The 144,179-nt window shown below is 43.2% G+C and overlaps 1 protein-coding gene across 5 annotated transcripts; it reads right to left on the minus strand.

Annotated features, from left to right (window-relative positions):
* Positions 1–5,875: 5,875 nt before the first annotated feature.
* Positions 5,876–98,185, minus strand: RAI14 (retinoic acid induced 14). 5 transcript variants are annotated; one of them, XM_075411197.1, is made up of 18 exons: positions 98,112–98,185; positions 88,242–88,333; positions 42,958–43,088; positions 26,823–26,911; positions 25,015–25,079; positions 22,387–22,444; positions 21,919–21,989; positions 20,671–20,777; positions 16,298–16,476; positions 15,595–15,623; positions 14,532–14,618; positions 13,808–13,885; positions 13,199–13,259; positions 12,739–12,857; positions 10,717–12,243; positions 9,782–9,931; positions 8,154–8,219; positions 5,876–7,896 (listed from the first exon to the last, which is right to left on the minus strand). In XM_075411197.1, the coding sequence occupies exons 2-18, from the start codon at positions 88,275–88,277 to the stop codon at positions 7,819–7,821; spliced, it is 2,931 nt and encodes a 976-aa protein (XP_075267312.1). In that variant the 5' UTR covers positions 88,278–88,333; positions 98,112–98,185; the 3' UTR covers positions 5,876–7,818. The 5 variants fall into 5 exon arrangements, with proteins under 5 accessions (XP_075267312.1, XP_075267311.1, XP_075267310.1 ...); XM_075411196.1 differs by having other exon boundaries at positions 13,199–13,256; positions 13,799–13,885; XM_075411195.1 differs by having other exon boundaries at positions 13,799–13,885.
* Between the last annotated feature and the right edge of the window lie 45,994 nt (positions 98,186–144,179).

Here is a 144,179-nt window from a genome sequence, read left to right on the forward strand (position 1 = left end):
GGTGCTCTCATACAGTTTTACTTTGGCTGTTTGGTTTGGGTAAGATCCTCACGCCGAGGCAGGAGTTCAGGTGCTGCGTTTCCTTTGGGTGAAATGACAGCATCAGCCACTTGTTCAAAGTTTAGCAGCTTCCAGCCTGTTTTGCTGCAGACACAACCTGGAAGAGGAGCAGGAAACCAGACGCTGCTCGAAAGGCAGCAGGTGTTCCAGAGGCAGCACCGACATGCTGGTGCTGGGCTGTTTGCACGTGCAGATTCCCACCAATGGTGGCTTTTAAACCGTTTGAGCTGTTCTCACAAAATCCCACAAGTGACTTCTCTGTGTGTAGCGTTTTGCTTTTCACCTGCCCCATGCAAGGAGTGGCTGCTTCTCAGAGATCTTTAATCCCTGGTTCACACCAGAAGCTGCCTCGAGCCGGTGCGGTTCATCCTGGACTCCATCTGCCTCGGGGAGGCCGAGGTGCAGCTCTTTGCCAGTGGGACACTCAGGGAATAAGGAACCCCACCAGAAACAGCTCATCAGCAAAGCCGTAAATACAAAAGCTAATGAGAAAATACATTTTCATGCAGGCGAAAATATGTTATAGTTCAGCCCAGCACTGTCTCTTTCTGATCACGCATCACTCGCTTTAGTTGTTCCTATTGATCAGCTCAGGCTTTTTAGTTGAAAGAGACCCTTTCTTGTGCTATCCAGTTCAGTTTCTGGTTCCATAAAGTAGCTGCTAACTTCCAGTCCAGTGTATTAGGGCACTGGAAAAATCTAAATGTAAGATCTTTTCTTCTTTACCAAAAAAAATTCCCCAAAGACATTGGTGCAGGCGTGCCCGGCTGTGCTCGGCAGCCCACGCATTCCCACCACCATCGGCAGCTGGAGGGCTTAGGGTGCTGTGCCAGGGCGCAGAGCTGGGAGCCCACCTTCCACCGGCCAGAAGAGGGCATGAGATGACCTTGTCTGCTCTCTGCCATCCCACCAGCTTTGTCTCATCTCATTACTCTTGCGAGGGATGTCGGCGCTGTCATTTGAGCGAGAAATGCTCTGGAAGAGCATCCCTGGCGAGATCTGAGACAAGCAATGGGGCTTCCGTCAGCTGTCATGGTGCTTCGCTCTAAGGCTTCGGTCACCAGGTCTTGAAGTGGACTTGTAGCTCTGATCTTGGCGGATGCCACCTACCTGCCTGGGGGGGGGAAGGGGACGGGTGAGCGAGCGGCTGTCTAGTGCTGAGCTGCCGGGTTGCACTACAGCAATGTCAGACTGGCTTTGCTGGTGGCTGGCTCTTGCAGGCGAGCATGGAGGGGCTGTTGGGTTGATGCTGTGGGGAGAGATGAGGAAAGCTCTCTACAGCAAACATAGCAGCCTCCTACCCTTTCAGCTCAGATGGGACCATGGGGTTGACCAAAAACGAGCAAGCCAGTAGAAAGCTGGAGGCCTCAATGTATTTCCTGTATTTATGGAATTAGATAACAAGTCTGTCTGTACATATGTGTGGATTTTACCTCATAAATGCCAACAGAGTGCAGCAATGGATTTGCAGGGCTAAGGGAGGTGCGAAGCCACTCCACCCAGTCAGGCAGTAACTTCAGGGGCTTTGCAGCAACACAAAACTGCAGTGCTTCTGTCTGCTTGAAAACCAGACAGCTGTCCACAGAGAGACTCCCGTCAGGATTTCATACACAGCTCAGCGCAGCCCAGACGTTAGAGGAGCGAGCATTTAGGCACAACGCTGTTCCCACGAGCCCCAGCAGCACAGGCTGAGGGCCCTGCTGCTGGCTCTCAGCCTATGCCTGCCTGCGCAGATGCTGCTTGAGATGCTCCTGGGCATGGAGGGGCCAGTGTCTGCACTGCACAAATGTCACCTCAGAAGATGCCGAGCCACCCGCAGAGAGGCACGGGCTGATCCAGAGCTGTGCTGGGCAGTTGTTTGCCAAAACTGCCGGTTGGCCTGGACCAGCACCATGGCAGGGCCCATCCCCAGCAGTGTAATGATAGGGGTGGTCTCGTTCTAGCACCCAGGAATATTCCCGGCCACTTTCGTAGGCGTAGGCAGATCAGTCACCAAGAACGCATTTCTTCTCCCCATAGTTTTACAGTAAGCTCTTTACCTCGACACAGAGAGAGCTCCGTCCCTCTTCAGTGCTGCTGTCAGCTGGCTGGAGACGCTCTCCCCTAACAAACTTAAGAGGGGCATGGAACAGGTCCTCGAGGAGGCGGGTTGCAGCCGGGCTGCTACCTGCTCGCAGCACGGGGGGATCGCGTCCCCTGCCAGCCACCTCTCTGCAGAGGTGACCAAGGCTCCCGGAAAGCCTCCCGGAGAGGCGCGGGCTGCACAGAGCTGCTCGAGGGCGGCCGGCGTAGCCCTCCCCTTCCGCGCTACAACCCAGACTGGTGATCACACACGGCTTTAATTACGCAGGCATGTAAATGGAACGCACCGCCAGCGACCCGCCAGCCAAAGCACCTGCGGAGGCAGACCTGCCAGCCTGCTCCTTGCACCTGCGGAGGGAGACCTGCCAGCCTGCTCCTCGCCAGTCGTCAGACCGTGACGTGGTTTCTTCACACGGCGGCAAGGGCAGGAATTTCAGAGACGTGGTGGACACCACTCCGCCACGCTCAGGCAGCACAGGGCTTCAGGGCAGTTCCGCTCTCAAACTCCTCGCACATGCTTGGCAGGAGCAGTGCTACCAGGGGATCACGCTGCCCCACCACCGCGACCTTCCGGCAGCCACCCAGCTCCGCGGCACCTGCACGGGCATTTCTGTGCCTGGCTCTGCAACATCTGGCCAGCTGTGCTCGCACCCAGCTGCGGCCCCACCAGCTGCTGAACGCAGCGCTGCTTTTTGGGCAGCCACAGTTTGAGCGGCAAGAGCCCAGAGGAGCTATTTCTAGGAGTGGGGCAGTGCAGACCTTGGTGCTTTGCGTCTTCACTCCCTGCACTGCTTTCCAGCCGCAAGGCAGGCCCGGAAGGGAAGGAACGCCAAGTTTAGCTCTCTGTTCCTCCTCTACATTTTTTATTTTTGTCTGGAAGACGCAGCCTAGCGCAGCTCCCCGCTTGGTCGCCAGGCCCTTCTTCGGGGGATGACTCCTGGTGTGCAGCGAAGTGCTGACAGGGAACCAAACCTTTTTGGACGCACCTTCCGAGCGCACAGAGGGGCACGGGACGGCCGCTGCTTCGGGACAGGGGATGCAAGGAGAGCGCTGAGGGTCTGAGGCCCGACAGCGCCAGGGATCGTTTTGGCTAATCCCCAAGGGAAGAGCGACCACACCAGAGCAACACCTTCCCGAACGAGCACGTCTGGGTTCTGATGCGGGCGATGTTTGCCCCCCCCGAGAGCCCCCGAGCGCAGGGTACTGGCTGCAGCATCACCCCCCGGCTGGGCTAACAGCAGAGGGTGGGTGTGCGGGACGTGGGGACATGGGCTCCAGCCCCAAGCTCTTTGCAGGGGATGATGTCACCGAGACGTGCTGGTTCCCAAGAGCTCCTTGGAGGGGGATGACGTCACCGAGACGTGCCTGTTTCCCATCTCCAGCTGCTGGTAGGAGGCCCCATTACCAACCGTCTGAGCATTTCAGGCTGCTGGAAAATGCATGAGGAGGGCCAACACTGTGAATCTGGACAGATCAGCATGTAAGCAGGCTTTTAAAATCACAGACTGAAAAACTGATGATTGTGTAAATACCTGTGTTAAACTCATCAAATAAGAGTCTGTCAGGGGCAGCCAAAGGTTTGTGCACAGCAACAGACACGTTGCCATAAAATGCCTCGGGAACTACAAGTTGTATCACAAAACAGACCCTCCTGAAGGCACCGGCGGGACTGGGGACTGGCTTCTGCAGGGCTGAAAGCGCAAACCTCCACCGCTTGTGCAAAGGGGCAAAACTGACCATCTGCGGAGCCCGGTGTGGCTGTCACACCGCTGCAGCGTCACACCACCAGGCCAAACGAGACAGAGGCCGCCATTTCTCCTAGAAGACATTTTGTCACACACCGTCACAGCCTGGGGAACACAACACTTGTAGGTGTCAAGCAAAGCACACACGGCTTTCTCGCCAGCAGCAGGGTCTGCTGGTAGGACTGTTCTGTAGCTACAAAATTGTATCTCAGGCTTCCTTAAATAAGTAGAAACTTACTAAATCACAGATTTTAATTCGCTTCAGCTGCAGTTCACCACTGCATATAACTCTAAGACAGAGGGTTTATGGAAATCACTGCTAACATGAGGAGAATGAATTTGCAACTGCCCTGAGAACACTGACTTAAAACCAAAATAGCCAGACTCATCGAAGAGGGTCAACCACCCTTGAGCTGAAGTATTGGCTATGTGCCACGACGTGTTGCTGGAGGCAAAAGATCTGTCCATCAAGGAGACATGGCGCACTCCAAGAGGTTCTTGCCCAATTGCTGCTGAAATCTCCCGAATCACTTCACTCTCCATCATCTCTTCACACCCACCTGGGTTGGCAAAAGAGGGAGCCTGTGACAGCCAGATGCCAAATAATGAGGGCAACATCTGCTTACAGGGAATTGCACTTCCTTTCTCCAGCAGCACAGGAGAAAAACCCAGGTGATCTCAATACAGATCTCAGCAGATGTCTCCTCCCAAATTTCAACCCACTTGCAGTCCTCCGAAGTCCGCTCCCACCATTCATCACTACTCTCTGCTGTGACAGGGCGCGGGATGGGTGAAAAGAGCCAGCATGCTGCAGCAGACCAGTCTGACCAAATTATCTCTGCTGTGTGCGAACTGCAGCCTGTTAGTTTGGTAGGGGATTGTTCTTCCCCAGTACTCATATGAAATCAGCCATGAAAAAGGTGCACAGAAGACCCATGCTGTCATGACTGTCCATGCAGGAGGCTGGAAATAAATAACCACCAGACCAGCGATGCTCGGGAAGCACCTCTGCTCAGATGTGGCATCACCCAGCTGTGAAGGCAAAGTGCAGGATTGCCGCAGGTCTGCCCCTAAAAAAAATGTTATTCGACAGAGCTGGCCCCGGCCATCCACAGGGAAAACAAAGGGCAATTCAGAGGGCAGACACAGCAGCAGGCCCACTGCCTGCGACGGCACAAAGGTCATCAAAGCCAACGTGATCTTTCCCTCCCAGGTGCTCCCACCACAAACAGATTCTGCATACCAGTTTGTCACCAGCCTTCTTCAAAGGAATCCCAGTACTCAGTAACTTACAGAGATTTTCTACAATTTCTACATTTTCTACAGAGCTACCTGGCCCGCAGGATGTAACCAAGAAGTGCAATTCCTGCCATCTGTGTGTTCTGTCCTCAGACAGGAAGGTAGTATTAGCAAGTAAGTTACTGAAAAAATAGTTTCTCAAATAAAACTCAGGAGAGGGAGAGACGCTATAAGGGCAACAGGGCTGACTGCGTAACTATGAAGTTTAAAAATAAGTGTACATATCCGTATATTCAAATATGCATATACAGCTACATACACACACTTTGACTGTATTTCTGTGTGTGAAGTGCTCAGTCACAGAGAACAGAGTTTTGAAAAACTGTGGGACCTCACCCATCTGTGCTACTGCTCTCAGGGAGTTTTAGACTCAGCTGGAACGCATCCAGCGGTGAACGGGAAACCTGTATTACCTCTAGCAGGACGCCCACGGGAGAAATGCCTCCGAGCTTACCGATCAGAGAGAAGGCACCATCTGCAAAACTGGCTGTGCGGGGTTTGGAGTGGGTTCTATTCTGCCTGACAGATCAAAAAAGTTAATAATCAAGTTGCAATTTCAGGGAGGAAAACCCGGTACGTCTGCCAGCTATCTAGACATGAGATATAGAACATATTTGCACTACGTTAAAATAGCGTAATGAGATTTCTCTCAATACAAAAAGCAAATGAAGGCACGAAAAGAACAAACATGAAAAAACTGGAAATAGTTTATTTGCTGCATAAGGAAACTTCTTGTAAATTACATATAAAGAAACTTGCTATGCTGTAGTATATAATTTTCAATATTCCACAAAGATAGTTGTAATAAATATACAAACCAAAACAAAGTAGAAGACTAAATCCATCAGGCAACCTATAAAATGGTTCATCAAGTTTTATACTTTGCAGCATTAGCATGCTTAAAATCTTGTTGTTAATTTTGAAGTGCTGCAGCAAAATTCTTTTCACATTTCTTTGGAGCATTTTCAAAACCATCTAACTATAAAATACTGTTAAAGATTAGCAGGCATTAGTTAAACCACCCAACAAAAGTAACATCAAGGTCCAACTGATGCAAAGGTGTGATTTTTCTTCTTGCTTTTAAAATCCGTTTTAGTTTCGCCAGGGTTAGGAATTATCTGGTATAAGTGCACTATGAGTCCAGTCAGCCTGAGGCACTGCTGACACTTGTCGTATTACGACTCCATAAACTTCATAGATTATATAGCTCTGAAAGATTTCTCTATTCCACTAACAGGAATAAAACAAATACCATAGTGAAGCTGCAAGCTAGTTAGAATGGTTGTACCCTCAAGTGCAGTGTGTGCTTAGAAACATTTTTCCATAGTTTCATACTGTATCACACCAAGCATTTTTATCTGACTTTAGATTTAAAAGTGCTGATAAAAGCTTTGTTGATCCCCATAGCCTCTAGAAACAACACGTAAAAATTTCTGACACCTTTTGCTGTTCTCTACATATCATTGCTACTTTTTTGAAACAGTAGGCTAAATTGCATTTTACACTTCACTGCTCCGGACGACACCGACAGACAGCTCTATTATTCCGTACAGAACTTTTACAAACTGGAAACACTTCACTATGCTTCACTATTACTGAATACTTGGGGGTATAAAAAGAAACTCTCTAAAACACGGTTACCTAAAAATATTTGTTAATAAGCTTAATGCAAACATTATGTAGAAAAAATGGTGTAGTTACAAAAAAAATTCATTAGAGGGCCAATAAAAATATACTGAAGAGAAGATCTTTACAAAAGTGAGGTTAGGAAGTATGAGGCATTGACATTCACTGTAAACATCCTGTGTTCACTAGAATCCCCAGTCTAAGGTTTATGTTCTGGTTTTGTTCCTGAGCTTCATGGCCAACACTTGCATAGATAGCTAAACCTATCATAAAGGGTTGTTTATACAGGAGTTTCTGTACTGCTTTGTACAGAACTTCAATGATTCCACCTCTTGAAACAGTTTCATTCCACAACCAGGCAGTTCAAGGAAACTACGAAGCATGGTATGATTTTTGTGTACTCAGTGCATTGGATGGGTTGGGACAGCTACCTTACGGTGTGTTAATCTTGACTACGACTACACTCAGCAGTGTATCTCTTTGACGTTCTGCCTTAGCATAAATACCTACTTCTGCTCACTGCTGCAAGGCTCGCTTCTGCTCTGCCACAGAATGCATATGGCAAAATGTCAGGAATCAGAGTGCTACAACATCAAGCAACTGAGTTACTCCCCGGCAAGAAGATGCAGCTTATGAACAGTGCAGAAGACCTCCCGGAGAATTTCACCGTTACCCAGGCAACTCGAGTGCTTTCCTCTAGATCAACCTCCCTCTACTGGAGGAAGCTAGAAAGTACTTTCAGGGTAAACATGACACGGAGTGGCCTAAGTAAAAACTCTGAAGAACATACTTGCATTTTGGATATGAAAAGCAGGCATGTGTTTAGTTAATGCACACGCAAATGCACATGGGAAGTGGAAGAGACAGACAAACAAATCCACCTCACAAACAGCACAATAACACAAAAGCAGCAAACTGCCAATTTTAAATCTTATGTTAAGGCAAATCTAGATAAACACCCATAGCAGGATTAATAAAAATGGGGAGTTTTCCTTGGCTTTTCTGTTTACTTTTTCTGTGATTGGCTTTTACACATCGATAAAATTTGTTTAAGCACTTTCTGGACATCTTCATCCATTTGACCCTAGACAAGGGAAGAAAGAAGAAAAGATGACTTATTCAAGCATCCCTTTATTCTTCAAGAAGATTTACAAACTATTTTTGAGGTATAGTAATTAGACCAATTTCCCAATAGGAAGCAGTGTTAAATTACTTCTTAAACAGTCACACCTTTTGGGTAGGACGTCTTAGATAAAACATGCAAAGTTCTTACTACATCTGCAGAAGAAACATCTTTCATTAGAATACCAGCACTGTGCAACTGACAATATGCAACCATACCTGCACAGCATAGAGAAGATGCATCCTGTAAACTGAGACAATTTCCTGATGTTGTTTCTTTGTTTCCTAGAAAACAGCCAAGCAGAAAGTCACAGAGCATTCAGAAAATGTTGAATTCAGAACTCCCCAACTAGATTTAGAGAGCTCTGGGGAATCACAAACCATAGTCTTACACATGCATGCAAAACCAGCTCAGACAGTACTGTGCCACTAGCCCTCCAAAACATAATTTGCTCGGAAGCTTGGTCCACAGAAATGCTGTAATTCTACCCATCCCAGTAAAAGAGCCGGTGAGGTGATTACATCAGTCGCAAGAGCTGCTGCAAACAGTGGAATGAGCAGGTACTCTTCTTCTGAGCTTATCAGCAACCAGAATTGAGGAAAGTGAACAATATTCTGACAAATCAGCCCTCAACTGCAACAGAGCTCCTCCCTGAACTCAGTGACCCATCTGTCAGCTAATGCCTTCCTAGGGTGCTTACAAAGGTCTTAATCCATGAAATCCTCAGTTAATTCAAACAAGGAAAGCCAGCCTCCTTCATGATCACAGACTGCCAAGTTCCAGAAGCCATCTTTCCAAATAATCATGAAGCTGTTACGTAGGTGAGCCTACAAGAAGGAAAGAATCCATCTATCCTGTTTTAAACCCTACCCCACTTTCCTAACACACTGCATATCTTTGCACCTTACACTACTTTGCTGGTCCTTAAGCAGTGGGAGACAAAGGGTCCTTTCGGACTTGGTGGACTGGGACAAGAAACAGTCTTGGCTCTTACATCAACAGGATGCAGTGTTTAACTGCCTGCCTACTCCTTCCTTGCCACTGCAAAGGTATTCTTCTGGCCCCTATGCATATTGACTCTTCTTTCTGTCTGCTGGGGAAGGTCGGAAGCAGACACCAGGTAAGCCATTTAGCATGTCAGGTTGGGAATTTTGCTTTCAGAGCTGCTCCAGATCTCTCAACAAAGGCCTGTGGTGGGCGGTAACTCTTCATCCTCAGCAGTGAATTAAACTGCTCCTTCGGACAGACAAGCTCTTGGAAATAACAACTATGACTCAACCCAGCTTAGAAGACTGGACCTTTCATGCACAAACAAATATAATTAAAAAAAAAAAATCTTTAAGCAGTTCAGAATTTCAAAGAATAAACTGTGCTCTTTACAAACAGATGGATTTGCTTGATTTGAAACTTCGTGCTTTTAGTGACTGCTTCCTTCCAGAAAGTCAAACTTGCTTTAGCTTAAAAAACCAAACAGACTTCAGCTGATGAATGTTCTTGAGAAAACACACAAATCCACTGCATACTGGTCATATTTTTCACATATCAGGGCCTCAGCAGCAGGTTGCATCACCACATTCTACTACAAGCACAGGAACTTTGCTCCACTATTGATCTGAGGAAATATACTGGGAAAAACAGCTTTCTTTAGACTGTTTCTAAACACCAGTTTGTGACTTGCAGATTCCTAAATGTTTCAGAGAAACAGAGAAATTACAGAATCTGGATGAAAATTCCTTTCCTTCTACTCATTGACTGTGCTCCATTTTAAATAAGGCAGAGCGAAGAATGGCATGCATATCTTCAGAGAACCGGGAATAACAGTGGGTTTACAAACCATGACACTTACAGCCAGTTGGTTTTGCAACTGCTTCACTTGTTGCTGTAACGCCTCCAGCTGCTGGCTTTGTCTTTTGGGGGCGCTGGTCGAGTAGGAAAGCTGAGAAAGGCTGTTCAAAGCTTCTTTTAATTTGCTAACTTCCTTCGACATTTCATTGATCTAGGGAGGTACAAAATTGGTTTTCATTAAAAGTTGCAAGGCATACTGTATTCCTGTGGGTCTCATGCTGGGGTTATTTGTGACTTAAGTGGGGAAAAACAAGATGTAAATAAACTCAATGGACAGAGACATCAAATAAGCAAAGGGCTGCAATGGTTCTCTATCCCTCTTCCTAGCCCAGTCAATTTAAAACGCATTCCTAGCTCTGAAAGCCAGCTATATTTAGAAACATGGATTGCAATTACCACCTTTACAAATACTGCTGCTGAACACAAGATAGAAACATACCAAACACAGGCCAGCTATTCATATCTAGCAGAACACATAGCTTTTTATAAATAGATTTCTACTGACACACACGGTAGCTGCAGAAGAAAAACAGTCAAGTCATGCTAAGGTTGATATGGTACAGTAAAATCAGAATAATGAACTTTTGCTCATTTCTGATCTTTTGTTTTCTTGTCTCCTTTGGAATCTCTTCATGCTGTAAGTCCCACTTCTTTGACTTCAGTTGCCCGAACAGTGTGAACCCAACATAAGCAGAACTGAAAAGAGGTAATCTGAAAGGTCACACAGATCTCCACAGGGGAGGGAAACCTACTGTAAAGTTAAACATACCAAAAACTTCTTCGACATCTGAATTTTCAGAGGGGCAAATGCGCTCAAAAGTTACCCCACTCTGTGACACTTGACACTACATCGTCTGTTAGGTCGCCCATGCACCACCCAACATGTTTTGCAGTCTGAACTTGTGTACTATCCCTCCACTGCCGCGAATCACTAACCTTTTTATCTTTATCCTCTTCTAGTTTGGATGAGCTTTCAGAATATTTTTTCATTTCAAGAAGATCTTCTTGAGCTTGATGGTACTTTTGGTGAAGACCAGCCACCTCCCGTTCCTTTGCTTCAAGCAGAGTATGCATACCTTCTTTCTGTTCTTTCAAGTGCAAAACTTCCTTTCTCAGTTGCATAGCATCTAAGGACACATTTTCCTTCTCTTGGATTACATCCTTCAGTTTGGATGACAAAACACTAACTTCACCCTCTAGCGATGACTGGAGCTTTTCATATGTAGCCTTGGGTACCATTGCTTCATTAATTGCAGCTTTTTCTTCCAGTAGTTCCTTCTGTAAGTTTCTTACTTCGCTTTCCTTGCAGGTGAGCAGCCCTTTGAGGTCATTTATTTCTTCCTCCATGTCTTTTACAGTATTTCTGAGTGCATTCATCACTTGATGGTGTTCAGTAATTGGCAAAGAGTTTTGTTTCTGAGCGTCTAACAGTTGCTTTAGTTCTTCTGCTTCATCTAATACTTTTGTGTACTGTGATTTCATTTCTGATAACTCATTCTCTGCTTTGTATTTCAAAGAATTTGTTACCTGCATCAGTTTCTCATGTTCATCTCTAGGAATGTAGTCCAAAGCTATATCATCTAGAGTTTTTCTCTTCCTGTAGTCTTCAAGCTCTGTTTGTGCTTCTTTGTACAACAGAGACAATTCGCCGAGTTGTCTGTTGAGCTCATCTACCATTCTGTGCATCGCATCTTTTGTTTCTCCAGCTTCAGCACTACACTCCAACTGTGTCTGATTTTTCAGCTTTTCCTGTAGCCTTTTAATTTCCTCTTGCCCTTCGTTGTACCTCTCAATCAACAATGCTTTCTCTTGATTAATGTTTTCAATAACGGAACAATATGAATTCTTCATTTCCTCACACTCTTCAACAGACAATTTGCTCGCCACATTCTGCTCTCTTTCTTCAAACTTCTTCTGTAGCTCTCTCACTTTCTCTTTTTGTCTTTCACCTTCCTCCAATGCTCTCTTCAATTCTTGCTTAAGCGTTTCAACTTCTCCACATGTAACCTTCAGCCTGCTTAGATCGGAACCGGTTTCTTCACTTTCAGAGGAAACAAGACCCAGCTTCATTTGCCTTTGTACATTCAAAACCTCTTTCACAGCTTCTTCACACCTGTTTTCAGTTTCTTGGAACTTCAGGTTAAGATCAGAACCATTTTCTGAAATGTCTGTGCTATTTAAATGATCTGTTTCTGGGACTCTAGACTGGACCTGAGATTCTGCATGCTTTCTTCTGGCTTCAGAATTCTCTGATTTCCTCTGCATATCCTTTAAGTCTTCTTGGAGGTACTTAATTTTTACTTCACTGGGGCTTGTCATCTTTTCTTGAATTTGGGTGGCATTTAATGGAGACTTCAGCTCCTGAGCCAAGAACTCATTTTGTCTATCTGTTGTTTGCTCAAACTCTGTTTGGGTTGAATGGTAAGATTCTATGGTTGAATCGACTTCTTTAGGTGTTCTCTCCTGTGCAACAAGAAACCCGAACAATTGCACAATAAAACAAAGTATATGATTATATTTTTTAGAATAGAGTAAGCAAGGAAATCTTGCCACACCCTACAGAGACAAACCATTAAAGCACCATGGAAGAAAGGTTTAAAAAAATTCAAAACCCAGCTGCTCCCATTTAGTCATCTACAGCAAGAGAAGGCAGTAAGTGCCAATCTCCTCTGAAAGTCTGGGCTGAACTCCATAAGCTAATAATTAAAGCTATGCAAATTAAAATTCTGCTAACACAATTGTTAACATCTTCTAGAATGTGGTAATCATAATAAGCAAAGTTATTCAGTAATTTATGGGAAAAGTGAGATTTAATCCTTTAGGGCAGAGGGTTTCCATGATCTTACCACCAACAAGCTCACTAAATTATCTTCACAGTACATCTCTCTAAAACAGTAAGCAGCTCTTTGTTCTGCTAGCAGATTAAGAGAACACTAGAACAGCACAAAAATATGCCACCTGTAATTTGTCCTGCAGCTCCTTATTGTGCAATGTCAAAGAAGCAATTTTTGCTTGCATCAACAGAAGCAGATCTTGCTGGTCAGCTTCAGAACTCACATCCAATAAACTATCAGCACCTTTGGAGAAAAAAAATATTCAAAAGCTTTCAAAAAGCTGAAATACTAGCTAGCTAATTATTCTAACCTTTCAAATGAAACTGTTTGTTCCCATGACCATTAAGCGTAGTGAGCAAGCAAACTGTTCCTAGAAACTCTTTCCCCAAAAACGTGTTAGATCACTCAACAGAAAGTTTTAGTGGGGAGCTGCTAGTGAAACTAAAGAACATTACTCCCAACACTTCCTGTGTCTCACATTCAAAGAGGAAAGGCACAGAGGATTTCTGACTAGATTTCAACATTTCACACCACCTAAAACACCTAATCAAATAAAAAAATAAGGATTAAGTGTTATTGCATACCTGTTGTGCTGTCACTCAGTCTGTCTTTATTATCTCGAAGCAAGGAGCTAAATTCTTCCTGCTGAGACAGCAAAAGAGAACGCTTTCACAGAAAGCAGATGTAAAGTTGGACAGTTCACCAAAAAGGAGAGTACAGATATTAGTGGATAAAGCCTGGCAAAGTGGTGTTTGGTTTTTTTTTTCTGGGGTCTTGTAGCATGTGGCCACTATTTCAAAATCTGCTAACGCCATTCAAGTTTCATTGCCCAATTCTCATTAAACATTAATGAAATATGGGCAACTATCTCAAAGATAGTCTGGAAGGCTGCAGACTGTTGTGATAAATCATAGCAATATATTGTCATGTATTAAAAAAAAAAAAAATCTTCAATACCATAAGGTAAAGAACAGACAGAACACACTCAACTGCTTCCCTGATGTCTTCTGGTGAAAGGGTCTCTACTTCTACATTGAAATAGATTTGGATACCTTTTTGTTCCTAAAACTCAGGTAATTAATTCACAGGAGACTGCAGTCAGCAAAACAGATTACTAAGCAAAACAGATCATTAAGATACTATACTTTCCTTCCCTATGTTTCATAAGAACAGAAAACTGATACCTTGCACACCTGATCAGCAAAGAAAGCCTGTCCTTTTCCAGTCATGGGAGTTGAAGTTGATGAGTGCGGGGAGGACAAATCACTAAGCTGTAAAAGATTTTATTTAAATAGATATGTATACATACATGTACATATAACTACCTAACATGTCTCCATATGTATACATACACACACACTGAAGAGTACTTTTCCCTGTATTATCATAAATCACAACTCTAGATTATTTTCAAACAGCAGATCTAATTATTCAGTGCTCTTCTGAGTCAGTACTACATACGCAGTGTAGCTGTCATATAGGTAACGTTCCAGTTCAACATTAAGCCTAACTATTAAACTGCATTTTGATACTATATAAATCTATTTAAGTATTTTATTTTCATCTGTATATATGCATAATAGTGTGTACATATATATGCATAATTAAAATATACATAATTACCTACTTATGGAAGTCAGCAAAACCAAGAGACCTTCAACTTCAGGTGGAAGATGCAATTGTACAGTAAAATTTGTACACTTTTATCTTAGACTATGCTGTATCTCAAGCAGTTTTGCTTAGTTAACGTAACCTACATGTGCTTTCATGGTGTCATCCCAATGTCAGGAAAAGCACTCATGGTAAGACAGGCATATAAAATAACAGTGACAGAGCAAATCCAGCCCACATCGTTCACATAATGTTCAAAACGCTTTTCACCGCCTAAAAGCATCTCAAAATCGGTCTTTTCTTTACCTGAATAGGACTGATAGGAGGAGGTGGGGCTTTGCGTTTTTTTGGAGTTCCACTTCTTTCTGAACTTAATTTAGAGCCTTGATCATGCTGAAAGTTTCACCAGCCAGAAAAGGTAGGTTTGTTAGTTTGGTTAGTAAAGTCCGAGCAAGTTGTTTTATAAAAACAAAACAAAACAAAAAACCCACATTAATATCAACTTTAGCAGCTCATGCAGCGCCTTATTTTTTTCTTCCTATATAAAGACTACATCTCTACTAACACAAAGATATTAAACATGCCTGACAATAAGAATCTGCCCACTTGTAATCCATGCTTCAGTGAAAACAAACAAGATTTAGTGAAAAAGCAGAAGCTGACAATAGGTTTAGCACTAGTGATCTTAAAGAATTCCATTCATACACAGTCGAGTCATGCCATTCTTCACGGCTACCATCTTTCCTCTCCACCAACTTCTCCTTGAGCTCCCTCAAAAACCCACCTCTCCACTGACAGAGGGAATGAACCAATGCACTGCACCCTCTCCCGCTTTCCAGCCACCAGCATGTCTACAAGGTCTACTTGCACTCCAAGATATGATACTAAATAAAATAATGTAAGAAACTAATTCAATTGCCTAAATCTGCTGGGGTTCTCACAGGTGGGGGTCTCCAGTAAGATGTAACCAGGGGTAACCTTCAATTATATGTTTTGGAAACAGGGAACTTTTCTAGATCATCTTCTTAAACAGTTTAAAGAGACAGGGAGTCCAAAGGCCAAGCTCCTGCATTACAGGTGAGAAAGCTGGCGCATCCTCCCAGCACACGTGCACACACACACGCGCCCTCCCTTCCTTTCCCCACTGAGGGTGCTGACTGCTGTCACAGAGAGAAGCCAAGTCTAAAAGCGATGATCCTGAAACATGTTTCTTAAATATGCAACAAAAACCTTTCACACTACAAAGTAGTCAATGGCAGCGTATCTCACAGTGACATTTACTAGAGCCTCTAGTCATGTCAATTACTGGTTTTGCTTAAGCTACAAGTCTATATAGCCAGAGTATTTTTAAAACCGAAAGGACAAATACCTGCTTTGCTTTTGTTGGTGACTTTGTATCTGTGAAGCAGAAAAGAGGCAGAATTAAGAACTACCACCAAAGAAAATTCTATTTGCCACTCCTAACCCATCTCTCAGCTCCACTTCTCACACCATAAATTTTTGATTTTTGAATTCCTGTCTGAAATCTAAGAAATATATGTTAATTTTCAAAATCCATTCGAACAATATCCTTTCTCTGCTGTTTTTTGGGTTTCATATTGAGATAAAATTTGACAGATTGAGACAATTCTTATTCTACCATAGTCTTGCACCATTCTTGCACGTTAGCTTCCTACTTTAGAAAGTTGTTTGACCACAAAACCCTCTGCCTGCACTAGTTCCTTGTCCAGCCCCTCTACTGAGGAGCTATATGTTGCACTTACTCTTTCACATAATAAAGAAGGATCTATTCCAAATTGTGTGCAAGACTTCATGATGCTGCTACATCAGCTTACCTTCCCTTTCTCCAGAACACCTCTTTTTGCCCTGCTCAGTGCTTTATCCCATGCTAAATATTACCAGCTATGGCAAAGACCACATTTTCCTGCTTTTGGGAAGCCTCAGCCAGACAGTCTTGAAGACAGCTTTTGAAACTTTTTCAGGCTACCTTAGGAAGTAAATTTGTTCACTGCTAAACACACATGTGGCCAGTTCAAGAACTGATAAACTGCAGATCGGCATATCTTACATACCCACATCCTGAGATAACTTTGACACCAGGAGATTCTGGATCCCTGTATTCTCGGAGAGCTTGGAGTAATGCAGGGCATTCTGTCCAAAGACATCTACTAAACTGACATCTGCACCTTTTGTAAGGAAGGCTTCCACCATGTTAAGGCTACCAGTTTCGCAAGCCATCATCAAAGCAGTTCTGGACAAAACAAACAAAACATACACAGAGTAAGCATCAAGACTGCACTCTTTAAGCAGCAGTTCATTTTTTCAGGAAAAAACGTATGACAATGATTGTGCAATAAAGTCCAAGATTTTATCAACATGTGTATTGACACACAGATGTAATTCTTGTTTCTCCTTACAAATGCCTGCCTGTCCCTCCTCCTCTTCCCCATACTCCCCAGCTGGACATTGTGCAAAGACCTGGCATGCTTTGCACAGGTGTCCAAACATTTCCAGAAATGGGTTCCTGAGAAGACTCAAAGATAGAAAGAGAAGCCTCATAGATAGAAACGGCTGCAGGATAGTCAGACTATCAAATCCACTGCCACACTCCAATTACAGGTCTGCAAGAGGTGGTACAACACAGAATCATAGAATGGTTTGGGTTAGAAGGGACCTTAAACATCATCTGGTTCCAACCCCCCTGCCATGAGCATGGACATCTTCCACCAGACCAGGTTGCTCAGAGCTCCATCCAATCTGGCCTTGAACACAGCCAGGGAGAGGGCATCCACAGCTTCTCTGGGCAACCTGTTCCAGTGTTTCACGACACTCATGGTGAAGAATTTCTTCCTAGTATCTAATCTAAATCTGCCCTCTTTTAGTTTACAGCCATTCCCCCTTGTCCTGTCACCACACACCCTTGTGAAAAGTCCCTCTCCATCCTTCCTGTAGGCCCCTTCAGGTACTGGAAGGCTGCTCTAAGGTCACCCCAGAGCCTTCTCTGCTCCAGGCTGAACATCCCCAGCTCCCTCAGCCTGTCCTCAGAGGAGAGGTACTCCAGCCCTCGTATCATCTTCATGGCCCTCCTCTGGACCCACTCCAACACATCCATGTCCTTCTTCTGCTGGGGGGCTCCAGAGCTGGACGCAGTACTCCAGGTGGGGTCTCACGACAGCAGAGTAAAGGGGCAGAATCACCTCCCTCGACCTGCTGGCCATCTCTTGATGCAGCCCAGGATACGGTTGGCTTTCTGGGCTGCAAGCGCACATTGTCAGCTCATGCTGAGCTTCTCGTCCACCAGTACCCCCAGGTCCTTCTCCTGTGAGCTGCTCTCAAGCCACTCTCTACCCAGCCTGTACTTGCGTTTGGGATTGCCCTGACCCACGTGCAGGACCTTGCACTTGGCCTTGTTGAACTTCATGCGGTTCACGCAGGCCCACCTCCCCAGCCTGTCAAGGTCCCTCTGAATGACATCCCTTCCCTCCAGCATGTCAACCACAGCACACAGCTTGGTGGTGTCCGCAAACTTGCTGAGGGTGCACTTAGTCCCAGTGTCCATGTCACTGACAAAGATATTGAACAGCACCGGCCCCAGTACCAACACCTGAGGCACACCACTCATCACTGGTCTCCACCTGGACATCGAGCCATTGACTGCAACTCTTTGAGTGCGTGCATCGAGCCAGCTCCTTATCCAACGAGTGGTCCATCTGTCAAATCCATGTCCTTCCAGTTTAGAGGCAAGGACATCATGTGGGACAGTGTCGAAAGCCTTGCACAAGTCCAGGCAGACGATGTCAGTTCCCCGCCCTTTGTCCACCAACACTGTAACCACATCATAGAAGGACACCAACTTGGTCAGGCACGATTTGCCTTTGGTGAAACCATGTTGGCTGTCCCCAGTCACCTCCTTGTTATCCATGTGTCTTAGCATTGTTTCAAGGAGGATCTGCTCCATCACCTTGCCAGGCACAGAGGTGAGACTGACTGGCCTATAGTTCCCTGGGTCCTCCTTTTTGTCCTTTTTAAAAATGGGGGTGATGTTGCCCCTTCTCCAGTCGGTGCAGACCTCCCCAGACCGCCGCAACCTCTCAAATATGATGGAGATTGGTTTGGCGACCTCGTCTGCCAGTTCCCTCAGGACCCGTGGATGCATCTCCTCATGCCCCATGGACTTCTGCACCCTCAGGTTCCTTAGGCAGTCTCGAACCCGATCTTCTCCTATAGTGGGTGGTTCTTCATTCCCCCAGTCCCCACTTTTGCCTTCTGCAACTCGGGCGGTGTGGCTACAGCACTTGCTGTTGAAGACCGAGGCAAAAAAGTCATTCAGCACCTCAGCTTTCTCCACATCCTGGGTAACCAGGTCTCCAGCTTCCTTCTGGAGAGGGCCCACATTCTCCCTAGTCTGCCTTCTATCACTGACATACCTATAGAAGGCTTTCTTGTTCCCTTTGACATCCCTGACCAGATCTAATTGTGTCAGGGCTTTAGCTTTCCTAACTTGCACCCTGGCTACTCGGATAATTTCTTTGTATTCCTCCCAAGCTACCTGTCCTTGTTTCCATCCTCTCTAGGCCTCCTTTTTCTGCTTGAGTTTGGCCAGGAGTTCCTTGTTCATCCATGTAGGCCTCCGGCGTGAAAGCATTTATTAATGGAAACATGAAAGCATTTATTTCATTCCTGCTCTCCTTCACATGTAGCTTTCAAGACAAAATAGACAAACAGATTTCAACCAAAAAGCCAGACAAATCTCAAAGCTCTTCAGTGAGCTCTCCAACGCAGGACAGCTAGATAGGGCCAGACACCATAGTAGAGTGTTTTCCTAACAGTTGGTGCCTGTTTTTCCCAATTAATTGAAGGGGTCACAAGAGATGAACGGAATCATTACAAACATACAGAAAACCCCACCTTTCAAGCACGCTTTAATATTGCTTTCCTGCTTGGGCACAATTCTCCCTTCTCAACAGGAAAACATGCCTAGTAAGTGGGGCAGGGTTTCACTGGCAAACACATTCCTCAGTGCAGGTACAAAACTGAAAAGTTACTACAGTGATAATATTTGCTAGATATTAAGACAATCATTTCACTGATGAACTAAACATACTCCCTGTAATGGATGGGCCCTGGAGAAGTGATGGCTGTTGCAGTGATGTGCTAATAAGTAGTGCTGAGTGGCAAGTTGGATAACACCTCCAGAGTCACAGGGATGGTTTTAAGATTACCAAAATAATTCACTTAGTCTGGAGATGTAATTTTCAAAGGTTATCCCCTTCCTCTCCCAGTGAGGCTTCTCCTTTTTCAGTAAAAACTTTACCACTTTTGTGAGCATGAAATGAAAAAGTAGTCACTCTCATTACCAGAAGTAAAGTGAGAAGTAAAATGCTACATTCCACACTACTACACACAGTACTTTCTTAAAAAAGAAAATACAAAAATGTAAGTCTGTCCTATCTATGACAGGAACACCTTCGCCCAATTAAACTTGAAACTCTTAACACTGCCTATACAGTAAGGGAGCGAGGGAAAGGCAGAGGTCCCAGACCGGGCAGCAACCTCAGGTTCAAAGCACCGATGAGGCCATCCAAACCAACCAAGATGACAAAGCGGTTTCCTTTAGACAGCTTAAAACAAAGACTGCACTAATAAAGTTCGGACTGATAAAAAACAAGTCAGGGCCTAGTCTTACCCTCCCAGGTGCTGCCAAAGAACAATAGAAGCATTGTATCACATACAGTAATCAAGATTGGTATCAGGTATAAGTGCCAAGACTTCTCAGCATCCTGCTTTACCTTGACAGTTTAACCACGTGTTTATAAAACAGTCCATAATTTTCAAAGACTCGTGATCTTCATCGGTATCATCAAAACAAGTGCATTTTTCACTATAAGGATCTTGCTTTTTAAAAACAGTTTTCTGACACACGTACTATCTCTTAGTGCAACAAATCTCTAAATGGCACCTTCTAAGACAACAGCATCTCCACTACACAGTTCACTGTATTTTTCTCTTGCTACTGTGGCTGTATTATGGTATAAAAAAAAGAACACTCCACAAATGTTGCTCTCCAGTAACACTTTTAGAATTTAAGTTGGAGAAACTAACTCATGCCAAGAAGACAGCAGCATTTGAAGTGGAGACACGTACAAAGTGATGTGTGGGTAAGTGCTATCAATCAGATTCTTGTAAGAATTATTTTAAAATGCGATTTAGTGCTCTGGTAGCCCAACGGAAATCTTACAGGCACGTCTAGTTTTACAGTTGCATAGTTTCTGTTTCACCTTTCCCTTTAGGCAGAATTCTGTAAGCCTTCTCAACAATCAGGATATGCTGTCCAGTATAGAAGGCATTATTTCACCTAACAACAACTACTTGGGGATGGATTTGAGAAGAAAGCTGCATTTGACAGTCAGCCTTGGGGAAGAATTAACATGTTAAACTGCTGTACCTTCCATTTTTATCCCTGGTGTTGATGTCTGCTCCATGATCCAGAAGGTATTTGCAGACTTCTGTGTGACCGTTTCGTACTGCAAGCAGCAGAGGTATGTTCCCATCCTAGGAACGAACGCATTTAAAGAAACCATGAACAATAATCCATCCACTTACAAATATCACTTTGAGATTCAAAGGTCTGACTGTACTTCCATATAGCACAAAATGAGGTGCTATCAGTACGTTTTTCTCATGTTCCATAAATGTAGCTAGGTTTACTTCAATTCCTCTCCTGACCACTGGGGATGCAAAGCATTAGGAGTAGGAAGGCTTTTTGCTGTTCGTACGCTGTTTTCTGCTTGCTTAATACTATAATGTGATTATTTCAAACTACACAATACCTTTAAGTAGCTCCACAACAAAAATAATAATTGTAACCAAGTACAAGGCAAAAATACAACATTTCATATAATCACAGAATAACTTAGTTGGAAGACACCTTTAGACAACATCTGGGTTTTCTCCCTCTTTGCTCTCTATCCACAGCTAGGCATATTTCAAGTCACAGTACATTGCTCAGAGACTTGTGCAGTCACATTTTAAGCACCTCCAACGGCAGAGACACCATGACGTTTCTGCATACCAGTTCCAGTGTTTGACCACCTTCTTGGTGAGCTTAATTTTTTTCTAGTACCTAACTGGAATTTCGGATCACTGCTTGTCATCATTTTGTCATGCACCTGAGGTTGGTCTGGCTGCCTCTTCCCTATTATCAACCATGATGTAGCTGAGGATATTTTTAAGATACTCTTGCAGCCTTCTCTTCTCAAGAGTGAACAAATCTTTTCTGCCTTTAAAATGCACCTGCTGAAATTTTAGGTCTAACCTCTGTGACAGATCTTTTTATTAGAAAGGCCAGATAAGAAGGAGATAGACCCAAGTCAAAAAACTCCAGCCAAAAAAGTTCTGGAGACAATGGAAAGATTTTTAATGATGTTCTGAATATATCAGAATTGATTCTATCTACTCGTACCAATGCCCCAATTTAACAAGCAGCAAATTCTGCCACTACTGTGTGAGAATGTGAAGTACTTCCCCACCTCTGTTACGACAAGCCACAAGGGGAACTTCCTCCACCAGAGAAATCCAAGTAGAAATATAAGCATAGCATTACTTTGAACTGCTGCACCTGAGATTGACTGGAATGGAGGATGGTAAAAGCTCTGAAGTAGCTGAAGTGCACAACGGGAGAAGAGGTACGTACCAAATCCTTGATGTTAATTGGACATTTGTGTTCACAGAGAAGCTGAACTGCCTGAAGACAACCACACGAAGCTACAAAAAAAAAAAAAAAGGCAAAACAGAAAAGACAAGCATGAAAGTCCATTAAACCCCTTTTTACGGATAAACAGCAAGTTGTATGCAGAAATACAACCAATATTTGTGGTCCAAATTAGCATGAAAAGACATAATCTTTAAAGACTGAAATCAAAATCAATCTAATCTTAAGTATTCCAATGGCTCTGCACTTGCAAGTGTGTAAGTTCAGCTTGTTTAAGCTTTATCTGAAAGTTTAAGCTTTATCTAAAAAGCACCTAAAATTTGTAAACCATCATGCGGAGTCACTCACTAGCTTTATGTAATTAGAACCTAAAAAGCTCCACCAGGCTGAACAGCTAGGAATATCAAGCACAACAAAATAGACAGTATAAGCTTTCAACAAAGAAATTACCTGCATAATGTAAAGCTGTTTTCCCAGAATTGTCAGTGCTGTCTGCTGGACATTTACTCTGCACAGTTCAATAAGGAGAAAGAAAAAAAAAGCTGTCAGAGTAACACCAAGATAATTAAACTTATGTTTGGTACTAAGGACAGAGTGCTGCACATCTTTGAGAAAAGTTTTATGAGCTAGTCCAGAAAAGAATTCTGGAGAAAGTCACAATCTGGTCTCTCCTTTGTTGGTACCAGCTTCTACCAAAGCCACTGGAAATACTCATGGTGAGAGAGATATCCCTAAAAAATGTTATAGTTTTGGAAAAATATGAATCAGGACATAAAAAAGGAAAGAAACTTTCTTCCATGCCCCAGAAAAGCCTAATTTTTCTTTTTACATTACAGTAAGAGTTAAAGCAACTTCGCTTAGCAACTAAGTCAATTCGTCTTGCATTATTTCTGTCAAAGGCTGTAAGGCTTCATTCACGTTTTTGAAAACTAAAGCATCAACAATCCAGTTCTATTTTGTGGTATTATAAGCCACCAGCTACCACTGATCAATCTAGACTTCAAAGTAATAAATAAATAAATATGCCAAATCTTAATCAAGACTTGTTTTGGTACAGAAGATTTTAGTTTACAGCAAAGAGATGATCATAGAATTATTTCGGTTGGAAAAGACCTTTAAGATTATCGAGCCCAACCATAAACCTAACACTGCCAAGTCCACCACTAAACCATGTTGCTAGGCACCATGTCTACATGTCTTTTAAATACCTCCAGGGATGGTGACTCCTCCTCTTCCCTGGGCAGTTCAGTGCTTGACAACCCCTTTGGTGAAGAAATTTTTCCCAATATCCAGCCTAAACGTCCCCCTGCACAACTTAACGCCATTTCCTCTTGTGCTATCACTTGTTACCTGGGAGAAGAGACCAGCATCCACCTCACTACAACCTCCTTTCAAGTAGTTGTGGAGAGCCATAAGGTCTCCCCTCAGCCTCCTCTTCTCCAGGCTAAACAACCCCAGTTCCCTCAGTTGCTCCTCACACGGCTTGTTCTCCAGACCCCTCACCAGCTTCATTGCTCTTCTTTGGACATGAGCATATATGACCCTGAAATAATGGGCTTCTGAAAAAATAAACATTAGAGCTTTTGACTGTCAAATGTAGCACTGACTCCAAAACTTCTATGATTTTCTAGGAAAACCGGTTCATGTCGATTACCACATTTTGTAACAAAAACGTCAAGAATCTGCCTGTGTAAAATAATTATTTAGCCTGTTCTATTTCAACTCCAGCATGTCAAGTCTAGACATTCCTCACACATACAGCTTACATCACCAAGCTGGTCTGCAGAAGCAAGAAAGCAACCCAAAGAGCACGAATTATTGGAGAATATTACCAATGGGTTTGCACTTACAAACACATTTAGGAATCTGCGTATTATAATAAAGTCATCAAAATATCAGCAAAAGGAGCCTGTGGTTCCAGCTGGCAAGCGAACGGGCAGCAGACCCCAGGCACCGAGCACCCAGACAGCTGCCGAGTGACGATGCTGCCACGCGTGGTTGCACCAGCGACAGCTTGATGTCACCGTCCGCGCTGCAGACGGGTTTGCATCAGCGCTGGCAGAGCCGGCGACCAGAGCCCGACGCGGGGAGAGGGCCTCGGCGGCCGGCAACAGCCCTTCCCAGGCGCGGAGGAGCAGGGAGTCCCCCTGCAGCGGGCACGGAGGCAGGAACCAGTGAAACCGGACCCCACGCTGCCAGGGACAGGGACCGTTACAGGGCAACCAGGGAAAAGCAGTTCCGAGGTTGGGACAGGGGATCCGTTCTCCTTTGGTACCACTGTGCTCAAGCGGGGCTATTATTCGCTATTTCATCTGTAGCCATCAGTCTTACTCGTACGTCCAAACTCCTAAACATCTTTCCCATTCCTCTGATCACCTCCACCAAAACTCAACTGGCTTTCTGAAATGGAGCCGAGATGGACAACGTCTCTCCTTGCTTACTAATGCACATCTTCAGCCTCAACACCATTGGAATCTCCATCTTTGCTTCTGTTTTTCTTATTTTCTTTCCCATTCTTTCTACTCCCTTTCTAACCCCTCACTGTCCTTTGCCTCATTTCACTGAGGATTCAAGTATTTCCGTATTTTAGCATCTAAACTACTTTGGTTTCTTCTCCTTTTGACTTTAAACGCTACAGACATTTCTATGGTCAACAACAGACAGAAAGCATTCCAGTGGAACAATATCAAAATACCCTCAGAAGTGAAAAATCATTTTCCCCTGTACCTCTTAACCCATCTACTTCCGAGCCATCCAACCACACAGACCAAACACAGGAAGTCAGACAGAACATGAAACCTGCTTGAAACTCAATCCTGCTACGTCAGGTCAGCTGCACATGGAAAACTGCATTTGTAGACCACTGAGAGAAGATATCACAATGCTTTCTATCATCCATTCACAGTGCCTAAAAGGTCTTTAAACTCCAGCACCTCTCTTGACTGCAAGGAGACAGGACAACAGCATAGGAGTGTGAAGCAGATTATGAGCAGGAAATGTGTCAATATCTAGTGGAACCAATCTGGAGGAACAAAAGGAAAACTGCAAAAACAAAAATTAATTGTATTATTACTCTACCTGAAGTAACCTCTTAATGCAATCAGGGTGGCTGTTCTTCGCTGCAAGATGTAGAGCACTGTGCCCTAAATGAACAAAAACAAAGCAAATTAAGTATTCAGTCACACCAAGCACAGGAATAAACTCTTCCATGACAAAAGCAAAATTTTGAATTATCCATCCTGTTCCTATCACAACACACAAAAAATACGAATAGAGAAAATAAAATAAAAACCTACACTAAGCAGAACGTATTTACAACAGACTGTTGTTCAGGCAGGTGACAGAATAATCTTATTGTCTAGCTTCATATACAGGACTGACAAACATTGTGTCAGACTGTACCTTGGCAGAAGTAAGTCTAAAATTCCACCGTTATGTTTTGTTTCATAAAAAACAGTTTTCTTATATTACTCAGCCTCCCTTGCAGAGAGATGTCTGTTGAGTGTCTTCGTGATTTCTTAGCAAAACCAGCTAAATTCACCAGCGACCACTACAACAAATTTGCATCATCCATGGAGTACACGCAGAAGAGGACTCAGATCACAGGCCTACTTCGGTTTGTATCTCATAAGACTCCCATTTCTGTTAATTTATCTAACATCTCTGAGCTCATATTTAGCTATGCAATACAGTGATTTACTGACTATGGATGTATGATGAAAGATTGCAGTCTCTCCTCTAGTTTCATCTTACAGAGCATCTGAAAAATTGAAGTGGCCAAGATAGCAAAAGAAAAATTACCCACATAACTAAGAAAAGAAGGAGCCAAGATTTAGTACCCAACACAAAGCCACTTCTGGCAGTAGAATCTCACTGTAAATAATGTGACTATTACAGACAAGACTTTCCCTAATGAATACTGGGGTCAACACTCAGGTGAGAGCAGGCAACCTCTTATTATGCAAACAACTAATAAATCCCTAGGCAAGATGAAGTACGAATTCTGAATAATAGTTTGTATCAGGTACACGTATTCTCTTATCATTATGTATAATCTGAATGCTTCTTCCAGTATCACAGACACTTCCTTATAGAGGCAAATCATTCCCATGTATGACAGAAATTCCCTCAGGCTGCAATCGGTGGCCAAAACAGAACCCGTGAGCCCAATGTTTACAGATCATTACTGGAGCGACTGAATGCTGACAGCTCATTCAGGTGACTTGCTTAGCCAGAGAAAATGCTGGGCACAGATTCTACAGATTTGTCAACAGAAATCCATTAAGAAGAGTTTGCCAGTTTCAGATTCAGCTCCCATCATTCTCCTAGTGGAGCAGTAATTAAGGCATACAACTTTTGAGGGCTGAAACAGCATACTTAATAGCTCTCAGCTCTGTTTTGGCCTGTATCAGCTCTTTTCACTATGTCATAATCCTGAGGAAATGCCTTACTGCAACTCCTGTACAGTTAATGGGGTTAATAGCTTGGATACACATAAAAGCAACAGCAAAGATCTTGATTTAACCTATAAAAAGCCTCAGATGAAGTTAACAGAGGAGTTGGCGGAGGGGAATTTTTTTTTTTTTTAACATTTAAAAATAAATAAAATTTAAAAAGTCAAAATTGAGTAAGTATTTTGCATCTGGAGCCCGCTATAAATATCAGCATTTATAGTATCAGGGCAAAAGTTTTTAAGGACTTTAGAACCTGAATTCTATGTATGGAAAACAAGCATGCCTAAATCTGCTGTACGTCACAACTGCTTGTTCTCCTTGGTGTGTGGTGAAAAGCAGTGCTGTCAAATCTGCAGCTGCACTCTGCACATCAAGAACTATATGGGCAAATTGAGTGTATTATGCTACACGTGTAGGTTCACAGAGGCATACCTGCACCATCTTGGGCTGTCACATCTGCACCATGTGTCACCATGATCCTGAGGCACTCTGCATGCCCCTTCGTGGCTGCCAGGTGAAAACTGTAAGAGAACATTTACATGTCACTTTTATTAATACTTCCTTTCTCTTTCATTCACAAACCAAGTACTGGCAAGTTCTTCCCTCCCTGTCCTTAGACCTTTTGGCATCCCTCCACTGCCTCCCAAGAAGGTAACAGCTCTGAAAGTGAGAAGGTACATCAAAAAGTTTTTGTAGTCACACTTTTACACAGGCTGCTGTCTCATTAATCCATGCCACATACCTTATGTGCATCCAGTCCCACCCAATTTCTAAACCAACATCCATAGTGATGTAACATATCCCACAGAATACCTGGGCTTGGGGAATTAATGAAGAAATCGTTCGCAGTGACTCACTTTGCCCTAGTCATTCTCGTCAATTCCTATTTTCCCCTTTCAGTGGACAAAATGTAGTTCCTCTAAAATGTGATTCAGCTCCTAAATTGAACTAAATCAAGTTGTGCGTCTGCACTGCCCTCTAGAGAGCTCATCTTTCTTCCATGTAGAGGGGAAAAAAACCTTTAGTGTTTGTGAGTATCACCTGAAGAAATCAAAGCTACTGAATATTCATGAAACTATGCTAGAGAGAGATTTTTTTTTCAACTTGTGGTTTTGCTTTTCACCTCAAGCACCTGCTTGTTTAAACGGTGGGAAATTGCAGAGGTGGCCAGCCACACCACGGTAGGATGCACTTAACAGCATCAATTACCAAAGATATAATTAGAGAACAAACCAAAGAAGTTATACTGAATTCAAGCCTTTTTACAGCTGAAGGTTCATGTTTGACATCCTTGGCACCTCAAGATTCACAGAAGCTGTCCTATACGCATCCTGATGACTTAATTTTTCTGGGAAGCAAAAATGAAGGAAAAGCTTCTGAAAACAGAAGTTTATATCCTCCCAATGAATATCGTGCCAACATCATTCGTTGCATAAAGAACTGGCTGAATGGCTGAGCGCAGAGAGTGGTGGTGAATGGAGTTACATCCAGCTGGTGATTGGTCACGAGTGGTGTCCCCCAGGGCTCAGTTTTGGGGCCTGTCTTGTTTAACATCTTTATCAATGATCTGGCTGAAGGGGTTGAATGCTCCTTCAGTAAGTTTGCAGATGACACCAAGTTGGGCGGGAGTGTCGATCTGCTCAAGGGTAGGAAGGCTCTGCAGAGGGATCTGGACAGACTGGATCGATGGGCCAAGGCCAGCTGTATGAGGTTCAACAAGGCCAAATGCTGGGTCCTGTACCTGGGTCACAACAACCCCATGCAATGCTACAGGCTTGGGGAGGAGAGGCTGGAAAGCTGCCCAGCGGAAAAGGACCTTGGGGTGTTGGTCAACAGCCGGCTGAACAGGAGCCAGCAGTGTGCCCAGGTGGCCAAGAAGGCCAATGGCATCCTGGCTTGTATCAGGAGTAGTGTGGCCAGCAGGAGTAGGGAGGTGATTGTGCCCCTGTACTCGGCCCTGGTGAGGCCGCACCTCGAGTAGTGTTCAGTTTTGGGTCCCTCACTACAAGAAGGACATTGAGGTGCTGGAGCATGTCCAGAGAAGGGCAACGAGGCTGCTGAGGGGTCTGGAGAACAAGTTTTATGAGGAGTGGCTGAGAGAGCTGGGGCTGTTTATTCTGGAGAAGAGGAGGCTGCAGGGGCACCTTATTGCTCTACCTGAAAGGAGGTTGTAGTGAGGCAGGTGTTGGTCTCTTCTCCCAGGTAACTAGCAATAGGATGAGAGGCAATGACCTCAAGCTGCATCAGGGGAGGTTTAGACTGGATATCAGGAAAAATTTCTTTACTGAAAGAGTGGTCAGGCATTGGAACAGGCTGCCCAGGGAAGCAGTTGAGTCACCATCCCTGTAGGTGTTTAAAAAATGTGTAGATGTGGCACTTTGGGATATATGGTTTAGTAGGCATGACGGTGTTGGGCAGATGGTTGGAACTGATGATCTTAGAAGTCTTTCCCAACCTATGATTCTATGATCAGCGAGTCTCAAGATACGGACACAGTACAGGCAGGCACACTGCTTCCCTGGCGGTCCTCCTAAAACCAGCTTGATAGACAAAGCTGTATTCCAGTGGGAGTCACGTAAAAAACAAATTCAAGACAAAACACTTCCAATTACTATCAAGTTTCGTGTGAAAAGTTGGGACCTTCATCACATGTCCTAAACTGAAAAAGCCAGTATTCCTGGGATATTTGTTTTGTAGTATCTTTGAAAGGAGACATACATTTCTAACATCACGCACCACTGTGTTAAGGGGATTTTCCCCTGGAACCTAATGGGAACGTCACAAATCATGTAGCCATATCAAATACTGTATTTAAGAGTTTATATTTTGAACAACTGCCTCCTTTAAATGTTAAAATTAACACTAAAAGTTCAGCCTGTTAAAATTAACACTAAAAGTTCAGCCTGCTAACCAGGGAAACTGGGAATAACAAGCAGGAATGAAACAGGTATTTCTGGCACATAGTATGTGAACTGCGACACTGTGTTTCTCTAAGCCACAGACTTCTTTGCAGCCTTCCTGGAAACACAGCACAGAAAAAGATGTACAGACAAGATCTGTCAAAGGGCGGAGAATTAACCAAAACAGGAGAGCTGCTGGAACAGAGTCCTCTGTCTAGTACAGCAACCACCTCGCTTCCTACAAGGATTCCTTCCACATGGGCTGCTGCCAACTGCAAATGGCAGACAGGCAGCGCTTCAGCTTTGAACGATTCTCTGCCGATATAAAAATATGCTGTGTGCTCATCCTCATGCTTACCACTGCCATAAACAAACTGAAGAGTTAACACTTCCAAGAGCATAAAAAAGCACTGCTGCTGGCTGTTCTCTAGTCATTCAAAATCAAAACTTCATGTACTTGGTGACCCATCCAAAGTTGTATAAACATTCTCCTTTGGAAGAAGAGGTTACTCAGGCTCTGGGAAAATGGCTGGGGGAGGGACACAAAAGGAGTCTGACAAATTCCAACACCTCTAATTTAGCCAGCACAACATACCAGCAAATACCAAAGCATGTTCAGATACATTTGTGTAGATAAACAATACAATACAAAGTCACTTAAATATTAGTAAGGCTGTGAAGCACGCACTTGGCTCACTTACATTTGACAATATTAATAAGAATAATAAATACCCGAATGATAATAACTTAGCTAAATCTGGGACACTAAGGTTTTATGGGCAGACTGCGTAGAATGGTGCCAAATGCAACATGAATACACAAGTGCAAAATAAGTTTTATTTAGGTAAAATCAGACTGCAAAGAAAGTAGAGAAGAAAAACTTAACCTCTTTCAGGCTATGCACCTATGAACATATCAGTCTCACCACCGCAAGCAATTCCCATGAAAGTTGTCAACAAGTCATCACATGCAGATGCTTTGTTTCACATGGCCAAAAATATTTTCAAGTAAGAAAGGCGTTATTAGAAATATTGCTTCTCCCAAACTGATGGGATGAAAGAAACCTGATCCGTAAGCAGTACAGGTGGCGTGAAAGATAAGAGAACATGTATGAAGGATGTAAAGATCTAATGAGAGAAAAAATACAGAAGCTGTGTGGAACACTCCATAGAAAGAGAAGAAGATAAGGTCTAACTCTCAGTCATTTATACAGTGACCTAAGCCAAACAGCATTGGGGTGCTACAGCTCCCTCCCAACTGCTTGCTGTGCGTCCCCTCCCTGTGTCCTTGTACTGCTACCATCTTTCACACAACCCTATAATGAGATGATTTTTCTTAATAATCTAAAAGCAGTTGGGAAGGGAATGGGGGGCATGATTAGTTAGCCGGTCATTTAGTCAACTGAACTGCCTTACCAGGAAACCAGGCCTGCTCAAGTGAGAGAGGAGAAGGACTCCAGAATGGGATGAACCCGTTAAGAGTCATATTTAAGTCAGAGTATTTACAGAGCGCCGGACAAAAACTTCCCCTTGAGGGGTAATTCTAACTGATTTTAAAGTTAATAGCCCCCGCTCTTTTTCCTACTTTAAAAAAAAAGAACAAAAATAACCTCCACCCAAACACTTTAGTAGTAGATACTAAGGGCTCCTGTGTGGCAAGGGAGGCTCTTGAAACAAAGAAGCCTGCAGACATTAATTTCAGTACAGAATAATTCTTTACAAGCCACATAAACTTTCCTATAATATCTGAGGCAAAAGCTGCAGGTTTCCAAACACTATAGAGTTCTCACCATCTGGAAGCCTTAAGCAGTGGTGCATTTTACTTGCATCTTTCATGAACAAACTTCCCTCAATATGAAAGCAAACAACTTTTCCTCCCACTTCCTGGTTGTGCAATGACTTAGACAAACAAAAACAAACATGTAAGGCTTGATTTGGAGCAAGGGCCACACTGAGGGTTAGATTCTTATTCAGTCTAAAATCTCATTACGAAGTAGTTCATTTTCCCTTCACAAAAGATAAGCCTGTTACTACCCCTTAGAGCCACATCTCGATACCCCAGCCTGAGCTGATTTGAGATAGATTTCTTTTATTGCTGTAAAAAATTTCTGTTTTTTCCTGAGGGGTGGGATGGTCTTTCATTATTATTTCCAGATCTTTCAGTGAAGCAGAGGAGCAGCTACCCTTCCCAGTGGTTTTCTCACTGGATCCAGAAATGAAGCAAGTCAGCAGTTGAGACCCGCCTCTGCCACAGCTGATACAGATCAGTTGTTTGACACTGATTTTTCTTCTGCTGGGAATGTACAGGTCTCATAACTACTCAGTCCTTAACAAGGTAAAGTAAAAAATTATGTTCCGTGAGGAACACAAAGCCTGGCTGTAATAAACAGGCCTTGAGAGTAAGAGTGAACAGACAGCAAAATTTCATCAGAGTTTGGGTCAGCTGGAGAACAGCTAGAGGACTATCACCTTGAAGTCCTGTCAGGACCTCAAATTTCCTCACCAGAAATGTTACTCTAGTAACATTTTCAAATGTACTGGTAAAGACATGCTTTTTATGAATGCTTGGTGACTGAACAGAGCGGACAGCTATGTATGACGTCCCTAAACTAGTTTTAAACAGCAGATTTCTTACAGATAGGAGATGTCAACTGGTAAAGCATTTAAAACTGTCCTAAACAAGCCCATCCCTCATTCAGAGCAAAGGACCTTTTCCACGCTTTGATTACAAAGTCAAGCTAGCAAGGGAATGGAGACCTCTTCAATCAGTGTCTGACAAACAGAGCACAAGAGTTCAGATAAACTGGTCTTTGGTAAAAGGCCGAGAATGAGCGTTTCCACAAATTATTTAAATGCCAGACAGTCTGGCATTTTTACTACTTAGCTCATATAAAATACTTTTTGCAAATCATTTCACCGCAGGTAGAACAACAGAATTAATAGACGTTTAGAGGTTAGACTTGTAAAAAAGGAGATAACTGAGCTTGCTAAGATGTTAGCAATAAGACATGGGTCTGCCATATCCAGGTTCTCTGCTTGACCGTTTGCACAGCTACATCCTGCAAAACTGAGCACAATCCTCTTACTGAACATTATTTTGACAGCTGGCTTAAAACAACTGGGTGGTCCATATATTTAGGGAAAATGCCACAGAAGTAGAATGGAACATGATAAAATAAGAAAAAATAAATATGAAGTCTTAATTTAAGACAGTAACCTTCTAACTAGGAAATTTTCATCTGTGAAAAGAAAAACAGGGATAAAAAAAAAAAAGAGCAGAAAAATTACACCAAACCAGGGTGCTCCATCTCTGTTTGGCAAGGTCACACTCCAGAGTCTTTTTCAGGGCAGAATTAGCATTCTCTGTAACACAGATTTTCTCCAGGGCCTGAAAGCAGTGTGACACATTACTTACCAAAATCCAAAGCAAATAAAGAACATCGTAGAATTATGGATGCTAACTGAATATTGTATTTGCTATTTTCTATTATGAGAAACATGGAACAAAGTCAAGCTCATATGCAAGCCTATAATACTATTGTTCTCTGTCATTTTAATCTGAGTGCTCTGAAAATATTTTAAGTGCAAGAATGTTTGAAATACACTATGAACTCACATACACTCATTGTCAAGGTTTATTTTGAGTAAAAACATCCCTCCCCAAGGCAAATCATTCTTCTTAATTTTCTAATGTATGTCAACTCTTTGTTGACTTTTAAAAAGTCTGACTTGTCTGCCAACAGTTTGATGATTTATAGTTTCCTGACCAACAAATACCTTCACACAAACAAACAAGATTGATAAAATAAAGATACAGAGCTGCTTGGAGTCTTTGTAATGCTGACTAAAAAAAAATACAGAAATGGAAGATAGCCAAGCTTCACTGCTTCCAGATCAGACAGGGAAGCAATTCGCTAGCTCTCGCAGTCAGAAAGAGACCCACTGATAACCTGGCTGATTTTCTCCACTAACTTGAGCTCTTCAACATTTTAGAGGCAGCACCTAGCTTACAGTGTTTATCATTCCTCAAAACCTCAATTCCCACTTCAATAACAACACCAAAAATAAATACATTAGATGATATCTGGCTTTTGATAAGAACTGTGAGTACCACTACAGCAGCACATGCTGTGCATGAAGGAAGTTCCTGTGGTCACTCAGGAGGAAGTCCAGTGTGGTCTCCTCTCGCATATAGCGCAATGACCAGTAATTAGAGAAGAATACAGATTACTTTCCTGTGAATGGTTTGAGATTTATCAGCATAAAAACAATGATGAAAGTGAGCCTTTTAAACAAAACAGATTTTATACACATTCTGAATCTATTTCATAGAAAAATTATCACCTTCAGATTTAAAGACTGGGGAAGCCCCAGAATGTCCTGAAACTGGAGGTGTTTTCTGCCTTTAGCTGTCAACCCAGACAGGGCTCTCAGCAAAGTGGTAACTGTCTGTTCCAGCAAGGTTTCTGAGCAGCACCTGCCTGGTTCTGCTTCTTCCTTGCACCAGTACATGTAGATAGGTAGCTGTATGGCTGGTGAGATGATGTAGGGAACAAACCAAGTTGAAAACCAAAGCTGCCTTCCACTTTCATCACACAGTCACAGACACATGCACCCTGTCAGTGCAAAAGAAGGAACAAGGTGTAGAATTTCACTTTAAACTTAAAAACTAAGATTAAACCATGTATGTTTCCCTGTGAAAGCCACAGAATCTTCATCTTTCCCTGACTGCATTATGAAAAGACAGTCACTCATTTGAGAAGATACACGTCTCAGGAACTGCCAGTCATTTAATTATGGAGGAACCTTACAGAAGTTTGGCAAATCAGACTGCCTTAAAGGAAAATCAGACATCTACAGGTACCACCACCAGTACTTACTAGTTCTTTAGTTTATTATTTTCTAAACAAGTGAAAGCCATAGCTTTGTCCTGCACCCATTTTGTCTCCTCCTAAGAGTAAATGTAATAAATGTGGCTTTTCATTAAGTACTGGCAGTCCATGTCGTGATACTGTCACACACATGCATGCAGCCACATGAGTACAAAAATCAGCTTAGGAAAAACAGTTACAGGAAATACATTTTGTTTTTAAGCCAGAGTTGACACCATTACAAAATGAGAAAATTAAGTATTCTGAGTTTTAAGACATTCAATCAATGAGTTGCTACTACCATCTTCTACAGTACAGGCAGGTTAAGATTTTAAGAAGTTGACATGGGGAGGTATGGATTTACTAGGAGCTGTGGGAGATTTTTCCCGTCCCTCTGCCTTAGCACCAGCCCCCACAAAGTGAAGTGATGCACAGAGCCTGTTTTCTCCTATCTTCTAATCTAAACATGAGATGGCATCTGCTCTCCCCCAGTACACACAAAACCCTCTGGCAAAAACTCTACATGCCACTTCTGCATTAGCATATATTCTGGAACAACTTTAAAAAACAAACCCAAACAACCAAACAAACCCCAAAAAACCAAAACAAAAAAACAAAACAAAAAACCCAATGCAGTTTTCATACAAAGTTTCTAGCTTTGCCTCATAGCATGAAAAGTCTTGTTTCAATCATATACACCTCGAGGTATAGGATGTTAATAAAAGCCAAGTCTGCTGAACGGCTGTTTTCTTAATAGAAAAGAAGCAATTGCAACATGCAATGTAGGAGCTGGCAAGTTACAGACTCCTGATTTTAGCCTTCAAACTCAGCAAAAATATCCACCCAGCTGCTCTTCAGAGAGATTTCTGGGATCCCCAGAAGCTTTGTATTTTTCATTCTCATGTTGTGTTCCAGTAGTTCCATTTCCATACATAGTTTTATTTGGCAAACTCTATTACCACATTGTACCACAAACTCCCACTTCAAATCTGAAGCGTATATACTTTTCTTACATGTACCATCAATTGTAAACATAACTGCTCACAATTCAGATTTATCATATGAAGTTTCCTGCAGAGTGTCCATTTTTAAAGTCTCTCAATAACTAACGCCAGCGAATTGCAACAGAGATCCTGCCAAGGGCGAGCTTCAGGGCACTCCTAGGTGTTGACAGAAAGTCTGAAGTTTTGAAATAGTACTTTTATTTTTTGTGTTGTACAGTGGGAAAATGGACAAAGTACAACAAACAATGAAGTCTCAAAAAGCTTAAAGAGCCTAGAAATAAAAGCAGTCTAGCTAGGGAAGATTCCTTCTGATAGTTTCTTTAAAAACACATCCCACATCTCAAGCCCAAAGGAACATACAGTTAGCTTCTCAATACATATGCCTTCTGGCAAAATATCTTTTTAGCATCAGGCAAAATCCCAGAGGATGCCATGGATGTGCACAGATCAATATAACTTTCTTCCTGTATTAGGTAAAACCAGCTAGCTATGTGCTGCACTTTCTTGCAAGGCCAGCATAGACTCCAAAGTTAAAATCAAGCCCAGCAACAAGTGCAATGATGACTAGAGTCTCCCTTGACCTTCATCCTGCAACACTACCCACTTGGTATTGCTGCCTATGGGCCAGCAAATGCTAATAACCACCTTAGCACATGGAAAGTCATGAAATAAGAACAAGGAAATCCCAAATCATGTTAGCATAACAAGAAGCCAGTAGAATGCTGGAAAGGCTGAGAACCACTGAGTAAAAGTTAATCTAAAGAAAATATTTTTGTTGCATGAAAATCCAGCAAGGCTTAAGAACTGCATATAGTGCTCCAAGAACGAAAGAGTATGGATATCCTCATGCGACATGAGGGACGTTGACAAAGGATAGTGCAGGGTTATGTGCCGTGTTTGAAGCTTCTGTGCCTTTTACGCTTACAGTACTTCAGATCTCTTCAGATTTGAAGCAACAGAACTATTTGGAATTTTTTTTTATTAAACTGTATAAAGTGAACGTCACTTGCTTCACAGGGGAATTAATTACAAACCAAATGCAGTAACATATACTTATGGTAATTAATCTACTAGTAACACATTCTTCAGAGATCACCGGTTAAGATGACATCTTAACATTTGTTTTTATAAACTCTTTACATGATTATGGCAATATATTTTTATTTTGCATTTCAGAATAACTATACTACTAAAGCTTTTAAGATTCCACATTTCTGAAGAGGAGTAGGGACTGGAACACAGATGTGTGCAGGAAAAGGCAACTTCAGAGATTTCCTACATTTTCCAGTCAGTACCTTCTTAACACAGAACGCAGCACCTGTAAAGCAGGTAGCAGAAAATGCAGAGTGATATATAAGCCAAATAAATAAGCAGCCACCAGCACAATCTGTTACCCGAGATCTCATTTTGAAGTTAAAAAAAGGAAATAAATACAGCATTTGCACATTGCTCTGTTTTGGCTGTCTGTTCCCTTTCTCTTCCTAGATTAGAGGACATTTTAAGCCAGTAGCAGCCAGTTAAGTAATTAAAGTCTACACATACAGCTCATTTGATTGCACAAGTCTCTGAAAAACATGTAAAACAACTGCAGCCCATTACATAGATACAAATCTGAAAAACAACTGCAGCCTTAGCCCTGTTCCCTCCAGCCTTGGAGGGCCTGGTTCTGGCCGGAGCCCTGAGCAGCACGCTTCGCGCCCATGCTCCCCTGCCAGCCCAGCTGAGATGCGTGCGAGGGGCAGCCGCAGCATTCCTCACGCAGAAGCAGGGAGCTGGGTTCTGCCTCCACGTAAGCCAAGCTGCAGCTGTTTCCAGCAAAACTTCCAACCATCTAGGCTATGCTTTGATCCAAGCAACTGACAAACTTCTTGAAACCTGGCCATGTCTGGTAAAATCTGGGTATTTGGCAACTCCGCAAATGGAGCAGCTTTACAGGGAATTCCGGAGGGTACCTGATGCTGCATTACAGGTTTGGCCAATCCTACCCATGGCTCACAGGCTATCCAAACACAGAAGATGACTTGCTTACTTCTGAGATGATAGCCATACTAATAGATAATGAAATCTATCAGTTTATTAAGAATAGCCATCCTATCAGCCTGTGTGAAAAAGCAAGTATAAAGCAGACGACACAAGCTGGCTCCTAGAAGAAATTACAGACTGATTGTTTCCCCTTTGAACTGTAGCTATCATCTGCAGGAAGTCCTGTGCATGTAAGATGCAAAACCCACTGGGATGCTTCTCAGTGCTCGAAGAATTTACTTTATATGAAACTGGGAGTTTGTTCCTTAAATAAGTAGAATTTGTTTGGTTTACAATACAGGAAATCACTAAAGAGAGAAAGTAAAAAGTGTCAGTTTTTCAGAAGTGAAGTTTAGGATCTTCATAACTGAAATCCAACTAAAAAGCATTAATTTCTGTCTTCAGAAGATGGCTTCCTCACTTTTATTAATAACACAAAGCTATAAAAATACTAAAATGGCTTATAAAAATTGCTTCAAAATGCGTATGATAGAACCCGAATGCTGTTGATTTCAAGTCCTGTCAAAAGTATAGCTAAGAACTGAAAATTGGATCATGACATCTCCCAGTCTAAGTGAGGTGTAACACACTCAAAATCATCAGAAATGGTCTACACAGTTTCAGTCAGGAACAAACCATTATCATGAATTCCACTCCATGGATCTCATTAAAAAAACTGCACAATTGTCAGTACAGTAATGTTTGTACGAAATGTGGATTTTTTTTTCATGTATTGCCAAATTATAAAATCAAAGTTAAGTATTGCTCCTCGTGGACAGAGATAAGAGCATTTCCTCTCACTATACATTGACAATTGGCTCGTACTGAACATAATAGAAAGTTAATTAGCCCAGTTTAGTATCCTGGCAGAGAACAGTTTCACCCAACCGTGCCTAGATGTTTCATTAACATTTCTAAGCATTAGTCTAAAGTAGAAAGCAATTTTTCAGGAAACTTAATGTCAACATCTTAATTGAGTTCTATTCATAACAATGCTGTGGGCAAGACGGGAAGCAAAAAGGAACAATCAGGATTTGAACCTGAAAAGCGTTTCAAGAAGGTTTTGGAGAGACAAAAGCTTTTACACCCAAATCTCCCATGGAAATAAACTTTACAAGAAATTTTGGAATAAGAACCAGTTTTCAGCCATCTGTTGGCTAGAGATAACACAAAGGTGGAGGTCACGGCGGTGGTCTTTATTTTGTCCATGCTCTTAAATCTAGATGTTATTGTGACCACCTGGACCGTCAGAAATTAAATATCATGATAAAAGTGAAAAAATATTTTCTGTCAGGGATCATATCAGGTTACTGGAACACCAGTGAACTCCATTCCTGGAGAGGTGACAATTCTCAGGCACTATATCTTTCTTGCAGCTCCTACCCTGCTACAATTTTCGAAAACCAGTATGCTAGTATGCTCTCCTACTTAAGTGCTTAGGCAATTTTAAGAGATGACACAAAGTCTGTACAAAAGAAACATCTTCTAGATCATGGTGTTAGACTGAGGACCCCCAACACAGGCACAAGAAAATAAAGCAGAGACTGCCTGAATTGCAAAGGTCTCCTACAGGATTTATAGCAATTTGTAATCAAGAAAGGGAGGATAACACTACTCTTCCATTTCATTGGCACTGGGCTCACGTCACTTCCTCAATTTTGAAGATCAGATGTCTAAACCATTTTCTACGGTTTTCTTTCTCAACTAGAACAGTATAACGACTGTAGTAAGCCTGTATTCTTCCAATAGCTTCCTTTAAGACAAATATTATTACATACAATGGAAGACTCTCTCTCAAAGCTAATTAAATCCCAATTTACTTTTTGAATTGTGACATCCTTCATGCCACGTCCTTATACAATAAGATCTGAGAGAAAGACAAGAAAAATGAGTACTGTGTCCATGATTAAAATAAAGGATTTGGGATTGGAATATTCTCCAAAATTTATTTTCAGTTCAGCCTCCGAGGCATGAATATTCTGGTTCAAATGAAAAGATATAATTTCTACTAGCTGCTACTGACAACAGTTTTGTGAAAGAGTCCTTAAAAAGTGCATTTGTGGAGGCTTCTAAAGCTGCTTTGTACCATTGTCAGACTCATTTTCTTAAACAACAGCTGATTCAATTGCAGTTAAAAAAATTTACAGAGACCTATTGTTTCATTTAATAGCCATAAGCATTTACTTCTAGTTCAGTACCTTGCAGAAACATGCAAATGTGGCACTGATGGACTGGCACACAGACAAAATAACTTTAGGACAAGAAAGTGCTGCCATTTATACATTGTGAATCTTTTCCAATCCTCCCCACCCCCACCCCCCACCCCTCCCCCCCCCCCGGCCCCATAATAGCAGCCACTTCTTAAATAACAGCCCATTTCAACACTTGCTCTTGTGGAAAGTGCAGCACATGAATGAATCCTATCCCCTTCTCAAAAGGCTCTCTTTGAAAACTGTTGCTGTCAGTTTAAGTGGTATTTAAATGATCAGATTCCAAACTGGAAAGCACTGGTTTGTTGTTTAAGGAAGCTGGACAAAAAAACCCCAGCTCTCTGGCAGAATAAGACTACAATGGCAGAGTCAGATTTCCAGATAGGTTCTATTACAAGTGCGCCTAGGGATAGTCTGTGCTGTGTAAGTGGGAGCAACAATGGGGTTGTGTCAACTTACGCCGAAGGTGGATTTGCTCCATGGCCTTAAAATTGATTTATTGTTTATAGAAAAGACTGAGTCGGAGACAGGGTGGTGGTGTGGAAAGTCAGGCAAGCCTTAAGAAACTAATTTCGTTACTCTGATGATATTTTTTTTTATAATTTTTTACATATGTACTGCTGGAGAGTAAAAACTCCCAATGAAAATCTGTAAATATTACCTCTAAGAAATTTACTGGTACCTAGACCTCATTAATTTTGTTGCATGTGAGCAAGCCACGAAGAAAAGGATCAGTAGCACATACGCAAAAAGAGGACACAGGTGGAATTTAGGTGGTTATGTCGAAAACCAAGCCAGAGCTGGAGCACATTGTAGCAGGTCTCAGTGGAATGATGGATACACTACTCAACAGGACAAACACAGAAAATCCTGTGTCCTGGTCTCTGTTCCTCTCAGTTCAAGTATTTTATATTAAAAAGCCATTTGATTATAAAACAAAAACTTCAAAGTACCCCTTTAAGCATGAAAAATTAGAATCCTCTCCACCTTCTTTTCAAAATAATGCACTATATTACTGTACTTCAAATGAAGATCCAGGCAGTACAGAGAATTTTATTTGTAGGGTTATTAACAAAAAAATGAAAAAGAAAAGATCTTAAAAGAAACATGTCACAGCTTAAGGGAAGAGACAATGACAGACCTCACAAACCTGTACTGCAACTTGTAATTGTTTCTTCTTTTTTACTTTCAAGCACATTCCAAAGTCATTAATCATATTGTGCATGTTGTTACATAATTAAATCCATCATGTTCTAGTTAGTCATATTCAGCCTAATTATGTAAACAAATGCATCAATACATACTCACAGGGATCAATAAACCATGCATCCAAAGAGCTCCCTTCTCACATGGCACTGCAGACTACTTCCTAAAATGCAGCCACTCAAATCTGAGCACAATGGTGGCCAGCTGTCCCAAGAAGACCTCACCAGATTGCACTTTCCCAGCATGAGAGCCTCCCATGTTACAGATGAGGTAGCGACGCTTCTGCAGGACGCTAACAGACCTCCGTGCAGGACTGCAGTAGGGTCTGTGCCTCTAAGCAGAGCTTCTGAGGTAGGGCGAAACAGCTATGTTGGGCACCCAGGATTACTGTGCAGAAATGAAGCCCTGTCATCACACTGCAAACATAGAAGAAACAAGCCTACCTATGCAGAAATAATGGCCGTACTTCATTTTGCACACACTAAAAAAAGACTATGAAGAGGCAAAAATGTAATCAAAACAGTGCCCGTTATTAATAAGCCATACTGGACAACTTTTCTGGGTCATGATACTCTTTGGTAGTTACATCTCTCCAGATCAGTGTCACTGTTTCTGCACCTGTCAGTCTCCATCTTTCAAAACTGAGAAAGAAATAACCTGAGCAGGTCCGCTAAGTTTCCCAATGCACTGGGAACAGAATGAGAGTTGACACACTGTATTTTCTGCATCACAGCAATACTATTATTCCTTGTTCTCTTGCAAGCTTTCTTTTAAACCGCTACACAGAAGTATCTATGAAAGTAAATGACAATTAAGTGAGCATACGAAACAAGCAAAAGCAGAGTTCTTCATAGCATTAATTCACATTTGTTCCAAGCAATTAAAGGAAGTACTTGTATCTGCATTATTAGTAACTGCATCATTAATATAAATACATGGTCATCACATTCTTTGTAGTTGCAAATAAAGAGGAAAAGAGGGGAATTTTGTAGTGTTTCCCTGTAAAGCTGAAAATCTCTGCACCAGATCCCTACAGTTACAACAATCTTATTTCTGAGTTAAGAGGCTTTTGGGTACTCATTGATAATTTCAGTATTAGCTGGTTCCCTACAAAAATTCATAGTATCAAACTATATATGAAACTTGCAAAATAGGTGTAACATTGGATACAATGCAGCTGAAGAATCTAGTTCTGAAGTTATGTTGACTATAAAAACATGAGATGCTAGGCATAGCTGTAATTCAGAAGATTCAATGAAGTCACATTTTGATTATGTTCAAAAGAAAAATATGCATATGCAACTTTTTAAAATTAAAAACATATTAAAATGTGAAGAAAGCCCACTTGAAGTACTTAGAGGACTTGGACTTCTGCAGTAAGAAGCTGCAGGCCATTATGAGTCATAGCCATCATTCAGTTTCCTCAGATGCAGAACAGAAATAGAGCAGATGTAGGAAACAAACAACCAAACAAGAAGCAGAGCGTGACTCAGTAAATGTAACCCAGAGGTAATTCATTAGAACTTATTATTTGGTATATATTGCCTTGCGCTATCTCTCCCAAGACTAGAAATTGTTTTCCCTTCTTCCTATCTATCCAGAATTTTATGAAGCCTTTGGTTCTGTCACAGGATGCCTTTTTCCCATTTATCCTTTTAATCATCTTTGTAGGCCATAAGAAAGTCTAGGGATAGCAATCACTTGGCTGTAATTTTCTTACTAGAATCTTTTACCTTCCACAATTCAGAATGTTCACAGGAGAACGAGAGGAAGAATAGAAGAAGAAAATGCTATCTGTAAAATTTACTGAGACTGCACAAGACATCTTGTTCACACAAAAGTTTCATTGTCAAACATCAATTTAAACAAGGAACAGTTGCACGAATCATTAGCATCTGCAAGGTTTTAAAACGCAATCACCGTAGTTTCAGCTCAAACTAACTCATTAGAAAGAAAAATATATCTTCATTTCTGTGTCATTAAACTAATATCCATGGGAAAAAATAGTCCCAAAGATTAATGCCCTTTGCACTGTGCAGACTGCAGTGTACCATGAAGTTCCTGAGCCCCAAAATACCCTGTCCCAAAATGACCCCAATCTATCCAGCAATCCAGCTTCGAGTTACCTCAGTTACCTCAATGGCTTTGTGATTCTGAAATGGAATTTTAAATGTAGCACTGCAAACACAGAATACCAGAAAGGAGTTTTCCAGAATGTATTGTGCTTCAGATGAAAAAGAAAACCTCATTTTCAGGATGGTCTCTGGTTCTTAATTCCTGAAGGTGGCATACACATCCAATGCTGATTTTTTTCCCCTCTCATGCACTTAACTGACAAGTTCAAGTTGTACTTACGCAGTTTTGCCCTCACTATCTTGTTTGGTAGCACTGGCTCCCTTTTTACCCAGCAAGGAAGCCACTTTCTCAGGATCACCGTTCTCCACCGCCTGCAGCAGCCGATCATCATTCTTATTCCACTCATTGGTCTGGAGTAAATGAAAAATAAGGGCAAAATATTAGTACCAGCACCATGTCCAGGCTGTCTTGAATGATTCTGCACACATTTATCACCATTGAAAGCTGAAACAAAAGCCCAAACCAAAGCAACATCACAGAGAAAGCTGCACAGAAGTAATTTGCAAGCTGTGCGGCACAGGTTCCCAAGGACTCAGTGGCTCAAGCCAGGCGCTAGCTGGAGATGATCTCTAACACAAACTCTGTAGAAGAGTAGTGCAGAAAGAAAACCTTTTGTTCTTACTACATTTAAAAATGTTCTCCTTCATCTGTCTAGTCCTGGTTTCTGTTCTGTAGCTGCACTGGCCCCATGGGACCTCCATCACATACATCATGCAGCTAAGCAATGAGGTGCCTCAGCTGGTTTACACCCCACCCTAACAACACAGGCCAGCCAAAACTTTACATTTTTAAGGCTTTTCCCAGCTCACACTTTGCAGAGAGTAACAGGTTAAGAGACTGACCTTTGCAGACTGCAACTAGTTTTACTGAGCTTTTATCCCCCACATTTGTCTTTAAAACAATCAACTACTCAGGTGGCACATTCCTAGCACTGTTGAAAGAAAAGATGACCACTCTACATTTAAATCTTTCCAAACTTAATCCACCAAGTCTTTTTGCTCCTTCTCATCAGCTGAATCAGTGAAAGGACACAACTTCCTAAAGTAATGACTCCTCCACCCGCTCTGAACTCCCAGGACTTGGCCTATTTCCTCTACCAGACCTCCAAGCTGGATCTAGCAAGACACTCAGAAAACAGAGGTCAGTTAACCTTCTGTACTCCATGTGATCACAGCAAAACAAGGTCTGGAAAAGGAATGACAGTTGCATGTGTGCCTTCTACTCTGGACCGACAACAGGGTTCAGTCTTCAGGAGGAGCACGCTGGTGCAATGGAAAGCTGCAGTTGGTTCAGCGTTAGCACCTTGCTATACTCAGCAGAGTTAGATTCAGTGGACTATGGCTCCCTCATCTCCAGCATGACTGCCTACTCATTAGCAATCAACTTCTACACAACTGTCGCAATGACTAAATTCATAGTAATACACTCCTTGAGAAATACTCAAAAAAACACTTTGTCCTGATGCTTAGCAGACTTTTTTGCCCCTAGCTGAACAAAAAATTTGATGCTTCTCTGTCAGGGCTTGTGAGGAAAAGCGTACAGGGTGCACACTGACATGAACTAACTCCAAAGGCTGTGCACACCCTGAAAACCAGAACAGGAGTAAAGTGTTGCACGTTACCAGCTGTTTAAAACCCAAATCACAACAACATTAAGGAGAATGCAGTCTGAGCAGGAGAGCAGACAGGAGTTGAAAGAACACCACCTGGAACCAGGAGTACGAAAGGCAGCTCTGTGCAAGGCAGTGGCATGCGGAAGACAAAGAGCAACTGCAGTCTGTTATGGCAGCGGTACGACTGGTGGGTAAATGCACATCAAACAGGTTATATTCTTTATTCTTACTGCACTGGAATAAACCTCGGTACACTCTAGAGCATTAATTACATCAGCAAAAAAACTGTTTCCCCTGGTAATATTTAGACTCCGTGACAATGAGTGGCCAGCCAAGCAGCAGGCTCCACCTATAACGAAACTCACTGCATATTCTTCATCTGGGGAATTTCATGCTTTAAAGGGAGCCTATTATTAAAAGCAGATGTTAAAAAAACATGTATCTTGAAAATGAAATCATTTAAAGTTAACATGAGTTTTTTGACATCATATTATGCCTTTTGTTTTGGAGTTTATCTTGTTCCTGTGGTTTTTGTGATTCGGTCATATATTTAAGTATAGGGTATTTGATCTATCACCCTTACCCACAAATCACCAAGATGACTGTAAAGCATTAGTAGCACCTAACTCCTGCACTTTTTTTGTTTTGTTTTGAATCTTGGAAAAGAAAGAAGGAGATAGCAGGTAACATGATAATCTACACGCACCCCCCACACACTCACATGTCTAACCCCACACTAACCCATACTTTGAAAAAGAAATACAACACCTAATTTAAGATTTTCTCATGACCTGAAATAATCAGTTTACTTCTGAAACATGAAAAAGAACAAGCTACAGGAAAATGTTAAGATTAAGGCCTGCTGAAAATCCTTGGCAAACAGCTTTCAGAATAGCATTCAGCTTTTTAGTACAAAAATGGCCACGTCTTCAAGAAGCAGTTTCATGAATATTCCTTCAGTATTCAGCTATGAAACTGAAATATTGTTGATATATAATCCAGTATCCAACATTCTGGTATAAGCAAGCAAGCACACTAACACCAGCCTCCAAATTTAAGAAAGAATTGATATCAAGAGTCAGTTTCCCCTTTGAGAAGTGGCTGTGGTAACTATATCCCTGCCTATAATTACACTACCATTAACATCCCAGACCCAAGACAAACTAACACAGCTGGGTCCCGAATTACCCCACAGTATTTATCTCCCATGGAAGCTGCACTTAGGAGGTATATAGATCTTGAATGGGGAAGCCTGGAGTGTTCTGAAAGTGATTCTAACGTTGCAGAATGATGCCATGCTCAGGCTAACAGTAAAACATTTTATGACATATGGGATTAGTCTCTTATAAGAACAGAGACTTTAATTCATCTTTACTGTAGTTTTCAACATACCCATTTTTGTAACAGAAAACAGACACACACACAAACACAACTAAAGAAAGATTTAACAATGCTTCATTTCAAAAATTGCTTCCTACTTATCTTTGCAGCTAAACAGATTCCCTCATACTTAAGAGCTAAACAGAACTGAACTTGGACAAAACGCTAAGTAATGTGGTCTCTCGAGAACCCTCAAAATACTCAGTTCTATTGGATTCATCTCAGTGTCAAGGAAAGGCTATCAGTGTATATTCCCTTCTTTTTCACATAAAGCTGGTAATTCTTTTTCCTGCTTAGAGGAACGTGGTAGAGGCGGAAGGCTAGGATAGGAAGATCTGTATTTGGTAGTCATTTTAGACCCCTGTTTTCAGTTCTGTATCTAATTAGTATCTCCAAGCACTGTGACTCAGAGCTGTCAAAGGAATGAACAATTTTAGAGACTGCCACATGCCTAATCCACTTACATTTCTTCTTCCAATTGCATGTTTTCAGATTTCACAGAATCACAGAATAGTAGGGGTTGGAAGGGACCTCTGTGGGTCATCTAGTCCAACCCCCCTGCCAAAGCAGGGTCACCTACAGCAGGCTGCACAGGACCCCGTCCAGGCGGGTCTTGAATATCTCCAGAGAAGGAGACTCCACAACCTCCCTGGGCAGCCTGTTCCAGTGCTCCATCACCCTCAGAGGGAAGAAGTTCCTCCTCATGTTCAGACGGAACTTCCTGTGCCTCAGTTTGTGCCCATTGCCCCTTGTCCTGTCACTGGGCACCACTGAAAAGAGCTTGTCCCCATCCTCCTGACACCCACCCTTCAGATATTTGTAGGCATTTATAAGGTCCCCTCGCAGCCTTCTCTTCTTCAGGCTGAACAAGCCCAGTTCCCTCAACCTCTCCTCGTAGGGGAGATGTTCCAGTCCCCTCACCATCCTCGTAGCCCTCCGCTGGACTCTCTCAAGTAGCTCTTCATCTTTCTTGAACTGGGGAGCCCAGAACTGGACACAGTACTCCAGATGAGGCCACACCAGGGCAGTGTAGAGCGGAAGGAGAACCTCCCTCCTCCTGCTAGCCACACTCTTCTTGATGCACCCCAGGATCCCATTGGCTTTCTTGGCAGCCAGGGCACACTGCTGGCTCATGGTTAACCTGTCGTCCACCAGGACACCCAGGTCCCTCTCCGCAGAGCTGCTCTCCAGCAGGTCCACCCCAAGCCTGTACTGGTGCATGAGGTTGTTCCTCCCCAGGTGCAGGACCCTGCACTTGCCCTTGTTGAACCTCATCAGGTTCCTCTCTGCCCAGCTTTCCAGCCTATCCAGGTCACGCTGAATGGCAGCACAGCCTTCTGGTGTATCTACCACACCTCCCAGTTTGGTGTCGTCAGCAAACTTGCTGAGGGTACATTCTAACTCTTCATCCAGGTCGTTGATGAGATTTCCTTACTGATGCTATAACATCTTTAACACTACTGTACCAGCAGCTTTTTGCTCTTGAAAAACCAAAGGATATGCACTTTCTTCTCATCATTGTGCAGCAGTTATGCTCATTTATAAACTAAAATAGCTGTGTTCTACTTAAGATGCTTAAAAGCCATCATGCCGTATTGTCCATATAACTTACGCATCTTTTCGTTAAAGCAATAAAGATTCAATTCTAGAACATCAATAAAAGTGTCATTATTGTACATGAAATGTCAATTTCATATTTAAGCTCTCTCAAAATTATACATATTTAACTATAATACAAGTTACATAAATCTATTTACAGACCTCCTCTTATTTTCAGAATAAAACCAGGGATACATCTGCCCACACAGAAGAAACAACAATGCAGGCATCCATTGTCGCTCAAGTATTCCTCTGATAGGACTGAACTGTTGTTTTCTTCCCCACTGTGTTCAAAACAGCAGCATTATACAGTGCATTCCAGAAGTTAAAGGGACAGCTAATAAAATAAAGGGCATGCAATGGACTCTCAGAAATATCCATTCCAGTAGGGAATTGTGGCCCCACAACCCATTCTCTTCAGGAGAAAAAAAAAATCTAGAAGAGAATATAAGACATTCAGAAAGACACTGTGCCCAGGACTTGGCAAGCAAGTAGGAGGCATTTAAGTCAGTGGGGCTCTAACAGTGCCTTGTGCAATCAAAAATTGCACAGCCACTGCTGCCCTGTCAGAAAACACAGATCTCTGAACAGAGGCGGTGACTGTCGCATTACATACAATTTCTGAACCTCTTGCAATAGTAGCCCACAAGCCACACTCATCATCAAGTATCCACCAAAGACTTCAGAGGTAACTTCTGTCGGGATGATGCAAAACACAGGTATTCCCAGCTATGGTTAATACTGTTCAGTGTAAAAGTCACCTTTAACTGCCATTTATCATGCAGCACCAGCATTTGTTTCTCCTGGAAAACATGCACACGAGAGATGCTCTCTTCTGCAGAGATTACTGGAAGGACTGAGGCGGCCAGCATAAATGGAGACCTTAACTTCATAGACCCACTGCATGAAGCTTCCTCCACCACAACCCCAGAACCATCCCATTCCACTTATCCAGGCTGCCCACACGTTTCCGCAAGACCCCTTCCTTCTTCAGCTACCCCAGTGCCACATCCTGCCCCCTCTATCACAGGGCTCCTCAGCACTTGCCCCTTGCTTCTATCTACATCCACTGACTCAACTTTCAGGTTTCATCCAAGTAGCTCGGCACCATCCACCAAATAGCCCTTCGAAGTTTCAGTCCTGTTACTACCACTCTTTCAGGCAGTGTAAATGAATGTTTCCTCTTATGTCAGAGATGCCTAGACATGCACCACTCTCAGCAAACCCATGCAGGGTACATCAAACTGCAGGTTAACACAGGGTAGCAGCAGGGTCTTCAGAAAAATCTCTTCAGTAGAGCACCAGAGCAAACCATGAGACTCGAGCAGCTCAGCAGCTACTTTTTTATCAGCAATAAAGTTTTGGCGTTTTTGTTTGTTTTGAGTGTTACAAATATTCAAGTAAGCCGGCTGAGCAGTACAACACGACACATGGTGCTATACATGCAGCATGCCAATAAAAAAACCTGAGCAGGTCAGTGTAAAGGTAAACACACACGTAAAATGAATTTGGAAGAATCTGATCCTGGAAAAGACTGCACATGTGAGGTTTCTTTATCTCCACCCTGCCTCCCTTCTGTAGGCCACATGCCAGACAGTTATCAAAAGCCTTCCATCAAACAATTAACATTCTGCAATGACAATGGTTTGAGGACAGACACAAAACTCAGCTGATGAAACACACATTTCAGCGTCATATAACAGAATCAGTACTCCACTCAGTACTACTTCAGGTTAGGCGTGATTTTTTTTTTTTGGTGGGATGGAGGGTTGGTTTGATTTTTTTTTAAACATATATATACTGTTCAGCTTAGGTAGAGATAATGGGCATTATATATGAAGAGACAAAGTAAAACCGATCAAAGCTCCAGAATGGCAAGCTTTCAGATAAAACAAGAAATTTTCAGTCATGCCTAAAAACAGTCAATCTCTTCCTCTTAAGAGTAGTATAATTACACAGGGGATCAGATAATCCATCACCCCTAATCAGCCCTAACTGCAACAGTCACCTGCCATGTTGAAGCAAGGAAGAGTAAATGCAACATGGTGACAGCTGAAAGGATGGTAAGCCAAAATCCAAGCATCAGGTGGCTTAGCAGAGCAGGGCTAAAATTTCTGACTGAAATTTAACATCCCTTTCAAGCATGCTCTTTAGTCTTGATTTTCATTTTTCAGACAGGAAACTGTGCTGTATGGCCTCAGTCAGAAGCAGGTCTCTGATAACAGTTAAATGTTGGTCATATTTAAACATTTAGGAACCTGAAGAAGAAGTTGGCAGGAAAGTGCTAGCCATGCTTGGGACGGAAAGCCGCTCCTGAGCACTGTCTGGTCAAGGTTAATGGAGTGAGGCAGAGGGCAAGAGAGAATTGATTGATTTGATTTACACCATCAGTTTATGATTAATGATGAAAAAGGGTATGATACTCCAGCCAAATGCAGAGTGCTCACCACACTTTCAATGATGACTATCAAGATCAGCTGAACTCTTCAAACTGCAGCTCCATCAGCCACAGACACACGCTTCGGCAGCAGTCACTGTCAGTAACTGTACTGACAGTTGTTGACCGTGTGCCTCCTCTAAGCTTCCTTCACGTACAGGTTATTTCCTCTGCAAACCTGGAGACAGTTGTATGGTCACAAGATACTAATGAATTAGTTACCATGCTCTTCAGGCTGAAACTGCCCAGTAAAAATCCTTCATCGCTGCGATCACACACAGTGTGTTGACAAATTGACAGACTGTTATGAGTCCAAAGAGAAACCTTCATATCTAAGCCTATTTTTTGTAGTTAAAGTTTGCACTACATATTTTACATTGTTTTCTCTGTCACGAAGTAAACATTCTCCTTTCTAGAAGAGAAGTTCCAAAATTAAAAAATGTGTTTAAAAAAGGTACCCATTTTTTGTCATCACCAGGATATTAAGCCTCAGTTGCCTTTGAAATTACCAGTAAATATCATGAGAGAAATAATAACATGAGGTGACAGTTCTGCTTAGCACTTGTAGCTAGTGTTTTCCACGTGCAAAGACCTGAGCAAACATTAACTGGACAACAACTTTGTTCCTTTATCTTTGGCATGCAGCCTACAGGAGATGATTTCAGTGACCTTGCATTGTTGCAAACCTACTGGAGACAGAGTTATGTTATCTCCACTGAAATCAGAACTGCAGGGAAGCCGAGCAGCAAATTGAAATTCCTGATAATTTCAAACTCAGCAACTCACTGTCTGAAAAGGAAAAGAATACTCAAAGACTGGCGTCACAAACAGGCGTGTAGCAAAGACACTGAACACCACTGCATCACAAGGTCATCCATGAAAGTCCACATGTGCTGGACTTCCCAAGAGAGTCTGAAAAACAGGAACAATCCTATTGTAGGGAATGCATTCGCTAGACAAAACACCCCTCAAAGTTAAAACAACAGATGATGGCTTTTCTCAAAAGAATGGCTTATCTGAAAACATTATAACCTAGGAGTCAATATGTGGGTAAGTAGCCTACACCTTTCCCTGCCTTCCATCCCCAATTTAGAGATGGTATTTGCCAGCAGCAAACTTGTGTGGTGGGAGTACAAATCTCCCTTGCAGAGGGGCAGGATGTTGTCGATCTCATCAGCAACAGCTGACACAAGCCTGTGGCAGCAGCTCCCAGGGCATTTTGAGCTCAGCAGTTGCCAGAAGCTGCTGCTGCCCAGGCCCCTGTCAACTGCTGTGTCTCCAGCTCTTTCCTCTACCTTTCAAAGTCTGCCCGTGGTGCATATACAGCACCAGTGGCATTGCAAGCTGACCTCTGTTGCACTGCACTCCACTGAGCCAGCACCCTGAAGGCCATGCTAAAATATGCTGTTCTTTAACTTTACCACAAGTAAAGTCTTGACCTCTAATTAAGTTGTCAAAAAAGCAAAGCATGACAATGGCTTTGAAAGTAATTCATAGCGGTATGATCTAAACATCACTAATTGCTACAATAGAAATAGTCTTTTCCAGCATCAGTTGGCCATCCATGTTCCCTATTTTAGATGACTGATGGCTAACAATATTAATTATATTTACAGAAGACGACAAAACGTTTGCAGCTCACAGAGCTTACACATGAACTTCTTTAAAGGTGGAAACAGCAGCAGCAATGCAAGTAACCTGTGAACATTTTACAACCAGAAGAGTTAATCCATTGTCCTCCTCTCGATTCTTGAGGTACTGTGCCTAGATGGGGCAACTGTCCACGTAAAATGCATGAGGTCTGTTTGACATTGGAGACTGTATGTGTGTCAGACCATGAATTCTACTTGAACCGGACATAAAAAGCACCATGGGGAGGGCAGGAAGCAGTTGGAGTGAATGAACAAGTAATGGTAACAAAAGACTAATGGTAGACTGTCAGTAAACCTTAATAATTACTCATTCATTGGGTAGCTTCTGTAGATAAAGAAGTGATTATTATCCAAGCAAACCATTTTTTCATGCTGAACCCCAGAATAATGCAACTGAACAGCAAGTCAGTCAGCAGGGTGCTTCTATCAGCCAATGAGGCTGCCTGGAAACTTTCCTGGCAAACAGGGACTGCAAGCTGTGAAATGAAAGGGTCTTTCACCAGCAGAGAAGGGGAAAGATGACCTGACTGAAATGGTCATCTGACACTGCAAGTTTGTGGGGGGGAAAAAGGTCACGGAAAAAGGTCACAGAATAAGGTGTGATATTTGCTGAAATAATGACTGGAATTCGCAGCAGGCTGTGAGTTGCGCTCCAAGAACACTCAAGAGGGAAATGAAAATGGAAGGAAATGCATTTAAGAGTTTCCTGTTCTGCTGAGATATTTGTCTTTCTTTTTAGTAAGTTTCTTATTTTGTCTTCTACAAACCTGTGTCTGTTTTCATAATTTCAGTTAGGCTTTAAATGCAGAGTAGCCATAAGGTCAATATAAACAATCTGAACAGTTAATACAGCATAGATAAGCAGCCTCTTCGTAACTCAGCTGCAAGATTTGATCTCTAAGAGTAAGAAAGTGAAGAGGCTGAGCCCAAAAGTCTGTAAGGGAGGCCAAAGGAGCATGACACAGTCCACCCAGACCAAGGAATACAGCTGGCCCACACCTAGTGAGCTTAAGAGGTACATGGTGGAGTTCTGTGTGGGTTGGGAGACACACAGCTCACACATGCTCTTCATTTCACCTCCTAGTAGAGGCCATTATGTATTTTTCCTTCAGATACTGCTTTTAAGACTTTTAACAAGATAAAAGAAATCAATTTGGCATTTGAGGTACAGTGAGATTTCCTGTTAACGCTGTGTCTCAGTATCTCAAGGCTTCTGTTTTCTTTTAAGCAATTACTGATGTTTACAAGTAACCAATTTCATTCCAGTGGAGATAAAGGAAAAGCGATGAGCAAAAAGCTCACAACCTGCGAGGCATTAGAACAAAAAAAGAAAAACTAATTGGCAATAAGTCGAGCTACTGCCCATTATTTATCACCTCACACATCAACAACACAGCAATTAAAGACTGAAGACAAGAATTAAACGTGTATCTTTGTATGAACGAAACAATGCTTATCTTAACCCACGAAAAAAAACACAAGAGACATTTTAAAAACAAAAAAGCCAAATCAATCCTGTTTGAAGTGACCATCTCCAATTGTTCTGCCTTTTCTCAGAATTCTAAAGATTTGAGCCACAGTGAACTCAGATGACAGTTCTTCTCACCTTGAAACTACTCAGTAAATGTTACTAAAACTAAAATACATCTCATGGACTACTGTTTACTGCTGGACACATGGCAGCTCTTTCCTTAAAAGAAAAAATCTATACGGTGTCAAAACACTGACTTAAACCCTGCCCCACCTTCTCAAAAGGTTATCCAAGGACCACCCAGAATCCTCAGGCTTTCACTACACTTAAAAATAAAAATATATAAAAAAGAAACTGATCGTCAGCATGAGACGCATGAAAAAGATTGCTTTCTAACAAAGTTTTAAGACTGAAGAACTACTGAATCAACAGATTTTAGCTATGTATCAAAGTTAAATTGCAACTCAAAGTCTTCAAAGTTTTCAGGATTTCTGCTGCACAACTGCTTCATGGTCAGTTGGGAAAAAGAAGAATCACGAGATTTAAAGTGAAATTGGCTGGGCAACCTATTCTCATCTTTTATCTGGTACGTATACTACAGTGGTAAACAGGCTGCAAGACACAGGGGAAAATGCCAACTATGCAAAGTTTGTTTATTCAGCTATTGTGTTGACTATCTTGCATTCTTTAATACTGTGTTAGACACAATGGCCTGTGAGGATCAGAGTGTGCCTAATGACCGGGGCATACATCTGAACTCTCCAGTTAGAGACAGTGACAGGAACAGCCTGTTAGTTTTCAACATTCAATGTCATACACATACCACATCCTTAGTGGACTGTTTTTAAATTCAGCACCACTTGCTTCTTCGTATGAGTATCTGAGCTGACTATACCTAGCCAGATTTTTAGTAACACCCTCTAGTTTCTGTTGAGTAGTAAATTTAGTCAGACAGCAAACACAGGTGCTTGACGGATCTTCTTGCTTCCAGATGGGCAAATGGACATCCATCCTGCTGGAACCCACTCAACTGCAACATTTACCTCACTTACTAGGACTGGCACTTGGTAGATCCATGGCTCCATCTTTCCTCCTGTCTACTGCTAAACCTCTTCAAACGTTGCTTATCTTGCCACTTTTGCATAGTAAGCTGGTTTTCATTAAGTTTAGAGCTGTGACCATTTTTCCCCCCCATTATTCTGCAAACGGGAATAGAAGCACAAAGGCTAATTATGAAGTCTGCAGACAAGAAAAAGACAAGAAAAAAACAATTCAGCAGCAAAAATTGCACACAGTCCAGAATTACATTAATTAATCAGTATGACTACTTCTGTAAGGCGCATTCATAAGGTACCCGTCATCACAGCACCTTATTTTTGTATTACAAATGTCTACATGATCTCACAGCTCACAACAAAAGCTGTTTCCTTTTTTTTCCTCTACTAGCAAGACTAAAGCAGATTACTTTACAAAGCTCCACCATCTTTATAATCTCCACCAGTGCCATAAGGCATTTTAAATGGTTATTTTTAAAACCAGATTATTTTTTATAACTACTATAATGCCATTGTAGGTAGCAATACAATTTACAAATTCGTTACTGAACACGTATTAAAACCTCAAAACTATACAGAGTAAAAAAAGTCTATTTATAATTGAATTTGTCATTCTTGTAAAGGACATATCCACTGTTACTGGGTTAGAGCATTCTATTCTGAAACCCATGACAAAGCCAAACAAAACATATTGCATACATAGAGACAAATCCCTATTCCAAGAAATTATTTTGTTTGGAGTCTTCAAAGCTCAACTCAGTCTCCAAAAGTACTTCATAACTACAAAACACGGCAAAAAAATTTCACTCTCTGCCTGATCTTCATGAGGCCACTGATAGATGTTTGTGCCGGATTGACCTCTAGACCTAATATTTGTCAGTCTCCAAAATCAAATATTAAAGCAGCAAGCTAAGCTTAGCTTCCATGGGTGCAACGAAGAATAATCCAAGAGTCTTAGGAAAGTCATACCGAAGATACATTCCTAGTTGGACTTAAGAAATTGGGAAAGCAAGCAAATATTTTGCATGAAAACAAAATCCACTTCAGCAGCCAGAGAATAGCATGTGAGATTTCACACCACCACATCTTCTCACATTGTTTATCCTGCACATCACGTGCACTGAGAATCAGACAAGAGTTTTATGCGTCAGACTCTCTGTATGTGGAACATCAATTGCCCACACGTAGCAGGCCTTGAATAAGAGGAGTGAAAGAGCAAGCAGGTACTTACTCTGGTTGCTTCCTTCAGGCCTCATCTGTAGAAGGAACGCCATTTCTTTATAAGGATGAACTGTAACTTGCACAGCCTTTACACAGACTTTCAGTTCAACACGCATGGATGGCCTCACCTTTCATCTGACCAGGGCCACAGCTGGCACACCAACCTCGAGGCAGCCTGAAGAAACTCTGTTTCAGTTGCCCCAGGCTAGTGCTGGGGTTTAACTCTTAGTGTTTGAATAGTGACTGAGCTATGTGCTTGCTGCCTGGCACAACCACCCCAGCTCAGTATTAATGGACCAGTCTATACATAAATGACCTTCCCATTCTCTTCTGAATATTCTTACCCATGTGTGATTTGCTAGACCACTAAGTGCTATCGCTACAGTCGTCCTGCTAATTTGGATACCCTGCGCCTCACCAAACATGCTAGGATTATTCACACAAGATGACAGAAGTCAGACAGACAACAACTTTTTCTTTTTATTTTAAGTTACAGATTCACTTGGCTCCCATTAATTACCTCTAGGCTAGATTATATTTCAATGTCACAGTCATGAAGTTACTCTTCTCTCAGCAGAGGTAAATGCTGACAATGGTTTGCTTGTTGTAGTCTTGACCCCACTCTGTGAGGAACACTGTTGCTTCTACATGAAGAAACCCTGCTTTGGATTGCCTAGCTTACATTCCAATGTCTTTGCAAGATCCACGCACATCTTATGTAAGAGAGCTCAGCAGCTGAACAACCTAGAGATTTTCACCTTCCCAGCACAAAGCCGCTGTGACTTAAAAATCTACAACGAAAAGATGCTCAAAGCATAGAATCCTGAACGGCAGTACGGTGCCCAGAGCCTCTTTGGAGACAGATAACACAATCCCATGTAAAGTAAGTGGGCATGCTGTGATACCAGCCCCTTTTCCGTCATCAAAAATATCACTACTACAACCATAACTTCTTTGTTAGGGTCCATGGAGGGGCTGACATGAGAGAGAAATGCCTCCTAATAATACACATCTTATAAAACCTTAACCTAAAAACACCCTACCCCTTTGATGCTTACAAGTAGAGCGACCTCACAAATATCCCTGGAGGGTCACACTCCCCATCATGTTCTGTTTACTCTATGTACTTTTCAGAGATCAAGCCTGCACACCAAGGCTATGCTGGATTCTGTGGAGTGCATCAAATGCAAGAACTATGAATGAATAACTGCTGAATTCAGACTGTTCCCAGGAGCAAATGGCCAGTCAGCGTCGAGGTAACTCTCATCCTTTTCAAAACATGCTTTTCAGTAATTTATGTGAAAGGGTGGAGTGAGAGAGGGAGAGCAAGGATTTGTAACCGGTTTTAAGTCTTCAAGGAAGAAGATGTAACACCCAAGAGCCTTCTGAGTTATGACAAAAATGCAAAGAATGTGAGTTTGTTGAGTTTTTCTGTTTCTTTGAGGAATCCACGTCACATATCTTTGGAGTTCCCTTCCATCTCATGGGAGAAAAAACCCAAAATAACATACAAGCATCTTTTTTACATCCTGTAACAGCATCTTTAACAGATTCAGTTAATAACTGCAAAGGATTATATAAATGATAAGTTGGAAACGGGGGAGTTTTCATTGCCAGAGACAGCAGAAGGTTTCCAAATTTTATGGGTTAAAAAAGCCAATAAATTTAACAGTCTTTTGAAGATGCTAGTATAATCCTTCCAAAACCAAAGAGAACAGATGACTCAACCATATGGCTAAGTTCCACTAAAATTCTGTCTTGTAATCATAAAATATGATGTAATGTAGTTTGGTCCCAGGAGGACCAAAAGCATTAGACATATGTGACATGCACAAGCATTCCCTGTATCCATCTGGCTAGCTATTTTTAAAAGGTATTACACAAATAAGTAGGGTTTTTTAGAAGTCTCCAAGATAAATACTCTTAAGCCTTCCCTTGGAAAATAAATACGTATTGCTCTTAAAATCTGCACTAATGCATCCAGCATTATTGTTACAAACACTGCTCAGCTAAATATGGATAATGAACTACTTACTTGTTACACCTTTCTGCAGCAATACAGCTTTAAAAAACTCTGCTTTTACAAACTTTAAAAGCAATCTGTGGTTTATTACAACTTCGCACTTAACTAACATGAAAATGCTAGAAAAAAAGAGTTTAAAGCACTATTTGCAAATCAAAAGAAGCTTCCCTTTGAAAATATCTAGGGAAAAGAACACGTCAACTAAGAATACTCGTATGCTAAGTGGCAAAGAATATTATTTTCTGCATTATGTAAAGGCTGAATGAAAAAACCTGCTGAGAAGGAAATCAGAGCCATCAATTGTGACAGGTAAAATACTTTTCAATTCATTAATTACCTAAATATATGCAACAGAACTCATAAATTCCTCATTTACTCAAATATTTCACATAACCACTTGGAACTAATGGTAAGCATTCAGTACATTGTTATCACTCTGGTCCTCGTTATATTCGGTACCATTTAAGAAGGCCTGCACAGATGCCTTAACTAAGCATGTGATGTCTAATAGTTCTATAAAAAACCTCCACTTTTTATTGTAGGTAGTTTAAATCCACCCACAACTCAACTCATGCTACCAGAAAAATAGACTGATTCCAGCAAGAAGAGTAAGGAAGAATGACAAGCAGCCAGTAGTTTCTTTTCTCATAGTAACAAAACTAGCAAGGGAAAATTACTGGGAACTGACTGAGATCCAGTTATGCCAAAGCCTTGCTAAAATCACCATGTTACAACAATTCCCTGCTATGTAATAACACTTTGCACCACAACAGAGACAGGGCCCTGGCAGCCACTGGAAGAGCATACACTTGAGTAGCCCTTTCCATAAGAGTGTGCACACTTCACTACATCATCATAAAAGTTTAGAGAAGCAGCAGAAACCAAGAAGCCAAGTGACTACACAAGTGAGCCAGCAAAAGCATCCATGTCTCCTGACTCCTAGTCCAATCCCTACAAAAATCGAAGTGTTAGGAATTGTTAGATAAGGCATAAAGAAGAAAACAGAGTAACTATAGACTGTACACCAACTGTACATTCAAGTTGTTCACCAATGTGCAGTATTGGTTTCTTTCTCTAAAATGGCATTATGGCTGGAAAAGTTTCAGAAGTGCAAAGACCATCCACAACCGCATCTGTATGAAGAGCGAATATGCTAGGGTGCCTCAGCCTCAAAAGAGACACAAGTCAAGCGGGATACAAAGTTGATAAAAATCAGTAATACGGGGAAGGTGGACAGGGATCAACTGTTCAGTGTCTTTTCCAGCACAGTGAGAGATCATCCCATGAAAGCAGAACCAGGTCAAAACCAAACAACAGAAAGTCAACAGCGGACTTGTGGAACTCCTTTCAAAGGATGTTGTAAGACACAGTAGGTTTACCTGGGTTCAAGGAGGGACTGATCATGTATTAGGTAGAAGGATTCACTACAGATTTGGAAAAGAGATTCATTCAAACCACAACGAATTGATTTCCACATTCTGGAAACTGCTTGAGCTGAAAATAGTCACCAGCTATGAAAGTATTATGGAGAAGTGTCATATACACTTGCTCAGTGCTTGCTCTTCCTGAGACACACACTGACAGGTACTACTCGAAACAAAAGACTAGGGATGCTTAGTCTCAACCAGTAATCACTATCCTGTTCTTAACAGAAATCTGTTCAGCCCCATTGTTATTTGCACAACAGCTCCTATTTCCTCTCCTGCTCTGCAGAACAAAAACCAATGACACACTGGTGTTCGTACAGCCTGACGGGCACCAGGACCAAGTCACATTAGAAACACTGCCCTAAAGAAGCAGCTAACCACACATGGTGACACTGCTTTTCTTCAGTAGCGAGATGGAAAGTATAAAGAATAAAAACAGCATTGCTACCCCTCATCTGTGCTTCACCTCACCAACAAGCATATTCCAAAGAAATCAACCCCTGTGCTGCAGCAAGCTGCATGCCACAGGTCCCTAGCGATCTCTTAACTCCTTCTCAAGTATCCAAAGATCATTAAGAAAAGGCAGGCAGTAATCTTGCATTCAGCAGGCCTGCTCTACATCACCAGCCCAACATTTTTCAGATGAGTGCAGAACAAAAATGGTTTAAAGCCACCAGATTTGGCTATGCTGCCTTAACCATGCAGGCAGAAAGCTGGAATGCTTTTGATTGTATGGTCTTTTCATACCCCAGCCACCGATTCCTATAATCTTCTGGCAAGAGCTTTTAATGATAACTTGAATCAACAGTTAAAGTCTAAACTAAGGACAGGCTACAGCCACAAATTAATTCAGGGTTTGAATAAAAACCTAAGGAGGGATAAAACAGTCATTCTGAAAGAGCCTGAGGACAGATCTTTACTATGAAAGGATAAAGCTTTGATGGACTATCATCTCTTACGTTAAGTATATTTTATGCCATGAACATCGCATTACAGACATACTGAACTATTTGTTGAATCACTCATTTTGAAAGTTAAATATCTTGCTTATATACCTAAAAATGGATTTGAAAAGGAAGCTCCCAAAAACTTGGCCTGTATGTTAGCAAAAAATATATATTTTTTTAAACTTCTGAAGTATCAGTTACAATATACCAGTTTTGTTTTATCCTTCTAAAAAATTTCACTGTATTAAAGAAGAAAAAAAAATAATCAAGGACTTCTGTTTGGGAAACTCCACACAGTACTTCACAACAGCCCTGCAACTACTTCTGAGAAATAAAATTTTAAAGATTTTGGTCTGGTATGCTGTTTGAATGGGAAGAGACTGACAAGGCTGAGACAGTGACATCAACCTCCTGCTACTTTTCCAGAAAAGGTTACAGTGAAGATATTGCTGTTAGCAAAATATGGGAGTATTATTACTATAGTGACTACAGAAATTACAGTGAAGTGTGAACAGACAAGTCCTCCATAATCTCACCACAGAACACTGCCATCCTCTTGAGAAAAAAAACCCCAAGTAATCTTCAGCATCTCCAAAGAACTCTACAGGGCTGAATGATTATGCACTGGAAAGTGTTTCCATAGGAGTGAGGAAAGTTTTGGCACGCACTCTGCAACGTCACTATAAATTAAACCTCTGTGCTGCAGCTGTCCAAGGCTTTGTACTCAGTCCCTGATACAACATGTTGCCTCAGGCTGCTTGCTGAAATGCCTGCTCAGCCACTGAACCAGTTCTACTATGCTCCCCTTTGTAAAACTGGGCTGTTATGCTCACCACAGGCTAGCCACCTCCACTGCCACTTTCTTTTTGTGCAAATGCTGTCGATGGCACAAGACATCAAACACTGGGCGAAGGCTCCACGATATCTGGCCGGTTACCTGCAGCCTCCATGGTGTGTTGAAATGACCTGGGAGGTTTTTATGCACTAGCTTTTCACACTGGAAATTAAAACAAAGAATCAATATCAGGTACAAATGAGAGGAAGGAGGGTTCCACCATGCCAGTTCAGTTTTGTTTTGGGCTAGTTTTCCGTTTTGTTGTTTTCCGTTTTGTTTTGCTGTGGAGTTTTGGGGTGTTGTTTTTTTTTTTTAACTGCAAGCAACAAACATTTTGGCAAATGGAAAAAAAATTGATAATATTACATTATTTGGAATTAAATTAGAAGTTTTAGATTAATAGTGAGCTTCACGGGTAGCAAGCCACTTCCTTAGCTTTGTTTTAGAATGCGTCATTCTTTTATTTCTATGTCTATGCAAAGAGTTTTCCAAACATTTAATGTCAAACAGGAAAACTGAAGTGGAAAGTGGATGACAGCCAGTCTAACTGAGCTTTATCAACACACTCCATACATCCTGACTATACATGCTCTGAGTTACCACAAGCACTGTAACCAGTCATGCCATTGCTATTTTAAGAGCCATTGCAGTCTGCAAAAAGAAACAATAGAATTTCAACGTAAAATCCAAAATAACATACTGTGTTGTTTATGATCCATATGTTGTTTGCATGAGACTGCAACACACAATAAAAGGGCAATTAAAAAAAAATCCATAAATGTCAGCAGACACAGAAGAATTAGGTGTTGTAATGCAACATTCTAATTATTCTTAAGCCATTGAAAGTGATTGTTTCAGAAGCATTTATTTACTCTGACAAAAAAAAAAAAAAAGAACTGTTATACTTCAGGTTTCACTATTTATTTCCCAACTCCAGAAGTTGAACATGCTTCAACACATGGTCTCTTCTGACCCTGGGAGCTTGGGACTGAACCCTTTTCAGAGGGGTGACACAGCCTGTCTCACATGGATGATCTCTAAATAAAACACTGGTCCATAAGCAGCGAGCTAGTAACTCGTGCCTCAAAAAATGATGTGTTTATTGCTGCTACACCAAGGCAGACACTACCAATGTAACCTAAATTTGAAAATAACTCCCAAAACACAGAAAGTATGTTTAGAGACATTATTTTATTCCACGTAGGGTGAGAGGTGGAAGATTTCCACAAATCAAGCACACCTACTGGGATTCATCATCGGATATTTATACACAAAAGTTGCAAAAAGCCCCACCTAACTAATACAATTATTCCACCTATCTAATGCATATTCATTACGTTGTGCAAGTAGGGTTGTCTGCGCTTGGGCGGGGATTGTGCTGAGCCAACAGTCATCTATGCCTGCACCTGGGTCCCAGAGGGTCTCTGGTGGTCGTTTGGGGAGGGAGACCCCTGCTCATTTTGCCCTTTTATGGTCATGCGTCATCTGAGGACACCAGAGTCCTTGCTTTTCGTGCCAACTCCTTGTTGTACAGCCTCACAGCGGGTGCATGTCCTTGGTTAAGCAAGTATGTAACCATGAGATGTTCCTTATCTGGAATACTGGCTGCCATTCAAATACTTTTTCATGAGTTAGTAACTACCCTTGAATTATAACCTTATTCTTAACTGTTAGTAACTACCCTTGAATTATAACCTTATTCTTAACTGTTAGTTCACCTTATTAAAATATACCTAAATGTATGTCACCAAGGTAACACCAGCACTGATTTTAGACAGAGCTATTGAGTTATGCCAGGAAAAATCTGGTTACCTCGGAGACCACTCCCAGGTAGCTCAAGCAGAACTCTCAAGATGTGTTTTACCAAAATGTATCTCTCTGTTGGATACAGTCAGTCAATTTCTATGTGAGGAGAACACAAGGACACAAAAGAAAACAACCATTAAAACAGTTAGTAGTTCACCTACTGTCCCAGCATAGGTAGAATTTCAACATAAAGGAGAAAATAATTGTGTCCAGATCCTAGTATATATGGGAGTAACAGCAGCATAATGCGACGGGAACCTGCTACACATAAAGACATTTTTCCTTTCTTTGATTTTGTTAGGGATTGTAGATAACAAGTACACATCATACCAAAAACATTAATCTCAGTAGGCTTTCTCCCCACCAAATGCGGAAGATATACCAGTTATTTCATTGGTTTAATACAATCTCTGGGACAGAGAGAGAGCTGGTATTTAAGGACACATGCTGGAACCCATGTTGATTTTTAAAGGAACAGTACAGCAGGCTCATCTTGAAATTGATCCTTCTAAACTGAGCCTGAAGTCATCTATATCTGGAAAATACACTGTGGAGCCCTGCAATAAACACAGTCACATGAGAACTGCAAAGAGCTATCAAAAAGGAGCTCAACACATCTACAAAGATGCACAGTATTCAAGAATACTTCTGCTCTGTTTCTGAAGACAGCACAAAAGGGTATTTCTTGCACCAACAGCTGAAAAAAAGGGAAAGAATCCATTCAAAGAGTACAATTATAACCAATCTGCATAGTTAAAGCATTTCAGTTTCCTTAACTGTTTATGTGGGAGGATGGAACATGTTATCATGGTGACCTGCTCCATGATCAGCTAGACTTCGCTGTATTATCTGTATTTACCTGTATGCCATACAGCTGGTCAGCCACAGATAATCTTCAAAAAGGTGAAAAGATTAACTTTATTCAAAAGCATTCACTTCATAGTCACTCTATGAACACAGACAGGAGAATCAGAAAATTTATAACCACTCCATCAAAAAGAAAAACGAAAAAGCACACACTTCCACACAGGTATTTTGAAACTGCCACCGGCAAATGGAGCACAAATTTCACCCAGTACTAAGGTATGTGCATCCCTGTACATCTCAGGGATAATCAATAAGCCAGAGGAACAAGGTCAACAGAAGCTACAGGCTGATCAGGACAAGGCAAGCATTATTTGTTTAGAATTCACTGCATTGATTTTACAATTTCCTCCTATTTTGGCATTTTTGCGGAGACACAAACACTGATCCAAAATAAGCTTCTGCATTTTCTTACTGCACCTGTGCAACACATCTACTCACAAATCTATTAAATACTTGCACATTTTTTTTTAAAGCAAAGGAATCTTTAGCTCCAAATTCTGTCAGAAATTAATTGTTGCATAAGTCTTGGAAAACAGACAGCTCCACTGCCTTGCTTTAATTCTGTGCACAGCATTGTCAAACAGAACTTCTAGATCCTTTCAACACAGATGTGTTCCCTACTATGTCAGTATACATACGTTTCTAGCACTCTACAATAGTCAATCCATCACCACAATTTAACCTCTTCAGGTACTTGCACCCAACTTCCTCCTCAAACTCTCCTTTATTATACACCTTTATTACTACAGCAGCTACCTCTTAGCCTGCCCAGTTGCTGAGCTACAGAAGGCTGCAACCAGAAGGCACCAGCAAGAACATACCCCATTAAGCAAAGGGCTCAGCTTCTGCTTGGAATGCAGCCAGACCTGTAGTGAACAGACACAGCAGAAGCCGAAATTAACCAGCTCAACAACATGGACACAACTTGCAGACAACATGCTTTACAAGGCGTGAAGAATTTCAGTGTGTTCAATGGAAAGCACGGATTTCAGAAAGCTCCCCTTCCTCTAGACCAAAACGCCAAGGCTAATCAAGGCAGTTATCTGTACCTACTACACATAATTAAAGACCTATTTTTAGCCCTCAGACAAAGGTGTAGTTTCCCCCCACTATCTAAATACTGTGAAGTTGTACGCAAACATAAGATGGCTTTTAATTCATGACGTACATTCCAAAACCTCAAAAAGGCATCAAGTTCTTCTCAACATAAAAGCCATTTTAAAATTCTTTCTGGTTTTAATTTCTTCTAGTGAGAACGCTCTAAAGAACAGAGGGTTGGGAAAGGAGCATATTTCTGTTCATGTTTTCTGAGTTAGCCTCCCCTCCTTCCCCCCCCCCCCCCCCGAACTTTAACCCCCTTGCAGAAGTTAATGCCTGTTGAAAATTAAAATGTCTGCATGGCAGGATGGGCCATTATAATTCAACACATGCTGCTTGGTGGAGAAAAAGCATGTTTTTGAAATAGCTCTGTTACGGGTCAGGAATGTAAAGCAGAGTTCATATTTCAGATGAAAATGGGAACCAGGGCTTTTTCTTGCAAACCAAACTCAGCTTTCCAGTAATGAAGGAAAAGAAGTCTGTGCAGGTCTTTGGAGCGTCCTGCATCAGGCATTTAAGTGTACTAATGAAGAGCTCACTGACTGCTTGTTTTACAAATGGCAGCATTGCAAAACCCTGTTTTTATCACTGAACACAAGTTTTCAACATTTGCTTTAGAAAATACTGTCCTGCTCCAGCCTTTGCACTGCCATAGATGACTCAATGGGCAATCACGTGCTCTACATGACTCCCAGGCTCACAAAACAACTGCACTATTGAAACACCACAAGTAGAAACAGTACAGCTCAAACGAGATGGTATCACAACCATGTATTCTATTCCTCAAAGCTATGCAGACTGTGGTTTGATGCATTTTGCTGCAAGTCCCAACACCTCCCCACAGATTGCACCCAGTTCCACAGCTGTTTTGGTTCACCTAGTCAAAAAAATCCTTTTTTGCACTTAGACTCTTGTGTGCTTTTGAGAGAAAGATTATGAACTATTACACTACATCTGTACAATATCAATACCCTATAGTGGAGCATCTTGCTTGCTGGTCTTAGAAGATGGATGGGAAGCCAAGCAAAGGGAAACTAGACCAAGTTCATTCTGTTCATTCTCACAGAAGAAACATCTCCCAAGCTATCCAGCAGAATTCACGCTGCAGAATTTGTCCATCCCTCACTTGTGTTTCTCTAAGATGCAGGAATCCATCTGACAGACTTGCTAATAGAGTGGCACATGTTGACCGTTCACAGCAAAAATTCACTGATTACAGCATCTTGTTCAGGTAACAGGCTCATGGAAAAAGCTACTGAGAAATCCAGCAAGAATGCTGTTTCTCCCATACAGAACATGCATGTTTTGCATGCAAGCTATCTAATCACTGCCTGGTTTTAAGCAAAGTCTCCCAAGACAAGGCACCTCAATACATTTCTTCCCTAAAATCTCTGCTGCTCTGACAAGTTGGAGGAGGCAGTGACCTGGACAGAGCAGACACCAGGCAGCCAGCATTCCTGAAATCCACCCAGACTGATGCATGTGAGACACTTGCATTTTCAGATGTGAGACAGTCAGTAATCTCCATCTCTGAAGGGTGAAGCAGGAAAATTTCCATCATACAAGGAAGCAGGATTATGATAATGACAACATACACTATTTTAACTCTTTCATTTCTTGTCTGCATCAACAGAATAAAAATAGCAAGGAATAGGATGCAACATGTACCACTGAAGTTCTCAAAACAATGACAGCGATAGAATATGACTGTACCCTTTGGGTAGTCGTATTCAGTCAGTTGATTTACACCCATCAACATAACATGCACAATGTCAGTAGAAAAAAAAAAGTGCAATGTAGCAAAAGGTTGAGATCTATTTATTTTACAAGAAAATGTGCAGTTAGAGGCACATCAGGAGTTTAAATTATCCTAACATTTCAGAACCCCAGTCATGGTTGAAAGTGCCACTGCACAAAGCACTACAGAAAACAATCTACCCTTGATTATTCTCAAATTGCCAGTGTAGACAGATACTTGCTGAAATACAGTCAGTCTCCAGAACAGCCATGTTAAGTAGCTTTATCAAACAAGTTCAGTGTGACACTACTTTTAGAGTTCCATCTACTTTACAGAGTGGAACTGGATCTCCTAATAAGTTTACTTAACATAGTGAGAAATCACATCCCTATTCTTCAAAATAAATTGTCAGCATTAAAAACTGGTCCCATCTGGTAGCTTTCTGTTACCACTGCTGGTATTCATGACCAAATGTCAGAAAAACCTATAGCCCTTGGTAAGGCTAGTTTTAGCAAACTCAGCAATACAGGTTTGAGGGTTCTGTTCTTGTTCCAGAATTATTTCTTTTGAAATAACTTTTAATTTGGTGTCAGTTCCCGCCGCCAAGAGGCTTATGCAATCATTCTATACCAGTACACCTACTCCAAGATTACTGAAAGCTAGGAAGCAGTCTCCAAGATAAATAAGCTCATGCAAGTTTCATTAAAAACACAGCAATTATGTCAACAAGAATAATATACTGCTTCCACCAAAGGCTGCAGCATGAGCTTAGCTGTTTGGTTGATCTGTCAAGTGCCAAACAGCTAACTGCACTACCTGTTTTAGCAATCTGGAACAGCCCCAGCAGACACTGTCTAATGCCTGGCAGACACATGGGGGACATGGGGGAGTTGCCTCTACACGTATGTCAGAGAAAGAGCACAAAGGGCAAACACAAGGCCAGAGTGAGAAAGCCACCGGTACTGTGATGTGGAGAAGCAATGCAAAACAACTGTGCAGAGAGGCCAGGCTTCACTAGTTCTGCTGTTCACAAAGGACCTTGTGAAATCTAAGAAATCCAAGACTAACTCTGCTCAATCTCAAGAAACGTTGCAAAATGTTCATATGACGTTTCTTAAAAAGGTCACTTTATTTTCTTACAACTTTTGCAGAATATGTAGTCTTATTTACAACATAAATCAGGTAGACTTTTTAATAGGAACGAAGGTTTAAATGGGGGGACTGAGGAAGGTAAGGGAGATCTCAAAAGTAACGGGTTTTGGACTTGTAATGCTAACAGCAGCAACTCCACCCCATCATGTTGAATATAAAATTCAGTTGATTAACTCCCTAAAAAACACTCTGTAGATAGTCACTGAAGATACAGAACGTCATGAACACTACAGACTTAACCACACTGCTTTCCACTATTGGAAATAAGATTCTCTCCCTGTCATTCTCATCAGCTGAAATTATGTTCTCCTCAGTAACTGCAGTGCATGGCAGATCTGGTAAGCTCCCATACTAAAAAACAGACAGTTAAGCACTAAGTAAGAGAACATAAATTAACATCAACTGCTCATCTTCCCCACCACTAAGCTTTCTTGTAACAAAGACCAAGAATATTGTAATTAACTTTGCTCATGAAATGCTATGGTCTAAAGTTGGGCCTAATTAGATGCAATATAATTCTTGCCAGAAACAGATAATGTCTCTTTCATCAGCTTGGGTGACTGGAATTTATTAATGTTCGGCAAGTCTGCATAGCACAAATTACGTCTACTCGCTGGTCCACAAACAAGCACGGTGTCTCTTTCAGGTATGAACAACTGTATTTGGTATTTTATGAGAGAGACATGTGGCTTTCACTTTAGAATGAAACTTTACAAGAGAAGAACCCCTCAAACTGCAAAGGCAAGAAGAGGTAACAAAAATAAGAATACTAAGCATAGCAAGATCCTGGGCCAGTACTAGCTTTCTGTGGTACAAATATATAATAAGCTTGCAAGGGAACAGCAAAGGGATATGGAAAGTGGGAAGGAGGCAGGCTTAGCAGTGATGCTTTTCATTATAGCAGTAGCAACAACTAAGATCTATTGGTAAGCACACTGCCTCAAGGGCAGTGTGAAAAAGCCACATGAAGAAATGCCAAAAACATCCTCAAAGCTGCAGTAGGACAATGGAGGCCCAGGCTGACGGTAACTCTCTCCCAAGTTAGTCTTCTGAAGTTAGTTTAGCTTGAAATACTTCAGAACTCCACCCACTATCAGCTAAAAAGAAAACAAGGAACATAACATGGATGATGATTCATGTCAGTGCAAGCTTCTATTTTTCTATTTCAAATAAAACTCAGGCTTCATGTCAATAGACCTATTTTCTTTTCCTTTGTTATTTTTGTTTGTTTTGCTTCCAACCAAGAACTTTTCTCCAGGGCTTAGCAGTGGTAGACGATCTCAAATGTCTCAAACCCTTTTCCCACAAACAGAGACTAAAGTGACCTCCCCACCTCTGCAGGAGGCAAGCAGCGTTAAAAATCCAGCTAAGCTCTCACGTAGACTTTGCCAGAGTAGTCCTGAAGTAGACAGCAAAATGGTAGGCTGCCTTCTCTCTTAATGTCTTCCCCTAATAAAACAGCCCAGGAACAAACAGAAAACTGAACAGAAATGAAAGAGGAGGGAGGGGTGTAACACCAGAAGTTCTATATAATTTTGAGTCTCCCCATCCAACCCAAAGCGGCAACAAATCATGCATTTGATATGGATTAATTGCATGGAAAACTGATTAAGTCTAGAATTACACGTGTCAGACTGCAGAAGACCCTCTAGTTTCATTATAAGGTCCTGCCCACATGTCTAATGAGTTACAGTATTCAGCAACCAAGGTTTTGATGTCATGTAGCAGGCACTCAGTCCTAATTGTAGATTCTTAGCATATTACATGCCTTCCACCCAACCACTCAGTGTTAATTATTGTTATAGGCGTTGGATTTCATAACCAGAGCTCCTAGTCCTCTTTAATAATTACTGTTGTGCAAATATTTCCGACTTCTATAAACACTGTTGTAAGAGATCATCTAAGCCCGGCAGTCAGCAAAACTCCTGAAACTCAGGAAAGCCAAATCATCGTGTTCAAAAACTACAGAAGAACATACAACTGTGTCTTTGAATAACACAGGAGCCAAACATCAGTAAGTTTAAACTCCTGAATGTGTACCAAAACAACCAGTCAGCTTATCTAGCTTTGTCATACTTTAGACCTCTCAGGTTGATATCCAAGTGTAAAAGAGCACAGGATAATGTCTAATGTGACTATTTCAGGATACTTTAAGATAAGCAGTAGGTTAGTTCTGGAACTTGCACTTATGTGTATGTGCTTGAAATGACTCATGAAGAGACAAGACTATAAAAAATTCACACACACACACACCCCCTATGAAGACTTTAGCACATTTCTGGTTTAGCCTTGCATGTTCAGTGTGGCAGCACTCTGGCAAACACAGTATTTGCAAGATTTGTCCTATTAACCAGCCAATAAGCACAACCATCACATACACCACTAATAACAGCCACATTGGGTATGAAAAGATTTACGAGCTTTTAGACTGGAAGCCAAGTGTTAAGACAGTGTTCATCACATCTGTTCAGCGGCTCAGAAAGAGGTGACTTGCTCTAGCAAGTAGCCTTCCCCATAGAGGACGGGACTTGCCTCACCTATAAATGCCAGGAAGTCGAAGATCATGCTGTGTACAGGTCACTGCACCTCCAGAAAACAAGCTATTCCTCCTACAGCTCTTTGGGATATCTACTTCCACTTTCTCTTTTCTACAAGGAGATGTTCCTTTGTGTTCCTTTACTGGATACTCAAGGTGACAAGCAAAAACAGCAAGGAGATATAAACAGATTTCAATGTGTCTGTGAGCGTACTGTACAGAAACACTTCAATGAAATTCTGGTTTGGTTTTTTTGTTCATTTTTGTTTGTGTTTTATAGTTTGCAAGATCATGGATTTGGCAATATTTTTTTTTTTTCATTTTCTAGACTTCTCTCCTTTTGCAACAGGAGACTTGAAGGAAAGAAAAAAAGCTGCTTTGAGGAAAAACCTAGCTAGAAATGGAAAAATTAGAAATCATGGAAGAAAGTGAATAAATGGGGATTGTACTGCATAAATTCAAATTGCAAATTTCTGAAAACAGTGGTAATGATTGGAAATTGTGATGAATATTATCACCACATTAAACTATCACAATTTTTAGTGTTAATAAGGTAGCACTCCCACCACTTCGGATCAGAGGTGCATACACCAAAAATCCCAGTTCCCCACACCTAGTCTGTAAATAGTTATATTTAAAAATCAAGTCAGCTTTCTTCTTTAAATTGCAGGCTAAGGAACTTGGATGATGTAACTTAAGAATGCACTGAAACCTTCCCCTATTCTCAACCCAGAAATGCTCACAGCAGAAATTTGAAATAAAGCTGGTTAAAAGGCGACAAGGGAATTGGCTAGGGAATAGGGGCTTCTTGGCATTCCTTTAAACCATTTCCTGTTCACCCTTGTGGAGTGTAACGTAGCCCTAAGAAAATACATCTGACCTCACTCTTTTCAGCCTCATTAAAAAAAAGTTCTAAAAGCAATTTAAATATCAGATTGCACATTCATAAACTAAAATAAAAGGTTATACATGTTATTGCCTTTATCTTCCACTAAGACAATCTGCTGGGTTGGTTTTTTTTTCTTTTCCCCTTTTTAAAAAAAATTTAATGAGAGCTTTGATTTTCCCTGGGAGACGAGGTCAACAGACTAGGGCACTTCCTGTCTGCAGCAATGCTGTGTGCTTATGCAGACATGAGTCTTCTGACAAACAATTGATTTATTTCAAATAGGGGGTCATTACAATCATGGCATATAGCAAGACGACATTCTTTCCTACTTGTTTTGCTTCATCACTATGGATTACTCAAACATACTTGAAAAGATGCATTTCAGCTGTGTGTGAAAACTGACAATTCACCCCAAATCCCACACACACACTGAAAACAGAGGAGGAAGGGGCATGTTCTCGGTCAGACTGTGATCACACATTGACAAAAACTGGGAGCAATCCTACTGAAAACAGCTGAGCTTTTAAATGTTAAAGATCTGGTCCTATAAGATCCCGAGCACCTTGTCAGCATGAACACAGGCCCCTACTTTTCAGAATAGATCATGAAAGGAGACTATCATCAGGGCAATTTATGGCTTTGATATTTAAAATCACCCTTCTGAATCTTACCGATGGAAGTGTCCATGCAAACCTTATGCAGTCCTATTACACACAACTGGGACAAACTCAAGTGCCCTACAAGGAAGGTCAGATCTCCCAGCAGTGTGCAACAGCAGCACCTCAGCTAACTACCAACAGATTTTAAACAGCAGGAAACTCAAGAGACAGAAGTTTACGACAACAGCCAGCAGACACACCAAGGTCAGAACAGTCTGAGGAATCTCCAGCTATGCAGAGCTGAGAAAGCAGTTAAGCTGGGTGTGGTAGAAGCTGGTTATCTCTTCTTAAGAGAATTTACACAGCCCCTATGTTTCCACACTATTCAAGCACTGCAGAATTAATTTTCTATCCACCACAATTACCCCATATAAATATTCTTACACACCTCCCCCTTGTTTTACAGATGTGAAAGTGGGATAACAAGCCCATGCACAAGATTACAGAAACTTGCATTTAAAGACGAGGGGTTGATCCCTTCTTCCAGTCTTCTAACCCTTTCTTCCTTTACTGCACTAGCTCATGCTGTTCAACTAGGAGCTTAAGACAATTCTGATGGCAAGATCTACAGTGTCCATTCCCCTCCCTTTAAAGTTTGATTACAGCCACCTTCAGTGCATGTATGTACAAGCTAAAAATGGTTAATTTGTTTTTCTTATGTCAAAGAATGTAATTTCATAATTGTTTTTGCTGCATGTACAGAGAGGTGAAACAATCCTACATTCATAAAACTGAAGTTACTAAGCATTATATAGGTAATTTACAGACCTAAGGAAAAAACAGAAAAACTATTAGTGTTAAAACCAGAAACATAAATCTAAGAAAAACTAAAATGTTGCCTTGAATGCAGTCATCAAACCTATGAGAGCTACCAAGGAGACAAGAAAGGGCAAGAATTGCTACTGCAGAAGAGCAGGAAGAAATCTGTCATTAAGGAATATTTATGTATCATTTCTAGATAGCAAGCTTTTTTTCTGTTAGCTAATAGACAGACACAACCCGAGTCACCATTGCAGGAAACAGGCAACTTAGAATTTCAAGAATAAATTATACAGTGACTTGACCTTAATCTAAAACTATCAGGATACATCAGGGTAAAAAAAAACCAAAAAATAATAATAAAAAAAACACACTGCATATTTTAAATCTGAATTCCAGGCATGGAAACTCCCTTGTAGGGATTGGGAAAAATACACCATGGCAGAACAATTACATTCTTATGCTACCAGAAGAAAACACTAAAAAACGCCAAGTACATTTCAGCTACACGTTAACTTACTAAACTCGCCTTCCTGGTCCCTGAGGAATGCTTATCTAATGTTCTTCCATTTCCTATCAGAAAGCCTGGGATGGGACTTGGTGCCTTCCCTTCAACAACACTGCACAGCTACACAAAGTAGATACTACCTATTTTACAGGCTGAGACAGCAGCCATAGCTGCTTATTTGCCCCAAACTGCAATGAGACAGCAAACAAGAAGAGCCTGGAAACAAGCTTCTAGAGCCAGAGGATAGTCCCACATTCCTCCAGCTAACCTAAATTAAAAGAAAGAAATAATAAAGCAAGTTTGGTCATTACCACCTAATGTGTAATGACTGTGCAAGCATCCCACCTAATGTGTAATGACTGTGCAAGCATCCACACTTAAAAATTAGAAAAAAAACCCCCATATCATACATGTCAAAGTCCTAGTCAACAGAAACTGATGGTCACCCTTCAACAGGCCTGAAGAAACTCACCTGTAGCCTTTTTCCCCCCCACACTACTCATGTCTGCCACGTCCCATTCGCTATACCACAGTTTAGCAAGCAATATATGACTTTCTACCTCAAATGATCCTCTAAGGAAAGGAATGTTACTCACAAACATAAAAAAATCCAGTCTTCATCTGACCTCCTGCATCTTACCATCATTCTAGTAAACGAAGACAGCTGAAGTGCACCACAACCAGAAATTTTTAAGAATTTTCTGCTGTGACATTTATCTGAGCTGATGGTCCTCACAAACACATGGATAATACAACCTTCCTCCTGAGAGCACAACACGCTAAATAACCAGCACACAAATCGAGCTGAAGCGAGACCTGGCTTGCAAACAAGGAACCTACATTAAGATTAACAAAACCAAAACACCCTGAGCAACTTCAAGTTTACAAGCAAACAATATATGCATTAAGAAGTGGTATTCACTACTGGAAAAAAATTCCTGCCCAACACCAAGCCTAGGGCAGCTTCTTGCCATGCAGTGCTTCACATGCATAGCCCTAATTGCAACACCTATTCCAACACAACTGCAAGGATGCACATGCGCTGCTTGTTCTACTCATCACACTTCAACACGTGATGGGAGACAGTTGTGAGACAAATGCAGCAAAAGCAGAGACCAACAGGCTGTTTGTACGGAGAGAAGGGGGACAGTAACATAATTCGGTGAGCAAAAAGAATTCCACAAAAATCCCACCCGAAGTATGCTCTTACTGTGCCACTGAATGCAGTTACCACTCTCCAGGATAGCTGGAGCTTGCAGTCGTTCTCGAGCAACTACACAAGGCATAAGTACATGATACACTGTTCAGGTTCTCTTAGGCACAGCCAGAAGAATCAAAGAAAAGTGCTCAGCTTTCTCCTCTGACAAACACACACAAATAAGGTGGTCAATCCACAATATCCTTCTCTCTAAACTGGAGAGATGGATTTGATGGGTCAGCTGTTCGGTGGATGAGGAATTGGCTCGACAGTCACATCCAGAGGGTAGTGGTCAACATCTCAATGTTCCAGTGGAGACCAGTGATGAATGGTGTCCCTCAGGGGTCCATACTGCAACCAGTACTGTTTAATATCTTCATCAACAACAGACAGTGGGATTGACTGCACCCTCAGCAAGTCTGCAGATGACACCAAGCTGAGTGGTGCAGTTGAAACGCCTGAGGGACAGGATGCCATCCAGAAGGACCTGGACAAGCTCAAGAAGTGGGACGGTGTGAACCTCATGAGGTTCAACAAGTCCAAGTGCAAAGGTCCTGCTCCTGGGTCAGGGCAACCCCCCCTATCAATATAGGCTGGGGATTGAGAGCAGCCCTGCTGAGAAGGACTTGGAGGTGCTGGTGGATGAAAAGCTGGACATGAGCCAGCAATGTGCGCTTGCAGCCCAGAAGGCCAACTGTATCCTGGGCTGCATCAAGAGAAGTGTGGCCAGCAGGTCAAGGCTGGAACACCTCTCCTATGAGGAAAGGCTGAGAGAGCTGGAGCTGTTCAGCCTGAAGAAAAGGCTCCAGGAGGACCTTGTAGCAGCCTTTCAGTACTTAGAGGGCTTATTAGAAAGATGGGGACAAATGTTTTAGCAAGGCCTGTTGCAATCAGACAAGGGGTAACGGTTTTAAACTAAAAGAGGGTAGATTTAGACTGGATTTAAGGAAGACATTTTTTACTACATGTATGATGGAACACTGGTACAGGTTGCCCAGAGAGGTGGCCAATGCCCCATCCCTAGAAACATTTAAGGCCAGGTTGGACAGGGCTCTGAGCAACCTCCTGATCATGTTGAAGACATCCCTGCTCATTGCATGGACCTTTAAAGGACCCTTCCAACCCAAACTATGCTGTGATTCTGTGACATTTCACAGGTCTTTAAGAAAACCTCCAAGTCAAGTACACATTTACAGATTAAACAGCTTTTACACCTGTATTCACAAATCACTGGCTTCAACCAAATCCCCTCATCTCCCTTTATAAGGTTTGTATACAGATTTATAATTTCATATCTGATTACATGACTACACAATGTCTTTCCCCACTTTGTACACGTTGACAAAGAACAATGAAGGCAAAAGATTAGAAGACATGAATCTGAAAGTGCACTAGCTTCTCTTCACTGACCTACCACGTAGCTTTTCTTAATGATTAATAAAGTGCTTGTGTATGATGCAGCTTCCTCTACTGTCAAAATCGAGCAATCTGTCTCCAGCTGGGGTATGCAGTAACATTGCTCATAAGCAGGGCTTTGACTAACACTCCATAAGCTCATGCTGTTGCTTGCTTCCTGGAAGATCCCCAAGTACACCCACATCTCACGCGGTGCATTTTCACTTAGAATTCCTACACATCTATAAATTATACATCTGAAATACGCATCACTGAGGGATTGCCACTGTTCCTATTAAACAGGATCTGTCATGTCATAACCTATCACCTCCCCAAAGCAGAAAAAGGGTAGAAAAAAACCACAAAACCCCAATGCACTCTAGACTCTAAAAAGAAGCCACTGTTTGATAACCTGCCAATCTGAGCATCCTCAATAGCCAGATGTATTTCTAAGCTAGATTCAGTGGAAATCCATGGTTCACTGAAGCCCGGCCATATGCTTCCATGGAGCCAGCATTTTGGTTTCGGCTCTTGATTCAAAGCTCAGTCAAGCAGACTGAAGTCTTTCTTCTGACTTCAAAGGGCACTGCTGCAGTCTCTGGATAAGCAGACACGTTACCCAAGTTTAGAAGATTCCTAAGAGGTTTCCACCACACGCAATAAAAAAAACAAAGATGAAAGAAAAGAGGTACACACCTGTGAACAGAGCAGAATAGGTATGTCAGACACATACATATGCATTGGTAACCACATTATTTGCAGAGTTATTAAAACACCTTTGCTTCTATCTTCAGCATCAAGTCACTGCAAGTGTTCTGGACAGTTAACCGTGTATCTCATCTGAGATATGCACATGCAGCATATCTGGAGAATGAGACTCCTCAGACAGCTGTAGAGCAGTAAATTTAGCTTGAATTTCAGATTATGTTTTGCTAGTTGTATTATGTCACTGCTCAAAATCCAAATAGTATCAAGTAGCACTAGTGTTGCATTACACCAGAACAGCACTGAAAAAAGTTTCTACCTCAAAATACTTCAAAGCAAAGTATGAAGTCCATGTAACAAACAAAAAGGAAGAGAAGAGTACCTGTGGTAAGAATACACGTGAACATGAATACAAGCTGTGAGTCTAAGAGATGAAGACATCCTGCAGTTGTAGTTAAAAGACATTCAACCATGACAGCTTTCGCTGGCACAAAGTCAACAGTATTTTTAAAAGCTTAAGGTTGCAGCTACTTCTAGATAGTTTAGGTCTAGAAGTAGGAAAAACAGCTCATTAAATAGCTTTTCACATGTCAGAATAGCTACACAAGTCCAAGCAGCTATACTGCTAACATGTGGGCAATGACACCACAGCTTTTTCCTGGGGGTAAGTCTCAAGGTTTTTCAGGCAGCTAAAAGCCTACAGTAAGATACCTCTAATTTTTTTAATCACATGTAAAGAGCGTTTTGTATCTTTCAGCATGATTGCAGGTTTCCTACATGATGCATTTCAAGATACTAATCTTTATACAGAATCACAGAAAGGTCAAGTTTGGAAAATAGTCTAGTCCATCTCCCTTATTCAAAGGAGGGTAAACTATAGCAGGTTGCTCAGAGACTTACCCAGTCAGGTTTTGACTTTCACACAACCAAACTACAGTCCAGTATGAATAACTATAAATTATTAGCCATGCATTAATTCCCAAGGATAGATATAAATGCCTGTAGTATTTCAAAAGTTCATTAGAGCAGGACCATCTGTTAACAAGACTCGAGCGGTGGTTCATAAAACACTGAGCTACAGCATACATACAAATTGTCCTAACAGGAAGACAGACACTGTGGTATTACAGCTTTTTCTCACTACCAAAAAAACTTTTGTTAGCTTTCAGCCTTCTATTCATCCCAACTTTGTGTTTTTCTCCACACAGACCTGCGCTTTTTAAACACTCCCTTAATCACTGTAGCTAAGACGAAGTGGTCAAGCACAAACATCACCCATACCCCACCTTGCCCAACAAACTGCTCAAAATCCAAATAGTATCAAGTAGGCTGCCCTCAAGCCTACAGAAACCACCTCCTCACAGCTGTGTTGGAAAGAACAGAGCAACTCTCTTCAACTACAACACAGCAAGGCCTCTTCATCCTCATTGCTTCTGCCTGCCTGCCCCATACAGTGCTTCAGTAACTAGACCTTTGACCACAGAAAGGTACCTTCGATCAAGTGCTGGGTCACAACTCTCCCTAAACACCACATGGTATCTCCTGAGAAGAATGGCCACTTACACCCTCATTCTCCTCTACGCTTAAGCGTAATGGATTTTCAGAACACACACGGCATGAACCTCAAGGAGATGCAAGTGTGGCAAGCAAGGGAGCAGAAAAGGTCTTGACATGTCCTTAATGCTGGGCATTTGCCTGGACTACATGCAATCAGAACAGCTTCTTGAAGAACAGGAATAGAAAATACTGCTGGAATAAAACAAATAATACATCTGTTTCAGCTTGATTAATTCCTTAGTGTTTGTTGTCTGCTCATATCATTCATAGGCTCCCAAAATATAAGCATAGGATGAAAAGGCTCAAATCTCCAATAAAATACAATGTATGGGTGTTACATTCTTTAGGTAATACTACATTCACAGCAAATCATGTTTTGTTCTTAGTAAAGACCACAGTCTAGAAACACAAAGGCTGGACCATTCATTAAATCCTCTCCTTTACTTGAGTTCGAACTGACAACTTTCACAGCCGGACAGATTTTTTTTTTTTTTTTTTTTTTTAAACAGATTAGACACAAGTAGCACCAAACAGAAACAGAGAGGATATAGTGTACCACAGTAAGAACACAGACTGTTCATTTGTCATATTTTAAATATATTTTACTTTACATTTAAATCTTACTAAAAATAAACAAATAAATGGAAAAACTACAATTGCTTTTTTCCAACTCTTCCAAACTCAGGCCTTTGAACTTTTGTGTTCTGTTTAAAGAGACCCAAAAGACATGTTTCTACACAACACAGATTCCTTTCTTGTTACCAATATATTTAAAAACACTAACTTTTTGCCAGTTTGTATATGCTAATTTGCCTTTCTTCTCCCTACCCACCCACACTTCATGCTGCTTAAGTTTGGTAGCTGATTTAGTAATGAACTGTCAACAAACTGGCTAGCTTCACGTTGTGGTTCTTCTGCACTTATCTACTGCAATTTTGCATATTGCTGCCTGTAACACTACAGGGTTTAACCGCATTTAAAACAATTTTGTAATGGGAGTGTTCCTCTTCATCTTTGCAAACGTTTTCTCTATATTCCTTTTACTGAGGGACCGCATGAGGATGGCCAAACTAGCCATCTTGGCGTGATCAGAACACAGGTGGCAAAGCACTCACCTTGCCAGGAACCGCTCGGGCTGGCAGGGCAGACCAGTGTTTGTGGCCAACCAGTGACTAATCAATGCTTCCCTTCACAGCCTCCAACTCTTCCTCCAGCTCTAGATAGGTGAGCAAGCAAGAAGTCCGGGATAATAAAGTTGACAGGTCTGGGCAGGCAGCATCTGGGACAACGAGACACCTTTCCCTTTCCTCAACCTATATTTACCGCAGAATCATTAGCCCCATGTCATTCTGTGTTGGTAAGAATATGACTCTAGGGCCAATAATAACGGGAGATATTATTCCTCACCGAATCTGGGCCACAAGCATGGGTGGAGGTGGAAGCCAAAAGGAAAGCAGTGCAGAAGCTGTGTGTCTTCCTTTGGGCAATGCTTCTGGGACAAACACAGGTGTGGAAAGTAGAGCCCAAACAAGCGCAATATGCTACCAACAGGACAGAAACAACTGCAAGTGGGTGAGGTCAGCCCCACATGTTTGATCTGACACTCCTTCAGTCCCAGAGCTGCTTCTGACTTCAAAAACAGTTTAACAGTGTTGCACTTGTTATGCAACTACGCTACAAGACTGGCCAATTAGGACTGCAACTGTCCATGATCAACCCAATCTGTGAATGAACACCACACACTTAACAGACATAGGACTAGCACCACACAAAGGAATCATGAATTTACAACTGACAATGACATTTTATTACAGACTGACAAGGACTGGCTAGGAACCCAACCAAGATGTTCTGTTATACTCCAGACTATACTCCTGTTTTAGGAAATAACCATGTGTTTATTCAAAGTAAGCCAACTCCAACCCAGGTTCCTCTACTATAATTCCAAACACCACAGCACAGTTCTCATTTAACCTTTCCTTTCTGCCCCAACCATTTGGAAATGCTGCAGGTTGTTTCTAGAATATCTGCAAGTTATCTAGTCTCAAACACTCTGCCAAAGCTCTGTACTTTCCCATCCAGAGACAGCTGATCAGCAGGCAATCCGCAAGAGCCCAGTTATTCCTTCTCACAGAACAGCCATCAAAATAGTAACTCTGACCCTACAGCTTCAACTGTCCATCCTTTCCTGTTCCATTCAGACCTTTTCTTTTCCCCTTCTGTTTTCCCCTATCCTTATCTATTGGTCTTTACTTGCCTTAACTGTTACGTTTTTCTTTCACCATGAAAAGAGACACTGCATAACTTATGGGCTGATATTGACCCCCTCACAGAGGGCTCAAGTGCACCAGAATTACAGTTCACCTGAATAAACTGATTTTAGAAGTACTCTGAGCACATTCCTATATTGTCAATAATGAAGAAAAGACACTACTTAACAGCAAGAGGTTCACATTGAACTGACTGTAACAGGCAGCAGGTCTTACTCTATATACTGTAGGACTCGGACCATGTTTAAATTCTTTCCTGCGCAAAGCATTTAAGCTTTGGCTGGGAGAGCAGGCTGACTAGAGCGGAGTCTTATGCTGTCCAGAACTGGAGGCATGAAGCCAAGTAGCTCTGGAGCAGAAAATGGGGTGGAAGGTAGAATCCTTGGCTCCTGACAGAGGGAGGGAGAAGCAGGAGCCACAGCACTTATTTCCAGAGGGACAGAAGGCTAAATCCTGCTTTCCCAAGAAGAGGTGGTCGAGGACAATGTGTACATTCCAGAGATCAAGTCTTCCCCTACACTGTATAGTGGAATAAAAAGTTATTACTTAAGAACACTGTAAACCGAGGGAAAGCTACAATCGTGATGTGTTTCAGGCTGATTTAATTCAACATCCAATAAAAGAAGGACACCTAAATCAAATCAAGTTTCAGTATATTGTTTTTAAATAATTGGGTAAAATGGTCAGACGGCATTGCTATTCCATTTCTGAGCCAGAGTGAACTCGGGGGTGGGGTGGGGTGGGGGGGTGTGTCACAAAGGAAAGTAGTACACATACACAGAGTGGATAGTGCAATTTTCAACAATCCCATGCTCCTTTTTAGGTTAATTGTAGCTTTCAGTGGATAAAAGAATTTAAGGGCTGTTTAAAGGAGATCCTCCTTTATTATTTTTAAAGTTGCCCCACCCAAGTTTTGTTCTCCCACACATTCAGTCCAGAGCACATGGGAAAACAGTGCTTTCAATGGAATGTATCCCAACAATTTTTCCATTCCAGACCCCCACGTCATTTTTCCATACTTTAAAAACTGTTGAATGGAAGCCTACTACTTAGAACACTGGGCATTAAATAGAAGTGCGAAGCCTTAATTAGCATAATGGCTAGATTAAGACTGAGATTTTATACTACAACATAACCTGACTGCCTCATCATTTTCAGATTTATGGAACAATGACTAAACCACAGGCCAAAAGGCAGAAATTTTCATAAGAACTGCAAACTTTTCAACCCCCACATGAGAGTACAACAAATAAGCCTTTCCAGAATACCAGAAGTTAGAGCTGGCAATTAGTATTGGGAAACCCCAGCCTGTCTTGGCTCTCCTTCTGGCAACAGCTACTTTTTCTGCTGAACTGCACAGTCAATTTTAAGAGACACTCTACTCCTTTAATTATCCAGTATTGAAGATATTTGGAAACAAATCCCAACTCTAATCTTTGTCTTGTCCAGTCAACAAGCTAGCAATTAGAAGACAATTAGCCCGTTGTCAAATTGCAAGACGTGTTTTTCAGCTCATCTTCAATACTCACAGAAAATGGTCCTAAAACTTTACAGTTTTCGCCTACAGGCATAAGTCTGAGGGAAAACAATCCAACCCATCACAGCCTTCACACAATATGCCTTTTCTAAAGTAATCAAGAATGCAGTTAAAAACAAATCTACATAAACAGATCACCTAGGTTCCTACAATATCTCATTATCAAAGAGCTAGATATTGAAATGTGTGTAGGTGCCTAAAAATGTTGATGAACATCTTGTCATATTTAAGCAGACTAAACGTGTTTAGACAGGCTTAATATCTTTGCACATTTGAAAATCCACTTGGTTCTCCTCATCTCCCTGTTTAAGATTCTACAAGCTTTTGAAGTCAGGCCACAAACTCAATAGTTACTACAGAAAACACTCCAATCTCAAATATTAACAAGAGGCCTAATAAGACATCAGTAGCACTGTTTTTAACTGGATTATTTCAAACTCTGCTTTTTCAAGCAGAAACAGTGAAGAACTTCTGTCTTACTGGGTAGAGACATTCATTCTCTATTGTGTGAGTAAACTAGATAGTCTATCAACAAATCCAAGCTTTGAAGTGATAGTTCCTGATACTACCACACCAACTTATTCAAGTGCTACATGTAACAGTCTCTTGCAACAACTGAAATGGTCATCCTTTTAGGTTGTCAGCCTTTAGGTGTTACTAATAGTAGGTTCCGAGTTTGATAAGGAAGAGCAAGAGGTAAGGAAATAGTGGTGAAAATGCAGCACGCGGAAGAGACTAGTTGCTTTGTCAAGACATAAGTGCAATTTCTGTTGTCTAGAGACTCTTGAACTGTGCACATCCACTACCTAGTTCGCAGTCTCAGCATTTGCTCACACCTAGGCATCCTGTTCACAGATTTCTAATCTACAAGAATCCTCCTGCAACTACACATTACACTTTGACAATACTCGCTTGTGACAGAGCAATAAATCTCATTCCTCCACTCCAAATACACATGTTCACATGGCAACAGTCACCACCAGGAAGGATTTCACAGTGATTAACTGTGTCAACGAAAAAAGATTCTGCAGTTAATGGAGCTGCCTGCGCACACAGAGAGTGAATCAGGTGAGGGGCAGGGGAGCTGAGCAGCAAAATCATGAAGTGAGGAGTCACTCCCCCACCTAAGAAGAGTCACACTCCCATCTCTCAGCTGTGGACTACATCAATTCCACTATGTATCAGAAATAGCAGCTTCATTTACTTGTGTGTTCCTGCAACTCCTTTGCTGGCATGCCTACCCCTGTGCTTTTAGGCCAATAAAATCAGGGTCTGATTTGACAATGCAGATGCACCAAGCAACAGATGCAAAAAGGGATGTCCTGCTGCTCCTCCTACTTTCAACCATTCTTCCCAGGGCTGACCCTACAGTGAGACAAAGCAGGGAGTTCATCAGCTAAAGCTCACCCCACAAAGTAATTTTCCATTATTTTATGTCCCTGAACTGGTTCACTGCAGGTCAGATACCCTCAAAACTGGAAGGGGAGAAGACAAAAAAGAGGGAGCAGGAACATCTCTTTCGCAAGCGGCAAGACCCACAGCAGGGACACAGAAACTTATGCACAAACATGACATGGCAAGGTTAGAGGGACAGGGTGCTAGTGAGGGCCCTCAGTCGGTTGTTCTGAGACTTACTGGGTACACTGGTGCACACTTGATGTCTTACAGAGATGAGCCAGAGGCTCCTGAGGTCACAGGGGCCAGTGGGGGAACACCAGTGAAACACCTCAAAGGAATTAAGGGGTGTTCCTCTAAGAGGGTCACATGGCTGACAGCCCAGCTGAAGCCCCTCTACACCAATGCACACAGCATGGGCAACAAACAGGAGGAGCTGGAAGCCACTGTGCTGCTAAAAAGCTACAACCTACTTGCTATTACTGAAACTTGGTGGGGCAAATCCCATGACTAGAGTGCAGCTTTTGATAGCTACAGGCTGTTGAGAAGGGACAGGTGAGAAAGCAGAGGTGGAGGGGTTGCCCTCTACGTAAAGAAATGGACAAAGTGTGAAGAGCTGTCTCTGAAGAACAGCCATGAGCAGGCTGACAATTTATGGGTAAGAATCAGAGACAGAGGCAACAAAGGCAACCTTGTGGCTGGTGTCTACTACAGGCTGCCCGATCAAGGGGAGCCTCCTGACGAAGCCTTCTTCCTCCAGCAACAGGAGGCATGGTACTCACAGGCTCTCGTTAGTCTGGGGGACTTCAACCTCCCCAACATCTGCTGGAAAAGTTGCATGGCAAGCTGTAGGCAATCCAGAGGACTCATGGAGTGCATTGAACACAACTCCTTAAGCCAGGTAATAGACAGCCCTACCAGAGGGGACACGACACTGGACCTGATGGTCACCAACACAAAGGAGCTAATCAGTGATATCAAGACTAGAAGCAGCCTGGGGTTCAGCAATCACACACTGGTGGAGTTAGCAAACTTGAGGGATAAGGGTTGGGCAAGGAGTAAAGTCAGGACCCTGAATTTTAGGGAAGCAAACTTCCAGCTGTTCAAGGAGTTAAGTCAGCAGGACCTCTTGGGAAACTGCCCTCAGGGACAAGGGAGCAGAACAGAGCTAGCAGATCTGTAAGGATGCTTCCCATTGAGCACAAGATGTCTTGATCCCGAGGTGTAAGAAATCAGGAAAATAAGGCAAGAGACTGGCATGGGTGAGTCGAGACCTAAAAAACTAAAGCACAGGAAGAAAATACACAGGCAGTGGAAGCAGGGACAGCTGTCCTAGGAAGAGTACAGGGACGGTGCCTGGTTGTGTGGGGATGGGGTCAGGAGGGCCAAGGTGCAGCTGGAGCTGAGCTTGGCAAAGAATGTAAAGAATAAGAAGGGCTTCTCTATGTGCATCAGCCAGAAAAGGAAGGTCAAAGATAGTGCACCCCCTGAAGAGTAAGACTTGCAAACTAGTAGCAACGGACAAGGAGAAGCCTGAGGTACTCAACAATTTTTCTGCCTCAGTCTTCACCGGCAATCTCTCTTCCCACATCTCTTCACGTGGATGGACCTCAAGGCAGGGACGCTGGGATCAAAGTCCCTCCCACTACAAGAGAAGATCAGGTTCGTGACCACCTGAGGAACCTGAATGTTCGTTAAGTCTATGGGACCTGAGTCTATGCATCCCAGAGTCCTGAGGTAATTGGCTGATGTAGTTGCCAAGACACTCTAAATCATATTTGAGAAGGCATGACAGTCAGGTGAAGTCCCTGGAGACTGGAAAAAGCGAAACATTGCACTCATTTTTACAAAGGGTAGAAAAGAGTCCCTGGGAACTACTGACCTGTCAACCTCACCTCTATGCATGGAACAGATTCTCCTACAAGCTCTGCTAAGGCACATGGAGGACAGGGAGGCGATTAGGGACAACCAGCATGGCTTCACCAAGGGCAGGTCCTGCCTGATCAACCTGGTGGCCTTCTCTGGTGGAGTGACTTCATCAGTGGACAAGGGAAGAGCTACAGATGTTGTCTATCTAGACTTGTATAAGGCTACTGACGCAGTCCCCCACTATATCGTTCTCTCCAAACTGGAGAGAGATGGATTTGATGGGTCAACTGTTCAGTGGATGAAGAATTGGCTCGACAGTTGTATCCAGAGGGTAGTGGTCAACATCTGACTGTTCCAGTGGACACCAGTGATGAATGGTGTCCCTTAGGGGTCCATACTGCGACCAGTACTGTTTAATATCTTCATCAATGACATAGACATTGCGATCGACTGCACCCTCAGCAAGTCTGCAGATGACACCAAGCTGAGTGGTGCAGCTGACATGCCCGACAGACAGGATGACATCCAGGGGCATCCAGACAAGCTTGAGAAGTGGACCCACGTGAACTTCATGAGGTTCAACAAGGTCAAGTGTAAGGTCCTGCACATGAGTCGAGGAAATCCAATAGAGGCTGGGGGATGAAGGGATTGAAAGCGGCCCTGCCAGGAAGGACTTGGAGGTACTCATGGGCTGGATATGAGCTGCAAATGCATGCTCGCAGCCCAGAAAGCCAACCGTATCCTGGGCTGCATCAAAAGCAGTGTGGCCAGCAGGTCGAGGGAGGTGATTCTGCCCCTCTGCTCTGCTCTGGTGAGAGCCCACCTGGAGTCCCATGTCCAGCTCTGGAGCCCTGAGCACTGGAAAGACATGGACCTGTTGGAGCAGCTCCAGAGGAGGGCCACAAAAATGATCTAAGGGCTGGAGCACCGCTGCTGTGAGGAAAGGCTGTTCAGCTTGGAGAAGAGAAGGCTGCGGGGAGACCTTATTGCTGCCTTTCAGTACTTAAAGGGGACTTCTAAGCGAAAGACTGGGACAGACTTCTTAGCCGGGCCTGCTGTGACAGGACAAGGGGTAGTGGTTTTAAACTAAAAGAGGGTAGATTTAGGTTGGACATAGGGAAGAAATTCTTTACAATGAGTGTGGTGAAACACTGGAACACGTTGCCCAGCGAGGTGGTCAATCCCCCATCTCTGAAAACATTGGAGGTCAAGTTGGATGGGGTTCTGAGCAACCTGATCTAGTGGAAGGTGTTCCTGCTCATTGCAGGGGGGGTGGACTAGATGACCTTTATGGGTCCTTGCCAGCCCAAGCCATTCTATAATTCCATATCAGCAGTTGTGCCCATTTCCAATTCAGCCGCTCTAGAACAGCCCAGAGAGCTTTAACACATCAGTGAAGTTTCCTACGTGGTCTTCATTCCAGCATACAGTTTCATGTTATCAGCCTTACTTCTGGAGAATTGTTTGTGTTAATTCTTGTTTCTCACACACACCTTGAAGACTTACTCCTACTCCTCCCCTTCTTCCCATTTTTTTATGCTAACAATGAGGCTAAAGAGAAAGATAGCATTCCTTCCCCCAAGGCACCTTCAGTTCTACAAAAAAAGACATTAAAGATTTCCTCCAGAAAGAAACACAAGGGAGGCGGGATGAGAAAAAGAGTCCCTCCATCCCTGCTGACTTTAACCTTATCCCCAACCCAAAAGCAGTTACCACATCTTACAAATGAGATACAAATACGACTTAATTCCAATTTAAACCATGTCCTCTTCCTCCTCCTCACAAACTGCAGCTAAGGACAGCTTCTGGAAACTACAGAGAAGAGGAGGATCATTTTCCTTGCTTATCTTGCACAAAAGAGAGAACAGCTCCTGTTAGATGTTTTGAATTATGCCCTTAAGGTTTGGCTTCAAAACAGAGGAAACCAGACTGTCACGGATTTAGATTGCTGTGCTCTTAGAGCTGCATATCTAAATTTTAGGTACCTGAAAAATCCTTTGCGGTCACCTTCGTTGCCAGCCAGTAGACAGCAGTAGTATCAACACAGCAATTACTTTCAGACTCCACTTGGTTTTGGGGAGAGGTATAAGCAAGTTATGAAGGATAGATAAGAACGGAATAAGTGAACCAGTGCAATTTATAACAGTGGGTGGACTAGCTACAGCAAGATCTAGTTGCATCACACATGTCACTTGGCCTTTGCTCTAGAGCATCAGCCCAGCCAAACAGCATAAAAGTGTGAATGAAGTCATCTTAACACACAGGCACACCTAACTTCCATAATACCAAGCGTGTTCATATATTAGCCAAGGGACTGTTCTCATTACCTAAGCAGATGCCTATAAAAAGTTTTAGTGTGTAAGTGAACCCGAAATAGCAATTGTTTCTACTCATTGCAACAGGAGCAACAATGTCTGACCACAGAATTCTAGCAGTTCTAAACTGAATGGCCTATTGGTTTGTAGGAGATACTAGAGCTGTGACATTTTTCTCTGTTGTGAAGTGGCACAAGGCACTGTGCCTCTGGCTGATTCGGTCTGGTGACTAGCAAAAGGCAAACACTGCTTAAGTAGTTAAAAGTGTTTCCCTCTGCTCCCAAAGGTTGGCTGACATATTTAGCTCACTTATGGAGGTGGTCTTTGTAGAAAGAGCTCTTGCTAAACTGAAGGAGCTGCTGCTAGGAAGCCAATACAGCAGCTGCACCAAATGCTAACTTGTAACGCAAAAGACTTTTTAAGCAGTAAACAGCACATCTGCAGATTACACAACAGCATCCCTACCTTCTTTACAGCTACTGAAGTGCATTACAAGCCAGCTAAAGACACCACTCTGATGGAGTGCCATGAGACCATCTTTGTACCAAAGCACAGCCTGTACTATTCCTGAGTGCAGTGTGTAATTTTACTCCTGAATATCAGAACTCCTGAAGAAGCTCCATTTTCAAACCCAATGCGTCTTTACCAAACATGGCTGCTCTAGGACCCTGTGGGAATCTGGCTATGACAAACAACAATACATCACTCCTTTCAAAGCAGCACACAAATTCAGGATGAAGGATAGAATGTTTTATTCTTCGCAGATCATGGATATTTGTTACAAATTCCTCACAAAATCTGCAAAGTCAATTAAACACAAAGTCATCTATTTCACTGAGTGCTCACTGCACTATCAAATAAGCCTCAACACTAGTACATGACAAGAGACCGGATGAGTAGCAGTAGGAAAAGACATACAAGAACAGGATGGGTACAGCAGTTCCACTGCTCCAAGGGAATTATGCTTACTATACAAGTTCAAGCTTGGGTCTCCACTGATACTACTACTAGCAAGAGGCAACAGATGATGTGCAGCCTACTGTCTCTGTAGGATGGCCATATTTATGTCCCTCATCCTCACTGCTCAAGCCTCATATCCACCTCTCCTGTCAAGCTAGAACAAATAAGCCACAGCTGTCCTAATTGTACAGCTGGTTCCTGTATTCTTGCTGACAAAGAAACCCTGCCACAGACCGAGGAGATGTTAAGTGCTCAAACAACACACTGATAAGAACGGTATTATACAGAAATATGATTGGGTAGTAAAGTCCTTCCTAGGCTTAATCCTGTACCTGGAACAAAGTTTCAATCTGGGCACTAGCACAATCTAAACACAAGTTCTGCAGACCCCACACATACGTGCATGATTCAGTTACAAGGAGCAAGGTAGTGAAATACTTTTAGTTTACTAAACAGAGAATTACACTCCGAACAGAAACAGTTTATTCCATACGGTACTCAGCTGTTGCCTTTGTGCTTGGAAAAACGTTTTCTTCTCTGTAATTCATTAACCTACAACCTTATCAAGGTGGGAATGAAGAACTTGTTTGCAGCATGGAAACCAGCAGTCGAACTGAGCAGAAATACTTACGTCACTCTTCCTGAACTTTGCTTTTAAGCTCTTCATGCTGATCACATTCAACCTTCCAAATCTTTGAGGAGCTTTTTATCCTTCTTCAATATCTAAACAAAAAAGAAATAAAAATAAGATTCCAACTTGATACTATTCAGTTCACTGGCAGCCAAGTGTGAATTGAATTTGCATACCTACATCTCCCTTTGAGAGTTTAGCCCTCAAGCTCTGAAAAAGATTAACAGCCAGCTTTGGAGAAACAGAACGTTTCCCTAACTTAAATGCAAGTCTAAGTCTGACCACGGTAGAATAGAGCAAATCTTTACCAAAAATTCAAGTGTGTATCTTGTTACATTAGCTACTGTTCAACACAATTTGATCACTGACACATTCATACATGTAGCAGCTGCTTCTGCCCACTGCCCATTTTAACATTATCATTAGGGCAGCCATTTATAAAGTGGGAAAAGCAGAAATAAGTGTGCAAAGTCATTCATTAAAACTTCACTATGCTATAACTATGGGCCTGCACAGAGTAGCAGAAGTACCACCACTATTGTCTGTACAAGTCTAACCCCTAACCAAATTAAAAATTCTGCTTAAACCATGCATGACACAAACTAGGACAGCTCAACACAACATAACAGATTGAACCATCTGAGCAGGAACAAAAGTTATCACTGGAAGAATTGTTTTATACTATTCCCCAAAAGAAATTGCATGTGTATTCTTGGAGTCATAGCTGGTTTTAATTTGATGGTGCACTATCACAAACAGTCATTTTTCCCCTTCCTCCCTTTCAAGTGAAGAAAAGCAGCAGTTGCACAATCACATGCAACTAATGTTACAGGCAAGCTGCAAGCTCTCACATGGGAACAGGGGGCCAGTACCTTGGGCAAAGTTACCTACAGGAAGTTTCAATACACCACATATTACCAATCCAAGACAAATGTAACAGTGAACACCATGCTGAAGTAGCATGGCGATGTTTTTTTTTTTTCCTAAAGCACTGCAGAAAAACTTAATGAAAGAGCAACGTACACATGGACTGGGCAAAGCCATCTATGCAAAACTGTTCCAAATTTCTAGTTTTACAGTATGCTCACTGGAATCATCAGCCCCTCTCATCTACAAGTTTTAGCTGCTATACAAATTCTTTCTGAAGGAACAGTTTAAAAGTAAAGGATGTTCAGCTGTATAAACTTCCTCCCTCCGCCCTAGCAAAAAAAAAAGACAAGAAAAAAACTTACAAGTCTATCCAGATAAATAAATAACTGAAATGAGGACTGGAGCATAAATTCACACAGGTCATGCAGGGTCACTAACATTTCACATCACTTCAGAAACAGTAGATTACAGTTTGATAAGCAAAGTGAGATTCAATTCTTTCATAAAAGAAAGTTTTTTATTACGAAGCCAGTTGCTATGTTCTACATGATCACTCTACTATGAGTTTTAAAATGCAACTACACAGTATACATTTTGTAGAAGATATATGAATGCTTCCACAAAATACAAGGCAAAGTACTATTCAGGAATAGCAATTAGCGCTAAGTAAACATGTCATTTAGTTCAAACCTATATTTATCTGACAGCCATTTAAGACAAACACAAGTACATTTCTTCAAAAAACCCCTAACAAACAAAAAATCTCACACACCACATACACACAAACACATTTCCCATAGAACACACCTCCAGCAGGTAACCTGGATGGGGTAATTCTCCAGGCTGTTAAAATACCATTAAATCTAATTAAATGACTAACTCTAATTAAACAGTCATTCTAAAGTCATATCAGATTCCTGACTGCTTTCAGGATACATGAACGAAGGGTTTCATTCAACGTTCTCGCTTTTCATCTCAAGGAGAATAGGCTTGTGGCATTTTGTTTAATTCTTCAGCATGCAGAAGGAAAAGACAAAAAAAAAATTGCTGAAGCTTTTCATTCCCTGACTTAAGTGACAATTTCTTCCTGGGCTGAATGGAGTATTTGTAAAATAGCAACAAAAAATAGCAAAACACCCAACAAGTTTTGACCAATCAAAAAGAAGGAATTCTTTTAGGTTGCTCTGAGAGAAGCAATACCGCCTTATCTCTGCTACACTTCTCAAACTTTGGACAAAGTGTTCAAGTTGCATGAGAGCTGTCATAACCTGCACTCGAAAGGAGACTGAACTTCAGCAAGAACCCAACAACCTCCTAAATCATTCTCTAGCAACACCAAGGACGATGAGCATTGCAAAGACCAGAAATGCCAGGGTACAGACAAGACAAACGTCAGTACACTTATCTGGCCTTCTTCACATACCACACCAACAAAAAAAGAAAAAAATAATAAAAAAAGAAGATTGGGGATAAAAACCAAAACTGGTTTTAAAACTTTTGGGAAAAACAAAACAAAATCACAATTTAAAGCAACTTTAAAAACTGAGAAACACCATACAATATCCCACAAAACCAAAAACTTAACAGCATTTTTTATTTTAAAAGTCAAACATATTTGACTAAAAAAGGTAATCCGTTTAATTAGAGCAGTTTAATAAAACATAAACAAATCCTGTGCGTGAGGAATTGAAAACAAGAAATCTTTCCTCACATAGAGACTGCCAAAGAATTGCCTGCTATAGGCTGTCTTTTCCCTTCCCACCCCGTTAGCATTTCTGTCTCCCATAAACAAAAGATTTGTTATAGCTCCCATGGAAGATACTCAACTACAGGGCTATGGGGGAGATGACAACTCCTTGTAGGTATATGCTTAGAACAGCTGCAATAATGGACTCTCCTCTATGGGGAACCTGTAATACAATCTAATTAACAAGCTTTGCAAGCACTCCTAATATGCTGCTTTTCCCCATTTTGAGGAAGGAGGAAGGGAGGTGAGCTGTGTTTCTGTCAGAAGCCAACTTAGTTTTCCCACAGGATACTTCATCTCTTGCATAAATGCATTTTATACATTGAATGTGAAACAAGTCCTCAGCAAAAAGGCATGCACAAGCACACAAAAACAGCATTTCCAAGTTTACTGTGTCGTGTGTCATATCTGTATTTTTTCCATACAAGATAGTTAAACGCAAACATTAAGATTACAGCTTGTGCATCACAAGGCCAATAATCCTTCAGCTATAGAGACAAAAACCCATGAAGCGGTGAGGACTTCCTTTTCTTGGCACTGTTTAAAGGAGAAAGTCACTTCTCAAAGGGTGTAATTATTGGAATTGATGCAAAAAAAGAGGTCAGCATCCTGATTCAGCAGAGCTTTATGACAACTGTTCATCTGCCAGAGAGGGGATAAGGAAGCACCATGAATACACTCCTGTTTTACAAGATAGGAAATGACTACTCGAAACTCACTAGGGAGCATCAAGACACTTCACAATGGTATTTCTGCAATGAATCACAGGTAGTAACAAGAAGCAATGTCTACTAATTGTGGCATTTCTCCACTCTCAGAACAAATGTGATAATAAATTCTGAGCACTGACATTTTATAGCTGCAGCAAGTTAGCAGTAGAGAAGTGCTGAACAGCTAATGCCTGTCACACACTTTTAACCATTAGCTCCAAAATTAAATATCTAGTCCTTTACCTCATCTTTCTTCAGCCTAATGTTAAGAACAGTTTTCAGGAATACAAGCCACAGAAAACGTCTTTAGGTTGGTGGTAAACCTATGCAGTTAAAACAAGGGACACTAAAGTGGTGGTAATCTTCAGCCTCAAAAATTTCATTGAAACTCTGTTTTAACACACAATACAATCTTTAGGTTTAAATGTATGAGACAAATTAGGATAATCTTCCCCACTAATTTACAGTGAGATTCATGCAAGCCACAGTAAACAACAATACTGTCCTATTTTTTTTTCCTTTCATTAGATTGCTTAAAAAACAGAGCAAGGCCTCAGACAATGTTACAATTAACTCCTTGAATGGCCAAACATTCAGTGATGCAACAGTAAAACAGCTTTACTAAGTAAAACTACAAGCCTGCAGTAAAACCATACACTATGCAGACTGTTCATGACAATGACATTTACCCTGGTAAGTGCTGAATTCAATTTATTTAGGTGTCAAAAATCTTGCACCTCTTTCAGAACACCCTGAGAAGTCTCCACCTCAGACAGCACTCTTCTGCAGGAAAGCACAGTTCAGGTTGTCAACCGACATCCCCTTCCTCTCCCAAAAATACTTCAAATTTTTTTTTCACCTTGTCAGGTTATAGAAAAGAACTAGAGACTCCATGCAAGATCTGGCAACATAAAGTAAAAAAAAAAAAGGGGGGGGGTGATTCTGGAAGAATACCGTTGCCTCCATACACCTATACCTCCTTTGTGTGCATACACCTACGCTCACAGGGGAAAACAAAGGGCCCCAGAAGTCTCTTGTCGCAAAGCACCATACCATTTTTTATTCTCTGGACGATCACCCTCTAAATCACAAGCTCTGCTCTGACCCAGAAGCACAAGCCCTTGTGGCAGCCAGCACTGCAAGGCAGCCAGAGGCAGCCACACTGCTAGCATCTCCTCTGCTGCCCGCCTTCAGCACCTAGCTTCTGAAACACTTTGCATGCCTGAGCTCCCCTGACCTATTAGCCCATACCAAGCACATGCCCAAACCTAAGCTTCTCCTTTGCACTGCCAAAGCCACAGGACCACCTGGAGGCATCAGCCGTTGCCCAGCCTCTTGGGCTCTTCACATGTAAACGCAGCAAGTCCATGCTGTCCCAAAAAAAAAAATCCACTGAACACTTCATCTCCAACTACCTTCTCATTTCCACCCAGCTGAGCATATACTTCTCTCTGTTTCTCTGGCCAAAGCAGAGAAGCATGTATGATGTGACCAAAAGCAATGGAAACGTTTCCCCACTCTATCAGCACAGCTCAGTTTTTCCATCTTGAGTAACCCATCCTCCTATCACATGGAAAGTCAAACGGAACAGAATTTTTTTAAACTTAATATCACCTATAAAGACAAATAATTCTTGGCTTGGTTAGTCTACTATTACTTACTAATGAAAACACACTGAAAAATGCACTGAGAAGCCCAAGTACTACACAAGAGTGGGAGTGATTTATACACAGTTAATCCCACTCTAAACAGATTCCGACATCAGAGATAGCAAGGGCCTTGGGTAACTTAGTACAATCCCTCTATCTGTTCACAAATCATTGGCAAGGATGTGCTGAACTGTACAAATCTAAGCATTTGAGCCCCAAAGTTAGAGCCTCACTGATACTGCATCACTAACAAATCTACAGCTATCGCTCCTCCCTCCAGAATACTTTGCATCAATCCTCTGCTCTTACACTTTCTTACGATTTTCAGAATTCACAAATGTTACATTTCATTTTTAATAGACTCAGCTGAAGCACTACCGGCCTCTGTGGATGTTACACAACCAACAGAAACCCAGGCAAGACTGTCGATGTGGGGATATATGCAGTTTGTTACACAACATTTTCAAAACCAGTTCTAGACAGCTAGAAGAAAGCTTGCATCAACGAGGCCTTAGACACAGTGAATTACAGGAAAAGATTAGAGAAAAATCAAAATGTGACATTGCTCTGATTTGTTTACTTGGCGTATTAGACAGCACTCCAGGCAAAATCTTAGCTCAAGCGAAGTCCAGGCAAATTTGTCATTCACTCATTACATACAACTTTACTCTGTTCTTACTCCAGTTCTTTTGTCTGGAAGTGTCTGTCAACACATATCCAGCTCACTGAAGAGCACAGTAAAAGAGACAAGACTTGCTGCATTAACTGGGACATACCGCTGTCTTTCTCTGCTTTCAATTTCCCTGTCTCTGCAACAAAAAGCCCCCTCCCCCCCTTGCAAGACCCTCAAATTTGAGACCATATTCTCTGGTTTGATCATACATAAGATACATTGCAGTCCTGAAGACTTGTCCATGTTCAATGCTTAGTCCAGCAGGGCTAGGTTGGAATTGAAGCATCCAGCTACAACTAGAAATAGAGAAAAATGATGCAGAGTCCCACTTGTAAAATGCCAGTTCATAAATGAGAAACCCACATGGATAACAACAGCTAGTACCTGTTTACATGTATTCCTTTCCTAATATTCTGTATCAACCATCCAACTACATACTCTTCAGAACCGGCAAACATGACAATCTGTGCAGATGCAATGTTAAATTTATGAGGAAACGTATCCATGACTTTATGGATGAATACGCTGAAATAGCTTAAGGCAGAACAGTCACCTACTACGGCAGGAGTCAGGAAGACAGGAACATCAATTTAATTTACCTAAGACACTTGTCAAGCCCCACTCCCATAAACTCTGCACTCCTACTTTTGAAAGCTCCTGGAAGGGCATCCTACTCAAAACTCCTATAGTCTAGAAGTACCTTCAGAGACTGTACTGGTAACACAACTCCCCTATTCAGCTTCGAAGTTCTTGGGTGGGAAAAATATTTTAAGTGATGAAAATGCAGTACCTCTTTAAACATTACCCAAAAATGGAGAAAAAGAGTCGGGTGTGCTTCCACCCTTCTAGAAAGAATACTAGGAGTTCAGATATTTTCTATCCTGTAAGACTATCAATGCTATAAAGTAGCAGAATATCAGCAAGCTCACCACTTACATCTTAGTGATAATGAAGTGATTTTTTTTATCTGATTTTATTCAGGTTGTTTAAACTTACATTTAATAGCAGCAGCACTAGGTGCCGTACAAATATTGGAGAAGATCTAGTGTATAAGACACTATGAATCTCTAGGTCTCCATCAGAGTTATCATGCTGGTGTCTAATGCAAGTCCTTCTAAACAAGATCCTCAGAAAGCACGGGCGTGTCAAAGTCCCCAGAGACATTTCAGGGTGTCCCAGTGCCTTTGGGAATCCAGACATCTACAACAGCCAACAGCAGCTTCCTGCCTCTCCGCCATTACGAGTAAAGAAGTGGATCACCCTCAGCTACTGAGGTTAAGAGTCATAAACAGACCAGCATACAAATTCTTCTTCTGTTGTAACGACTGAACAAACTTGTCTCCTTGGCTCTCCACTGTACCGATTCCTCCCACAGATTCAGACGAAAAAAACCCACACATCTTGTTTTACAGTATTTTGAACACCAGAAATGGCTTGTAGGCACAAGACCAAAAGGAGACTATGGCAGCATTAGAAAATGTACATAAGTTACTACAGCATTCATCTGAAATGCAAGATCTGCCTGCAGAGGAAGGACTTGAGTCAAGATCTAACACTTCCCAGGCAAACACACTAACCATCAGGCCGGAGGCTCTCTCCTCCAGAGGTGGTCTCAAGTTCAGCACGCCAACTACCACCATCACCTCCAGATGTTACCAGCCACCCATTCTGGACCCCAACACACGGCAAGGATATTTTCTTTCACTGCTGTATACTTCCACTCCAGCAGTCCTCGGCAAGTACCTGGACGTAGCTAGTCTTAAGTGTCAGTGGAGATCTTTAGTCGCCTCCACACTCCACCACAGTCGCGTTTGTCTCTGGCAGTCTGACAGCGATAAGCTCTGCTCTAATCTATCACCTGAACCACAGCTTTTTGCGCTACTTCTTCTATACCCTAAAAGCGCATTATCAGACGATGCTCAAAGTGTAAGGAGCAGGAAGGACTGACAACTCTGAAAACAAGCCCCAAGCGACCTCAAATGCACAGCTATGACCTGTGTGCAATCGTGGGCACCTAGACAGCAACTTCAAGGAACGCATGCAAGACAACAGGCTTCTCAGACATGCACGAAGTAGGTACACAGCAGGAGAGACAGTTACTCAAATCCATAACCCCAGAAGATGCTACGGATAGCTCCGCTCCCACGTCGGGATTTTCAGTGGTCTACCATCTCTGCTAATAAGCAAGGCACCAAGGCTTTGAATTGATTTGTTCTAGCTTTGCTTGTTTTTTCTCTGTAGTTATTTCAACCATTGTCCCCGGGCAAAAAGCACTAGCCCACAATCAGCTCTCAAAAGGAATGCTATTAGGGTATTGTTACAGCAGGATTTAGAAATTGCCAACATGTCACACAAGAACTTAGCTTTCATGTTTCTCCGGGCACTGCTTATCCCTCAAAAGAGGCACAAACTTCTTACCAGACAGGGGAAGAAAAGTAACATACGGGGGAACATACAAAAAGAAAAAAAGGAATGAGGCGAGTGAATCCTCCTGTGAAATGCTCACATCGGTTCATGAGACCAACCGCCTCCCGCCTAGTCTCTTCTCCACTTGATGTTATCCATCTCCTGGTTCAGGGAAGGAGAGGGGAGGAGGTAGCATTTTACTGCTTTGCTAGCAGATAAACTCTTGGAGGAAGAGAATAGCACAAGGCCAATACTTCTAGACATTGGAAGGATGGATGTCTGCTACTGCATAGTAACTTAGCTGCACTGAGCTTGGCTTCAACTCAAGAGAACCCTGAGCTCATACCAAGCATCGTTCTACTCACATGCTCTTTCACACTGGTTCATATGGCTGTTATGCAATTCTTCTATTAGTAAATAAAAATCTCATCGACAGCTTTCCTTCAGTGTCCCAAGAGAAGAGCCAAGCAAGTCACTGACAGAACATTTACTAAATTTATTTACTCCTAGTTACTATGGGACATCAGAGGGCCTTTCTAAAATGATGTATGTGTAGTTTTTGGCATTTGATTATTGCTTTTTTTTTTTTTTTTTAAATAACGCATGCTAATCTGCAACCCGCTGGGATAAAGGAAAAAGAAAAAAAAAAAGGGAGACAACAGCTTCTACCAAAGTAACACTCATTTCACTAGACCGCCAAGTGTTTTGTACCAGTTCTGCAACAGGCGTGCTCACACTCGCTACAGAAACAGACGGGAGAATTTGCGAAGATCGCGCAATGCCGGTAAAGCGTAACTTCACCGGTCTCTTCACAGGGAGAAGCTTCAGCCTGTCCCAGGCGGCAGCAGCAGACCGCAGCGGGCTGGTGCCGCCGACCGCGCCGGAGGAAGAGAAGCCTTTCGCCCGCCTTGCTGGAAGTCAGAAGCGCAGTTTCCCGGTTAAACTCGACGCCATCCCTAAAGCAGAACTTTTTTTTCTCTCTTTCTCTTTTTAGCGGCTACAGAAAACCGTGGTCTCTGAAGGCCCCGCTGCCCGGGGAAGGCGCAGCCCCCGGGGCAGACCCGGCAGCGCTGCGAGGGGACCCGGCGCAGCCGCCCCGGCCGACGCCCCCGGGAGACCGGCCGGCAGCCAGCCCTCCCGTCCCGGGCCCCACGCCGACGCCGGGACAACGCCGTCCCCGGGGACACCTTTCTTACCGGAGCAACGCAACCCGAGGGTGTCCCCTCCTCATCCCGTCCCCCGGGAGCGGGTTTAACCCCCGTTATGGCCTCCCGGGAGGGGGGTGAAGAGGCGACACCGCTGCCCCCGGGGCTCGGCCAGAGCCGCGCTGTCAGGGACCGGGCGACCCCCTCCCCCAGGCGGCGAGGCCGGCCCCGCAGCCCCGCTCGGGGTGGAAAGACCCGCGGAGACCCCCCTCGCTGGGCGGGAGGGGGGGGAACCGGACCGCACCGGACTGCTACCGCTCACCCCCCGCCGCGCACCGAGGGGAGAGAAACCAACCACAAACACAACCCCCCCCTCGGGTGATCTCCACACCGGGGGAAACGGGGCTCTCCGGCGGCGCCGGGGGAAGAGCAGGGAGAAGTTTCCTCCCGCCTCGCCGCGGAGAAGGTTTCTCCCCTCAGCCTCCGCCGGGGAAACGGCGGCAACAGCCCCCCGCGGCCGGCGGCGGGGGCAGGTGGGCGCCGCACACAAAGCCCCTATTCACAGCGCCCGCCGCCGCCGTGCCTGCGCGCACGCCCCCTCTGCCCGCCCGCCGCCCGCCCCCCGCTCCCCGCCCCGGCCGCTCCACGCCGAGCCGCGCTCAGCTCTCACCTCACGGAGGAACCGCGTCCCCCCGCCGCCACCGCGCCCGCCGCCGGGAGCCGCGCACCAAGTCGCGCCGCTGCCGAAGGGCGGAGCGGCGGCGCCGCGCGCCCCGGGACACTCGGCCGCTCCGCGCCGATAGGGCGGGAGCGGGGAGGGGGCGTGGCATCGCTCCGCGGCCACGTGACGGCGGAGGAGGGAGCCGCGGAGCTGGGCGCTGGGCGGGGCTCCCGCCGTGAGGAGCGGGCCGGCGGCGGGAAGGGTCGGGGGAGGGAGTCATCGTGCGGGGGGGGGGGGGGGGGGGGGGGGGGGCTGTCGGTGGGAGACGCTCCACGGGCCTCGCCCTGCTCGCCCTGCTCGCCCAGGGCCGGGTGTGGGTGGGAAGGGTGTGTGGGGAGGTGGGTGTCGGGTCCCGTCCGCCGCCGGGCGCCTGCTGCTCTCCTCAGGAGAAAGCTGAGGGGGGGCAGAAAATGCATCAAGTTCTTCAAGGAGCGCAGGTGCTTCAGCAAGAAGGTGAGAGAAGTCCAGGGCTGCAGTTGTCCCCAAAGCTTCCCCGTGCATCACATTCCCCTGTCTTGGACCCCTAGGCAGGAAGGGCTGCTTCAGAAGGAAGAAGTGGGGCACTTCTTCTCTAACAACCAAATTAAAGGCTGGTGTAGTGCATGGTTACACAGGAATGTAGAGGTTAGAAAGTCACATGGTGGGCTTTTTAGCTGTGCCAAGGCACTACTTCACTGGACGTGCTCCAGAAGTCTCTTCTCTCTGTAGGCCAAACCCCTCAACCTCTGGAGCGTCCTTTGTGGAGTCTGCTGGCAAGCTGATGGCAAACCACCTCTATCTAACTAAAAAGATCACGGCTGCCTTCACCCGTGTGAGGAACTCTGCACGCTTAGTCTACAAATTGTCCTGTGAAGTGAGATGGTGAGCCTCTGCCTACCATCCCACGATGACAGCCCTGCCCGCGTTGCTGGCCATCCTCCCTCAGCGTCATGCTTGTCTGCTGGTCCCACTCACCACAACCCGCGTTCCCCGCTGAGAAGGTCTCCCCGCTTTCATCTCTGCGATTGCTCTTATCTTCTCCATTTCCAACCATATCCACACCTTCTAAAGTGGCAAACAGTGCGGGGAGGAAATGAGCACTTCAAAACTTTAGGTCGTTATTGTAATAGTGGCAAGTATTGTTATTAAACAAATACACTTGATTATCGCCAGAAGCATACTTTCCTCTGCTAATCTGCAGTCCTTGGCCACTTTGTTTTGCATGTGTTTTACCTTTGAGAACAGCCATCGTGCCAGCACTGCTTCCTCTCTTTTTTTCTGACATAAAACATGCACGCCAATGTTAATCTGATATAGCTAATGCTGAGAATTTAGTTTGCACAAAAACAATAACACCAGGAAAATTAAACTACCCCAGCAATGCTAGCTCAGCAGCTACAGAACATGTTGCAATTATTATGCAATTATTTTTAATTCCAGTTATTTTTGAAAGCCAAATACATTTGTACAATATGGTTAGAAAGTCTCCTTCCTGGTTCTTCCAACACCAGCAAAATCCCTTGTAATCATGTGTGACTAACATGAAAATTATGTAATATGCGAGTACAGTCTCTTACGTTTTGAATAGTTTGACCACGTTGAATTTTTATTTCCTCTCTCCATGCCAGCGTATCATAAAGATGGCATTTGGGTATGTTTGCATGGGATGGTCGCATATAATGATGCGTGAATAATAAATAGTACATTCTGGCTGTGATATTATAGAATATTCAGTTCTTGAGAACTGGGAAATACAGCATTCACTAGTTCCCAGAGAAGAATTGTTCGTTGTCTCATAAACTGCGGCCCAGGCTTTGTGGTGGCAGCTAGCTTAAATTCGTTAATCCAAACGGATCTGGCAGAACCTGGCTGCCCTCTGGGTTAGTCTCCTCGCATGGAAGACCGTGCTTTCATCTTTTCTTTTCTGAGCCCCCTTCTGGGTCCCTCTCCAAGGGCAGGGCACTGCCTCTCATTCAAAACACTCGCATGTAATTTTGTGGCTGGAGCCTCTGCAGGCAGAGCACAAGATTGAGAGTCAGGAGATCTCAGCTCTGTTCCTAATTTTGCCCTCAGCGTGCTGTAGGACTCTGCGATAGTCATGTCTGCCTGCTTGTGCTTCTACTGTCTGTCTATGGGGTGAGAACAACTATTTGAGAGTTTTATTAATTGCTCAGCGTTAGCTAACAGAAGTTGTCAGCAAGACGGAGAGGATCGGCAAGAGGCAGAAGGTGGAGTACATCCTACACAAGCAGTTTCTCTTAAAATCTAAGTATTAGTGCTTGTGACGCCCTTCCCATGCCCCTCCGTTCCTTTGTACAACAGGCGTGAGGCAAGGATGGGAGAGGAAGAGGGTATCTTCTCCCGCTCCATCTCCTGGAAAAGCTGAGCGGGTTGCAGCCAGTTTTGACTCCAGTCGGCTGCCCACCGTGAGGATGTGATGAAACCACCCGTGCATTCCTAGCTGCTTCTCCAGAAGGGAGCGGCCTGGAAGAGGCTTAAAGATGTCTTTAGTCACACCTTATCACTCTGTTGCACTGTCCTGATAGCATCTGCTAATTAGCTTACTTGGCATTGTTAAATTATTTTCTGCTGCTTCTGGCTAGTTGTTAATTTTTTTTTGCTGCTTCTGGCTACTGCCTTCTGCATAACACAATGTGCTGGTCGCATCTCCACTCACTTAGAAATCATTTGCAAAGGAAATCACATTTCCGACCTGGTTGATCACTTCCCTGCTGTCCTTCCAGCAACTTAAACCTGTTCTGTGAGCTGTGAGTACCACATGTTCTCTTCCCTCGTTGGACTTGTTCTGGTCTGATTATTTCCAATCTGAATATGTTTTGTTTTGCTAATCCTAGCTGTTATTTTTTGCTGAATGACAATTTAAAGAAAGTTTGGGTTTAGATTTTGAGACATGAATTTGTTCCTGGGCTGTTCTTCGCTTAAAGTATTTTTTTCACTCCTTGTGACAGATGTCCCACATAAATGCAGGAATCTCTGTGGTAACAAGTGAGAGAGTCAGAAAGTGCCGTTTATATCTGCTTCCACCAGAGCGCTTTCTTTTTTAAATAACTTGTTAGCGCAGAAAGGAGGTACTTTATGCCTCTTCACAATATGGTATGTTTCAGAAAACTTGGTTGGGAATTTATCTCCTGTACTGCTTTTCTGCTCTGTTTGTGTAGCACCCGCAGTGGGCCTGACAGGGTCGACACAGGACAATACTAAAAACTGAAGAAAGACACAACTGGAGCTGCTCAGACAGGGCTCTTAACTGAGACAGAATCTTGAGAGAGAGGAACGCCTACCTAGGGACTTCTTTTGCTTTGAAGTGATCTTTCGAAGGCTGGAGGAAAAATCCTAAAGTAGTTGCAGGGAATTGTCTAGAATATTTAAACTTGCACTCACTAGATGGATATTTCCTCTGCTGCCACCAACCCTTCTTCCTCATGGCTTTTACATCTACGCTCTCCTCTTCGCACCTATCTGCATGGAGTCCCAGTCTATGATTTGTTTGACCTCTTCAAGGTCCCAGATGACATTTCTAGGACAGTTCCAGAGAAAATCAGGTGTTTTGCCCTCGAGATTCTTCCGCAGGGCCTTGCCTTCTGTGGCCACAATAGGCACCGCAAGGCTGGGCTGCCCTAAGCTGGGCCCGGTAAATGTGAATATTCCTCCTCTGTCATGGGAGCAGAAGTCAGGAGCAGAAGGAGGAGGCCAGGCTGTCTGTGTCGTTGTCGTCAAATCCTTCAGGGGTTTCACAGCAGAGATCAGCTGGGCCTTGGGCAGCATGCCTGAAACAGCAGCCTGACCTGGGTGGCACTGAATGGATCAGTTCCAGTTAGGAAAGAGAACAGTCCTACAGTATGTAGCTTACTCTTCTCTCACTGTGAGAGGAAGGAGGACATTATCTGCCTCTGGATATATTTTTCATTTTGGTTTGTAGCCGCTGGGATACACAAAAGGAATTAATGCAATCCTGCTTAACTACAAAGAGTAAAAATCCTCTTCTTTTTTCCTTTCACTTTCTTACATTATTATGGAAATCTGTACTTGCATGTTAGTGTCCTTGACATGAATGTGCTTTCTGTAGGTTTAACTAGGAGAAAAACAATTTCTTGGCCTTTTCACTAACATCCAGTGTGAAATAAGTTTATCATCTCATACATCTTCCCTGTGGGGACCAGCCTGGAGCTGCAAGGCAGTGGGCTTGATGATCTAATGCAGCTTTCCCATGGAGACTCATCCTCAGAATTATTCCATAACATATTTCATCCTTAAATTATTTTAAAAGCACAAGTCCATGGAAACAACAAAAGATTATGCCCTCCTTACACAAACGGATTGTGCCTGAAATGGCAGTGCATCTATGTGAATAATTTAAGAAGGAAAAAGTGCTTCATTTCTTCTTACAGAAAAGCTCAGCAAGCAGAAAGGCAACTGTCCAAACAGGCAGAAAGACCCTTGGAAGTAAAGAACAAAGCTTTCTTAAGAACCTATCCCAGAATCAACAGGGCATATTTCAGGTCTCTATACTATGAACTAACTGTTTTTGTGTAGCATAGTCTGCTTGGTGTTTCCTAGCAGAGCTCCTCATTCTTACCTGCACAGCTGCTCCCACACCAGGCCATGGGAATTCTGTGTGTTTTGGCTTGCTCAGCTTTCCCCCGTTTTTCCACCAAGTGAGACACAGATTTTCTTTCTGCTTGGCCCCACAGATACAGCTGGGGACCAAGATCACACATGAGAAAATCCTTTGCTTCCCAGCCCCTGCACAACCTAGAAGCTTCCCTGCAAGCTTGAGCGTTGAGACTTCTCGAAAGCCTGATGTTAATGTCCATGTAAAGCCACCACACTACCAGCGGCCAGGCAGAGTACACCTTGCGCAGAGCTGGCTTCCACCCCTCCGCAAACATAAAGGGCTCTTTGAAGGCGCACCACTGAAAGTCCTGAAAGGCCAGTTGCCCAAGAAAAATCAAGAAGAAGATTATACTAATCTGAGGATCACTAAAGAATAAAATCCCTGGTATTCAATTACACTAGAGAGCACCTTGATTATGTTGTAACAGCACAAAAGTCAAAGCAGTTCCCACAAGAAGAGGCAGTTACATGCCATATTTACTCCATGCCATGCAAGGAGTTGCTTTGTCTCTACTCTTGCTCTAAGGTTTCTATTCCATTCAGAATTTGTAAATCAATTTCCTCTTCCCATTCAAACTGAAGAAATCCACATTCCTGCATATTTTATATGACTATTTGCATTACAGAGAAACCAAGCACCTTGCAAATGGCATTTCAAACTGCTTATTTTTTTGTCTTTGCTCCTTGTGAGATTTCTTAATGTACTTGGCATCTGCAAGCTGAAACTTCAGTTCTGTCCCACGCTGTATTCCCATGACACAATTTCTGCGGCTGATTTTGTTGTGGAGGTGCAAAATCCCATATGCATTTTATCTTTGTTGTCACTCTTCCAGCTTTTGAAAGAAGAATTTTTCTTACATCTCCAGAAGAACCGAATCTCACTATGTCAGTCATCTGTTTTGTTTTTTGAAATGTTTCCTCTGATATGGAGACTTTCAGACCATATTTTTTCTTCTATGAGTCTTCATTTATTTTTAGGCTTTAGGATCTTTCTTTTGTATGTATAAATCATAACTTTTTAAAAAAAAAAAAAAAAAGGAAAATCCAAGATTTCTTTCCCCTGCATCACTATAATCAAACTATCAATTTGTTTGGGTCTGATTCATATTTGTATGCAAAGCCCCCTGCCTCTGCCACGGTCAGTGTAAATGAGCATCAGACCTTCCTTTTGACTTCTCAGAGATGACTACAGCATTCATCCTGCATCACGAGAAAAAAAATCACAGGGTTGGAAAGTGGGATGGGATCCAAGGTTAAGACTCTGCGATTTAATGTGGAGACCTTGGAGATTTCTGCACTTTGCACAAGGACAGATATAAATCTTATGTAATCCTGCTCCAGCAGAGAGGCTTTGCATAAGGACTTCTACAAATGGAGCACCTAATTACCACCAAATATGTAGCAAACAAAGGAGTGAGAGTAAATCTTTGATATGCTGTACCTTTCATATGCTGTTAGAGATCGTGACAAACCAAAACATCACAGAGGAATGCAGTTGTATGTAGAAGATTATGGACTCAAGGGCAGGGTTTCCTGAAGTGATGAGATCTGGGTTTGGCATTGTCAAGGTTAAAATAGACAAAGCCACATCCTCCAGAGGAGTGAACCGGTATGAATTCATGCCACTCAAGAGAAATCATTCATACCTTTTTGAAGTGATTTCTTCAAAGTGATTTCTTCTCTCTAGTAGAATTTTTCCTATATGGAATATCATGTATCTGTGCAATGCCATGGCTGAAATGTCCTCTGTTCTCACAGTTTTACACTGTGCACTTGCTGTTTTTCTTGGATGTTCAGTCCCAGATATTTCATTGCCCACCCCCAAAGTAGCCTCAATCGATCTGTTTAGTAGGTTCCTCTGGCCTTGAGGGAAGAAATAATTGTGATGCTGTGGAACAGCTCACAGGGTTACATCATCCTGTGTGAGGGCTGTTTCAAAAGGTCAGTGGTCACCAGCTGGGTGATCCTCCGTTCTCCTTCCCATACCCAAACAAACTGATAGTTTGATTATAGTGATGCAGGGGAAAGAAATCTTGGATTTTCCTTTTTTTTTTTTTTTTTTAAACAAGTTATGATTTATACATACAAAAGAAAGGCAGATAGGTCTGGCTATCACCAACACTGTCCCACCAAATAGTCTCTGTCTGATAAGATGGAGAGGAGGGTTTTGTTTCCCAGGAGTTGGTATGTGAACCTCTTTTATTCTCTTGTGTAGAAAGTTGGTGCCTGGGAATGAAGACACTCAAGCAGTAACCATTTCCTTCACAGTTGGTGAGAATTTGGGAGCTGAAGGTATGTGAAAGGACGCCACAAAATGAATGGTCGTGACTGTGGGAGGGGGCCAGCAACCCAAAACAGGCTTGGAGCCTTTCCAGAGTGCATTAGCTAGCAAAGTGGACAGCAGATACAAGGGATACCCACCAATGCACTGCATGTGCATGTCAGTGTAAACACCTTCCAGTGGCTGTGCTGGTCTGATGCCAGGTTAGATGTGTTCAGATTTAAGGCAGATCACGTTTGTACTGAGAGGTGCATAGCTGTGCGCAAATCCACTAGTAATTATGTTGAAACTATGGGCTGCTATAACTGGTGGTATGCAGAGTTGATAGAAGTAAGACTCTTATCTCCAACTTCTGTTTGGGTTCAGCGACGTCTTGTTGTCTTTCAATAAAAAGAAAGTACAGATTTCAATGTGCTCATATCAGTTCTTTCAGTTTCAAATTTTTCCTGACTTTGAACCACTGTCCAAGAAATGAGAATAGAGCACCTTTTTTGCAAGAGTTCCGATTTATGCAGAAAGGTCTGATCTTACAAAGGGGTCTGGTGGTACTGACCTCCAAGGAAATTCGGAGCCTGACTCTGGAACCTGTTAGCTTTTGCCCTGGGCACAGGAGTCTGTTCTTTCAGGCCATGACAGAGAGAGGCTGGCTGACAGTCTGGTGCTGCTTCCATTTCCTTTAGCTTTCAGGTTGCATAAACATCATTAAATATAAAAAAAATGAACATTTGTTTCTAGTCTGTTGCTAGTTATTTCATTCTCTTGCCCTGGAAGGAAGAATATAACTACTGAGCGATACAGATACACTTTATTAATCAAATTTTAAGTGCATTTAAAAATAAAAGCCAAGAAACTATAGCTTCAGGTTGAAATTATTACTGCGAGGAATGGAACCATTTACAATAAACTATAACAATAAAGCACAGAAAGTAATTAAGATAGAACTGTTTACTTGGGTACTTGCTTGCCATTTTACTTTGCAATTTTAAAACACAGATCTGTTTTGTAAGTAAATAGTGCATACATATTGGCAGGAAGGATGTTGTCAATTCCATTTTAAGTAGTTGGATAACAAAAGTATAGCTGCAATTGGATATTGAAGAGTGGAGACAGATGGGTACAGCAAACACTTTTTCTATGACCATTAGATAGCTGGTGCTTGTTGGAATGAAGTAAACACCAAGTACCTCAAAATAATTTTTATTGCGTTTTCTCAGCATTTGTTTCTGCAACCTTTTGTGAAACTGAGAGATTTCTGTTTAGAAAATTCAAAGAAAGGAAGAGTTTTGAGAATATTTGTGCATATGAAGGCTCACAGAATGGCTTGTATTCCATCATTTTCTGACACTTTATCAAAAAGGACTAGGTCACCTTCCCGCTTTTATCTAATGAGCCAAATTTTGCCTTCCAAACTCTACAACAGAATGATTTTCTCTATGGAGCTATCCCTGAAGATAGCCCCATAATTGGACCAGATTGCTAAGTGGGATTTTACAGTTATTAATTGTAAATATTTTAAATGAAGATGTTAAAACATTTGCATTTGGGTGTATTTGTGTGTTCTGCCATTAGTTGGGCCCATATTTGATCTCTATCCAGAATTTAGTTCCTGCTGTGCAAAAGTCTTAGCCTTTGCTGTTCTGACTTGTGGAACAACTTTCATACACCTCTTTTTTGTGTCATTAAATCTCCAACAAGTTTAAATTCAGCTCAAAACACCTAACTTGCAACATCATTGAATCAGTCTTAAATTCAGCATTGGACTTTATTCCTGAATCTTGCATATATTTTGCTCTGCTCCTCTGGATGTTGTAAGTCCTGTTTGTGTATGACTTACTATGCAGAATAAAATTGCAATCGCATTCACAGTGATTAAGTCTGGAAAAATGTATTCTTTAAAGGTTGCAATGAGGTGCTGACTGGTGAAGAAGACAGAGTTTGGTACTGACTTCATCCTTCAACGTGTTCAGTGCTTTGAGAGATTTGTTTGCAGCACCGCATTTTCTGCAGAAAGCAAATAGGTCCATTTGCTTTGAAACTCTTTATTAATGTAATTCATAGAATGAGAAATTCTCTTCAGAATGGCAGTCTTGCCTTTGAATTTAATTTTCATTTTTATTTCTGACAGAGCTTTCATACAGCTTTTGAATTTCCCTTCACCCCTCTTTCTCCGCATCATTCCTTCCCAAGACTCTGCTGCCAGTTCCAGGAACCTGACCGTCCCACCTGCTGTCCTTCAGAATATGTCAAATCAGACCTTTTTTCCTCAGTGGGGGATGGATATTATACAAGTGAATAGAAAGGCTCAGCGAGAGACATCTTCCAAGCCAGGATGATAATGGCCTATGCCTGCTTTAGTAAGCCATTTGGAGCTGGGAGTTTTTCCTCCAGACAGTGTTCAGCCTGGTCCCCTGAGCGAAGTGTCCCCAACACAGATGGTTCAAAGACATCCAAAGCGCTAATCATTGATCTAGACTCAGATACCCTCCCCATGCCCCCAGGGAGTTGGAGCATGTTTAATAGGCCTCTGGGATGGAGCTTCTTCTGAATCTATTTCTTATGCACCAAAGTTGCGCTGCAAGTCAAGTCAACATGACAGGAGATTCACTGTCAAGCCACACCAAACCAAAATGTTATTGTAGACGCAGTTAGAGGTTCCTGACTTATTTTAGATTTGTTGACTTTAACTTGATTTAGGAACCAGAACCAGGACAGTCCATTTATATTGCTACACAATCACAAATGCCTGTCAAAATCCCTTCTCTGCCTGTGAGGAGGTAGGATTTCACGATGCGTATCCGTGTATGAAAGCTATATCAAGTTAAATTGAATCCATGCCATGCCGATAGGCTTTTAAGTCTCAGTTCAATTCATGATTGAGTGAGATTGCCATCGGTATTTAGCAGAATTTAATCTACAAAGTAGCATGTATTGCCTTATACGACTACCATCCAAAGAAGCATTTGTCCATTTAGGAATGGCTTCATGCTTCATTAATGCAGAAAGTTAGCAAAGAATGCTATATTCCTCATAAAAGGCAGAACTGAGATAACAGGATCACTTGTTTAAAAAAAATCATTAGCTATGTTGCAATTAATACCTGAAATTAGTACGAAAAATTATACAATTTATCACTCTATGCTTTTGGGGTGTTTTTTTTCACTTTTCCTCTCCTGGATAGTTAGAGAACAGTCTCTCCCATTCAGTTTACTGTCAGTTTGTGCTCAGTCTCAGGCTGAGAACATTAGCACAGAGTTCTGCTTTGGACTTCTGCTTTGTAGACTTCATGCTGTATGTGGGAATTGCATTTATGAACATCAGCTTTTCTATTTCATGAGGATATTTATTAGTTGAGAACTTTGTGAAGTGCAAATTTTAGTTTTGTACCAATTTACTACAATAGATTGTCTGCTCTTTTAGATTTATAAGGTTGATTTATGTGGTTTATTGCATGTAAGTTCCTTTAAAGTGTGTCAAATTACATTTTCACTGTTTTACTTGCATTAGTGTAAGTAAGAACCTATCCATATGCTCTATTCATTCCTTCTGCTAGTATTAAGTAGGTATCTGGTCCTGGCCCAGATCTGCTTTCATTTACATGGGTACAGCTCCCAGTAACATTAAACCAGTATAGAGGTTGGATCCTTAGGCATTATCTCATTATTAAAACTAATTATGGGAGAGTTAACGAAAGCTGAGTAAGCACTGAATCATAAGATCATGACTGTATCCTTTACCAGCATTCCAGCCATTCCAGTACAGATGGCAGATTGGATCACTTCTTTTCATTGGGTGCGCGTTTTTAATTCTCCTTACCTACCAACTACAAAATACAGGCCTGGAATTTATAGTCTCTGAAACAAAGTAAAATTAAATGGAAACTCTATTAAGCCAAAATCAGGATACACCATTAACACAGAGCTACTTATCTGATTATGTACTTGCTTGTTGGGTTAGGTTGCACCACAAAAGACCAGCTCAAAACTGGTTAAGCACAGAGTTAAGCTAGCCACATCTTTGCACAAAAATGTTATAATACTTGTTAGCAAAAGGGAATTATGCTTATAAATTGTACTGTCAAAAAGAGTTCTTTTTACTGCATATTCCATCAACTAATAGTCGTTGGAGTATTCAGTCTGGAGCTGCAGAAGATGTTTATTGCTGCTTCCTGGTCCTTGAAATTCTCAAAGGGCAAGCATTCATTTACAGAATTAAAATGAAAAAACACAGATGGCCAGTGTTGATAACCATACTAAAAGGAGTTAGGGGCCAATCCTGGAAACATCTACTTACTCAGATAGCTTCTTCTCACGCAAATAGTTCTACTAAAATAAAACAGATTACAGATATAACAAAGGGATGAAATGCATAAATGTCAGAAAAATAGCTAAAACCTGTAGCAGTGTGTGTATTATGTCTAGCTGAAAGCATTCCAACACAGTCATATTCTTCAATCTTTTTATTTCATGAAAATATATCAGTCTAAGCTTTTGCTTTCCCTGCTACAAAAGTGATCTGAAGATGTGCAAAAGAAACTGAGTGCTTCTCATCAAATATGCAGGTAATGGCAGGTTGAGACTCTATAGATCAGGTAATCAATAAGATCAACTTATGTTTAATTTAAATTTTAGTCAGTAGGAACATATCCTAAGATTTTATTGCTTTGAGATGAGATTAAATCCATAAAAGAAAAATATATGAAGTACAAGGAATGCTTCTACTGAATTTTGGTGCAGTGTCTATTAAACTGGAAATTCAGTGTAGAAGATTCTTTCATAGACTGTTTCCTTGGGGCTATAAATCAAGCGTGTAGAAATCCTTTCTAGTGTCAAGACTGGCCATTAAACATCATTTATGCTGACAGTTCTCTTCGCTGAACAGAGGACAATTCGGGTGTCATAGCCGTGCATGTAAAGAAATGCCCTGCATTCAAAATCTTTCCATGCTACATTTGTAAATTTTTGAGAGGACCCTGCTTCCATCAGGTTTTTTAAAACCTCTCCATTAGTAATGACAATAATTGATGAAATATGTTCCTCTAGTTCCTTCTCTCCCTTTTCCCTCCCCCACACCTTTTGTCTTTCAGTCTCCAGCCCATTTGCTCTCTCCTTGTCTGGATTTTTTTCCTTTACACCTACCCCTCATCCCTTTGCCCTCTTCCATGACCTGTGCTTTCTTTTTGCTGCATGGTTCACTCCTCTCTGTTTGCCCCTGTTTCTCCTACTCTTGGTTTAACACTCTGGCTCTCTCCTCCCCCATTCTCTCTGCTTCCACCCATCCTTTCTTCCCACGTACTGTGTGAGAGAGGGCAGCCTTAGTGACAGGATTCAGTCTTTCTAAGGCTGCTGAAGATGATGTTTTAGTTAATATATCTAGATTTATACCCAAGCCTGAGTATCTCTACAGTTGAGAATCATCATATTGTAGAGGAGATAACTGGAAAAAAGAACGCTTTTGTCTATCAGTTAACCTGACTAATTATCGAAGCTCTCACTGCTCAAAACATACTACCTTCCCAGAGCGTACTACTTTCCTGGAGCCCAGATGTCCTTGCTTCCCCCCCCATTAATTACCTAAGAAAGAAGAAGGGCACTTAAGCACGCCCTGCAGGTCAAACAAATGTGAACAAAATCCTAAAGCTGATGATAAATTCCCACTATGTATCAGGCCAAAGTGGGCATGATTTCCAGGGCTGAACAGGGCACAGTTTGCCACTGGGCTTCCCCACCAGCTCATCAGGTAGCTGTAGCTGACCTCATGTATAACTGCAATTTTTGTCATTTATGCATTTGGAACTTGGTTGCATTCATATTAAACCCTCTTTACATTGCTCTGCCAGTGAAAGGGGACCTCTGAGTAGCTGTAAATTACATTGATATCTCAGACTGATGTGATGGGGCATTAGAGCAAAGTGATTGCTGGGCCCTGGAATTCAGCACAAATTCAGGAAGGATTTTTCAAGGCTAGATAGATGCATTTCCAAGAGATGAGCTTTAGCTGTTGCAAATTACTGCACTGGGTAAAAGATTAACTGAGTGAAATTCTGTGATGCAAGCTACACCTCTGACAAAATTGAATGCTGATGGTGGTCACTTATAACCATAAAAAAAAAAATCCATCCATCTTTACTTTTTTTATGTAATTCTTTATCTTTACATTTGTTTATCTGTAAACAAATCTGAAAGATACCACATTTTTTCAACAGTATGAGTATAAAGATACGGGAATACTCTTTGTGTGCTTTCCTTGTTACCTTTGAACAGGATTCATATGGAAAATCATGAATTGGATTTTTCATAGGAGGAAAAATTGTGTGAGGGATTGCCAATCTGAGCATGATAGCCTTGTTTTGTATTTGTAAACTCTGGTGTTTCCAGAGCAGATTTTGAATAGAAACTTCATGTTCATGCCCAGGTCACTGAGAAAAATCATTGCGATTCAGGTGCTCAGATCAACTCAGTTCTGTGAGGTACAAATACTTGTCCTTTCCATTCAGCTGAGACCTCCCTCTGTCCCTCCAGCCCAGCTTCCTCTGACTCCAAGGAGTAATGAGACAGGAATACTTGGCAACTGTGTGATTATAGTCTGAAAGCTCTATAAATGTTTCTAAAAGCAATAATAAAAATGTGCGAGTAACAACAAATAACGCTGGAAAACCTCTCTTACTATTACAAAGACATCACTTAAATGCGGTTTCTTTTTCTGTCAACAAAAAGAAGTTCCTCAGGAACTTAGGTTTAGACTGGGATTTCCTAAAGTTTTCGTCCTGGGTAGCTAAGCATAATGGGTACGATATTAGCTAGGGGCTGCACCAGAAAATTCTCCTGCGCAGCCTCAAATACCCTCTGCGGCTGTTACAAGGTTTTGCAAACTGCTAGTGGCCTGGGAGGAGAACGGGTTGGGAGAGCATGTTTGGAAACACTTAAGCTAATGGTAACCATGATCTGAATCAGTTATAAAAACACAAAGGTCATATTCCAGTAAAGCTTCCAAATTGGACTGAAGAAGTGTTCTGCCTTTGAAAAGTGGGGAGGGTTTTACCTTGATCATTTCCATAAATACTGAAAAAATGTCTACAGTGTGGCCTCCCAAGCAATTGCACCAGATCAGCTGGGGAAGCTGTGAGCTGTAAGCCCATGTCCCAGGGTGGAGTGTGCAATGGGCACTCTTTCCACTGGCCTTATTGCCAAGGAAAAATAGGAAGGATGAGTAACTCTGCCCTAAAAATTGAGCTGTGAGTATATTTTTGAGCTGTGGGTATGTTTGGTTTATGAACACAACATAATCAACCTGAATTTTAAATGAAAACTTGTAGCACAAATTTTAGGACAACGGAAGGGGGCAGGGGAAAAGGTTGAAAGTGTATAGTTTGCGTTAATGCTTTTTAACCTCCTTAACATTTAAGCAGGTCAGCAAAATCAGAAAATTTACAGCAAATATTTTTCTTTTATGTGCATACATGAACAGAAATTTATTGAGCCTGTTTGTGAGTATAACTGTATCCAGCTAATATTGAGAATATATTATAAAGTGGGTGTGGAAGGTTGTTTTCTGGGTGTGAAAAAACAAATAATACTCTTTTGAATGTAAATGACGTCTCAGTTCATAAGTGTGCACTGAACACAGATTCAGCAATTATTATATCTTTTTTCTCTTGTGCTGCTTTCCAAATGGTGCCTCTCAAAATTTTCCCTCTTTTTCTCCCTAATCATGTTTCATAGCTTTTCTTTGTGTGTCCTTGCCCCTTCTTTGTATATTTTTCTTACACACTGTCCAATTTCCTCCTTTTCCTCCTCTGATCTGTCCCATTCCCTCTTGTTAAAGGTGTTCTTCCTAAAATAATAACTATAGAAGAAAGGTTAGTCAGATCCACGTAACCATACATTCCTACCATTTTTACACATCCTTTGCTTTCTTCCATTCCCTTGGGCTGTCTGTGACTTTGCCGAGCACCTTGTAGTCGCTGCACGCGTGTCAGTGAGCTGTGCCCGGAACAGCCTGCGGCCAAGCTGCCTGTTGGGAGTGGTAACAGCCCGGGGTGACACCCGCGTGAGGGTGAGCACAGTCTGACACAGACCTTTGTTAACACGGGTTGGAGCCATGCAAACACTGAAGCAAAACAAAATATTTTGGTCCAGTGCTCAGGTCTATGCTTCAGCAGTGGTTAGCTTGCTAATGCAAATATCCCACGCTGCAGGAGCCCAGAGGGAGTTGTCTTCAAGGTGCTGTTGATGCCCATTGCTGTTTTTGCCTTCTGATGCTCATATACAGAGTGGATGCAAAGTGTGTGCCTGAGGTTCTCCCAGAAGGCAGACTCTAAGGGAGGTCTCCATCTTCCATGGAAATTAGTAGCTGATGCAGCCTTTCTCATTACAGATTTTCACACCAACTAGTTTCTGCCAGTTTTGTTTGTTCTTTTCTTAGGCATACTCCTGCAATGTATACCTAACGAGATAAAAAGATTTTAGTGCTTTTCTATCAATAAGTATTTCTTGGTGTTTGATAATGGCTTGAGCAAAAAATCTTGGCCATAGCCAGTAACTGTACAGAGTCCCATATGAACTAGTGAGCTGGAGCTGATCGATTACCTATAGTCAGCATTAAGACAAAGTGGATGTCGACATAATTATTGTGCAGAATTGACAAACGGAAAGCAGAAAATGGATTGTAAGACTAAATAAAACCGTAGATGTGGCATTTCTACTGAACACAGTAACATAAAAACGGAAAGTATTATGCAACAAAAGCATAAGAAAGAAGGGAAGGTTGTTTGTCCGTGTTTTGTGGGTGTTGATGCACATCTCTGGCACCAGCCACAAAGCAGCTCTCGCAGGCTGCTTTCTGGAGGTCGCCTACGAGTGCTTTGCAAGAGACTGAAGAGAAATTTGTATATCCTCATTGTGCATATTAGTTTTTAAAAGTCCTTCCTTGATGTTCTGGAAAAGCAATTTAGAAAAGCCTCTGTGTCCATTCAATGCAATCACAGGGTCCACAGACAGAAATTCCTGCCACATTGAAATCAATCTGCCTGTGATTCTCCACCCCCATCACAGACAGCACAGTAAATCCTGATTTGGTTCCAGAATGCTGCCATGGAGAACTGCTTTTAGAGTTCTTATGAGTTCCAATGTCCTCAAATTATGAGAAACATTAAAGGCAGTGACACCAGGAGTCTGCATCTCCTACCTGACTGTGGGGGAGGTGGGTGAAAGGGGAGTTCCCTGTCTGTAGCTTCTAGCAAAATCAGGTGTTTGTGTGTCTGTCTAATTACAGCAGGGAATTGCTGATCTTCAGCTACAGACCTTGCCCTTTGTCAGTCGCTTTTTCCTTTTCCTGCAGCCCCTGGGGTGCCGCATCTTGTCACGCCTACCCAGAAGATGATCAATAATGTATTGGCCTTACATTGATTCGGTTCAGCCTTGCCACAGATAACAGCAGCATTGATAGAGGGGGAGGCTGCTCTGGGAGCACAACAACTGCTTTCAGCCCATCACCCTCAGCTGGGAAATACACATGATTTTTGAGTTATGAAGTCCTGCACACTGCTGCTAGTGGATATTTAAAAGCTGTGTATCATGATGCTTGGGAAGAAAAACAGAAGCTAGATGACCCACTACTTCTTCTGATTGCTTACAATCAAGAGTCCTTGACTTACGCAAAATCACACAATTTTTACTTCACCTGTACTCTGAATAGACAGGCACATACAACTCATAAACGGTGTGCTGGAAAACTCCCAAATTCTTAACTCCATAGGCAAGTTAGTCTCGATCAATATAAGATTAATCAATCCCAAATAAAATAGAAATGAAAGCCACAGAGCTTGACTGCATTTTCAAAGGGAATTTTAGCTGCCAGCTATTTAATTATGTTTACATGTTCCCCTGCCCCAAATGCAAGTCATGGTACACTGGTGAAATGGGAAACTTTCACATTCCACAGAGTCCAGACATCACAGAAACAACCGTGAAAAGTTCACACGGCAGGTCAGCTCGTCCTGCATTGCTTCAGTCAGGGACCATATGTTTGTGAACTGGGTAACTCATTGTCATTGTAGCCCTGGCAGGACTGCAGACATGCCAAGAACTGTGTCACTGCTTAGGACTGTGCGGGTGTGAAAGTGAGTTGCTGTTGAAAGCCATTAGCTGTCTAAGATGAATGTATTTATTATTACCTGAGAATATGACAGTTAGATAATCCCTGCTTAAGCTGATTTTCAGTTGTCAGATATCCTTTATTAGAGATACAGTACAATTCTTGGCTTGTCCCATTTCCTTGACACAGTAGTACTTAAAAATGATAGATGTCAGTCTAAATTCCTAGTATGATGAATATAAATTCCTCACAGTTAAAAAAAAAAATTCTTTTGCTTTCCAGGCATGACCACAGGCCCATTTAGCCTTCAGCCTTTGTTATTCTGAGTAAATTCATCAAATAGAGGGTTTAAATTAGAAAGGAGCCAGAATCAGAAACCTGGATCCTCACCAACACTCTGACCTCGGGCATGTTTCAACTATTTTCAAAGCATTTCAGCTGGGCCACTTTCTGTAAAAAAGACCAGACCTAAACCCTTGATCTGGACATGCTGAAACTGCAAAGGGATTCAGTTTCAGGTCTAAACAACACAACTTGAGCTTACAAAGAACTGAAACCAAGTGTGTCATTACAAAATAGTGACTTTGGGTGACTCCATTTTGGCATGTTGTAAACAAGATAAAATTAAGGATCTGGATTTTTTTGATGTGGGTGCTTGAAACATTTTGAACACCCAGTTATTTCAGAGAGATTTATACCTCGAATCACTTATCACTGTTTAAATACTTTTTCCATAGAATGGTTAAATTGTGGCCAGGACCTATTTGGAATTCATTGCCTCACAGATAACAAATGGATTTAATAACAGAAGAATGGCTATTCTATATATATTAACTCATCTGGCACACTTTAAAGTATTTGGAAATCTAATTCAATGTGTAGAACTCCGTGCTTCTACTTTACAACTTTGCCAGCAATACGATCTGTATCATTCACTCAGAGATGTCCACTGAGGTTTTACGCTTCAAAATGTACTAAGTAAATCCTGTAAGAATATAGCTGTTCCCACATTTGGGCATCACAAGTAGATATATCCTGAGCCTTTGGCTTGTTATCCAGAGGGTGACCTGGAAACGCCATCTACCATTTTGGGTAAAATGTTCCTCTAGCCTGCAACAGCATCTGGCAAGCTGCGTAAGGTGAAGGTAATGTCTCTCTGCAGAGCTTGCTGGTCTAATGGTATCGTAACAATTAAGTGTGGCCAAAGGCAAATTTTGTTCTGATTTGCTCCTTCTGAATTGCAGCTCTGGTGACAAGGAAATTACCCTTGTGTAAATGGCAACATAACTCAAGCCAAAGTGAAGTCCATCTTAAAGTTACACCAGTTTCAGTACTTAATGTTGATTATGCTGTCCGTTACATTTCAAGCTAAATGTCTTGTCCATAAAAGACGTTACAGTCTTTCAGCAGAGTGGTCTATACTTGCTTCCAACTGTCCTTAAAATAGCACTGCACCAAGACTTTTGCTATAACACTCTTGCTGTTTACTGGCCTTTCTCTGTTAATGGCTGTGCTTTTTATATGAACACAAAACATACGTTTTTCATTTTCTTAGAACAGTAAGAAATCTTTTTACAGAAACTGCTGCCTAAGCAAATTACAAGTCTATAATATTTCCATTAAGAGATCTTACTTTCCAAATGTCGAGTGCTTTTGGTGCTGTGTTATGAAGTCCAGAAACAAGGAGTGAAAATTGTTCTTCTGACCACAGAAGTATTTTAGATTTGTCTGGTGAGGCCCGTATCCAGGTCATTTAAACATATGTTTGCTTTATGCTTCCTTTTTCCCTTCATAAGTTATAGGGTTTTAGAAGAGATACAGATTTCTTTCTGAAGATAGTTGTCCAAATGAGAGCAGAATAACTTTCACAGGACTTATGTTATACTCCACCTTACTGGGGAGAAATAGGCACATCTGGATGGTAGCCGCATCACCAGTCCACAGCTACCTCAATGTCTTTATGGGGATCATTGCTGGCCAGTACAGGTTAAAGCCATCGTTGGCTTCTGAGGACCTGGTGGGGTAAGAGACAGGAGGAGCGAAGAGAAATGCAAACACTCATTCACCAAACTGATTCATCTCACTTTTGCTCCACACAAAACTCCTTCTTTTGGGAATGAAATAACTGTTGGGCCCAACATAGTGGAGCAAAGTGTCGAAAGTTTAAAGCTGCCTATAGTAAAACCTGTATTACAGACTCAAATACGTGGCCTGAGACCCTGATTTACATATTCATGCAGGTTAGGAAGTTGTTGGCTTTTTTATATGCATATTGTAGATCTATGTCAAAAATGAATCTCACACTTACTAATCAGGTTTTCAGTAACTACAGGTGCAATTTCACGTAGTCATGTAATCACAAAACAACTTTTACAGGTATTTCAGTTGTATGTCTATGTCCTAGCAACTTTGCAGACTACCTGGTTGCATGCCTGCAGACTGGTGAGGACCAGCTCCCAAAGTATGAGGCCTCTAAGTCTGTGTATATACAGTCACAGTTTTCTCTAACTTGTCTGCCATGACGCCTACTTCCCTTTTCACTCAGCTTGGAGGAGTCAACGGAGGGTCCTTGTATTTCAAGAAGCTAAACAGATGTCACAGTGCAAACACCCAAGACAGGGATGGTACACAGCGCTTTATTTGCGTGAGTTATCTCAAAGAAAAAAAAGGCACCAAATCCAAGAGTCCCATTTGGACCACTTCCAGCTGCAAAGGAATGTAAGGATAAAGACAGAGTAAGAGTTTATTCGGGAAGAAACAGGATCTGGCTTTGCATTACAAGGCTGGAAACAAGGTTATGAGAAGTAAACAAAAGAGAAAATCTGCTCTTCACTGCTCCCCTGGCCTGTCCCTTACCTGTAACTCCTCTGGCCCGGTCTGTACCGCAGATGCTGGGGCATGCCTGCCTGGTGTCCCCTGCCTCAGCAACCGGCTGTTCTGGTGAGACCCAGCTTTCCCTTCTGTCCCCCCAGTTACAGCTTTCTAGCTATACAGGACCTTTCACGGAAAAGCTCCATGGCTTAATCAGGACCATGATATTCAAGTCCTGTAGGGATCCTGTCTTCTGCCCTGCCTGTCCCTCCCAGTTAGAAAGGCCACTGTCTTACATTTTTCTCCAACTCCTTCTTCTCCAGGCAGCATAATATACATGGGAAAATCCTTCTCAGCTCCGCCGTGTACACACTCTGCTATGCATTCACTGTAAAAAGCTTCTATTTTTTTTGGTGGCTTTGGTACGCTACAGGAGATCTCACACCCATAAGGCAGGTCAGGCTGCTGGACGTGCTGACTGAGCAGCCACTGCCCCAGCTCGCTGTGAGCTGCAGGACTTCCCTGTGTCACAGGTGAAGAGGTTGCAGCGAAGGACTCGGGTTCACGCTGGTTGGGTTCATTGCCCGGTTAGCACTAGGCCTCGAAGGAGAAAACAGGAAAGGACTAAGGCAGGAGCTGTGTGATTAGACTTAGGGGGAAGGCATCACTGCATTGACATCTGGATGGGCTAATGAGCAAAGGTGGGTAACGGTGCAGCTGGGAAATTCAAACTCTCAGACCTGGATTGGATTTCACATGAGTTGTGAAGGGAAGGGGAAAGTCTGGTCAGGCTGATTAGGTTGGGATGGCACTCATCCCAAGGGACTGCAAAGGGTTAGGGCTGATACTAGCAGGGACAGGCAGGGTGGCTGTATGCTGACACTGCGGCAGGGCTGGGACTAATCCCAGGAGCGTTCAGAGATCGTGTTTCGGTTGTCAGGAGCTGATGAATTGGGCTGTGGTTCAGAGGTGGTGCTGAGCTAGGGGACTCAAGTAACTCAGCTGTGTTTCAGTCTGGCTCTGCACACGTGGCCTGTGAATCCATTTGTTTAACCTTCTCACTTGCCAAGAGTCAGCAGGCAGCTGGTCAGCCAGATTTCCTGTGTCTCTTGGTCTCCTGGCTGGCTGTGATTGCCTCTGCATCCAGAGTGCAAGTCAAAGGAAAAGAGGGGATTTGGAGGGGAAAGTGGAAAGGTGGAAATACTGTGTGTGCAGGGAGCAGGGGTGGAAGCACTCTTTACCTGAGCGTCCACAAAGATTTTGAGCCAGTGTTGGATTTTTGACCAGTGCATCCATTCAAGTGCGTTAGGCACAACTGCTCAATGTAATTCAGTGTGTCTTCCAGATCTGGTCCTTGAGAATGCTTGAATCATGCTGTGACAGCAAACAATCTTTCATTTGGTAGGCTGGATAAAAGTAACAGTGATGTACAAATCAATCACTTCTGCCTCAGAAGCAGAATCTATAACTTCATTGAAAATCGGTCTCTTGCAGAACTCTTCAATTTACTATCAGTCCCGCTTCTGCTGCTTCCACTCCACTCACCAGACACACTCCTCAAAAAGCTGTTCTCCCTCAGTTTCACTGCTCTGTCCTCTCCTCTCCTCCATCCTCCATCACTGCTCCTCAGACCTCCCTGACTTTCCACTCTTGTTCTGTGGGTTCCTGTCTTTGCCCTCTCCTCTGTATTGGGCTGATCTTCACATGATTACCTGTTCTGTCTTTCCCTCACCGATCAACCTCTCCATTTCTGAGCCAAATTTTGTAGATGCTTTTCCCAAGAGCTACACCTGCCTAACCAGTTCCTACCCACACTCCTGGTTGTGTCATCCTCACGCCTCCCTGCTACTCATGCCAAAACAACTGTTACGGTGCTGCATGTTACATGTTGGGGCGGGTCAATGAACCCCTCTAAGCTGAAAGTCTACATGGAGAAGGAGAATAAGTTATTGCCCGTTGCAATTCACTTCAGCACTCCTCAGGCTGTTGCATGGGAATAGCACGGGGGCGGCGATGGGAGAGGAACGAGTGCTGGGAGCGCTTGAAAACCACAGGCTGAACGTGGCTTCCTTCAGACAAGCCCGTTGTGCTGGGCTTCTGCCCTCCCGGCGTACGGTGAGTGGAAACAGCCTCACCTTGCCTGCGCTTGGGGCTGCCTGCGAGCTGCGTGGCTGGGTTTCTGTGGCCCGGAGTCCCAACTAATGGGCTCCATTAAAGGCAGGTTATGCTGAACTGGCCTTAAACCACCCTCCCCTGAGCTTCGTCTATTCTCACTGCTGACATGGACAGAACTGAATTCCAGCTCTCTTCCTCGCACAGTGCACAGAACCACAGGGGCTCCAAATCGACTGTGTCCAGCATATTTTCCCGTGATTTTGTGTGCATTCCTTGGATGTCAGCCTCATGGACTTAACGCAGTTTGTGCATGCTCATGCCTACTTCAGCGCTACCTGGCAGATCCTGCTAGCTGCTAGCTGCTTCTTCTACAGAAAAGCATTTAGCATTTAATGGGGTTTAAAATAATAGTATTATATAGAAACAAAATTTGAAATGTCTGGGATATACCCAACAAATGAAAATTCAATACTGAATGAGATCCTTCCATGTGAACTTTTAGCCCCACCTAAGGAATTTAATAAAAAATTTCATCCATATAAAATGCTATAGACTGATTGAAATATTTCATACAGAGGCACTAACCTTCTGTGAAATTCACTTGGCCGTTTCCATAATGTTTCTCAGCTGCATCTATTTAATATTCTCATTCTGATGGATGGCGTTTTCTGAAGATGCTTATTCCAGATTACACTTTCTGTCCACTGGTCTAATGGCAAAATTAAATAGAAACATTAAAAATATCGACTGATTGGCATGTTGGTGAGAAAACAGCCAGAGTTAAAGACTAAAAGGTTGCTTTGCTATGAGGACTGGAATTCTTTGGCGTGCCAACAAAGTTGCCAGCTGGCTATAATAGAAGAAAAATGAGCAGAGCATCTGCAAGATATTTACAGTAAGAGTAGAGGGAGGAGGGGAGCAGCCTTCAGAGTGTATCAGTGGTATGCAGAGGTCAAAACGTTTATCAAACCAATTTGATGTGAAAAACCCTAATGAGAAAGGGATTTTGAATATTCTTAGCAAGTCCCAGGCTGATGAGTTGCGTCTTCCTAAGTGCACTGTGGTTCCCTCGGGAACCAGATGGAGGGGAAGGGAAGGGGCAGCCGGAGGAAGGGGGAGGAGGGTGAAGAAAGCCGATTCCTGTGTGTAAACGTGTATGGCAATGGCGTGGAACCACCACGCTGTAGCCTGTGCGTAGCCAAGGCATTGGCTTGGGCCGCTTGCGCTGCCTTACCCACCATCCCCGTTCCCCTTGCCCTGAATGGATTTCATTATCCCTGTCTGGAATGCAGAAGATATTTCTCCCAGACAGTAATACACATATATAAACAAAGTGAAAAGGCAGAGGAAGCAGATGCTGGTCCCCCCACCCAGTCTCAGCTGACCCCTGGTAACTCCCGTCCCACATGGGAGGCTGGGGGAGGAAGGAAAAATCCCCTCAGTCATTCTCATTTTCCTGGATTATTCCTTGCTGAAAAAGCCCAGGATCCTCCCCACTACCCGTTACAGCTCTCCTTCACCATCCTGCAGCTCCCAGTTCCGTTGTTTTAGAGCTCGTGCTGCTCTGCTGTGCTGACTGTGATGCTCTCCATAGCCCCTGCCTGGCTCCACAGCCTGGTTGGGGTTTTCAGGAGTGTAACGCTGGTCATTTCTGGCTCACCTCCCCGGCTCAGGGCTGATGGAGCTGCCAGGGGATTTACGGGAATGGGGAAATTTTCCAGCCTTTGCTGTCGCTGCTGAAGCACAAGGGGCTTTCCAACATGCAGACTCTGATTTCTGGCACTGAATCAGAAGGAAGGCTCCAGGGAGTGGGTGTTTTAGGCTGACTGACCCTCAAGAGGTGAAATGTTAAATCCCCAGTTCTGGATGAATTCGGATCCTCAGGTATAAAGTGTATCAAAGATGGTGTGAAGCAATTTTTCTCCTCTCATTTCTCATACATTAAAGAAGGTCAGTTCAGGGTCTCAGCTCTCCCTACCACATAAAGCGTGCAGCTCCCGATGGCCACTTCTTCCCCAGGACACAGAGTGTTATTGCTCTCCTGGAGAGGAAATTTCAAATTTAATTGCTAGGAGGGTTCACCCCATCCTTTTCCCATCATCTCTCTGACCACTCTTCATCCAGCAACCCAGTGATACTGATCAGTTCAGCCAGAGCCCAGGTGCTCAGGCTGGCAAAGGTGGATGGGAAAGATCAGTGTGAGAAACAGTGATGTTCGCAGTTACTGGGCAACACAAAGAAGTGTGCTTGTTGTGGAGCTCCTCAGGGCTCCTTAGAGCCTTGTTCAGCCCACCATCGGGGTGAGGTGTGAGGCAGCCGGACTGTGCGGCAGCAATCTTCCACCACAGCCGTTCCCGGGGGATTGGCCGCTGACTTTCCATGAATAGGGATCCAGTCCCGAGGGTCATTTCTTAGCTGCCAGTGGGGCTGTTCAGAAGGAGATGAGTGAAAACACACTCTAGACATTCACCGTGAGCAATGGCAACTGGTTTCAGGCATGTGACTACCAAGAAGTAATGGCAACTCCTTACTGCTCATGCTGTGCCTCCTCACTGCTTGCAGCTGCAGTGTACCTTAGACCTGTTTTCTGGCCGATCTCGATGAAGTTGATTAACGATAACGAACAAAACCACAGTAGGACTAGATTGTGTACAGTCTGGTTTCCCTCCTCTCCCTGCCCTCTTTTCCTTGACCAGCTGCCCTACCCTGATGCTGACCTGAAGTTCGGCTAGATGAGACTCCCCTGACCCTCTTGCCTTCAGCAGTTTGAAAACACCGATGTAAAAACCCATAGTAAAGTGGTGAGGTTAAATACGTGTGATCAAATTTGTCTAACTTAGGCCATATACCTGACCTTTGGTAAAAATTACATTAGCATATTCACGGCATCCTGCTGGTAATTTCAGTCCTGCAAAACTAAAACCAAATAGAGGTTGTGAGGTGGTTGTTTCAATTAAAAACTACCAGCTGCTCAGTGTGTGGAAAGACTGGGTAAGCAGTGGGTGGAGAAGAGTAGAACAAGATCCTCCCTGCTCCTCAAGCATGCTTCATTAAGCTTTATTGGCATTTTCAGGTCACTGTATTGCCCACCTAATATCCTGAGATGTCTGTTTTAGGTGGGGAGGGACTATGGGGACTTTTAGAGTGGGCAGCTGCAGCTGGTCTGTGCAAGGCATTGTGAAGCCTTGAGGACTGGTATGCAGGATGCTTGCAGCCCCTTTTCTCCAGCTCTGGTGGAGGAGGTTCCAGTGGGGAATTTAGTCTGACTAAACAGTGACAAATGACCAGTCTGTGGAGAAGGGATTAGGAAGAAGGGGAGAGGAGAGAAAAGAGAAGATAATAGGGAAGGAATGTTGTTCTTGGAAGAACATTTTAAAGAGGAAGCAGATCATGTAACAGCCATGGGCAATACCACTTGCATCTTTCATGAAAACAAGGGAAACCAGCACTATGATTCACCTCAGCATGATGTGTACCCTCAGCAAGTTTGCAGATGACACCAAGCTGAGTGGTATGGTTGAGACACCAGAAGGACAGGATGCCATCCAGAGGGACCTGGACAAGCTGGAGAGGTGGGCCTGTGTGAACCTCATGAGGTTCAACAAGGCCAAATGCAAGGTCCTACACCTGGGTCTGGGTAATCCCTGGTATCAATACAGGCTGGGGGATGAAAGGATCGAGAGCAGCCCTGCTGAGAGGGACTTGGGGGTACTGATAGACAAAAGGCTGGACGTGAGCCGGCAATGTGCGCTGGCAGCCCAGAGAGCCAGCCGTGTCCTGGGCTGCATCAAGAGAAGCGTGGCCAGCGGGTTGAGGGACGTGATTCTGCCCCTCTACTCTGCTCTGGTGAGACCTCACCTGGAGCACTGCGTTCAGCTCTGGAGCCCTCAGCACAAGAAGGACATGGAACTGTTGGAGCGGGTCCAGAGGAGGGCTACAAAAATGATCCGAGGGCTGAAGCACCTCTCCTATGAGGACAGGCTGAGAGAGTTGGGCTTGTTCAGCCTGGAGAAGAGAAGGCTGCAGGGAGACCTGATTGCAGCCTTTCAGTACTTAAAGGGAGCCTATAGGAAAGATGGAGACAATCTTTTTAGTAGAGACAGCAGTGACAGGATGAGGGGTAATGGTTTTAAACTAAAACAGGGTGGGTTTAGGCTGGATATAAGGAAGAAATTCTTTACAATGAGGGTGGTGAAACACTGGAATGGGTTGCCCAGAGAGGTAGTGGAGGCCCCATCCCTGGAAACGTTCAAGCCCAGGTCGGACAGGGCTCTGAGCAACCTGATGTAGTTAGTGGTATCCCTGCTCGCTGCAGGGGGGTTGGACTAGATGACCTCTAGGGGTCCCTTCAGACCCAAAGCTTTCTATGATTCTATGATTCTATGATACCACCAGTCTTGGACAAAGGCAGTGAGGGTCAGGGACGGCTGTGCATCTGTGCCTCTTGGATGGCTACAAGCCTTCTGCTCCCCTTGTGATTTGGTTTACCTAGGAAATCAAGTCACATCACCAGGACCATTCCTCCACAGCACAGCTTACAGTCTAAGATGGCTTTTTTCCTACATGCTTGTAAAGCCACTCTGAGGCTCCACAGTGTGCAGGCAGCCTGGCTCTGCTCTAGGTCTTCGCAGGGAGGAGGAATGAGTCCTGCCAGCCCAGGGACCAGAGAGGCCAGGCATATCTCCAGGTCTGAGGTAGCAGCAGTGCGATGAGACGGTGCAGAAATGGCTGTGTCAGGCCGTGTAATGCCACAGCATGGTGCATAAAGCTGGTATCAGCATCACTTTGACATTTCTGGGTTTGATTGCATTTGGAATTGCAATTACTGCTCCATTATATGTTGTTCCTGCATCTGGGACTCCTGCCAGTGTCCATAACTTATTTAACTACCCCTGTTTGATCTTGGGAGAAACCAAATTACCTCCAAAAGCAGTGAGCCCCTCAGTGCCTTCTCCTATGCCTGTTTTCATACCTATCATTGCATTGCCACTGACCCCATCCACAAAATGTTTGTGTGTCCCTTAAAGGAGCCTCGGCTCTGGTCAGCAGCAGGCACGCAGGAGCTATGAAAACTTTTCCGGTTCCTCCAAGGTCAGTGCCTCCTGCTCTGTAACATGGTTCCTCAGGGCACAGTGTTGCTTTAAAGTACAAATTCCATCTGGAAGGGTTCTGATAGCTCGTTGTCTGGCAGGAGCCATTTCCTTTAGGTAAACTGCCTTTTTTTGCACTTGGCAGTGACGGCAGTTTCTGAAACAACTCTCTGCATGGAAGTGTTAGCACAGAGTGTTTTTCTGTTGCTTTGCCTCTGGAGTCTCGGAAGGAGACATACAGGGAGACCGTGCAGATGGGGACCTCTTGACCAAAAGCGTGGTCTCCTGTGAGCAGCTCCACCGAGTGCGACTCTGCCGGGCTCCTTGGTGCCTCCACGCAGCGCAGCAAAGGTCGTGCCACTTGTCCTTATGGTGCAAGAAAAACACTGTCAAATATAAATAGGAAGGCACACCCAGCACTGCTGGAAAGGGAGCTCCAAGAGCTATGAACTCGCTCGTTTCATTATTCTGCTGGTTTTTTTCATGGGTTCTGTATTCCTGTTCCATGAGGTTTTTTCAGTGACCTATTTTCTCAGCGTGCCACAGACTCCGGGGATGGGAAGGTAAACACAGAATAACCTGGTGTGGACAAGGCTGTCTCACCCTCATGTGGGCTGCTGGGGAAAATCACATCCAAGGGCAGCCACAACCGGAGCAGGCAGCCAAATGGCCACTGCCAGACTCCAGCAAGAATCATGGGGTAGGAGGTGGCCCACAGCAGCCTCATCACACTGGTCTCTCCCCACACCACAAGGGGTGGCCTGAATCTCTCCCAGAGGTCCACATACCACAGCCTGCTTTTCCTTCAGGGTAGTCACAGGAAGATTTATTTCTCTAAAGAAAGCAGAAGCAAGGTTTTTAACTCCTTACTGCTGCAACTAGTCAGCGGATTGCTCCCTTATGTAGCGACCTACCAGGTGGTCAAAGCCTCCCAAGTCAAGGAGCTCAGGGACTGTAGGATGCTGTTATTTAAGTCTTCCTTTTCTCAGGAGTGATGGAGACCTCCCTCATCACAGGAGGTAACACCTTAAATCACTACAGCTGTTTCAGAAATGATGGGGCCCTGGCAGCTGTTAGAGGTTTTAGCTATATAATCTCCCCCGTTTGAAGACAGCTGTGCTGAAATAGCTTGCTTTGCTTTGCGCTCCAGACACTCCCAAGCAGCAGCTCACCCTTGTTTCTTGGGGTTTAAGTCTGTACCCACACCATGCTACTTGCAGCACTAATCACAGGCCTTTTGCTCACGCTGGGATGTTTCAGTTTCCATCACAGGCTCCAAAGAACCTGACACTGTCCGTAGGCTTTGTTCTTCTGCAGCTCTGCCACCTCGGCATATGTCACATGGAAAATGCAACCAAAGCAAACACTGATGCTGCAGGAAATGTACTTGGCAGTGCGAAGACATCGTTCTGCTCTCTGCCTTGGTCCAGGAGCTCTGCTCTCCTGCTCCATCCCACCACCCTCGTCTTCCCTGGGCAGTAAAATTTTGCCCTTTGTAACTCTCCTGCTCCATACCTTACCCAGCAAAACTGACTTCACTTCTTTTTAGCAGCTTTGCCCTGAGTTATAGAATGGGCCATTATATTTATTATTCTGTAATACACGTTGAAGCTTTACGAAGGCACATGGCTACATTTCTACTCTGCTGTGGCAAACCTTGCTCCTCTTCCCTGTCAGGAGATCAGAGATTTCTTGACATGTGCACTGTTTAGAGGAGAAGCGATGGTGGGGCTAAGGTGCAGACTTTACACAAAATGCTTGCAGAAGAAGGCCTGGTTTTAGGCCTCTTCTCATTTTCCAACATTTCAGTTAAATTCCTTGTTCAGTGTCTGCAGAAAGTGTCTCGTGGTGTGTTTGATTAACCATGATAGCAAGTGGTGCTGGGGGAACAACAAAGTTCATTTTTCTCATAATAAACACTTTTCGTTCTGTAAAGTGACTATGCAGCACATGTAACTTATCCTGGATTTTCTTCGGGTCCAGCTGCCTGGAGCCCTATTTATCCTCCTCTGGAATTTCTGCTAAATGTGCTAAGACCTGAGACCTCTGTTTGGACCATGCTTTTCCAAGCACACAAGAACACCTGATATCATCTTATTGCAAGTGAGAGATGGAAAAACTTCTATGTCTTAGCAAAAGCATTGTGCCAGAAAACCTAAAGACCTTTGTGATTCCAGAATGGGATACCACTCATTTAATTTTAGCCATCTAAAAGCCATGGCATCTCACCTAAGCTATTTGTCTGGTCTCTCTCTATAATCAGTGGAAGAAGATAAGCCTGTCTGGGGATGACTCATTCCATCTATTTCAGAGTGGGGTGAATCACCCCTCTGCAGCTGCCTTTATCTGTTGACTGAAGAAGGAATCAAAACAAATCCCTTAAACCAGAGATACCTAATCTGAAGTAGCTAGAGTTACAGCTAGAATCACCCACTCCTGGTAATAATGAGAAACATAGCCAAAGAACCATTTCTGCTGCCTGAGTGTTGTTGCATGTAGTGAAAGGATTGCATGATAATAAAAGTGATGCATTTTCATCTCATTTCCACACACTGCTATGAAGGACCCAGCTGTTCCTTTTAACCTGTTGCATCTTCACCTTCTGTATATTCCTTGGATGCCACAGGAGGTTTTTAGCAGTTAAATAGGTTGACAGAGTGCAACAATGCCAGCTGGCCCAGCCTGTGTCCCTCATGTTCACACGGGGATGGAGAGGCCCCCCACAAGCCTCACTGGGAACAGGTGGAGGAACTAAAGGCCATTTCCTCAGCGACTTAGTCCTGGACTGCTGGCTGGCTGCAGGAACAGGAAGAACTTAATGTATGATATAATGTATAGCACAACTATAAATGCAATTAAGCATCACAGCGCCTTTCCTATGACTTTGACCTAGAGCTGCCTCCGCTCTATATTCCCCTTTGTGCATGAGTGCTCACTATGACCTCACTCACTGCAGCTGCACACCAGTATATTCCCAACTCAAATACTAGTCCAAGTGAGATGTGCATCCGGCCCTGCTCTTCATTGTGTGCCTTTTGCCTCCTGGTTCGGTAAGAGCAGCCATGGGGTAAGATAGCTTGCCTAGCCCAGGTGGCCCACTGTGGCTGGCTGGCTGCACCTCCACACGAGAAGGTCTGCAGTGGGGCATTGGATATATATGTTGGGGGACCAGCAGATCCCCTTTGTGGGTATGTGGCCTGTGGGAATGTCATGTGAAACTGAAATGGAATAGCATACAGCAAAAGAAAAAAATTAAAGAAGAACTGTTTGGAGGGAGGGAGAGGCAAGTGGTTGTTGTTTTTTTAAAGGCATGTAACATCAGTCCATAACTGCTGTCTTTATGTCTGTGTAGGTGCTTGTGTGGTCTTATTACTCTTGTACTGCTGTCACCGACTAAAATTGTTTTAAGCAGTGTGTAAATTGCAATTAAAAGGTATCCACGCTAGCTTCTCCTAGGGGTAGATTTTGTTACTCAGAAGTACCTGGTCTCAGGCCAAGGTCTTTTCCGCAGGATGCCAATGTGCTACGTGGCGAGAGCTTCTGTTTCAGAGTTTTCCATCCAGGCTTTTGAATCCTAGGCAATTGCCAAGCTGCCCGCCAGGCCAGTTAAGAGATCGCTGAGGGTAGCAGCCCAGAGTCTGTTTAACTAACATTTTCCTACAGTTACATAAGGAGAATACCAGCTAGAGAGGAAAATTTCAGCTTGTCTCTAAAAGGTGAGGTGAATTTCCCCCATCTCACCTGCTATATCTGACCTCACCCTCTGCTCTTGTACTGCCAGCTCGCTGTCACTCAATGGCTGTTTTCGTCTTCTATGCTAGTGCTGTTGCGGAAACATCTTGTAAGAGCTCATTCCCTCACCAAGAATATTTGCTTATTGAATGTTTCTTTATCTGTTCTGGATGATTTGTGGTCTTGTGGTTTGCAGCTTCTTCTTTGGCTTCCTTTCCAGTATGTCCAAACCAGCGGCATCTTCTGCACTGAGTATGCACTACATTAGTCCCTCCTCAGATCCCTTCCCTACGCTGCAGCTGCACAGTCCTCTGCGGTGCTGCACAGCCCGAGGTCCCACCTCAGCCAGGCGATGTAAATTCAAATTCTCTCTGGCCATTTGTTCTAATACTGCTTTTAAAAGAGCAATGATGTGAGCTCTGGGATACCTGGGCAGATTCCAGCTGGAAAATCTTGCTTAAAAGGACTTCCTTTAGTAGTGACTACAGGAAATGTTATTCTTCCCTCCCTGTCTTACCAAAAATGGGTGCAATCTCACTGCTGTCATCCCATCCTTGGCTGAATTTCAATAGGAGGGTGCAAATATGGTGAAAATGGTTTAATGACAGATTTATATGAAAGTGCCCTCAGATAATTAATATGAGCATCAATCTAGGGAAAAACTGTTATTAGCAATTCACTTGTGGGCGTTAAGCATCAGCCCCCAAAAACTGCTTCTGTGAGTCACCTTAGAGTACCCCGGTGCCTTGATACAATGAAAAACTGTATCTGCATAAGAGTTGTCATGGAAACATAAAAATAGCTCTGGAAGGGATGTTGAAGGGCCAGTTAGTCCCTTCCCCTGTTACAAGATAAGATCAAACATAATTTAACCATTTCCGACAGACGTTCTCTAACCTATTCTTAGAAACCTCCTCGGCTTCCCAAGGCAACCTCCTCCTTCAACTTTTCTGTAAAGACAGCGATTTCTAGACAGCTGATTATTCTTGTTGGCATCCTTATTCCTCTTGGTCTACATCTTTTCTGAAGAACATTTCCCCAAAACAGACTCAGGTTCTGCAGGTGAAGCTTTACTAGTGCTGATTTGAAGTGAATTATTACTTTTTGCATCTTACTTATTACACATCAATGTGGTGCTTACGTTTTTGCATCAGTACGGCACTGCTGGCACGTGGCAGGATTGTAACCTACCACAGCTCCCAGAAAACATATTTCTTCTCCAAAAGAGAGTGAATGAACTGTGAATACATCGTGTAGTCCTAATAGCACAAAACCAAGGTGGGCCTTTCCTTTCCACAGCTTTGAAAACCTTATATAGCAGACTAGTTTGATTAGCAGGAAGCAAGATGAAATTTAGGTGCTCCTGTGTGGACTGAAATGGTTTTAGCTGGGACAAATACCACATCCCTTCAGATGAGTTCGGAGTTCATTGCCTGAAGCCCCAGATGTACACAGAGGAGCAGGTCCATGGTGTTGGTCCTGTGCAGTCAGAGGTGACTCCTTCCCTCTGAGAAGCCAGTGTTTCTGCCATGTGTTTACCACTGAGCATTGATACTGGCAAGGTTCACATGCAAGAGTATTGATTTGGTTGTGCTAGGAAAGCTGAACCACCCAGAGTTCACAGACTGTTTTGTTCCCTGCTGAAAATGCGTCTACTTCTGATGCTTGTCTTAGCCAGTTTTTACTTCTTAGTATTATATGAAATGAAATAATTTGATAAAACTAGCTGAATTGACTGATTTAAACTGTTTTAGTGTTGAAAAATATGGGTTTTCACTGCATGCATTTTCTGAAAAAGAAAAACCCATGGTGTTTTTTTAAATTTCTCTTCAATTCATACACTGAAATTATTCAGTTTGGACATTGCATTTGAGTATCTTGGAAAAGGTGCAATTTTGTTTGTTTATACCTCTGTACTTTTCGGTGCTCAGGTTTCTCAGCTGAACTATATCTCCTGTGATATAATTCCTGCAATATAACTGTCTCCCTTTATCATGATGGATGATGGTGGTATTTACAGTTCGATAAGTTTCTATTTAGGAAACACCTGAATTCCAACTTCTGGCTTTTAAGGCGAATATTTCAAGGTTCAACTTTTCTGACAATGAAAAGCTGTCTTTTTACTCCAGAGAAAATTAAATTATACTGCTCTGCTGAAAAAAATGTTGGTGCCTTGAGCAGCATTGAGTCTTGCTGTGGACCTGAGAAATGTCGATTTAAAGCAGGGCAGGTGGGATGCCCTGTGGTGATGGCATTTGTCTCTTGTCAGGGAAACCCTCCTAAATGTGCTGCTTGAAGATATCCCCAGGCACCCATTCTTGGAGGCACCCTCCCCTCACAGGGAATGGAGGCCCTTGGACCTACACCTGGATGTTGGAATGATGTGGTGTCTGGGAGAGAGAAAAACCCTGTGTCCTCTACCAGGTCTTTCTACTGACCTGGACCCAGTGCCTCGCTCCTCCTTCCCCTGGGTAGCTGCGTTCTCCCTGCAGATGCCTGCTGGGCTCACGGTTGTGCTGTAATTAATTGGTAATACTGCTCTTCAAGGTCAAAGGGCTGCAACGATTTCATACAGTGGAGGAGGGAGAGCACAGAGGGGTGAGAGGCAAGCTTGCTGCCAGCCTACATTAGCCATGAACAAAGAGTTAAAGCTCCTTGGCCTTTGTGTAGCAGTGACAGGTGTGTAACCAGTAATTTCAATCTACTTGCTAACAGGTAAACAAAAACTCTGCAGGGACATCGCTGTTTTAGTGCTTGGACAGGTGTTTGACATCTGATGAAGTGGTGGGTGAGTATTGCTAAGGTGGAGATGTAGATATCGTTCAAGGGAAAATGTGCCTGGCAGGGAAGAAGAAATCTGTAGCAAAAGCAGCTCGCAGTGACCCAAGAGTGTCTCTTCACACATGGCGAAGGGTACAGCAGGCCACTGGAAGCAGACCCTGGCCAATTTGCTGCTCACCTTAGGGCAGGAGAGGGCTTCTTGCAGGGGGGCTGTGCGTCCAGGACACGTCTGCCTGTGCCGTCTAGAAGGGGCAGAGCCAAGGGCAGGGGCTCGCACAGCCTTTCCCTGCTCTTTAACCATGAGCTCACATCTTGCACTCTCACAGATAACAGCAGGGTCAGTGGGTAGCATGAGCCAGGGACAGTTTTTGCTAGGCCAGGAAGTGGCCACTCTCCTTCTGAAGGTCAATAACTGAACACAAGCTTTTCTGTGTTTGTTGCTCCTAGGAAGCCAACATTTCCTCCCTGAATAAAATGGGGATCGAATGAAAGTGTGGGATTCAGAAGACACAGCAGCCACCCTCTGAACTACAATTGGCCACACAGCCTCTGTAGGAGGTGTTTGGGGGATACGTGTCATGTTTTCTCCTGCAGCATATCATCAGATGTGCTCCAGAGAAGGACTAGTTCATCTATGACCAGAGATTGTTGTGTGTCCCCTTGTACAGCTGGACTTGTGTCCATCACAGCCAGTCTGGGTCACAGCACTGAGCATCAAATCAACAACCTGACGGGTGGTCGGAGGAGAAGGGACTCGTGTCTGTGGCCGCATGGTTGCACACCTGGGAGACCGAGGAGCATGGGCAGCTGGAAGTGGGCTGCCAGCACAGTTCACATCGGTCCTGAGGAAAGGTGGTGGGAGACCTGGAGACGTGACATACTTCTCTGGGACTTACCTTTGAGGTGGCCAAAGGAGGGCACTTTTGCTGCTTATGTCAGCATGTGCTTCTTTGTGCCTCCCCAAGACTCTCTCCTGATCTGTCTTAGCACCAGTTCTCCTATGCCAGCACATTTCCATGATATCCTTTCTAGTTTCTGCTAGGCAAAAATATAGCAGTAAAAATGTTTTTCCCATTTCTAAAGAAAAGACAATTATGAGGATAAACCTGATCTCTTTTCCATTCACTAGTAAAGACTGACTTTTGCATAATAAAGTTACAAATGCCCAGATGAAAGGGGGACAATATACACTATGCACTAGATTGGAGGCAAGATTTCTTAAACTAGCAATATGACTCTGTTTTTTTAACACCCGCATCTCCACATGATATAAAGGAACAATGCCTATCATCTTCCTTCCTACACCTGGTACAGCCAACACTTTCAAAGCTGTCTGCCTGAAGTTGTGTCCCCAAGCCTGCTGTTCAGCCATCTGAATAAGCTGTCTGATTTTCAGGCATTCTGAGCCTTTTACAATTCCCACGTGATTCTGCTAACAGAAAATCTTGGCCTCAGAGCCTTGCTGTTAAATTAAGCAGCGCCAGGTCTGGCTGTGATTATTAGAGCTGAGAAAAAACTCCATTTCTGTTTCAGTGCATGCCAAGCAGAGCTGGCTGGTGTCCCAAGCAGACCTGTGCTAGGTTGCCTTTTCAAGCAGATTTGCACAGCTGTGCTCAAAACACTCCCCAAAAACATGGCCCCACGTATAAAAATGCTGTGATGGGACTCCTGTAACTCCAGCGTTGATGCAAAGCAGCTCTGAAACTTGTGTAGGTACCAGCAGTGGAAGTGGTGAAACAAGCAGCGGTGGAAAAGGCTACTAGGATATGCCCATCTGAGGAATTTGAGATGTTCTGAGAAAAGGAATAGAATTTGTTGAGTTTTCAACACACAAGACAGAAGAAAAAGTCCTGTTTCAACATATGTTTCTAGTTTGTATACTAAACTGCTTTTGCTTTGGTGTTTTTGGATATTCAAACATTTTTAAACTGTGTGTTGTATAATGCGATACAAAATATACAAACACTGTCAAGATGAAATCTTCAGAGGCTTGAGACGAGGTTTCTCTCCATAAAATAATTTCAAAAGGTTTGTTCCAGCTTCAAATGAATCAAGTAGGAAAATCTTTAAATCTTCCACAGAGCAGAATTTTCTTCCTCCAGACATATGTCAGCAGCCGCTGCAGATGGTGTGTCAGCCTGGATCAAAGGCTTTGGGAAGTGGGAGTGAGATGGCGTAGCGTTCACCCAGCATGTGATAGCGAGTGCAAGGGTTAGTGCCTGGAATCATGATGTCATTGTATGAACTGTAGAAAATCATCGGAGTCGAGGGAGACTTTTATGTCCATTTCCTCGTTTGGAGAATATTTCTTTCGCAAACTGACTGTGGAAATATTTAAGTACAAGTTACAGTCCATCAAACCTCTACATTTCAGTGGGGGTTTTGTATCAATCAGATGCAAAGGGTTTAAAAGTTACACTGAGATTTCTGCAGATCTGCCCTACTTGTATACAGAGACTTGAATATTTGAGTCATTAAATGTGATGCTTGGCAACAACAGTGGCTTTTAGGACCATAATGTTCTTCTTGAGCTCTGTTGTTTTGAAGGAATATTATGTTGTCAAGGTTAATTCAAAGTCATGCAGAATTTCTCACCTCCCAGTTGGCTTAGCTTAAATGTGGCCAGTGAGTTCATGTGACTTTGAACTCGAGCTGCTCTCCTCCCTCAGCTTTAGTTCTTTAATGATGTCTTTTTGTTGATTCATTGCCTGTGAGTGCAGAGATAACCTCTCCTTTTCCTTGTAGCTCAAATCATCCGTGAGCACAATATAGCCTGTATGATTCAGCTGTCTGATTATCAGAGCTCCCTGAGTTTGGAAGCAAAGCTTTCCATGTCCATCAAGTTCCAGATAAACAACAGGAGAAGCACTTCAGAAATTACAAATTACAGCCCTGGTGCATGAAAGAGATCCAAAATTGGTGCTGGTTTACCTTAACATGCCAAGTCATAGTTTCTGGCAGTTCAGGAGTGTACAAGAAGACATTTGGCTGTGCCTGCAGCTGGGATAAGAACCTCCTAAAGAGGGTGGGACAGAGAGAGGGGGCAGGCAGTCAGGTTAACTCTCCCATACTTCCCATAAGCCCGTTAGTGAGTCAGAGCCCTCACCCCAGCTGTTATTGAAGCTTTCGTGTGTCTCTGGCAGTCAGACACGTAATGCAAATATGGGTGTCAACCACCAGTACTGCAAACCGCACTTCCTTGAATGGGCGCAATGAACCACATGGGGCGAACCGCAGGCACTGATTTTTATGAAGTAACGTGGAAAGCTTTGCTTAAGGACCCAAGTATGGTTGGGTTTATGTATGTAACTGCCCAATGCTTTGCAAAGTGCTTTTTGTTAGAACCACATAACTTTAAACAAAATGCGGTCATTTTTGATAGCAAAACTCTGTAGGTGTAGTAGTCCTCTGGGAGTGGGTTCTTTGGAAGGTGAAGGGAATGTTACCTCTGTCTAGAGTGATCTAAAGGGAGGGTATGACTGAGCCAGGCAACTCATCTCAAAGGTGTACAGTGGTAGGACAAGAGGCAACAAACACAAGCTGGAGCATTACATAAGAGGAAAAAATTTTTCATTGTGTGTGTGGGCAAATTCGAAGCAGAGGTCAGAGATGTAGGGAGTCTCCACACATGGACATCTTCAATACTCGGGCAGAAAAGTGTCTGAGCAGCATGATCTCACCTGCTTGAAGCAGGGTGTTGAGCTGGGCGACCTCCACTTGAGTGTCCTTCCAGAAACAATTATTTTTAATGATTCTATGAATGTAACCAGCAGAAACCCATATGTACTCCTTGAAGCAAACAGATTCCTGAGCAAAAAGTCTCCACAGCTGAAGTTACAAGTAACGGCTACTATTTCCCACCAAGAAGAGTAAGAGCGGTCCTGCTGCCCTCACTCGCATCTCTGCTCCCAGGCATGTCTTGCCTTCTCCCTTGTGTTTGTTCTGGTGCTCACCGGGCCTTCCACGGGGCCTCCCCGGTTGCCAGCCTGCCAGAGTGCTGTCAGGTGTGGCTCAGGCTTGGGGCAAGTCAGGTCTGGCAGAGTGAGGGTGGTCATAGTGCTTGGAGCAGGTGGGATGTGGCAGAGAAGGAGTCTTCTCCTTCCTTTCTGCCACGGTGACCTGTTTGATTAACTCAAGCTGATGCATACAACTGCACCCTGGTGAAGTGTCCACGATGCAGGACATTCAAAAAAGAAAAATCATAGCATTTCCAATTACATCCTACAGCGATGCAACTTCACATTTACTGCACAATTATTCCTCAGCAACTCGCAGCAGGTATTAGGAGCACCCAACACCAGTGTGCTCACGGTGCAGGCACCGGGACATGTTCTGCTCACTTTTCCAGAGAGCTGAACCAGAGGTGCTTTGCAGGGATGTTGGCCGTCCTAGACCCGTGATTGCCATCTAGCGAGCTCTGCCCTTCGTGCAAACGAAGCAAAGTCGGTGCCTCCTGGAGCATCTCGCTGGAAATGGCCGTGCCCTGTGTCCTTTCCTGCTGCCCAGAGAGGTTGTGGAGTCTCTTCTCTGGAGATATTCAAGACCCGCCTGGACAAGGTCCTATACAACCTACTGTAGGTGACCCTGCTTCAGCAGGAGGGTTGGACTAGATGACCCACAGAGGTCCCTTCCAACCCCTACCATTCTGTGATTCTGTGATTCTGTTTGCTGGCTGGTAGATCCTGTCCCATCTCCTCTGTGCTGTGTGTTCCTCCTTGCTCTGCCCCACCAGCATTTGTAGCTGGAGCTGTTGCTGCCATCCCGATGCCCAGCCCAGTGGCCGGTAACTGTCCGAGTCCCGGGGCACAGCAGGGCCTGTGCAGAGGAGTGCAGGACACACCCCCACCCCTTGTGCCAGAATGCGTGACCGAGGTGTCCTCTCATTGCATGACCCAAGATGCCGTATTTATCACCTGCCACATTATGCTACCCAGAGAGAGAGAAGGTCTGGGAGGTCTCTTGCTCACGTAAGGTGAGCCAGGGTGTTTTCGGACGAGTGCGTGAAGTAGGGCCAATGCCTACATCAGTGAGGCCAGATACACTGCCCTGGGGCACAAGACCATTTTGCAAGCTCCTGCTTTCTACCTTTGCAAACTGCCCACATGGATGGCTGTCTCTGGAGCTAGAGGACCACTCTTGCCTGGCAGCAGCAGGACGGCATGAGCTCTATCATGGCCCCTGCTAGACTGGGCTGCCTGAAAGATTGCAGGTCTCCCATACGGTGGCTTCCCACAGTAACGAATTATATATTTAGCCTGAATCTGCAGGTAGAGAAAGGAGATCCTGGTCAGGTATGAGACTTGGGCTTCCCACCATGTGCTAGGGGAGGGAAAAGCCTGTCTGGGCATGGGTGCAGGGACTGGGTTCGTGTGTCACTCTTTACCCCCTTGTGTGGTATGTCTGTGGCATGCTCTGAGGATGAAACTGCTTTATTTCAGTCTGACTTGTGCAATTAATGTGGCCTCCATGTCCTTCCCGTGGTTTCAGTGGTTGAGGTCTTCCCTTTGGAGCAGGACTTGGGGGTAAGAAGCTGCTGAGAGAAGCTGTGGAGAGGTGAGAGGTCCCCAGGGGGGTGAGCAGCCCTCCCAGGGCTCAGCCCTAAGGCGTGAGCCACAGGCAAACCCCAGCCACGGTCCATCCGGAGCTCTGCCACCCGTCTCCCTGCTCCCAGGCATCACTAGAGGGAGATGGAGCACTGTCTTGTGGCAGTGCCCAGAAGAAGCTCCTTAAGCCACTTTTTCATGCCTTTTCTTTCTGCTTGAGATTATTGCTGGAAATATGGTATTGAGGAGTACACCGGACTTGCTGGGCCGCCGGCCCCTTCTGCTGGGACCCTGCAGGGCTGGCCCTGCCGACACCGGGGGCACAGAGCCCTATGGTGGCAGCTGGCACCAACTGAATGTGTCCCGTCTGCAAAGCAGCTCCGAGGCAGCACCTGTATTAGGGTCTATACTGCATGTGTAGGAAGACGTGAGAAAGAAGAGTTGGCTGCAGAGGGCTTGGGCCACTGTAAAGCAAGAGCAGCAAGAGGTCCCACCAAGCAGGAGTTACAGTGTGGGGAACATGAGGAGCTGAGAATGGCTGAACGGCAGAAAAAAGGCAGGGTTTGTGGAAGTAAATCTGTTCTTACAGAGCAAGATGTATATAAATGCAGCCAGGAGCAACCACTGCTCGGAAAGCTGAGGTCTTGGGTTAAAGCAGGGGGTGACTGGGAGATGAGTGAAGCCAGAGGAAGGACAGCAGTTGGTGGCAGCCACTCCTGGCTGGTCACAGCAGATTGAAAAGAACCATCAGGCCGAGCTGAGTCTCACCTTGCAGAACTTTGCCTGGAAGTGAAGTGTCTGGAAGAAGCTGTCCCATCTCCCAGTCCAAACAACAGAGAAAGACACCACAAAGACGCAACTTGCCTCCTCCTGGGATTGACTTGTGGCCTCAAGTTACATCAGGGGAGGTTTAGATTGGATATTAGGAAAAATTTCTTTACTGAAAGAGTGGGCAGGCATTGGAACAGGCTGTCCAGGCATGTGGTGGAGTCACCATCCCTGGAGGTGTTTAAAAAACGTGTAGACGTGGCACTTTGGGATATGGTTTAGTAGGCATGGTGGTTGTGGGTTGATGGTTGGACTCCATGATCTTAGAGGTCTTTTCCAAGCTATGATTCTATGATTCTATGATTCTATGACATCTCAGATAAACGGTGTGATTCATTCTCTTGATTTACTGTGTCTGTTGGCTACAGAAGGAGCCTACACACCTCACCCAGGAGAGCTGTCTCATTGACGGCTTGTGCTGGATGGACCAAGCATAACTTTTATTTGGATCCATCATGCATCTTTGCCACACCAACCTGTTTATCCTCCATCAAGCACAAACAAACATACCTTCCAGCAGGACACCTGTCAAGCATATCAAAGACTGGGCAATGCACTACTTGCACAGCTTTTCTAGTTTCTGATTTGAATTCACCAGATTTTAGACTCCAGTCACAAGTTCTTGCCATGTGTTTCTCTCTTGGTAAGTGTTTTCTCCCCATGAATTTGTTTAATCACTATATTCAAATGCCCTCTCAATTTCCATTTTGATAAAAAGACAAAGGAAGTGGTTCTTAAGGGCATTTTGAATAATTTCATTACTCTTCTCCAAATTTTTGGAAATCTTTACAAAATACCGCCAGCAGAACAGTCTGCCTGGTTCCAGAGCTGAACTCATTGAGGCCATATACAGGATCAAAATTATCTCCCTGGTCACGTGTGTTTGTCCCTTGGGCACAGGTTCGATTTGTCACATCACACTGGGACGTTTGCTGAGGTGTTGAACTGCTGTGACTGTTCTGTTGTTTCACTGCCAGAGGTTCCCAGGAGAGACTCCGTAGTACATGCCTGACATTTTTGTCTCCCATTTTGTAAATTTGCCTCCGTTATGTTAGAAATAATAAATTTTTACAGGACACTTCCAAGATAAATACTGTATTGGGAATTTTGCCCTGGATTTTTTTCTGGTTGATGAAATAAGGGCTTTTGGGAAAGGTTAATTTTGCGTCCTCTCTATTTTGCTTCATGTGTCTCCTTTATTTCTGCATTGTATTTATCTCCTCCTTCTGCCTTTCCTCAGGACAGACATGCAGATACAGATGAATCTGCATCTCTCAAACATTTGTTTCCTAGTTTTTGTTATGTGGATTGTATTACCAACTTAAAACTTAAGCAAGTTGGAGTGCTTGCATTCTGAAATATGTGTGCCACATTATATGAGAAGATTATATCAAACAGCATGAAATCCAGCTATCACGCTGTTCTCAGCAGTTATTTTTCTCCAGTACATTATACTTTAAAATTTATGTCACTGCTGGTGTAACACTATCTTATGTATAAAATTACTGTGAATTCTATTTGAGACGTTCTTGTGTTTCCTTCAAGCTTTGCTTCACAGAAAATAAGAAATGCCTGTTCCAGGACTGGAAGCAGGAGATGCTTAGGAACTGACGGACTTATAGCACTGGTTTTTACCAGTGAGTAAATCATTTCTCCTTTTTCTATTTGATTTATCTGCTTGTCAAATAACAACGACTGCAGTGCCACACTGCCCTAGCTTATAAAATGATTTGAGACCTATGGACAGAAAACACATTTATTAAAAGGGACTTGTGAAAAAAAGAAACAATTTGCATTGTATCAGCTATGAGTGTGCACAGAAAAGGTTGGCAAAATGCATGCATTTATCCTCATGCCACCATCACAGTGCTGGGCAAAAAGAGTCCCTTTGTGCAGAGCAGCAGTGGTGGACGAAGAGGGGTGTCAGTGCCCGGCAAACAGCCAGCCCAGCTCCAAAAACTGCGCTGACAGGCCAGGGATGCTCCAGGCCGGCTGGCAGCGTGAGGAAGCGACCTTCCTTTAGCTGCAAGGCTGTTTGTCCTGGCCAGAGGACCCATCCAAAAATGTCACTTTTCCCCCTTTGGGTCCACCAAGCTTTTCACAACTTTGCACTTCAGCAGGGCCTGGCTGCCTGCCCTGCCCAGCCTTGTGAGCTCTCAGTGCAGCCAGCAGCATCCTTCCTGCTGTCAGACCAAACTTTTCATCATTAGATATCATTGCCTCTGCGGGGACCCAAAAAACCACCTCCAAGCTCTCTTGGAGACCGTTGGAAAGGCTGGGGCACTACAAGCCTGCCTTATTCCAGCTCCAGGCAGCTGACCTGGATGAACAGAGCCCTCCATCCTTCCTTGTCAAGTGTGAGTGCTGGACCAGATGCCACAGCCTCCCAAAGCCCTCTGCCAAGCAGCTGTGTTGCTCTTCTCTGCGTGCTGTCTCCCACCTCCTCCTTCCTCAGGCAGCCTGATCACCATCTCCGTTATATTTTTAAATAAATGATCAGCTGTGGAATTGCCAGATTGGGTCATATAGACCGGGGGGGGGGGGGGGGGGGTTGGGGAGAAAGAGAAAAAAAAAAGGAAAATAACAAGAAAAAAGGAAACAAGAAGGAAAAAAAAGGAAAGAAAAAGAAAAATAAAGAAATCCCAGCACTTTCTCAGTCTGCAGGAGGGAAGATGTATACGTTGAAGTGGCTGTGCTCCCCCAACAGCAGCAGCTGAGCTGAGGCTGACAGGGCTTGTATTCCACATGCGCAGATTTGTGTGTGATGTCAGGACTATTGACTGAACTGTGGGGAGAAAGGAAAGGGAGGAAAGGGAGCTAAGATTACGACCAGACACACAACACACCTCCCCCCCCCAGTGCACACTGAATAGTTCTTGGTGGTGTGGTGAATTCCTTAGAAAATGCTGCAATTCCCCTTCTCCCTTTTTCTAACAAGAAAACGAAGATGGTCAGATTAGTGCAACCATCATATTTCATTCAGGCTTCTCCAAACCCTGGTGGAAAACCCCTGAGAAAAAAAATAATTAAGATAGGATCTGCACTTCAGAGGTACAGGTTCTGCATCTTCTGTGAGTGCCCATGACTGAACTGTGACAGGGGCAGGAACGCTCCTGCTGAAAGTCCTCAGACAGTGCTCCCTGTAGCACAGCATTCTGTATTTCACAGATGTGGCCAGATCCCTTCTCAGCTTGTATGTTCGAGCTCCTCCCCAGCTGCTCAAAATCCCTGAGAGACAAGGAGCTTTGGGTGCTCCTACACATGGGTCAAGACCATCCTTGCTCCTGTTCACCTCCCAGGCTCACTGTGAGTCACTCTCGCATCTGCTTTTATTTCTGGGACATCTGCGACCCTTCTGCCCCCCACCATGTGTCAGAGCCCATGCAGGGGCACCCTGTCATGGTCTGGTTGTGGCACCACTCTCCTCCACATGTGCCTCCCATTCCCATCTTTGCCCCATGCTAGGGACTCTTCATGCCCCTTCAATTTGTTTTCCTACAGCTCCAGTGCTCCCCTTCCCACCTCCTGCTGTCCCCCTTGCTGCATTTACCCTCTGCTGTGTGCCCAAGGGCCACCCTGTTTCCTTGAGGTCCTTTTCCACCTTTAGCTCCCTGTCCGTCAGGACTGCATGCCACAGAAATCCAATCTGGTTCATGCTTTAAGACTCTCTGAAATTTAAAGACGATCGTATCCAGGGTTCTGGCAGCTAAAGATACAGCACAGCAGGAAGCCGAGATCCTATCTGCAATTTCAGACATGTCCAAATTTAGAGAGTATTCAGACATTTTCTTAGTTTTGCTCATGTCTGTCTTGAATTAAGACCCTTGAAGAGTACCTACATGAGAGTGTGATGATGCTGCTGCCACACTCGGAGAGATGCCAGAAAATCACTGACCACGAGAAAATGCTGCCCTTGCTGGGAGCAGGGTGCTGAAGCAGTGGCCAGGCAGAAACAAGGGGCCCATGGCTGAGACAACCAAAGTTGCTTATCCTTCTGCGTGTTGCAGCTGTTTGCATGGCCATGGGACTGAAAGCATGTTATGTGTTCATAAACTGTAGTACACTGGAAAGATAGCCAAATCATGTAGTTGAGTTTTTCCTCCTAATGGAAACAAGGCCCCAAGTATCACTAATCATCCTAATTGCAGGCAGTAACGTGACAGAGCCAAGAAGAAATAAATTCCTATTTCTCAGGAAGAATCTCAATGGAGAGCATGGCTGAGCAGCTTCAAATACTTACCAGAGGATGTGGAACGTGGGTGGACACGTTGCCATTACATGAGAGAGCTGCAGGTGGTTTGCTTTGGGTTAGACCAAGCCCCAGACAAGGCTCTTCTCCAGACCTCTTCTCTGAAGCACGACACCGTCTCATACTGGGCAACGGCAGGGCTCGTTGGCTGAGGTCTTCACAAGCCTCCCTGCTGCACTTGCAGCAGTAAGTCACCCATATGGCTCCACCTGATCCCTGACTGTACAGCTGGGGCTCCCCAAACGCCCCAGGACCCCTGCTGACCTCCCCAGAGCTCCCGGTTGGAATGAACACCAGCATTTCCATGGGAGTCAACTGAAGGTGGTCTGCTTGGCCCATTTTCTATTGTGTGTGGTGTCCACTTTTCCCCTTTGCCCCACCACACACTGTGTTTCAGATGTTTTCATGGACCACAGCATCTTCTGCTTGTTTCTCCCAGCAGAAACCCAAGTCATGCCCCATCCTGGCAGCTGTCATGGCCTACTCAACACTGACACTTACGTGCTGTTAATCACAACATTAACCCATGGGTTAGTAACCCATGCAGTAAGATACGTACGTGCACAGAGTATAAACTGGGCCTATGGTGTCAAAAGTAATGTCTTCAACTAGCAGTTAACTTGTATGGAGGATGTCATGTGCCCCATACTTGTATGGATTTCCTTCTATTATTTTCAACAAATATGCAAATATCCAATCTTGGCTCCATCTCTCCTTATTGGGGAGGCCTTATGATTCACCGTCATTACATTTAGCAGATCTCTGTGAACAAACTCTAAAATACCAAGATTCCTGGGCACAAAGCTCTCTTACAGCCTTCATTCACAATTAGGCTTGTGCTGCATTCTTGCCATTTTGAAATGACCTTTGTCTTGAGCACTGCATCTTGTGATGCACAAATTGACTACAGGAAAAGTTTATAAACCAACATAACTGATTATTGATAATACAATAGCGGTATGTTTTATCTACGGATCTCTGATCTAGGAAGTCATTATCTCCTAGACCATTTGCCACCACAAGGGACAAACACTGCAGAGTATTATTCAACATTATTGTGTACGAACAGCACATTATTTTACAATATTTTCATAACATAAGCCTGTTCCAAGTATCAACTTGAATATCCAGAAGAGTGCTTTTAACCGATGGCTCCAAATTCGCCACCGGCACCACACTTCAGAGTGGCAGCTATAACCTCCCCGGTCCTCGCATGTGTTTCTCATCTCATCTGAAACGCATGCATTTATATAGAGTCTGGCATGACTCCAAGGAATTTGTTGCGATTTATCAAGTGAGTGTCACACATTCGGAAATTGTCTGCATACTTACCTAGACAATGGGCTCCTCTGCTACATGAACCCCCTTGAGACAGCTCCTTCCCCAGTCCCCTCTCAGCCTCTCCGCCTGTTTCCTTGTTTATTCTCCTGCACATTGGCATTTCTGGCTGTGAGTCTCCATGTTACCACACGAATTTTTGGGAACAGTGGGTCACACCGTCTGCTGAGCCATTCACCCCTCGTTGTGCGCGTGTGGTGCGGGAGAAGTGTATCTTTGTTTCCCAAAGAAAAGCCTGTTCATTTTTCTAGACTCTTTATGGCATAAGGGTAAGCAATGCTGAGGTCAGTCAAATTCCTGTTGAATTTGTGAAGTGGCTGCTTTAATGCAAGCAAGAAAAACCATGTCTTCCTCCACAGTTCTTTCATAACAGACCTATAATCCTTGTATAAATTATATTTCATTTTGTATACTGTACTGATTACTTCACTGATATTCCAAGAGTAGGTTTCACTCATCCAGCCCATGTAAAGCTCTGACTATACCAGCTCCATGGCCTTTTCCCCAAAAGGTCACTCCTCCCATGCAAACCAGTGCCCAGCG

The sequence above is a fragment of the Opisthocomus hoazin genome, chromosome Z (genome assembly GCF_030867145.1).
Source record: "Opisthocomus hoazin isolate bOpiHoa1 chromosome Z, bOpiHoa1.hap1, whole genome shotgun sequence".
Lineage (NCBI taxonomy): Eukaryota > Metazoa > Chordata > Aves > Opisthocomiformes > Opisthocomidae > Opisthocomus > Opisthocomus hoazin.

Excerpts from the sequence above, each read along its gene's own strand:
- RAI14 (XM_075411195.1), bottom strand. The coding sequence starts at position 88,277 with ATGAAGAGCTTAAAAGCAAAGTTCAGGAAGAGTGAC. Across the intron at positions 12,244-12,738 it reads AGCTGCAGGACAAATTACAG|GAGAGAACACCTAAAGAAGT; the intron begins GTGGCATATTTT and ends CTTGTTGCACAG. Across the intron at positions 9,932-10,716 it reads AAGAGGATAAAGATAAAAAG|ATCAATGAAATGTCGAAGGA; the intron begins GTTAGTGATTCG and ends GTACCTCCCTAG.